Below are 142480 nucleotides of genomic sequence, written 5' to 3'. Positions count from 1 at the left end.
TGTTTCTAATGCAACTCAAAACCACAATGAGATATCACCTTACACCTGTCACAATAGCTAGTATCAAAAAGATAAGAAATAGCAGGAGTTGGTGAGGATGTAAAGAAAAAGGAACCCTGCACACTGTTGGTGGGAATGTAAGTTGGAGCAGCCAGTATGGAAAATAGTATAGAAGTTCCCCAGAAAATTAAAAACAGAAATACCATAGAATCTAGCAATTCCACTTCTGGGTATTCACCTGAAGAAAATGAAAACACTAATTCAAAAAGATATATACACCCCTATATTTATTGCAGCGTTGTTTACAATAGCCAAGATATGGAAGCAACCTAAGTCCATTGACTGATGAATGGATAAAGAAAATGTGGTGTATTACTCAGCAACAAAAAAGAATGCAATCTTGCCATTTGCAGCAACATGGATGGACCTAGAGGGTATTATGCTAAGTGAAATAATTTAGACAGAGAAAGACAAATGCCATATGATTTCTTTTATATGTGGAGTCTAAAAAACAAAACAAATGAATGAGCAAAACAGAAACAGTCTCATAAATGCAGAGAACAAACTGGTGGTTACCAGAAGGGGGAGTGGTGAAGGGATGAGTGAAATAGATGGAGGGGGATTAAGAGGTACGAACTTCTTTTTTTTTTTTTTTTAAAGATTTTATTTATTTATTTGACAGAGAGAGACAGCCAGCGAGGGAGGGAACACAAGCAGGGGGAGTGGGAGAGGAAGAAGCAGGCTCATAGCAGAGAAGCCTGATGTGGGGCTCGATCCCATAACGCTGGGATCACGCCCTGAGCCGACGCTTAACCGCTGTGCCACCCAGGCGCCCCAAGAGGTACAAACTTCTAGTTACAAAATAAGTAAGTCATGGGGAGGTAAACAACAGCATAGGGAATATAGTCAATAATATTATAATAACTAATGTATGGTGACAGATAACTGGACTTATCATGCTGGTCATTTACTGATGTGTATAAATGTTGAGTCACTACGTTGTACAGCTGAAATGAATATAATATTTTATGTCAACTACACTTCAATAAAAAAATCAGTTGTGTTTACATACACTAACAGCCTAAAAAAGAAAACAATTCTATTTATAATAGCATCAAAAAGAATAAAATTCTTAGGAATTAACCCAACCAAGGAGATGAATGCCATATGCACCAAAAACCAAAAAGACATCACAGAACCTTTTGTGGCCATTTCTGAAGTGCCAGCGGCCAAAATGAAGTTCAATCTTTGTGACTTTTGACCCGAGCAAGAACCATAAAAGGCATCTCAAATGCACCTTCCCACATGCTCAGGAAGAGTATGTCTTTCCCTCTTTCCAAAGAGCTGAGACTGAAGTACAACGTTTGATCCGTGCCCATCTGAAAGCACGATGAAGTACATACAGGTTGTGTGAGGACACTACAAAGGTCAGCAAATTGGCCAAGTTGTCCAGGTCTACAGGAAGGAGTATGTCATCTACATTGAGTGAGTACAGTGAGAGAAGGCGAATGGCACAACTGTCCATGTGGGCATTCACCCTAGCAAGGCGGTTATCACTAGCCTGCAAAAGATCGCGAAGAGATCCTTGAACGTAAAGCCAAATCTCGCCAAGTAGGAAGGGAAAAGGGCAAATACAGGAAAGAAACAATTGAGAAGATGCAGGAATAAAGTAATCTTATATATGATTGTTCTATCCTATAGGGGAAAAAGATAAAAAACATTGCTGAAAGAAGTTAAAGAAGATGTAAATAAATGGAAAGACATCCCGTGTTCATGGACTGGAAGACTTAATATTATTAAAATGTCAATATTATCCAGTGCAATCTACAGACTCAGTGCAATCCTTATCAAAATCCTAATTTGTTTTTCAGAAATAGAATTATCCATCCTAAAATTCATATGGGATCTCAAGGGGCTCCAAAATGCCAAAACAATCTTTAAAAAGAGGAAAAGAGTTGGAGGTGTCACATTTACTCATTTCAAAACTTACCACAAAGCTACAGTAATCCAAACGGTGTGGAACTGACATAAAGACAGGCACATAGACCAATGGAATAAAATAGAGAACTCCCAAATAAACCCTTGCCTATATAGTCAATGATTTTCAACAAGACTGGCAGGATCATTCAATGGGAGAAAGGACTGACCTTTCAACAAAAGGTGCTGGGAAAACTGTATATCCACATGCAAAAGAATGATGTTGGACTCTTATCATATTCAAAATTGACTCAAATGGATCAAAGATTTAAAGGTAGGAGTTAAAACTGTAAAAGATTACAATTTTAAATACATAGTGCTGGAAGCTGCTTTCATGTTCTAGAAATGTAATTGGTCTCAAGAAGAAAATTGACCTTTGATTTAGGAAAACATATTAACGTACTTTTTCATTATGAGAGAAATGCTCAGTAGAGGCAGGTGGAAGTCGCATGTCTCTGTGAAACATATAGTGATAATATTTTATTATAAAATATTAATGTACTAAAGGTCTTACTATTTTCTTTATCACATGTCTTTGGATGTGATCTTATGCCTATTCATCCAGAGATACTTATTGTCTTGGGGAACATTTGGATTTTTTTTTAAAGATTTTATTTATTTCTTTGACAGAGAGAGAGACAGCCAGCGAGAGAGGGAACACAAGCAGGGGGAGTGGGAGAGGAAGAAGCAGGCTCCCAGCAGAGGAGCCTGATGTGGGGCTTCATCCCAGAACACCGGGATCACGCCCTGAGCCGAAGGCAGACGCTTAACAACTGAGCCACCCAGGCGCCCCTGTGTTTCTGAGATCTTAAAAACATCAAACTCTCCTTTTTCATCCTTCCACTACCTCCACATAGGGCTAAAACCTATAGGATCCTGTGTGGTTGTTCGGACCTGCCCATTCATATTCTAGAGTTCCAGGGACTGCTTTGTCCCTAGTTTGGTAAAGACATTGTCTCTGGTTACCTTTCTTTGCTATCCCGATTGATTTGTTTTTGTGAGGACACTTGGGACAATTAAAAACTCTACAGCCATTATCATCTTCTTGTATTCGTAACATTTGGCAAACTGAACATTACTTTAAAAGCTAATGTGAAGACAAAAGGAAAACTAACTAAAATTTAAAAGGAAACTCCAACGCTGTAAAACCACTTAATTCAACATATAAAGTGACAAGAACTTGGGACTCCTGGGTGGCTCAGTCGGTTAAGCGTCTGCCTTCAGCTCAGGTCATGATCCCAGGGTCCTGGGATGGAGTCCTGAGTTGGACTTTTTGCTCCACAGGGAGCCTGCTTCTCCCTCTGCCTGCTGCTCCCTGTGCTTGTGCTCTCTCTCTCTCTGACAAATAGATAAATAAAATCTAAAAAGAGAAAAAGTGACAAAAACTTTATAAATTTAAAGAATCAAGTTTTTGGTAAATTGGTAAAATTGGAAAATTGTGATTTGGTGAATTAACTTCTGATTGGTTGGCCATCCGGTGAGTTAATTTTTATTTTTGCATTATAAAAGTTTTTAAAGATTTTATTTTTAAGTAACCTCTACACCCAACATGGGGCTCAAACTTACAACCCTGAGATCAAGAGTCAGATGCTCTACCAACTGAGCCAGCCAGGCACCCCGGTGAATTGATTTTTAGAAAGTTGATCTTCAGTAAATTGATTTTCAAGGTAGTCATGGAGAGGGTAGAATTGGCCTGGATTCAAGGGCCGCAGGTCCCGCGACACAAGCCCAGGATCAGGTGGCAAGTGCATCAAGATCTGAGGGATATGCTTCAAGAGCCAAGCTGTGCTGGGGCGCATCATTGGGGAAGGTGGCTGAGCTCTGTTGCCTTTGCCAAGGAGAACTGATCACCAAGTAGACTAGCCACAGAAACTTTGATAATTGAGGGGGAGAGGGCAGAGGCCAATGATCAAGGTGATACTGAAAGCAGAGAACCATCAGAAAAGAGAAGAATGCCCCTCAGACACAGCTTCCCACAGTCATAATGTTATACAAATTTACTTTCTGTCCCAGGATGTCTTTCAAGAAAGAGGGAAGGAGAAGGGGAAAGAGGAGAAACCCTGAAAGACTTGGCCTTTCCCAAAGGAGAGATGAATCTTTTCAAAACTATCTCTTTTAAATGGAAAGAGCTGCATCTGTACCTTTAAAAGGCCAGTTTGGGCTTTTCCTACCATCATTTGGAATTGTCGCTCCAGAGTATAATGAGACCAGTCATATATATATATATATATATATATATATATATATACACACACACACACACATACAGTCATATATATGTATATATGCATATATAATATATATACACACACATATATAATACATATACACATATATTTAAAAAGTTACTCTTTTTCACATGAGTTTTAATTTTTATATTTCAAACTATCTACAGATACAAAGAAAGAATGATTTTAGCATATGTGCTGCCAAAACAAGAACAAAGAGTGATTATAGCTTAAAATTTTTAGTTTGTTCCCAGGAGGTAAGAGGTTTAGGATTTAGAGAAGTCAAAAAATGGGAGGGGAAAGTTCTAGGGGAAGCAAGCAGCTTCCAGCAACACGACTGAAGTTCAGCCTGAAAACATGGCCAATAAGACACCTGCTACGATAGAAAGCAGCCTCGAAACGGCTGAAACAGTGTGCCCAGAGCAGGAAGTTGGAGCAAGGGATACCGAGCACCAGGCATATGGAAACTCAAGCTTGTATCACTTCTCTGTCCAGGAAATTCTGGAGAGAGAACTAGACCACTTGAATTCCTGGAATTATCTGGGTTGGAACTATTTAATTAATTACTTAGAAAGGGTCATCACAGAAAGTTGAAGACCATATGAACATTCATATTGCACAGTAACATAATGGCTTTGATGCTTCTTTCTTTTCACATCATAATTAGCTGTTTATAGCTTTCCTGATAAATGGAAAGATCTGGGATAGCAGGAACCATAATTGTGGTCCCAGAGCCTAGCACAGTGCCTGAAGCGAAATAGACTAAAAGTAGTTAAATACATATATGCGTAAAATAGATCTATGGTCCAGAATGGAAACAGTGAAGGTAAGATCGCCCTCTGGTGGAATCTCTAGGTGGTCACAGTCGCCCCTCGCTGCCCCACTCCCAGGGCAAGCATAATGCTAAACTGAAGAATCTGAGAAAACAATTGAATGGTTCATTGGTAGCCAAACAAGAGCAACCAGAGCAGGACTGTCCAATAGAAATGTAATGAGGGTTACTTTTCAATATCAAGTTTTCTCATAGCCACTTAAAAAAAGTCATAAGAAAGAGTGAAATTAACAATATATTTTAAAACCCAACATACCATGGGACGCCTGGGTGGCTCAGTCAGTTAAGCATCCTCTGCCTTCTGCTCAGGTCAAGATCCCAGGGTCTGGCGTCCAGTCCCGCATCCGTGCTTCTCCCTCTGCCTGTCACTCCTCCTGCTTGTGCTCTCTTTCTCTCTCCCTCTCTCTCTGACAAATAAATAAATAAATAAATAAAACCTTTAAAAAATAAAAATTAAAAACTCAACATATCTAGAATATTGCCAGTTAACCATCAATCAATATAAAAACAATTAATGAGATTATATATATTTGTACATATAATTTTAAATATATATAATACATATATTTTTTTCAAAGTCTACAAAATCCAGTGGTTTTCTACTTATAGTATATCTCAGGACTGGCCATATTACAAGTGGTCAATGGCCATATGTGGCAGGTGGTGACTATACTGGACAGCACAGTCGTAGAAGGAAGGGGCCGTGTCCTGTTCTTTTCTGTGTCCCCAGGACATAGCAGGTGTTCCCTAAATACGTGTTTAATGAATAATATCTCCTAACACCTACCTCAACTTATTATTATGCTCCAGAAAACGTGATGGCTAAAACTAGTTTTATCTCAAAGTCAGTGTTTTACACAATCTAGAGTAACTGATTTTATGTCATTATTCAAAGATCTGTTGAGCCTGTACTTATTTTCAGTGTTTGTTTCCAGTACTGGAATATCTCTCTCTAGAGCCACTGGTATTCACTTCATTGATTTTTTAAAAAGATTTATTTGAGAGAAAGAGAGCAAGCACGGGGGGCACACGCGCGAGTGGTGGGGGGAGGGGCCAACGGAGAGGGAGAAAGTCCCCAGCAAACTCCGCGCTGAGCACAGAGCGGGATGCGGGTCTAACTCACCACCCTGAGATCAGACCTGACCCAAAACCAAGAATCGGAAGCTTAACCGACTGCGCTGCCCAGGCGCCCCCACTTCATTGATTTTTATTTGTTATCATCTATTTATTTATTTGAAAAACATTTATTTAATACTGTGCTAGCATCCGGAGGAGAGGGGGGAATTATATAGAGTCAATGAACACGAGCCCTTGGCATTTCTATATGGGGGGATATTATAGGAAAATAATGGAGAGATCTGCTTCCTGTCAGGATAAATCAACATGTGTTCTTTGTTCCCGACCCTAAAAACCAACCCTGGAGAAGCCGTGGAGGGAAACTCTGGGGAATCCCTAGGGACACTGTCAGTTGTGTTAGCCTGGCTTGCTAAGATTCATTAGAGGCAGTCTGCTCTTGCTCTCCCCGTCTGTTGCTCTTGAACAATTATTGCCTGCCCCATAATGCCAAAAACAGGGGCAAGATCCTGATTGCTCCTACAGTGGTAGAGGGTTGGGGAGAAAGTCTTAGGTTGAAATCCCTGCTGGAGTGGGGAGGTGTTAGGACAATAGATTCACCTGAGACCAGAGTCATTCTTCTGCACTCCGTCTACCACACTCATCTACCAGCTTCAGGGCTGGCTGACTCAGAGATAGGCCTGGTCCCTGCCACGGCTCCGTATCCCAAAGCCCTGACCTGAACTGTCACCAGTAAGGTGACACCAAAAGGGTGGTAATTGGTTTTGTGCTGTGCTAGAACTTGGGTCCTTCCCTCTCTTTACATTCATGATACTGACATAGATGGGCACCCAAAGGCCAAAATAATAAGTCCCTCCCTTTGGGGAGTTTCACACCTAGAAAGAAAAACAATAGGCCCATATGTGTCCTTAAAGAAGTACCAGAAAATATAGAATAGCTCCCTTACTGAGCAAGAAAAATGCATTAAAAAAATAAGAAAAGCTATTATAATAAGAAGAAAGGTAGGGAATACAGGGAAAGCTATATAGAAGTTCTAGACATGAAAAAATATGAAACTCAAAATAAAAATCCCACTAATGGGAATAAATAATGGGAGAGATACAACAGAAAAACAAATAAGTAAGTGGGAGGACTGCACTGAAGAACTCTCCTAGAGTAAAAGATACAAGGAGGAAGAAATTGAAATAGAGAAGTCAAAAGAGACCGGGGAGAAAAGTGTCCAAATAAGGATAACAGGAACTTCATAAAGAGAAAAAACTTTAAACAGAGAGGGGGAAAGATTTACAAAAATAAAGAGGTGAATTCCCAGAATGAAAATACATAGGGGATCCATAATGTCCTATAGCAAGAGAAGGAAAAACTCATTTTAGATATGATATTTACAAATTGTAAATTTAGATAGAAATTTAAATGTAAATTTAGATACAAATTTAGATACAAACTTCAAAGATCAAGGCAATGAGAAAATTCTAAGATTCCAGAGAGAAAGACTGCTATCAGATTTCCTAGCTACAACACTGATGCAACAAGACATTGGGATGATATTATTTAAAATATTAAAGAGAGGGACACCTGGGTGGCTCAGTTGGCTAAGTGTCTGCCTTCGGCTCAGGTCATGATCCCGGGGTCCTGGGATGGAGTCTCGCATTGGGCTCCTTGTTTGGCAGGAAGCTGCTTCTCCCTCTGCCTGCCGCTGACCTTGCTTGTGCTCTCTCCCTCTCTCTGACAAATAAATAAATAAAAATCTTTCATATATATATATATGGGAAAAAATAAATAAATAAAAATCTTTCATATATATATATATGGGGAAAAAAACCTTGGCGAGGTGGGGCCACAGGCGCTCCCCGGCCACAGCACTTGAGCCCAGTGAGAACACCAAGGGCAGGTTCTTTTTAATTTTATTCTAGCCCTTTACTTGCAGGAATTTTAGACGTTGAAAACATTCCCTACGCGCAGGATTCCATATTGTGTGGTTCATTAGGATCTGTTGTGGCTGGCCTTGGACATTTTTTGTTAACTAGCAGAATGAGAAGATCATGTGATGTTGGAGTCAGAGGATTTATCTTGGTGACTTGAGCATGCTGGTTCCACTGTGGGTGTAATTATGCAAAGCAAAGATGCCAGGAAAGAATTGCCAGAAAAGGAACTGAAAATCAGATTTTACATGAAAGCACCCACCTTGATCCTGAAAGAAAATGAAACAAGGGCAACAGCAGCAATTGAGCAGGTATCAAGCACCGAAAACTCAAATACCACTGGAGTCAGTGTGAACAGAACTGAGGTCAACTCCATTAAACCTTTCAATCTAGTAAATAAAGTGTGTTAGTTGTGAAAGAAAGAAAGGAAGAAAGAAAGAACCATTAAACTTAGAATTTATTTATTTTTTTTGAAGATTTTATTTATTTGAGAGAGAGAGACAGAGTAGGGGGCGGAGCAGAGGGGGAGGGAACAAGAATCTCAAGCAGGCTCCGCGCTGAGCTCAAGCCTCACTCGGGGCTCAGTCCCAGGACCGTGAGATCGTGGCCTGAGCTGAAAAGCAAGAGTCAGAGCCTTAACCAACTGAGCCACCCAGGAGCCCCTGAACATAGAAATTAATCCATAGCTAAACATTATTCAAAAATGATGCTATAAAAAATATTCTCAAGCATACACAACTTCAGAAGATTTGCCACAAAAATACTCAAAACATTTTTGGAAGAACTATTCCAATAAGAGAAAAATATGTCAGGAGGTGCCAAAAAGGATGAGAAGTAAAGCTGACCAAACACCTTGGTGAAGGAGAGGAAGTATATGAATAATTTGAAAGCAGGCTGAAGTCCTGGTTAGAGGGAAGATCGGCAAGGTAGGTAACACTTTCTTTTTAAAGACGATGAAGGAAAGGAAACTTCAAAAACAGAAGTATTGAAATAAATAAAATATTAGAAACAAGTTCAAACATGTCAATAATCACACTAAATAGAGCTGGGATGGGGCAAAGATAGTGCTGTGTGCTCACCAGAGCACTACATCTTCCTGAACACACAGCTAAAGCACATTTTTCCAGCCCTTTGTACCCAGGCAGGGCCATTGTTTCATTCTTGCCAATGGAGTGTGGGTAAAAACGGCATGTGGTTTCTGGTCCAAAGCTGTAAGATCTTCTTAAGATCGTTCCGCAGGCTCGCTCTTGTCTGCACGGCTGGACGCATAGTTCTTTTCAGTAATGGTGGTGCTCACTTAGGGAGTGTGCTACTAGCCCAGGTCTCCTGGTCCTACCCTTGAGAAGGCTACTCTAACTCAAGTCAGGATGGAACCCAGGAATCTGTATTTTTTAAATTACATTTATTTTATTTTTATTGTTTAAGAAAGAGAGAGAGAAGGGGAGGGGCAGAGGGAGAGAGAGAATCCCAAGCAGGCTCTACACTCAGCATGACTCAAGGGCTTAATCTCATGACCCTGAGATCATGACCCGAGCCAAAATCAAGTCAGATGCTTAACCAACTGAGCCACCCAGGTGCCCCAGGAATCTGTATTTTTAACAAACTCCCCGGGTAATTCTTCTGTGTAGCTAGGTTTGGAGCCATAGACTCAGATGATGTCTTAGTTCCCTTCCAAGCTGAAAATCATTTATCTCATGATCTTTCAGAAATTGCCTTCAGATATTTGGTTAGACTTTTCCTTATCTGGAGAGATGGTTAACTTTATACATATTTTTCATATTGGACCAAATTCTGCCCATGCCTCCCATTGGCTAAGCTCAACCAGAAGCCAGAGGGTAGGAAGATGCTGTCCGCATGGGTCAGCCCGCAGGCAGCATGGACAAGGGTGCCCAGAGGGCCTGGAGGGACAAATGGAGGTAATCCATTACCCTCTGCCCTCCTTAGAACAGTCCGCTGAGGCTCCTTAGAGCTCTTCCTTACCCCAAACATCTCTGACAATTACACATTTTTTCCCCCTCAATGAAATAAAGTAATATTTTCCAAAGTGATTTAAAGGTTTTTAAAAAGATTTTAATTCTACTGTGCATCCATTATCTCCTTTTTAAAGTTTCTTAGTACAGTTTATATTATTTTTTGCCTCCAAATTAGTCTGCAAAAACTTACAGGGAGACTGGGATTCTCTACACCACACATCAAGATAGAGGCTTTGTTTGAGCTCAGTTGTGTGGTTCTCTGATGGCCTTTTCTCTCCCTTCAGGGCGTCTCTTCTTGGAGTTTGTAGTAATGGTTTATTTAAGCCCCTGCCACCACCCAAACAGAAACCTCCTTTTGACTCTCCCGTGGAGCAGACGTCCCTGACGCAAAGAGGGGCTCTCCCACCTCCTACCGAGGCTCCTGACTTCTTTACCCGGCAACAGCTACGCGAACGCAGAGAACGTCTCTGATTGGCTGAATACAGCAGGGGTCTTCCCCACCCTAGAGGTGGTTTCCTTCCTCTTTCCTTTACCTCCGACCGGCGGCCCCACACTGAAAATTACTTGGTTAAAGCACCAGGGCAATGGTCTTCAACGGGGGTCTAATCCTGGGACTCCACACCTTGATGAGCCTCCTGAGCCCCCACGAAACTGGGGCCATCAAGGGTGAGTGCTGAGGGATCGGGTGAGGAGAGGAGATTTAGGGTTACAGTATAGACCGTAGATTGCTCTCCTTCTCTGGTTTGTGGGCAACTTCCTTTACCAAGAGAGCCCCCCCGCCCCGCCCAGTCTCTCTCACGTCCGTCATGTCCACTGCGGACCTAAAATACACAGGCGCAGCCCAGTCCAGCCATGCCAGCTGCAGGTTCAAACATTTTAGGTTCAGGTGCCTCCCCAGTTCTTTCCTTTTTTCTGAGACCCAAACCTCCAGCCTCCTGCCTCCCAGCACAGTGATTTCTCTGCCACTTCCTGGCTTGGAGTGTGCCTATTCAAGTCCAGTTTTATTGCAGGGTTTATCACCATGTGGATAGCTAACTGTTCATCTGTGTTAATCTTGCTCTAGACATGAGCCCCTTGTGTGAGGGACCCACAGCTGGTTCGTCTGTACTTCCCTGGGGCCTGGCGGCGTGCTGGGCACGTAGTAGTTCCTTAAGGGCTGTTGAACCTATAATTTCATAGAATTCTAAAGGTCCCTTACCGATTAGAGTCTAACCCAGATTTCCAAAAAACTGAGCCTCAGTTATGGAAAGAGACATGTTTGATCATAATCCGAGGTGAAAGAGTTGGAGCATAAACTAGACTTGAACTTTGGGCTCCTTTTCCAGTGCTCTCGGCAAGACCTCAGGCTGCCTTTTCCTATCTGTTTGGTCTCTGTCACAGATCTCAATTCTTACTTCTGTCAGCCATCATCTGTGCTCCCCTCACGCCCACCTACACTGTGTCTCTGTGCCCCAGGCTCCACTTATGCTCCCATCCTTAATCATTTTCTCTCATCCCACCCCCTCATACCACTCATCTCACACACAGGACCTCATAGCGTAACTAGAGCTGATGGTCATTTAACTTTGGGAATCCCAAGCATGATTTTAGGCAGCCTCTCTTCTTCCCGACCTGGTGTGCCAGACTGCACTCGTGTCTCTGTTCCCGCCAGTGTGTTAGGCTTGTGCCTGTTTCCCTCTGTCCTCTCCCTTCTACCCCCCAGCAACCCTTCCACTGTCCAAGGACCAGCTCAACAAGTCAGCTATTCCCACAGAGAACCCAGGATGGGGCATAGGCTCAGAGATTCAACATATCACATGCTTTAGATAAGATTGATACATTTTCTTTTCTGTCTCTGACCCTGAACTCACCCAATACAGCTGATCACATGGGCTCCTATGGACCAGCCTTCTACCAGTCCTATGATGCCTCGGGTCAGTTTTCCTATGAATTTGATGGGGAACAGCTGTTCTCTGTGGAGCTGAAGAAGAGGGAGGCCGTGTGGCGTTTACCTGAGTTTGGCAACTTCGCCTACTTTGACCCACAGAATGGGCTGGCCAGCATCGCCATGATCAGAGCCCATCTGGATGTCTTGGTGGAACGCTCCAACCGCACCAGAGCCACCAACGGTACTCACCTTTCCTGTCCTAACTCCCTCCCCTACCCCGTGTTAGGCAGGGGAGGTCTAGAGAAGCTTCTGCCCACCTCACAGGCCTCCATCTACTCTGGCACGCCTCTCTCTCAGCCTCTGTGACCATTGTATTCAGCCCCTTTCTTTTCCAGGAGGCTCTAGATCTTCCCAGACCCCTTCAGCACCCTCTTCCTCCTCTTCCCTCTTGAGGACTGACCCTTGCACCTGGACGCCCTCTCAGGGACCTGTCAGATACAGGAGTCCCTTGTGCCCCCCCCAGCCCCCTCAGCCTCTTCTCCCTCTGCCCCGCTCCCACCCCAGCTGTTACGTCCCGGAGCATCCCCTGCCTGCACATGGCTAAATAGGAGGAAACGTCCCTCAATGCCAGTCCTAATCAGGCCCAGCTACAGGCATGAGCCTTTGGGATTCAGGACCTCATTCTTCCTAGTGCCTCCAAGGGTGGCTGTACTCCCCAAGTTTCGAGTGGAGCTGGGCCAGCCCAACGTCCTCATCTGCATTGTGGACAACATCTTCCCTCCTGTGATCAATATCACCTGGCTGCGCAACGGTCAAATAGTCAGCGAGGGGGTGGCCCAGACCAGCTTCTATTCCCAGCCTGACCATCTGTTCCGCAAGTTCTGCTACCTGACGTTCGTGCCCTTTGCAGACGACATGTATGACTGCAAGGTGGAGCACTGGGGCCTGGAGGAGCCGCTCCTCCGGCACTGGGGTAGGAGCCCCTCCCCAGCTCCCTCTGCCCAGACCCATGTTTCCTTTACTCTGGAATCCTTTCGCTGTACCCCCTGACTCTTCCTTTCTCCCCCAAGAGCCCCAGGTGCCTCTCCCAGTGCCAGACACCACTGAGACTCTGATCTGTGCCCTTGGCCTGGCTCTCGGCTTCGTGGGCACCATCCTCCTCATCAGAGGCACGTGCTTGTCCAGTGCCCGCAGGTACAGAGGCCCTGGGAGTCTGGGGGCAGGAGAGTGGGCGGCTCTGAACAGGATGGGGTGGAGGATCATTCTTTGGGGAGCGCTGGGGTCAGAGAAGGGTGACGTCGACAAGTAGCAGGCAGAGAATAGAAGAGCAGAGGTGATGAGGGGGTGAGGTTTTGGGAAGGTGGGCGATCAGAGATAGGATCCCAGCCTTGTGAGCTTGAACAACCTTGTTCCTATGCTTTTTACCACTTTAGGTAATGAACCTTCTGAGAAAGAAATGTTGTGGGAGACGCTGTATGGATTCCTTGCAAGTTTCTGACAGCGCTTGCATACTCAGTGCCTCAGTCTACTAAGTATATCCTACTGTGCTGACTTCAGATGGGATCATACTCTGTGCTGTGCGTCTCCTCTCTTAGACCTGGGACTCATCGCAGGACTTGTGGGGCAGCAACTAGCCCCCTTCGCACCCCCAACACACACACCCCTTTTTTGCTCTACCTGAAGCTCTGGCCGGCAGCAGCACAGTTTTTAATGGTGTTTGTACAGCATCCTTCCTACCAGGTCTTGGCCAATTCTCCTAGGGTGTGAGGGATGCTAGGAACCTAGAAGAGGGGATGCCAGGTGATGACCATTGAGCAGGACCATTTCATACTGGGGATTGGCAGCCATCCTCAGGTCAGTGCAGCTATGTCTCGTTGCATTTGAGTCACCCATTGTGTGTTAGTTATGATTGGGCCATTTTACAAGGACTTCACGAAATTTACCTTCTGAATTCAGATTTGCCCCCAAAGGAGTTTTCAGGAAAGGAAAGGTTCGTAGGAATTGTACTCTGGTCCACGTTAACCCCATAAGGAAGAGGCCATAGGTAACCAGCCATGATCTACAATGACATTTCCTTTTTCTACATTCTTCAGAGTCCCAGGCATGACAAAGAGAGGTCCAAGGCTTGGATATGATGGTTGCTTCCTTAGTCTGGGGTTAATCATAGAAGACTTGGTCATATGTTTAGAGAGAGTTCAGGTGGATCTCTCTTAGTGGTTTTCAAACTGGAATGTACATGAGAATCCCTTGGAGCCTTTGAAAAAGTACAGACTTCACCCAGATCTACTGAATTAGAATCTTGGGGGGTGGGGAGAGCGGTAGCAGGCCGCAATTTTTAACACACTCCAGATGATGCTGGTGCAGCCATCCTGGATTTAGACTGCGGTCTGACATAGCCTGACGCAGCCTGATGATACTAGGAGAGGGAGATTCCTGAGGTTGGAGGTGGTCCAGGAAGGCTTTCTGGAGAACCCGAGTCTTTTCAGGCATAAACGTTGAGGAAGTTACAGGTAAGTTGGGACAAAAAGCAGCTTGGCATTGTGAGCATTTGGTCCTAGAGAAGAAAAAAAGTAAGAGATCATGAAGACACTGTGGATTTCCCAAGAGAGAATAAGTTGAAAGAATGGCCAGAAGAAGACCCTGTTGGAAATGGGGGAGGATGGTCCTAGTCAAGGCTTTTGTTTGCCAGTAACGAAACCCGCTTAAGGTGATCACAGATATGAGGAGAGGATATTTACAATAAAGACAGAGGAGTGGTGCCCTGAACTCAAGGGTGGGTTTTAGCCAAGCCTTACAGGGAACAGAATTCAGAAATGAAAAGCCAGGAGAATCTAGAGAAGCCTCTCTTGATCTCTCTCTGGGCCCAATGGCCTGTGTTGTCCCTCTGCACGTTAGCTGCATTAGCCATATTATTCGGCCTCTCAGGACTATCCTTCTCAGCTAACGCGTCCACCTGCGGCTCCTGATTTTGTACATCACCTCAGCTCTATCCACCCACCAACACTCCTCCCAGTCACAATGTTAAGTTCTTGGAAAACCAACTGAATGCCCACACTTGGGGCAGTGGTCCGTCCCAGTCCGATGTACCGTGACCAGAGGCACAAGATCCACAGTACGAACCCCTCTGAGGAGAGGGGTTGGATCGTTCTCAGAGAAAGAAGAGTGGGTTGATTCTCAGAAGACACCTCAAGATACGTTTGTCCCCAACATGCCCTGATCTCTGCTGATCTTTTGCTTAAAAGTTAACTTGATCATCCTTGGAAAAGCTGCCTCTCTGATCTCTGTCCTAATGTTTAATAAGGTCATTAAAAGTGTTTTCTTTTGACCAGAAGTGTGTGTTTTTTTTCGCTATGCATATATTACACAGAAGTCACTGGAACTTCTAGGAACAATTTCAAATCTTTTAGATTTGTGTATCTACCTTCAAAGTCACATTTTTCTTCTAGTTTCAAGTAAACAGTCTCCCATTAAAAAAAATTGTCCTGGGGGCGCCTTGGTGGCACAGCGGTCAAGCGTCTGCCTTCGGCTCAGGGCGTGATCCTGGCATTATGAGATAGAGCCCCACATCAGGCTCCTCCACTATGAGTCTGCTTCTTCCTCTCCCACTCCCCCTGCTTGCGTTCCCTCTCTCGCTGGCTGTCTCTCTCTCTGTCAAATAAATAAATAAAATCTTTTAAAAAAATTGTCCTATATACTTTTTTCTTTTTTTTTATTTTATTTAATATTTGCTAGTTAACATACAACACAATATTGGTTTCTGGAGTAGAATTCAGTGGTTCATCACTTACATGGAACACCCAGTGCTCATCCACAAGTGCCCTCCCTAATACCCATCATCTACCTAGCCCATCCCCCACACATCTCCCCCCATCAACCCTCAGTTTGTTCTCTATCAAGAGTCACTTATGGGGGCACCTGGGTGGCTCAGTTGGTTAAGCGTCTGCCTTGTGTTGTTAATTTTAGCCGTTCTAACAGGTGTGAGGTGTTATCTCATCATGGTTTTGATTTGTATTTCTCTGATGATGAGTGATGTTGAGTATCTTTTCATGTGTCTGTTAGTCATCTGGTTGTCTTCTTTGGAAAAGTGTCTATTCAGGTCTTCTGCCCATTTCTTAACTGGATTATTTATTTTTTGGGTGTTGAGTTTGGTAAATTCTTTATAGATTTTGAATACTAACCCTTTATCAGATATGTTGTTTGCAAATATCTTCTCCCATTTTGTGGGCTGCCTTTAGTTTTGTTGATTGCTTCCTTTGCTGTGCAGAAGCTTTTTATCTTGATGAAGTCCCATTAGTTCATTTTTGCTTTTGTTTCCCATACCTCCAGTGACTTGTCTAATAAGTTGCTATGGCCGAGGTCAAAGAGATTGTTGCCTGTGTTCTCCTCTAGGATTCTGATGGTTTCTTGTCTCACATTTAGGTCTTTCATCCATTTTGAGTCTATTTTTGTGTATAGTGTAAGAAAGTGGTCCAGTTTCCTTCTCCTACATGTGGCTGTCTACTTTTCCCAACACCATTTGTTGAAGAGACTGTTTTTTCCATTGGATTTTCTTTCCTGCTTTGTCGAAAATTAGTTGACTACAGAGTTGAGGGTCCATTTCTAGGTTCTCTATTCTATTCCATTGATCTATGTGTCTGTTTTTGTGCTGGTACCGTACTGTCCTGGTGACTACAGCTTTGTAATACAGCTTGAAATCCGGAATCATGATGCCTCCAGTTTTGTTTTTCTTTTTCAGAATTGCTTTGGCTATTAGGGGTCTTCTGTGGTTCCTTACAAATTTTAGGATTGTTTGTTCTATCTCTGTGAAGAATACTGGTGATCCTCCTGTATTCTTGATCTGACCCCTTTCTGTGTCTTTTAAAGTAGACATTCAGTAGGTACCTCCTCTTTTCAAGCTCTCCCTCTTTGCAGGGTTCCCTCAACAGATGATGAACATATCATATCTCTCATATATCGGGAACATCAAATCTCCTCCTTGTCCTATAACCCAGCCTCCCCACTCCTGCAAGTTCCTCCCAGTCACTGTCTCTGAGAGTGTTCTGCGTGGGCTGCCACCAGATCCCTTCTGCTGATCCTCTCTCTCTCTTTCTCCCTCCCCCCCCCCACAACACCCTGGTCATGCTGTGTATCATACAGTACACATACATCGTATCTTCTAACCCCCAATAATCCCATTTGGTAGATACTAATATATTCCATTTTTAAATAAGAGGAAACTGAGGCTTGAACAAATTCAGTAACTTGTTCAAAGCGGCACAACTCTAAGTGTCAAAGCAGGGAATAGAATTCAAGTCTGTTTGACTCCAAAGCCCATGCCCTTCGTGTTTTAACAGGTTTAATGCAGACCAATGACCCGCTGCATGGACCAGGAGGGAGCAGAGCAGACATGGACATCCTCAGAATTTTCAGAAAACTAAGAGCTGAATGCAATTATTCATTTTGATTTTCTAATATTAAGAATGTCTATGTAGTTTTCCGAAGGAAGCTTGAGAAAATACTCATAGCTCTAACTTATGTTTAATGAGTTGATTTATTCATGCATCAATCCATCCAATCAGATACTGAGTGCTCACCACTTGTTGCTTTGGGCGGGGGCAGGAGTGGCAAAGCCAGACAAAGCCTCTACCTACGAAAGCTTATCCTTGGCGAAGGAAACACACAAACCACTAGCAAAAAGGATGTTTAATGAGAAATACGAGGCCTGCACATTGTGATCAGTCCCACGAAGAAAATAAACAGAATGAAGGATCTGATAAAGAGTGCCTGAAGGAGAGGGCTGGAGTCCCACTTTAGGAGGTGACAGGGAAACCGAGAGTTATTTATGGAGACCCACAGGCAAAGGTCTGAGGAATGAGTGATTCAGCAAAAAAGAAGCATGGTGGTCCTAAGGGCAGGACAAACTCCTGAGCTCACAGGAGAGTTGAGTAATGCTACTTTACCCAGAACTTTGTTTCTTCTCTTTCACATGGCTGCAGTTTTGTTCTTTATAACTAAATGCATTATTCATCTGCTTACTATTCTTTTCCCTTTTTTTACTTTTTTACCTTTTGACCCCCTTCACTCATTTCTCCCCCACTCACCCCCACTCCTGACAGCCACCAATCTGTTCTGTTCCCTGTATTTATGAATTTGTGGGTTTTTTTTAGATTCCACATAAAAATGAAATCATATGGTATTTGTCTTTCTCTGACTTATTTCACTTCACACAATACCCCAGAGATCCGTCCATATTGTCACAAATGGCAAGATTTAAAAAAAAAAATTTTTTTTTTACAGCTAAGTAATTTTGCATCCTATCTGTACCACAGTTTATTGTTCCATTCACCCGTCCACGGACTCTCCGCTGGTTTCCGTATTATTGTTATTATAAACAGGGCTCAATGGGTGCTTTTATTTTCTTCAGATGATACGGAATAATTTTAATTTTTAACAAACTTATGTCATACACATAGTTTGCTGCTATATTGATTCATTTTGCAAATTCTTCCTATCTCCAGCTGTTGAGACAGCATTTTCGAGAGCGAGGTTACCTCTAGTCACTGCACACGTCGGTGACCGGCTCTCTTTCAAGCCCGTTCTCTGTTCTCTGCTAGAAGTTGTAGACGCCTAGTCAGTTCGATGGCCCGTCGTCTCCACGCAGCTGCACCTACAACAGTCATGCCGTCCGAAGTTCCTTCAGTGGCCGTGTCTCTCGGTGACAGGCCATGCATGGAGTCGCCCAGAGCAGCCATCCGTTTTGGCGAGGGGAATTTTCTCAATCCCACAACGCTTTCTTTCTTTCTTTCTTTTTTTTTTTTTTTAAGATTTTATTTATTTATTTGACAGAGAGAGAGACAGCCAGCGAGAGAGGGAACACAAGCGGGGGGAGTGGGAGAGGAAGAAGCAGGCTCCTAGTGGAGGAGCCTGATGTGGGGCTCGATCCCGTAACGCCGGGATCACGCCCTGAGCCGAAGGCAGACGCTTAACCGCTGTGCCACCCAGGCGCCTCGCTTTCTTAGGCCGCCACTGCACAGACTGCATTGCGGGTTGAGGGAGGGCTCCCTAAATCCCGCGAATCTATGGTCTTCCCCTCAATGTCGGTTCGCGAGGCGGCGTTTTTGGTGCCGGGGTTGAAAGGGCGCTGCGGACTGAGGTCGGCACGTGCTGGTCTGGAAGAGGAAGTCGTCGCTGTTTCCTGCTACAGCGGGCCCGGCCGGGACCGCGGGACGACGCCCGCGTTTGGAACCCCTTGGAGTCCGCGTTCCGGGTCAGCAGTTGGCGGTGCCACCTTTCATTCCTCTGGGATCCGTTCGCCGTATTCCCTTTGACTCTGAGTTCGAGCGGTTTCTGCCGCGTCAGCAGCGGGGGACGGAGACGCCCCACTCACCGGCGGGACGGCTACTGCTTGCTCTTCGCCGCTCTCTGCTTCTGTGCTTCCCAGGAGAGCCTTTAACTTGCTGCCATGTGCCTGCGCCGGCTTTGGAGCCGCTCTTGTCCCCTGGGTCGGCTGGCGGGGTCCTGGCGGGGGCCAGGGAGGGCGGGCGCGCGCTCTCGGAGGTGCCGTACACCACGCCCGCAGTTCGCACAGCCAGCCAAGACAGTTCTAAGAGATCCCCCCAAACGTGCAGTCTCCAGCCCCCTCTCCTACCATGCCCCCCGCCCCCAGGAGGTGATAGCTTCCGACTGTTCTGAACTAGCTCCGTTGGTATTACCTCCCGTCTCTAAATAACACGCTTGCGTTGCACATCTAGATTTTTCAGCTTGAGGCTTTCTCTCTTTACCTCCCACTGTGGAAGACGAGGATTTGCATCCTCCTACTACGCACATGCCCTCTTCCCGTGGCCTCATCCTTTAGTACAGTTATATTGTCGCTCTGGCCAGGTCAGCGTTCAGTGTCTATATTATTGTGACCACGTGAAAGCTGTTCACAGCCGAACCGTAGAGTAAGCCGCGCTCTTCCTTCCCTAGACGACTTTGGTTTTCCCTGGAGTGAATAATTGTCCTGTTTTCTCTTTGCTTGGCTTTGTGCTTATCATTAATGAATCACAAATTTTCTTACAATGCGATCAGCCCATATTATTGTCAGATAAAACTCTCCCACCATCTTCTGTCTACTCCGTTCTTAACTAGCTGCCCTCAGTGACACAGCTGTCATCCTGGGATCACCCCTCACCGCCCTTGTCAGGATTTACCTGTCCTCTGTGTGCCGGCTTCTGTTTCTTAAACCCAGTTATTACCCTCTTGGGGTCTAATGCCTTATTTTAGAGAGATACATTCTCTTTTAGCTTCCCGAGAAAGAGTGCGTATGAGGCAAATTTTTATGCTTTTCTCGCCAGAAAATGTATTTATTCTACTCTTACACTTGAATGAGAGCAGTTGGGCATGCAATTCAAGATTCAAAATCATTTCTATCAGAATTTTCAGGTCATTTCCCCATAGTCTTTTAGCTTCTAGTGTAGTTATGGAGAAGCCAAAGGATATTCACAGTCCCGAAACTTGTGATCGTTGTTTTTTCTCTCTGGAAGCTTTTAGGATATTTTCTTTTTCTCTTCCTCCAGCTTTAAATTCCTATGGGTGCTCTATTACCTGCAGGGTGAAGAAGATCCTTCTCAAATTGTCCCCGATCTACTTTTTTAACCCTATTCCCAGTAGCTCCCCTGAAAACAGTCAATGCTAAGTCACAGGGAACTCTCAAGGTATGTTTACACCTCCCTGTCTTTGCAGATACTGTTCTCTGTGCTGGAACTGCCTTCCTCTGACAACCAATCAGCATTTTACCTGTCTTCCCCTGAGTCCAAATTAAATGCCACCTCTGAGAAGCCTTCCTAATCCCAGGCCACAATATTTTGCTCATTCTCTCACTAGGACCTATGATACTTTGCCATGTGTCAGAGTTAGCTCTGTGTGTGTGTGTGTGTGTGTGTGTGTGTGTGTGTGTGTGTGTGTTCTTTTGCTGCTCCTCTACCAGAAGGCAAGGCTTTGTCTCATCTTGCCAACACCTGTCCTATTATCTGGAACACACTAGGATTAAAACATCTGTAGAGTTCTACTGAATTTCATTTTATTTACTGCAGAGTTAGCCTGTTGCCACTGTTCAGCAGCTGGTTTTAATAACAGTGGCTACCATTTACTGAATGTAATGTGCCAGGTCTTGCGGTAAATGCTTTTCATATATAGTGGGTTTGAATCTTGGTCCACAAAACCTAGAAAATGAGAGAAGTAGTAAATTTTTTTTAAAAGGTCTTAAATTGGACTCAAAACCAAACCTCTCCTCCATGAAACTGGTGGTAAATTCAACCTCAGTCGTGTTTGGGGTTTCCCTCTTTCATGGTTTTTCAAAGGCATGGACACAGCGCTGAGGCATCAGACAAGCCCCTTCTGTCTTCCTACATCTGTCCAGACCGGCTACCTCTAGGGTGCCTGGGTCTTAGTCTGTGTAGGTAGTCCTTTCGGAGTGGCAGCTTTACTGTTCTGCATTAGGCAGGGGACAGGGGCATTTTTGGTGAGGAGTGAGCCCCATTGCTTGGTAGGAGGACTGCACAAATGCACTACATGGACACCCTTCCTTTTCCCCGGAGGCTTCCCTATCTGCTTTGGTGCTGCAAGGGAATGGGGTTCTCTTAGGACCCACCGACCCTTGTGCCTTCCACAGTTAGGGAAAATCTCCCCTCTCCGCCTTGCCTTACTGCCACTCAAAGGCATTCCTCTGTCTCTCTCGCTAGTATAATGTCTAGGACACCTGGCATAATATCAAGCGTGCTTCAGGCTTTGGGAAATTCAAAGCTGGAAGAGGGAAGGTCTTGGAGGTGACACCTGCCATTGCCTTGTATCACAAACCTAAGTACAGAGAAAGAAAAAAGAAAAGAAAAGCACTATTCTGCCACCATGTATTCTTTCTTTCTTAGAATCAACTTGCAAAGTTAGAATAATTATACCCATTTTACAGAGGAGGAAACTGGGGTTGAAATTATACAACTTGCCCCAAGGTCAGACATCTAGAAAGTGGCTGGGAAGGTCTGTGTGACACTAGAGCCCAAGTTCCTTCTACTGCACCATCGCTGCTACAGCTAGCCTACAATTAAAATTTTTATGCAGTTATTAACACTATTGCTTTCATTATGACTATTATCTTTCCTTTATTGGGCACTGCCAATGTGTCAAGCAGTAGTCTGAACACCTTACATTTGTCAAATCCATTAGTCTGCACACTCAGCATGAAGTCCACTTGGCGTTTCTTAAACTATTCCATGAAACTCAAGTATTCCAAAGGCTGCTAATAATAGAATTAAAAATAAATAAATACAAGTAATATTTTTCTTCTAAAATATATTTTAGGAAGGCCTGGGTGTTTCAGTAGGTTAGGCGGCTGACTCTTGGTTTTGGCTCAGGTCATGATATCACGTTCCTGGGATTGAGCCCCAAGTCAGTCTCCATGCTCAGTGGGGGGTCTGCTTGAGGATTTTCTCTCTCCTTCTCCCTCTGCCCCTCACCCCACTCGTGTGTACACACTCTCTTTCTAAAATAAATAAATAAATCTTTTAAAAAATTAAAAGAAAATATATTTTAATATGTATAAGGAAATGTCAAACATGTAGTCTTTATTATATAGTCATCTGCCTTTTAAGACTGATATGCCATTTTTTGTAATAGAGAAAGATTGATAACGTATCTAGTAAGAGTGGAATATTTGAAAAATTATATGGTACTTCCATATAATTACTCGGAAGCTATTGGCAGAATGAGGAAGACCTCTTTGCTGGTATGGAGGGGTGTCTAGGAAGTCATGGAGAATGCAAGATACAAAGGAATTATATATTGTATGTGCTACCTTCAGGGTAAGAAAGAGGGGAGATACATATTTGCAAAAGGCCATACTGGAAAGATAAACCCAGAAACTGACAAAAATGGGGTCAGGGGTGGAGAATAGAGTTGAAGGAATGGCTTTGAGGACACAGGGATAAATGAATATTGACTTTTGAAACAGATGAATGCTCTACAACTTTTATAAAAATTAAACAAAAAAGACCCCTAAAATGTAAAACAAACAGAAACAACTAAACTGCACAGGGAAGAGAATTTAACTAATATTAGAAGACAGTACTATATGTCCTTAGTGGAATATATTCTAAGGACAAAAGGAACTATCAAAAACCTTAAATATCATTCAGTAGCTTCATTGTTAATAGTAATATTGTACTATTATTTTTGAAACTATGTTATGTATATTACAGGATAAAACAAATCAGTAATACTGATCTAATGTAATTAGGAACCAAGATTTTTTTTTTCAAAACCGAGACTTTTAATGTACAAAAAGAAAGAAAAAAGTAGCTGAATTAAAACACTAATATTATGGCTCCTGGGTGGCTCAGTTGGTTAAGAATCTGCCTTCGGGGGCGCCTGGGTGGCACAGCGGTTAAGCGTCTGCCTTCAGCTCAGGGCGTGATCCTGGCGTTATGGGATCGAGTCCCACATCAGGCTCCTCTGCTATGAGCCTGCTTCTTCCTCTCCCACTCCCCCTGCTTGTGTTCCCTCTCTCGCTGGCTGTCTCTATCTCTGTCAAATAAATAAATAAAATCTTTAAAAAAAAAAAAAAAAAGAATCTGCCTTCGGCTCAGGTCATGATCTCCGAGTCCTGGGATTGAGCCCATATCAGGCTCTCTGCTCAGCAGGAAGTCTGCTTCTACCTCTCCCTCTGTTCTTTCTCTCCCAAATAAATAAAATCTTTAAAGAAAAAGTTAAAAAAAATAAAATACTAACATCAAATTTTAATTAGAAGTGAATTTTAGGGGCGCCTGGGTGGCTCAGTTGGTTGGGCATCTGCCTTCAGCGTAGGTCATGATCCCGGGGTCCTGGGATCGAGACCCGAGTTGGGCTCCCTGCTCAACGGGAGTCTGCTTCTTCCTCTCCCTCTGCCCCTCTCTCTCTCTTTCAAATTAAAAAAAAAAAAAAAGAAACGTCAATTTTAATTAATGATTTATAAATATATAGATCTCCTAGTTCCAGTGGCCAAAAGAACCTGAAAGCAACAGTATCTCAGTAGCAAGGAGCATCCCAAGTGCACAGACTGTGGTTTCTAAATGCCCAGTAAAAGGAAATGGAGCTTTTTGGAGAAGTGAATGATTTCAGGTTTGGGTTAGGGAAAATACAGAGCAAACTTGTTTCAGCAAACAGGGAAGTGTTCTAAGGCTAATAGGGGCATGTCAAAAGAAAGGAGCAACCAACTTGAAGGGGGCACCCACTGGCCAAATTGGGCAATTTGAGCATAAAAAATGACTATAATTAACTTAAACACATCGAATATATGAAAACCCATGAATCCCTAATAATAACCAGATAAAGATAAAACAAACAAGCAATAACAATAACAAAACTTCTGCCACCGCTGTAAGTGATATGCTAATTCCCGACATGGAATATTGGTACTTAAAGAAAACAAGAATATATCGTGAGTTTTCAGAAGGAACTATGGTGCCATTGATGAGAAAATTTCTCCCTTTTGCATGTCTGTCAGCCAATAAATGTAGAAGAAATAATAGAATTAGAAAATCAGTGTTTTGCCACTCTAACATGGTCACTGGTTCAGGGGAGGCATCGCTGATGTTAAAACCATTAGGACAGGGGCGCCTGGGTGGCTCAGTCGGTTAAGCGTCTGACTCTTGATTTCAGCTCAGGTCATGATCTCAGGGTAGAGAGATCCAGTCTTGTGTCCGGCTTACACTATAGAGTGTGGAGACTGCTTAAGATTCTCTCTCTCCCTCTCTCTGGGCCTTCCCTCTCTGCCTGTGCTCTTTCTCTCTCTCTCTGAAACAACAACAATAGCAACAACAACAACAACAACAAAAGCAAGAGAACAGTTGATGGGGAGCCAATGAGTCACATCATGGCCAAGCATCATGCCCATAGATTCTTTGCTATTGACAACAGGGAGAAAGTATCTCTACAGAAGAGAGAGATCTGGCTGTCAGCATTTCAACTCAGCGATCGAATGTGGCCTCATCAATAATGGAATAACAAGACAGTAATCCCATATGCCTCCTGAGGTGATGAAAAGTAAGGTACATGGCATCACCTATGAAGAACTATTGCCCAAAATCTTTCAACTGAATATAATCAAGTCTTTAGTCCGAAGTTCTGGTTTATAGAAATATATTGGATAGAGGAGTAAGCCAAGTGAAAACCATGAAGAAAGGATCATACAAATTCGAAATGTGAAATATTCTACAAGACAACTGGCCTGGTCTCCTTGAAAAGACAATGTAAAAAAAGATGGGGGGTAAGGGGGTATTTGAAGAGACCTAGAGACACTACAGTGGGTGATTCTTGTCCACATATTCAGGGAAAAACGAATATAAAGACATCTGGGGGAAATGGGGAAATTTCAATATGGACTGGGCAATCAACGATATTAGACAATTATTTTCAGTGTTGTTTAGTATGATTATGGTACTGTAGTTACATAGCAAGACATCGTTATGCTACAGCATTTAGAGATGAAGTGCCATGAGGAATTTATTTTGAAACGGATTCAGATACCTGTACAAACACACATAATTGAAACAAATATGGCAAAATCTTGACAGACGTTGAATCTAGGTTGCTCAAGTATTCTTTGTAATTTTTCCAGCTTTTCTGTATGTTTAGAATTTTCATAATAAAAAATGTGTGTGTGTGTGTTTATAATCCTATGCCATATTTGAAAATAGAAAATTAAATGAGACGTAACTGGATTCCTGAACCCATGAGTTAATGTATGTCACCTATTGAATACTCCTCTGGAATAGATATTTTATAAATTTAAATATAAGTAATTTTAAAATTTTGTTCTTTGGTTTTAACTAAAATGAATAAGTATGGTGTAATGCCTCTAATATTCTGTTCCATTACATGATTTTTAAATTTGCACATAAGATTTGATCATTTCTTCTAGCAGTTTTTTCATTTGTGGGTTCAAAGCATTTGAATCTCATTTAATCTTGGGAGCCCTACAATTGCTTCATCAATGTTTTGTCCTTTAAAAAACATGTCCTGGGGACGCCTGGGTGGCTCAGTTGGCTAAGCATCTGCCTTCAGCTCAGGTCATGATCCCAGGGTCCTGGGATTGAGTCCGGCGTTGGGCTCCCTGCTCAGTGAGGAGCCTGCTTCTTCCTCTGACTGCCGCTCCCTCTGCTTGTGCTCTGTCTCTCTCTCCCTGTCTTGAATAAAATAAAATCTTAAAAAATAAAAAAATAAAAAACATGTTCTGTGGTCAGAAGTTACTAAAACATTGTCTATAGTCATGTCAGGGACACCAAGAATAAATTGAACTGTAAAAATATTAGAATGATTTGTAATTTTGTACTTTTCTCCACGTTTGAGATATTATTGTCAATCCCAATCAGAAAACAGACAAGATTAATTTAAAAAATAGTCAAAAGGAGAAGGCACAAAGTTTCCAAAATCCTACAAAGTTCTTGTAATTTTTATTTCCAGTCTATAATTTTTGTCATCCTTTTTCTGTCCTTCTTACCTGGTCAGTACAAGCCCAGATATTCCCCATCCCACACTTCACTGTCATGGGCCTGTCCACCTTGTCACAGCACCCATGTCCTTCACCAGCCACCTCCTGGTTCCCATAGGCCTCCTCCTTCATCAAGGTTCCAGTCTGTAAGCCAAGCCTGAAGGCATGGTTAGGAGGGATGACAGATATAAAGAGTCACCATTCAGATATTACTCAGTCCAAAGAGAATAATTTCTACTCAGCCTGGGTGCTCTTTACACAGCAAAACTATCACTGGGAATTCCCTCACCTATATTTGTGGAACAAGGTGGTTTCATTTTGTCTAAGTGTCTTCACACTTCCTAGTAGTTCTTTAGTTAAAACTCAATCACTTGTGAAAAAATTAATTTTCTTTTCTTTTTTTTTTTTTTAAAGATTTTATTTATTTATTTGACAGAGATAGAGACAGCCAGCGAGAGAGGGAACACAAGCAGGGGGAGTGGGAGAGGAAGAAGCAGGCTCACAGCGGAGGAGCCCGATGTGGGGCTCAATCCCATAACGCCAGGATCACGCCCTGAGCCGAAGGCAGACGCTTAACCGCTGTGCCACCCAGGTGCCCCCAAAATTAATTTTCTACAGCATGGAGGGAACTTGGACAGAAGCTACATTTAAAAAGGTATAGATATGACTGGTGATAGAGATGTGTGTGTGTGTGTGTGTGTGTGCCCACGTGTTTATCTCCAGCCTTATTCTTTAGTTTAGGTTGGTGGAGTTAATATCTGAATGTTTTTTTCTGGGTGTTATTAAAATTTCACTTGCAAATTCTTTTCTTGTTTATATCCAGAATATAACCCAAAACTTCCGGTATAGAAGAAAGAATATAAGCTTTGAAATCAGCCTTATCCTATCTCACTAACTAATATGATCTTCGTATGCCCATTAAGTTAGAGTTTCCCCATCATAAAAATAAGAACAATAACATAAGTGTGATAGAGATGTTGTGTGCACTGAAAGAGGTAACTACGAGAAGTGCCCATCAAAATACCTGGCCGTTAGCAAGAGCTCAGCAACTGTCAATTGCCTTTTCCTCGCTTTCTCTCAGACTCTGCAGAAGCAAGTTCTTTTCTGTTTTATTTTCTCCCTTATTTGGAAGTAGACTTCCCCACCCACAGAACTGCTCTCTGAACCAGCCTCTTAGCCCCAGGCTGCTCCCTGGCTTGCTCGCCCAGGGTTCTCTCTGCACTCAGGGTTTTCTTCTGGCAAGGTCATTGGTGAAATCACTGTGGGGCTCTTGCAGGGTCTATTTGCAAGACCAAAGGCAGCGATGGAAAAGCAGGAGAATACTGGGGAATCAGTATATTATGTATAAATGGCAGCGGGAGATGGATTCAAGAACAGCAAGTCAGTGGGTTTGGTCTCTGTGGTTGGAATGAGGTCCAGAAAAGGATGCAGAATTTTAAGGGGGAAGTCTAAGCAGAGGTTCATGGCCAGTCTCAGCACCAGGTTGCTGTCTAGACCCCAGGGAACTGGGGGCCAAGTAAGGAGAATTCTTAATGAAGGCAGTGGGTGAACCAGAAACCTGATATAGAAACCAAAGGGCATAGAGGGGTTGAGTAGCACTTGTTCTTTCTCAAATCAAGAGAATAGAACAAAATGTTGTGGGAACCATGGATCTGGGAGAACAACCATCATTCTGTGTCCCATTGAAGATCATGAGGTTTCTCTCTGAGAGGGATGGAGGCCTTCTTTGCCCCCTATTAGTAACTTTTCAGCTTTCGTTTCCCTGGAGTTAGAGTTAAAAGCACACATGCAAACTTAGAAAACCTTAAAAACTGGTTTTGTTTCTGTTTTCATTTTTTTGAGAGAAAGAAGGAAAGGGATGGGTGAAACTATCTCCTTTTTTCAGCAACTCTGGGTGAGAAGCAGAGACTAGGCAGGAGGATAGGTAATAACCATTTCTGGAGGAACTCTCCGTGTCTCTACAACCTGCCTCAATGGGGAAGCCAGTTCCAACTTACACACTGCAGAAGAGGAGAAAGTATTCATTGACTGAGCCCTACTACATTCTCATGGTCTCGGAAATCATAGCAGCAGCTCTGAGGTCTGAAAGTTGAACTGATTGAAGAGTACTTTATAACTCTCTTCTTTCAAGCCAACACCTGGCAAAAATTCTCATCCCTGGAGAATAGATTCCTTTTTCTACTCCAACCTCAAATCAAACATTAGCTTACCTGACGAGAGTAGCAATACGCTTGTTTGGTAAACACACATGAGGAATCTTATGCATAAATGTTTGCTAGTTCCTCTTACTTGCACAGTCTGCTATGCTTATCTTGGCCACCTTAGGCTGATGTGAGGCCTCACTGCAAGTGACAGGCCTGGTACCCCAGGGAGGGAGGGCTCCTGGCATGGTGGGAGCAGGGCAGGGCATGAGGGGAGAAGGTGGTTGATGGAGCCCCGAGACAACATACTATAGCAGAAAGACATGGACTTTGGAACCAATGATTCAGGCCCAGTTAATATACCTCTGTTAGCCTCTGCTTTCTCTTCTATTATGTAGGCATAATAGAATCTAATGATGAATTAAATGTTGTGAGAATCAGGAGATGATGTATATAGCATAACAAGCATAGGGTCTGGAAAATAAAAAATGCCTAGAATATGTTAGTTCTTACTATCTCCCTGCATGGCCAAAGTGATGAAGTCTCCCATTTGTGAGGTGACCGCTTGTCCCCATTTGCCTGAGATTTTCCCATATTTATAGCTAAAACTCATCAATCCTGGACAAGCCAGGGGTGGGTGGTTACCCTACATTTACCACACCTTGAGGATACGCCCGTCCATACCTCAGCACCCAGCCCGCTGGCCCCACGGCAGAGCTGATGAGTCTTCTGGTGGGATCTGTGCTGAGGTACCTGGGATGGATGCAAAGACCAAGAGGTAGTGTAACCATCATTTATGCTTAAATTTAAATTGTTTCCCCAGGCACTGGGCAGATTAAGGTTGTAAAGAACAAGACACAGTTCCTGCCTTACAAAGGAGCTATAAGAGACATAAAAGTACAAGGGGGCAAAACTGAGGAGGAAGTGCTCAAGTGTGAACTGAAAAATTGAAGTGGTCTAATTGTTCATAGGGAGAGCCTTCCAAGGCTGATGAAGAACACAGCCACAACAGAGAGGTCACTCTAACTCAATGCTGGACGCTCCCGCTGGAGTCTGGAGGCAGGGGAGTGGTTACATGGGGAGGGCCAAGGGCATCGTTAGAAGCTCAACGAAGTCCTTCGGAAAGTGTGTCACAGGGGATGAAAGGACAGTTGGAAAGGTCTTTATAGTGGAGGTAAATTGTTCTTGGAGATTATGTAGGATTTGCTGTTGGGGAAAGAGGCTATTCCAGGCAGAGAGGATAGTGTGTGTCAAGGCCCAATGGCGCTAAACAGCAGGGAGAATCTGGGAAGGCCTATCTTTCGCTCTGAGTTGAGAGCAGAGTTCAAGGAAGGGCAAATGAGAAATATAACCTTGTAGACGTGACAAGGGTAAGATAGAGGCCTTGCAAAGGAGTTTAAACCTGAAGGGTAATAAAAGCAACACGATCGGATTTCTTTCCTGAAGGATCTCTCTGGCAGCTACAGTGTGGGGGATGGTTACGGTGGAAATGAGCCTGTGGACAGAAGACTGGTGAGCAGAGTTGTGACAGTCCAGCCTGAAGGGGGCGCTGACGGGAGAGGAATGGAGGAAGGCTCAACAGGCCTTGAAGGGTGAACAAAGAAGGGGAGAGCGAGGCGGAGAAATCTAAGCAGATCACTAGGCCCCAGTTCCAGGAACTGGGGGAATGGCAGTACAGTAATGATCCTGGCTGAGCTGCTCATTTACTGTAGAACTCTTCCTGGGCTGCTCGGTTAGCTTCCTCATCCATAAGAGGGTGCTTGCTCGGTACCTAACTCCTGGAGTTTTTGAGGAGGACTTGCCTGCAAAGGCACTCGTAAGTGTCTGGCACATTAGTGAGTTCTGTATCAGTGCTTGTTACATAAATAGATAACTCACAGAGGCACATATGTGGGAAAAGATGGGATCGTTTTTGGACATGTGCTGAGTGCTAGGAACTCCTGGGACATCGCCATTTGGCAGTTGAAAAGAGACTTGGAACTTTGGAGCAAGGTCTGGCCAGAGACAGATTTTATGGGTGGGAATTGCCTCCAGAAGAATGGGTAGAATTGCTTATAAATGTACAAATAAGGAGAAGGGGACCAAGGAAGGTAACATGAGAGACGACAACATCTCATGGAAGGCTGAGGTAGAGACTTCTGAGAAGCCCACTAAGAGGGACTGTCTGAAAAGTAAGAGAGCAAGGGATGCTTCAGAGGTAAGGCAGATAAGGACCTCTGTGTCATAAGAGTGAAGCTCGTGTTTCCAGAGTTGAAGTATAGGGAAGTAAGGAAAGAAGAACCAAAAGTTGGGAGGGTACGCACAAAACTACCTGAAATAGACGTGAGGAAGTCATGGGTAACTTGCTCACCAGGTGGCGCCAAAGACATCTGAGACTCTGCACAAGTGCCTCGCCCTGGGTCGGGGTAGGGGTGGGGTGGGCCTGCCTCTTTCCTTCACTCCCACCTCAGCCAGGTGGCATTCCTTCAGTGAACAAACTACTAAATTTCCACTACTGGAAAGCTCTGGGACTCCAAGGGATACAGAGATATTTACAACTCTCCTCTTCTGCGGTGTGTGGAGAATAGTCCCACCCATTTTATCTCCTACATGGTTTTCAAATGTATCTATTCTTCACCTACATTGCTGCCTCTCCATTCCAAACCACTATCCTCGCCTGTAGAACATGCTTTTTAAATCATCACTCTTCATCCCTTCTCGATGTCCCACCAACCCAAAATGATCCTTTCCACTGCAATTTTTTCAAAGGATGTGTCTCCTAGCACCCCACCAGCCCGCAGTATTGGAATTCTGGGGTCATAGTTCCTGGAGCCAGACTGCTGGGTTCGAATCCCACCCACTCACTAGCTGTGCTGCAACTTCGGGCAAGTTCCTTAACCTGTCCTGCGCCTCATTTCTTCATCCGTTAAATGGAGATTAGACCTACTTCATAGGACTATAATGAAGACAAAATGAGTTGTTCTCCGTATACTCCTTGGCAAAGTAAGTGCTCAATAAATGTGAGCTATAATTAATTTTTAGGATAAGAATTCAAATCCTTATCATGGCTAAATGCTCTCCTTGGTCTAGCTCTGCCTTTCTGGCCTTACCTGGAAGCACTCACCCTTTCATTCTTGCTGCTTCAGCACCACCTACATTCTGGCAGCTTACCTCCACTATTTTTCCTGCAATGTTCACTCCCCCTCCCCCTGGATACAGCCCAACATACTTACTCATCTTTCTGAGATCTGTCAGAACAGATCTGATATTAGATCTCTCAGATAAGAACCCTCAAAGCTCATAAAATCTTTGCATGTTGCGGAGCTAGAAATACAATTTTTATTAAAAACTAATGCTGTCCCCCCACCAACCCCCCCCCCCCCCCACATAAACTATGGGGGCAGCAAGCTGTCTCATTAAGTGCTGGAGACGAGCAAGTGAGATTTTGCAGAGCTCGAACTACTTATGATCCAGGAAAGGGGAAAGCAGCAAAGATGTGAGATCCTGGGAGACATCAGATCAGTTCCCTACCACCATTCCCACATCCCCTTCCCCGCTCTGCTACAGTCCCTCTCACTGCTCAGGAAGACCGCTCTCAAGGTTACTTTGGGCAAGATCCAAAGAATAATTCCAATCAAAATTGTCCTCAGGGAATCCAAGAGCAAAGTTGGCAGGGGCTGGGACTGGGATCCACACATTGGCATACAATAAGGATTAAGTGTCTGAGAAAACCAAGTCATGCCTTCATCTTGGAGACCATCCGCACTGTGTACCATGAGAATTAAGAACTCAAAGAGCAGGCTTCATGAGGGTAGGGCTTGTTCTCTAACTTTACCCCCACACCCCCAACTTAGCAGAGCTTAGCAGTGTCTAGGTCTATTGACCTAATCTGTTAAAAGGCAACCAAGGAAACTCCATAAAATGTGACTGAATAAAAAAGGTCCCGCAGGAGACATTAGAGGAGAAAATGGCATGAGGAAGAGGCAGTGGAAGCCATGGTTTCAAGAGCTGGGAAGAGCATGGGAGGGATACCCACAGGATCCACATTTGTGTCCCGCTTGACGGGCTACTAGTTACTTTGGAAGACAGTAACTTCAATCGAGGTAGCAGTAGCACTCAGACTCCCCAACTACTACCATGCCTAAAGGGTATGGGATGGAGTAAAGCTGGGGCTTGGACCAGTAAATTCGACTAAGTGAAAGAAAAAGTACATCAAAAGACAGACTGGCTCAAGCTAAAGCAAGGGTCAGAGATGACAGCAAGGACTCTACCAAAAAATTGAGTCTCAGGAAATCCATGTACACTTGAAAGTGGCCAGGTGTGGCAGCGTGAGAGGTGTGATGCAGGTCCGGAGCCACTCTTTCCATCTCATGCTGTTCTGCAGTCAAGGGGATGGGCTACGCTGCCTTTTCTTACAGCATTTGTTCTCAACTTATACTAGATTCTGTAACTAGCCTCCTCCCAAACTAATTCAAACTTTGTATTTTTTGAAATGAGATGTAATCCTGGACATACAGACATGCATCTGACTGAAATTGTAACATGTAATCATTCAATTCTTGTTCCACCCCCACAACAAATTCTATTACAAGTATGTCCAAGTTTTCAATTCTTTCATTTTGAGAGAAAGAACAAGCAGGGAGTGGCAGAGGCAGAAGCAGACACCCCACTGAGCAAGGAGCCTGATGAGGGGCTGGATCCCAGGAACCCAGGGTTATGACCTGAGCTGGAGGCAGACGCTTGACTGACTGAGCCACCCAGGCTCCTTCCAAACCTTTTCTATCATCTTTCTCAAGAAAATCAGAGCTGAAAGTTCAAGATTCACTCCCTGAGTTCTACAATTAACTTGGGCCAAAAGCCAAATCAGGTTTCTCTTTCCAAGTTAAGGGCTTTCCAAAAAACCTACCAAGTGGTTCCCAGCCCTGGTTGTGCATTACTATCTCCCGAACTTTCAAACATTATTGCCCAGGCCCCAATTTAATGAGAATTCATAAAGACAAAATGCTGAAATTGCAGTATTTTTAAAAAAGCTTTACTGGAGCCCTAATACATGGTAAGGGTTGAAAATCCCTGCTAGTCTAAATTCTTGCTTCCAAAATCTTCCATATCCAAACCAGATTCCACCCTGTTTCTGGCAACATTTAGAGCAGAATAGACAGTTTTCTCTACATTAACAATTCCCAGCTCTTATTTCAAAGGTCAAGTTTTCTACAATGGTCTGACATACTATGCTAAAATACTTTTGTGGCCAGTCCCCAGTTTCAGAACCCACATCCCAGCCCTTCTCTCCTCAGCAAGGGGTTACATTTATTGAGGTTAGTTTTTGTGATCTGCATTTGGCAAAAATTGCTGGATTATGTTGTTAATAAACTGCAGGGCTCTGTAAATCTGGAATTTGAGGCCAAAGCTTACAAAGGAAAGCACAACTGCCTTCTCGGATGCAGAACACAAGAAGTACCTGTCAGTCACCTTCCATCCTTTTCACGAGCATGTTCAGGAGACAATCCACACAGGAAAAATCTCAAAAACCTATCTTGTCTTGAGTCCTAAACTTGATTAAGGTATCAACGAACCAGAGTGTTTAACTTTCTCTATTTAAACCGGAGCAGCAGTGCCTGGGTGGCTCAGTTAAGCATCCGTTTCTGCTCAGGTTGTGATCTCAGGGTTTCGAAATCGAGCCCAAGTCAGGCTCCGTGCTCAGCCTCTCCCTCCACTTGTGCTCTCTTAAATAAATAGATCTAAAACAAAACAAAACCAAACCACCCCCAAACCAAGGTTATTTTGAAGGATTCATTTTACAAAGCAGGTGAACTTACATTTTATCACCACAGCAACAGCCTACTGGTTTAAAAACTAAGACAACAACCCAACTATAAGAGCTCATCTTTTCTCACTTCAGGACTATTTTCCTCAAAATTTTATTATGTTCCTTTTAAAACACTACAAAGCAAATGTTATTAAGGTAACTCAAAATTTGAATAATATTTTCTTTATTTACAAGTTAGAATCAACAGACAAAGAAAGACAATCCAGGGGACCAAATGGGGAGATGACTGAAACCCCCAGGGGCCCCAAATGGAGCAGAAGGAAAAGGGAAAACAGAGTAGAAAAAAAAAGTCAACGTAAAAAAAGAGCTCCCCCTTCTTCCCTCCCCATGGAGGCTGAGGGGACCAGGGCCCCATACTCCTCAGCCTTACCTAGCTTAAAATAAATTAAAACAAACAACCTCAAAACAGGGCTTTTACAAGTGAACAGGGCAGCCATGGCCTCAGGTAACCCTGTATCAGGGCCTTTGCTCACTCCCACCCTGTACCCCTGCCCCGCCCCAGTCATTTTGAATGGGGGCTCTATGCCCAAGAGGTCACTCTCAATGGGGCTGGGAACTCAATCTTATTTTGTCCATTTAAGTCCCTCCTTCAGTAAATGTCCCTGCACCCCTCCCCCCTGCAGAGCCAGCTCTCCTACAGTGGGGGGAGGGGGGATGAGATGAGGAAGTGTCACAGCAAGGGGAGGAAGGGGCAGGGCAGGGTGGTCTAGGGGTCCGGTCCTGCGGAGCCTCCTGCCCCATCTGGCCTGGCCCCTTAGCCTGAGTCTGAATCACTGGTGTCTGAAGAAGAGGATGATGAAGAGGAGGAGCTGGAATCGGAGCTGGAGCTGGAAGCGCTGAGGCGTGACACTGCTACTTGCTGTGCTGACGAGGACTCGGTTTTCTCACTTGCTGCAGAACAAGGTTGAAGGTTAAAGCTGTACAAATCTGATCTCCATTTGTCAAGGAAAGAATCAAGAGAGGGGGATGTAGTTAATTTGTAGTAGCTTACAGGGTACTCACCTTTCTTGGGGGGCTTTTTGGTGGAATTGAGCTGCCCGCTAACATCTTGTAACCGCTTTTCTAGTTCCCGCTTCTTTTCCAAAGCCAGCTCCTCCTTTGTCTTTCCCACAGGTTTCTTAATGGCTAAAAAATCAAACATTCCAAGTCTAAGACTGCCATAAGCATATAGTTTCATTGTACCTGTTAACCACCATGTATCCCTCTGCCCCAGGAGCTGACAATCAGAAGAGCATCAAACACACCCTACTACCCCTTTCTAAACTGTCGCCAGAACTGCTCAGGGACTGCTGGACTGATGTGGGGAAAGTCACTTCATACTCACTATAGGGCTTCCGAGGTTTCTTTCGTAGACAGGAGAGAACATAGCGCTCAAGCTCTCGAAGCGTGGATGGCTTGAGGGTTTCAAAATCAATCTCAATCTCTTCTGGGTTTGAGTCACGCAAAGAAGGCTCCCTGGCCTGGATTATGTGCACAACTCGGCCAAGTTTCTCCCCAGGTAATTTGTTGATGTCCAAACTCAACTGCCGCTTTTCATCATAACTCATGGGTCTGCTTTCTTCCTCCTCCTCTGAATCATAGCCTGTAGGCAGGGCAGGTGGGGCTGTCTTTGCGGCCTTTTTGGGCAGTCTATAGGCAAAAAAATTTTTGTCAGGGAAGCATCACTAACCTCTCCCAACACATTCCCACTGTTTAATCCAGTAATCTGAATTTCCTGCCAGAGTAATGCTTCGGTTTTCCTGTAAGGTAAATGGGTGAGCCAACTGGAGAGGAGATACTACAAACACTCCTCAGAACAGACCTTCTCACATGCTAAGCACTTACTATCTATTTAGGCTTTGAGAACTAGATACTGGTATAATGGCCTGAGTCCATCTTTTTGCTCCCTGAAAGACTCTAACCCACCCCATCATGGAAAACACAAGACAAACTGTACAGATTTATTGGTGCAGACAGAAGGGACAGACAAACTAGGGGACAAATGTGGCTTGCCACTAGTTTCTGTGTAAGTTTTATTGGAATAATCCTACCCATGCTTCCACAAGCTCTACAGCTGCTTTCACACTACCTCACCAGAGTTGAGTAACTTTGAGAAGCTCTACGGTTCTCAAAATCAAGTGTTTGTTACCTAGCCAATTACAGAAAACGTTTGCTGATCTCTAGTTTAGAGAAAACTTTGCAAGGACTGAGAGAAACCATTCTCCCCCTGGACGCTGTGTAATAATAGCCAAGTTCGTCTCTGCTTCCTAACCTCTTAGAACTTACTTGGTGCCACTTCCTCCAGAAGGTCCAAAGCCAGGGGGGCCTAGTGCAGCAGCACTGCCACCCCCACTGCCACTTGCTTTCTTGGACTTCTTGGGCTGAGATGGACGGGGTGCCCGAGGTCCCTTGTCATCTTCATCAACCCCAGCTCGGCCTCGATGCTTCTCTGCCTTCCGTTTCTTCTTTTTCTCTTTTTTTTCTCTCTTCCGCTTTGGCTTTGATATTGGGCCTTGGGACAGGGCAGCCAGTTGTTCATGTACTGCTCGAAGCTGGAAACAAAAGAATCAGCTATATAATGAGAAAAATAAAGTAGAATAAAAAGGAGTAAGAGAAAAAAATTAGGGCAAAGACAAGGCATGACCACTTTACAAAATAAAACTAAGTGACAAAATACCTGTTCCTGTAGTTCAGCCAATCTATGAGCCCTTTCTTCCTCAGAGTCAGAGCTTTCACTCTCTTCTTCTTCCTCTTCATCCTCGTCTTCTTCCTCTTCTTCCTCAGAAGAGCTCTCACTGCTGCTTTCCTCGCTGGAGGACTCTGAAGACGATTTGGCCAACCCAGGTGGCAAGGCAGTAGAGACTGGTAAAGGCCCTGGTTCCAGTGGTTCATCTGGCATCTTGGCATAACGGAACTCAAACACATCCTAGGAAGACACACACCCTCAGAACCATGCTAGTCAACACTGCCCCGATTACACCCAGCCACCTGGTGGTATAGTACAGCTCTAATTTACAACCATGCATACTAGGAGATCCTTGCAATAAGGTGGTATAGCAAAGAACAAAACCTCTCTACCCAGACCCATTTGGTCTTCAAATTCCAACTCTGACACTCACCTGTAGCTTTCGTGCCATGGCCACAACATCGTGGTCTGGGGGATTGTACTTATAGCAGTTGGAGAACATAAGCCGCACATCAGCAGCAAACTCCTGTGCATCCCGGTAATCACGATTCTCCATCTTCCGCTGCAGAAGGAGGCAGCATCAGAAGCTGCACAGGCAGGGAGACTCACCTTTCCCTGCCAACCCCAGACACCGCAAGAGTAGCCCTCTCTTGAGAGCACAGTAGGGATGACCTTAAAGATCTATGCCCTGGGGTTCAAGTTTGAAGTCAAAGGAATTTGGGTGGGTTGAAGAAATATCTACGTCTAGAAAAAAAAACCATTTCTAAGTGATAGGGGTGGGTGGCCTCTGACTATCCTTCCAACCCCTTACTCCCCTAACCCAATGCTCCCAGTAAGCAGAACTTAAACATACATGAGTAGTATTGCTCTGAAAACAAAACTCACCATACAGTTTCAAACTCCAAAAAATACAGACTCAATTGTTAAGTACTTAACCTTCTGTCCCATTACCGTTTCGTAAAAATAAAATACCAAGAATCAAGATTGCCGTGTGCCCATAAGAAGTGACTGATTGTTTTATTGAACCCAAAGTTCCAATCACTGCCTGAGCATCCCATCTGCCCCATGCAGTGGGTACCTTGACAGTGCTGAGGTCCATGGGGTGCTTAATGATGTCATGGTAGTCATGCAGGCCAAGAGCAGAAGCGTCCACTGGTTTATAGAAAGGCCAGGCATAGGCAGCATGCTTCTTAGAGAGCAACTCTTTTAAAATGCCATTGCAATGTTTTAACTGTTCTGATAGCTTTCCTTTCTTGGAGCTCTGGTGTTGCTGCTGAGAGTCAGGCAAGTCTTTGCGTGGGGGCTTGATGGGGCGGCCACTCTCTCTACGCATAGGGGGAAGACGTGCTGCCTTGGGCTCAAGACTCCCAGGGGGGCTAGCTGGGGAACCCGGAGCCAGGATGGCTGTAGGGGTAGGCGTGGTGGTATCTGCTTTCCGCTTTACGCCTTTTTTCTGCAGAGAAAAACAAGATGCGATCCTTTTAGGGTCCACCTCATCCAAGACCTTGCCCTTCCCACTGCCCAAAAGAAATCCACCCATCAGTACCTTGGCAAGGGGCTGGGCTGGGGGAGCTGCAGAGACAGCAAGGAGCGGGGGTCCAGCAGAGTGTAAGGTCTTGAGAAGGGGAGAAGAGATGACTGACGGGTGGGGAATGTTGAGGACAGTGGTAGGTATCTCAGGTGGTGGAGTATATAGGGCTGTGTGAGACACAGAAGAAACAGCAGGCACCTGATGGGCACTGGTGACGCTGCCCTGGAGTGCTGGAAAAAAAGGGGGGAGGAAAAAAAAGGTTAGTTCTATTACCCTCCCCATCTTGTCTCCATTAGAAAAACTGTAGCTCTTCCTACCTGCCAGTTTGGCCCCCTTCTTGTGGCTGTTCTTAGGGATGGTCACCACGAGCTCTTGTTCTTCTTGTGGCATCGATGCCACTTTCTGTAGGAAGATCTTTTCCAATGTTTGTGCCATTAGGACAATATCATCAGTGGGCTACAGAAAACACAAAACAAGATTCAAATGCCAGCTAAAGGCAGACAAAACATTTTTCTCTGAGGAGTTCCTAGTCCCAAGTATCACCATCACCCCCTCAGACAACTTTGTCATCAAGTACTGAAAATTACCTATACTGGGCCACTTAGTTCCATGTCCTCCCCTAATTGTCCCTCAAAATGCAATAAAGAAAAAAGTTCAAAGAAAATGAGACTGTCAAGAATACATTCTGCTCTACTCAGCTCTCTCTAGATTTCTCTTGAGAAACAGGGCCACCATCCCCAAATATGAAAATGTTCTACTAAATAACCTTTAACTCCAGATCTCTGAAGCCACATCACTGTTGAGTGGTATCCCTTGGAGCTCAGATTTTCTGGATCCAACCCACTTTGAGAACACCTTCAAACATTATACCAACAAAATATCTAGCAGCAACAGAAGCACGGTCTCTCTTCATCTACTAATGAACCCACACAGAAAAACTCACCTTGTTGTAGATGTAACAATTGGTGAACATGGTGTTAAAATCCTGCATACACTCTGAGGCAGCCCAGTAATAGTTGTTTTCAAGTCTCCTCTTAATAGTGCCCATATCCATAGGCTGTTTTATAATTTTGTGATAGTCCTAAAGAAAGAAAGACTTATCAGAACCACTGAAAAATAAATGCCATTTTTCCTAAACTACTGACCCCAGCAAACACACACGCACATACACACCCCCTATGTGTCTTGTGTAGTCCCTATACTGCGGCCCCAATTAAACTAAGGACAAAAAAAAAAAAAAAAAGGAATGGGATTCTTAACACCCGTTGGGAGGCCCCTGGTGCCTTTCTCTAACCACCCACCTCCCATCCGCTCTGCAAGGTTTCCCATCCTGTGACATTACCTCTGGGGCTGGCTATCCATGGGCTGCATGAGGGAGAGGAAGAAGCTAAGAATTTTGGCCACCGTGGTCCTCTCCCAACCTGGGGTGGGAATCTGTAAAATGGAGCCAGGGCACAAAAGTTAAGGAAGGACACATGGAGGGCACAATGAGAGATGCCAAGATAGCAAGCGGTTGGATCAATAATCACAAAGGGCCAAGAATCCAGAAATCTGGTGGCTATCTGCCCTACGGGGGAAGAGATGGGAAGTCCCTAGGGGCCGCAGCACCTATACTAAGCAGCCCACCTCCACTCACACACATTCTTCATTCCCAATACCTCCCCACTCCAATATGCCTACTCACCGGCAGACCCAATTTGACGGCATCCACAGGCTGCCTGAAGGGCCATGCAAACTGATGTTTCCACAGCGCCTTCATAACCACCTTGTGCAGATATTGCAGCTGGTTGGTAACCCGTCCTGGCTTTTTGGGATTGGACACCTCCGGGGGTGGTGGGTTGGCAGGGGTCAGTTGTAAAGCCGGCACTGAAGCCATTGTGGGGCTCTCAAATCCCTCATACAACAGAGAGGGCTTTCGAATCCTCTTCCCTGGAGCTGCTGCCTCTGGGCCCAGCCCCAGTAACCCTGCATTCCCCTCCCCAGGGAGCCTGTGAAATGGGAAACATAATTAGATGTGGTAATTTCACAGAAATCATAAGTGCCACTTACACTACATACACAATAAATCCAGACCTGGAATTTATAAGAAATAATCAAGCTTATAGAAGTCAAATTTAACTACAACTAGTATCCAAACAATATGTGGAGCTTTTGTTCTTGCCTCCCCCCCCCCCCCCCGTTTCCCTGTTTTTAGTACACCTATCCAGATCCCACCTTCTGGACTCTGACAGACTCTATCATCTGTAGTTCCCTTTAAAAATAAAACAAAGTCCTAAGATGGTTTCTTGTAAAGCACAGCATAGCATCTGAGAACCACAAGCTTTACAGGATGGAACTTAAACAAAATGGGTGGAGCAGAGCAGCTCAAGCCCCAAGCTTCTTCCTCACTAGGGGCTAAGTGGTTGCCATGGTGGTTGAGCCTGAGGGAAGCCAGGGAAGAGAGGAAGGGAACAAAATAGGGAGCAGATTTCATAAAATACTGATGAGACACGTAAAAATCCATCTGGGCATAAGAAAACACACCACCATCCTCCCCACAAGCTCTGCTTAATTTAAAGCAGAGAATGAATCAGAAATCTAACGGAAAACCTTACCAACTTAAAAAAATTTTCAGACAAGAGAGCATTTGTCTGACTTCACCGCCTGGCACAACCCAGCTGCCAACCCCAGAAATTATTCGAATTCGTCTCCTCCAAAGGACTCAAAAATAAAGCCGGCCCAGTCCCCAGTCAAGGTCAGCAAGCTCCAGCCGAGTAGTGATAGACCACCCCCGAACCCGCCAAAAAATAAGATTAACGGCTCCCACTCTAGCACCACACTCTTGAATCAATGACCAAGACTGGTTCAAACTTATGTTCTCTCTGGTACTCCTCAGAACCAGGTGTTTCCCAGGGCCTAAGACTAGAGACGCTACACGGAGATCTCATTGTTTACATCCGCAGAGCTGGACTAAAAATCTTTAGCTCCACCCTCCTGCCCAGAATGAAACTCTTAAAGCTATCAAAAACATCCCTCCAAACAAAACGCACGCAAACCCCCAACACAAAACTGATTCAGTCATTGAAAGACAAGCAAGAACTTAATGCCCTAGCCTGGACACACAAACCCACAGGCTAAAAGTAATCTCTCTACCCGACTCTGGGAACCTCCGTAGCCAGGCTGAGGCTCTATCGCCATGACAACCCTATAAGGTGCTAGATGGGGCCACGAACCCCCCTAGAAGACCTATGACAAACCGTTGCTAGACACCGGACCCTCCACCCGCAGGACCGGCTACCCACTCAATGCCGTCTTTTCCCATTACATTCCTCCGCCAACCCAGCTCTGTCCGACTAGAAGACGACTGAATCACGGCGGGAAAAGTAACGCATAAATTGACAACCTGTACTCCCTCCATACGCAGTATCTGGCCCTCTACCGCCGTTCCGAAACCGTCACCCAACCCCCTCCGCGAGCCCCCGAGAGCCAACAGTCGGCCGCGGAACAGCAACGCACCCGAGCCGGTTCTGTCCTCCCTCCGAACCCGATGTCCCACATCCCCGCGCCATAACCCCCCCCCAACGTCTCCTTCCCACACGCGGATCGCGGAGACGTACTTGCTGTGGGGAGTCACGTTTTGCAGCATCTTGACCACGGGGAACCGGCGCTGCGCTCAGCCGCGGAAAGTCCGGGTGGCCTCGGTTCCCCTTACCTCCCGGTCCAGCATAACCCGGGAAGTCGGGGAGGGGTGGAGGGCCGCTGCCCTTGGCCCTCCAGGCGACACCCCCCCCCCACCGGGCCGGCGCGAAAGCAAGTCTTCTCCGCTGCTTCTCGGAGAGCTCCCAGCAGCTTGGCGCGCTCCGCGGGAGGCGGACAGCGAGAAAATGGCGGCGGCCTCAGCAGAGGCGGGCGAGCGAGGGGGGACGGACTCCTCAAACACTAGGACGGCCCCCAATCCCGGACACCGTCGTCAATACTGCCCGCTGTTGATCTGCAAGGATCCCCTCTTCCTGCTGGGACTGCCCGCAGCGGACGAGGTCCCGTTTCGATCTCGGATGGAGGCGGATGAACACGAAAAGTGGTTTAGGGAGCCGCCGCCTCCATCTTTGAAATCCTCTTGAGGGCGGAGTAGAGGGGGTGGACAGACTCCGAGGATTGGGCGGGGCCCGAAAAAGGGGAGCGTCGGGGGCTTCTATGGGGTCTGTACTGTCCGCCGGGGCCGGTCATAGGCCGAGACGAAGGCCATTTCCAAACGGATGGACGTGGATTGCAATGGCGGCCCCCGACGACTCGAACGCTCTCTATCAGTAGGCAGAATCCTCCAGCTCGTTCTAGAGGCTGCTCCACTCCAGCGCGAAATGGCGCCGCCGAGCCCCGCGCCAGCCCTTTATATATAGGCAGGGAGGAGGAGCCTCGCCGCTCATGCGCGCCACCGTGCTCGAGATTTCCCCCACCCCCTCCGCGCGCGCACGCTCGCTCACGCGCGTGAAGAAGCAGAGTTGAAAGGGGAGGAACACCTCTCCGCGGGAGCGTTTTCTATTGGTTGACTGGAGCGATGACGTCATAAGCTTCATTTCCAAGGTGTCAGTCACTAGGCAGAAGAGTGCCGCATAGACCCATAGGGAACCGGCAACCCGCCACATCTTTGAGCCAATTGGCTGCGCTGTGGTTCGGCGACTCCAGGGAAAGAGAGAGGTTGGCATGGGTGCAGCACCCTCTCCCCGCCTCCCCTTCCAACAAAGTCTTCCCAGGCGTCCGAGCCCGGTGTGACCGGCGACTGCCAAGCTCGGGCAGGTCGTGCCATTCGTAGCTCCTCCATTGGCCACACCAACAGGACTGGAGGGGGCCGCGTGGGCGTAGCCAGCCTGGGCCCGCCAGGGTGTGGCCGCAGGACGCCTGGCGGGTTGTTGTTCTCAGCAGAGAGGCCGCTGCAGTGAAGTATCTGAAAAGAGGAAGAAGACGCCATCTTAGAAGCCGCGGCCTGCTACTCTAGCAGATAACTAAGGGCTCCCGAACGTAGCCATGGAGGGATCTAACATTTTCATACTCCACAACCAAAAATACAGGCTTGCCGCAGTCTTAAAATCCTCCCCGTCTTTCCCCAGGTCAAATAATCGGAAGACAAAGGCAAAACTCAGAATCAGCGAACTCCCAAAGGCTTACCAACAGGACAACCGAATCTAGGATACGTTCCCAAAACTTGCACCCAAGCACCTCTGCAATCCGTCCCTGCTCATACCTTCAGTTACCCAAAAAGTATCTGCCTGGTCGACAAAATTCCGGCAGCCCTAAAGTAGGAGCAAAATCTCGAAACATACCCATATTCTCTATAAAATGAAACCCATCTCCTCCCCAAACTTCTTTCCGGTGTCTGGTTCAGAGCGGAAAAAACAAGTCCTGCTAGGGGCGAATCAGGGTGAACACCCTCCCCCTCCTGGCGAGCTCAGACCTTTCCCCAAGCTCCCGGCCCTCCCCTACCCCGAGGGCAGGCCCGAACCCCCCTCTTAGGATCCCTCCGCCTCGGGGGCGGCAGGGCCCCCCATCCCCCCACCAGGGTCCGTAGTCCTCCCCACGGAGCGGCTGGTCCATCGGTCAGCGCCAGGGAGGAGGGCGAGCGGAGGAGGCGGCGGCTGCAGCTTAGACTAGCCCTCCCCCTCCTTCTCTCCCCTCCTCCCCTCCCCCCGGGCCGTCCGCCTCCGAGGAGGGGCAGGAGCCATTTTGGGAGCTCAGTCTCGCCCCCCTCCCCCAACCTACTCACTAAGTCTTCCCCAAAATCTTGTTACCTGAATAGGGTTAGACTATGTATGAGTAAAGACTCAATACAACCAGGCCAGGATCTCTCAAGCCCTCTCTGGGCCCACGCCCCTCCTCCCGCCCCTCCTCCCCTAATGGGAGAGTCAAAGAATTATCCCCAACCTGGGCTTTAGCGGGAGGTCTCCCTCTCCCTGCATCTCCTTCTCTGGATACCAAGATAGAAAACAGACTGCATATCTGACAAAGGAAATTAATGTAAATCATCGAACATAAGAGCCCCCCCATCCCGGAAGGACTCGTGAGGGCCTGGGTCCTTGCGCTCCAACCACATCACCCTCCCTCCTTTCGCCCCTCTTGAGCCCTAACCTCGGTTACTGCGTCTAAAATGGCCGCCAATCTCACGTCTTCTCGACCACCCGAGTCGGGCAAACCCTGCGGGGGACGTGCACACCGGGAAGGAAGCCTCTTCCCCTATCACTACCGCCCTCCCCCACGCAGGGATCAGGCTTCGGCCCCCAAAGTACATGCAGGTTGGCGCGGGTGGTTGCAGCAGGGGGGGCAATGACACAGCAACTTTGCTGAGGCCTTCTCCCCTCCCCCCACCCCCCTCCCCCTAGTGGCCCAGCCTCCTAAACCTACAGCTCTCCGCCCGAGGCCTTGCAAGTTTGCAGAGGCCCATTAGGGGGCCGGCCGGGAAAAAAAACTTAGGAGGTCGCGAAAATGCTGGGTCTTCGAAAGCGAAAGGGCTGCCAGACCTTACTCTGGCTTACTTTCCTGCATTCCGGAAAATCACTGCTCCCTACTCCCTCCCAAACCTCCCTTCCCCCACATGAGTCACACGGGAGGCTAACAGCTAGTTAGGAATTTGGAAAAGTAACTCTTCCCTCCTTTCCGTTCCCTCCCCCGCAGTACACAAGGAGAGAACTGTTCAGGAATGGGGGAGGGGATGAAGGAGGCAAAAGACGCCACCCTGGAGAAACCCGAAACCTTGTAAGCTGTGAAATCATTCCAGGTCCTAAGCCTCACTCCCTCCTGTCTCAGACCACGCTTTCTACAGCCCACCCAGCACCCACCTTGGGCTTGGTCTCTGTTCCCAAGCGAACCCCAAGCTTTCAGCTTGTAAGCCCTCCCCAGCCTGGGGTAACACGAAATGAGCTAAGACCCCACCGAGGTAACGAAGGTTTGTACAGAAGGCTCCACAGGCCCTGTCCACGTGAATGCACACGAATTCGATAAGCGATTCGAAGCGTAACCTCCAGCATGCCATGTGATGACTGCGAGCTTCCTACCGCTGACACAAAAGCACAGAAATGCTCCTTCCAGAGTCTCTGGGGAGAAAGGGAGTGGGCGCCCGGGAACAATCTCAGTTCACAACCTGGGCTGCACACTCACATTCAAGAGTAGGAAATACAGACACCACTCCCACTCCTCAGCCGACTAGATCACCCCTCCCTCCTGCCGCCAAAAGGAAACCTCACCTGGCTCCGGACTCCTCTACCCCCAAGGGACGAATGGAATGGGGGGACACACCGCCCCCACGCCCCTTTGCCCTCCAATTGGTATGGAGGCATGAGGTTGGCCATTCCCCTCCCCCATCTGAGGGGCCCTCTCCTGCTCGCCCCCCTTCCACGCTCCCATTGGCTGTAAACTGTTTGAAGGACAAACCCTCCCACCCTCAGGTTTTTCTCTGAACCCCAAGAATTACCCCCCCCGGACTCCCCACCATTGGTTAAGCATTTAAATGACTAACAACATCCCCGCCCCCCAAGGGCCCCTTCTCACCTGGAACCTGGAATCTTCCAGGGGGATGCCAACGTTCCCCTCGGCTTGGTGCGGGGGGAGGGGGGAAGAGAATGTAATCCGGGGTGTCACCCCCCCGGGAAACTGAAGCTGTGTTGGGGGAGGGGGCGTAACCCCCAGCCCCTCCCTTCCCGAGCGAGCTGGGGGGTGGGGAGATCGTCGGGGCCGCGCCGCCACGTCAGCAACACCCAGATTGGCTGACCCGGGTCACGTGCCAGCCGCCCCCTTTTCCCCCCCCCTCCACGAGGACCAGTTTTCCGAAGGTTTCTGAGGGTCGCGCAAGGGGCCAAAGAGGCCGCATGGCCCTGGCCTATCTCCAGAGACCCAGGGCGCTCTAATGCCGCTGCTTCTCCATATCCCCGGCTTCCTATCCCGCCGTCGTCGACCCTGTCCCCCCCACTAGCCTCTCCGTACGGGTTCAGCATGGCTGCCGCTGCCCGAGAACGTGCACTGCGCAAGCGCAAGGGTGAGATCGGATTGGGGGAGGGGAAAGGCGCGCCCGAGCCCTCGGGGGAGAGCAACAGAGCGCATGCGTTCGCGGGCACCAGCGCTCCCTCGCCAGGCTTGGGAGCGCGCTCAGTGGGTGGGGCGGAAGCCGTCACTGCGCGCAGGTCATTTGCCTCCCGTGCCCCTCCTTTAGTATCAGCCGCCGCGCCGGGCGCCTGGGGGATGCGTGGTTTGGTTCCTTTTATCCGGGTTTAAGGTGCTGTTTTGTTCGTCCTAGACAGAGCCCCGGAAACGCGCCCCGCCAAGTTGTCAGTGAAGGAGCGTGGGGCCTGGACCTGGAGATGTGAGGGCTTGCAGGGTGGGGCCCTTCCCCGGGCATGGTGTAGTTCGACCAGGGGAAAGGGAGTTTATCACCTTCTTGGTGCCTCCGGCGGGAAATGAGGTGCGGAAGGTAGATGTGGGCGTTTTGTTCGGCATCTTTGTCTTAGACAGCTTTACAGCCTCTGTTTCTCCTGAACCTACCTAGACTTCGTCGTTTCACTGAGGCCTCCCAGCCTCGATTCCTTGCCTTCCACAAAACTTACCAGCCTTATGGTCACTTTCACTTTCTTACTGATCTCATTCTCTACCATTTCAGTTAAAACTCCTATTTTTCCTAGGGCTTTGCCCTTCATTCTCTCAATGTTGAATCAATCTCGTAAAAATCTAAGGATATTATGGTGAATCTGTTGCCACCTAAAGCAAAACTTTTGCTTGTTTATAGCGAGTAATCCCTCCCTTGATCCTCAGTGTATGGGTTCACATCTTCACTCTAGTCCATAACCCCTATTCCCACCCAATAGAACAGAAGAACCAACCTGCAGAACTCGCGATTTTCCATCTCTCTTCTATGAACAGGGCCTTGTCTATAATCCTTTAGTATTGTACTAGAAGTCCTCTCTTCGGTTTAAGGAAATTCCTTTTCTTTAGACCTAGTCAATCCTCCAATTTGTTCCAATTGGCATTTTTAACTTCTCACTTCTACTGGTTTGCCAGCCTCAAAAAAAAAAAAAAGGAAAGAAAACCTTACCAATATCCTGTCGGCTTGTAGATTCTTTACCTCTGAGCTACCCTGCACAGTCAAGCCCTGAAAATATCTAAATTTTCCTCTCTCAGCCCCATTCCCACTCTTCAGCCCACTTCTTCCATTACTGAAACTGTTCTGGCAGATGTCACCAAGGACCTCCTAATTGGCAAAGTCAGGATGCACTTTTCAGCTCTCACCTTACTTGACCTCTGAAGCATTTGACATTTGATCACACTTCCTTCCTGAAATTCTCTACACCCATGATTTCTGTGGCCGGTCTCACCTGTTTCATTTCTTACTTGTCCAACTGCTCCTCTCTGGTCTCCTTCATGGACTCTTCTTCAGCCTCTTCCAATAGGTTGAAGTTTGCCAGGATTTTGCCTCATTTTGCTTCTAGTTCTGTTCATCTTCTCTAATCTCACTCAGTGGCTCCAAGCCTCTCAAATGTGCATCTTTACAGAGAGTTCAGAAGACTCTCTTGAGCTAACCTTGCTACTAAATATTACTGCTTGAATAACCCTTAGGCATTTCAACAAGTTCAGAATTGCTGCGATCTGTGCACGCTAGGTCGGCTTCTGTATTAACCTGGCTAATTGCAGCTATTCAGTCACAAAGCCTGGAATCTGGGAGCCCATTCTCAATTTCTCCCCCCCCGCCAACTTTATATCCATAAGACTTACCATTTTGCCTCTGAAGTATTTACTGAATCACATTCTGTCATAGTCCTATCATCTGAGCTACATCAACAGCTTCCTAACTGATTTCCCTATCTATCTCTAAAGCTGTACTGTCCATTACAGTGGCCACTAGGCACATGTTGCTATTTAAATTAATTTTAAATTCCTCAGTTCCCCCTTGCACTAGTCACATTTCAAGTTCTCATTAGCCACATGTGGCTAGTGGCTATCATATTGGACAGCAGGAATGATAGAACATTTCCATTATTGCAGAAAGTGCTGTTGAACTGCTTTAGATTTTCTTCTCTGCCTCTACCACAATACTGCCAGGAGTGAGCTTTCCAAACTAGCTCTGGCCATATGCTGCTGTTTAAACCCTGTATTAATTCCTCGTTGCCTGTGTGATAAAGTCCAAATGCCTATGCTTACCGGAAAGTCCTGTCTGCTTCACCAGTTTTGCGTCTAGCCACTTCCCCTTGGGTCCTGTACTCCAGCCATAATGAACTGTTCCCCAGACAGACCATTTTGGCTTATGCCTCTGTATTTTACACATACTGTTCTCTTACATGGAATAAGCTTTTCTCCAATACATCTAAGCCCCAAATCCATTATCTAAAAAGCCTACTCTTGCCTCCCAAATTGAGCTGACTGCTCATTCTTTGGTGTCCCTTCCTCTTATGATTGTACGTTTCATAGTGAATGGCATTTATGTGATTACATGTTTCTCTCCCTTACTAGACTTTGATCTTGAGAACAGGGTCATATGTATTCTTTTTTTAAAAAATACCCACAGCTCTTGGCACAGGAACTGGCCAATGTTGAGGTGCTCACAAAGTGAGCAAATGTTGAAGGAAATTGATTCTTAAATGTGTGACTTAGATGAAATTGTAATGTGTATGTTTATGGGGCATCATTCATAGTTTTGGGGAAATAATCATTGTGAGTTGTTGGAAATAATCATTGTTATCAAGTACATAATTGAGACATTGGAATGGTGTGAGGAAAGACAGAAGCAGAACAGCACAGGCCATCTTCACAGAGAGCAGGGCAGTCCAGTCTGGCCGGAATAGAATATAAACTGTAAGAGGTAAAACAGGAGGAGAGAAGACTGGAAGATAAATTTGTCTGAGGCAGTGTTGTAAAAGATTTCCAGTGCCATTAACTTTGGACCAGGTGGGGAGTCACTTGAGCAATGACTTGATCAGTGTTATGTCATTAGGTAAGAACCCTATCTTCATATTCCCAGTAGCTAGCACTATACGTGTTTATAAACACCAGGTACAAATGTCAGGGGTTGAAAGGAGATGAGACCAGTGGTCACTCACATTTACTGAGTACTTGAAATGTATTAGGCCCTGTTATAAGTGCTTTACGTGTATTTTTTCTTCTTTTTAAGATTTTATTTATTTATTTAGAGAGAGCACTTGAGCAGGGGGAGGGGCAGAGGGAGAAGGAGAGAGAATTTCAAGCAGGCTCCTGGCTGAGTGTGGAGCCCGATGTGGGGCTCCATCTCATGACCCTGAGGTCATGACCTGAACCGAAACCAAGAGTCCAAAGCTTAACCAGCTGAGCCACCCACTTGTCTCAGTGCTTTACATACATTAACTCTTTTAACTCTTATCACCTTATAAAGTAGATAGTATTATTATCATCCCCATATTTTAAATGAAGCAATAGATGTTAAATAATTTACTTGTGGTCACACTTTTAGTAAGTGATCCGAACCGAGATGTGAACCCAGGCAGTCTGCCTGTGAATGGTCTGTTTTTCTGGTTGCTAGACACAGCAGGTAGTTTAAAATCTAGGATTGAAGTTGGAGAAAAAAAGATTAGGAGAGGTAGATTTGAGTGTCATCTTTGAATTGATGTTTGAATCAGTCATGCAAGTGGGTGAGATTTATAAGGGAGGAAGTATAAAACAGAATTTAGTTGTGAGTCAAGGATTGAGCTTTGGGTTAGATCCTCATACAGGGAGCAGAATAGGAAGTGGAACCACTGGAAGATCATCAAACAAGAAGGAAAAGCAAAATGACTTAATGTGAGGGTACCAGAACAAGAGAGGGCCCCAGTGAGGACTTCATGTTTGTTGAATAAATGACTAAGCAGGAGTTGTTATGCTTATTTGTGCCATGGACTTCTTTGGTGGTCTGGTGGAGCCTTAGGACCTTGTCTGACAATACTATTTATAAACGCATAAATGAAATATACAATTACCAGAATGTTGAAAGAAATGTGTGATGATCCAGTAATATGTGCTTCCATATTAATATAATACATGTGGTTCTTAAGTAACAAATAAAATGATTTATTGGCAGGGCTAACAACTCAGTAATTATAGAGATATTTTGAGATGTCTGTATGTGATATGAAAGTATTAATTGATGATTTCTATTGATGACAACATTACAGGTACTGCTAGTACTGCAAAGATTTGTTTTCTACATTTCCTAAAATTAAATTTCAGTTAGATGTTATTGAAAATTAAAGTGACTTAAAAAAGTTCCGTCCAAGTTCATGAACCCCTGAATTTTGTGGCGTGTGGACTGCAGGTTAAGAGCCTTGTTCTGATTGAATGAGGAAGTGAGATTCTGCAGACAGGTATAAGGGAACAAAGGGGGAAAACTCACGGCTTGGTAATTGAGGGTCATGACTGATACTGGAGAATAGTTTCTGTAATCTGGGGGTAGAATGCAGAGTATAGGGAACCTAAAAACCCAGGCCAAGAAATCTAGACTGAATATTGTAGAAAGAAGGGAGCTATTTTAAGTTTTCTGAGAGGGGAAGTGAGAGGTACCTTTATAGGGAGATTTATTTGGCAACAGTGTGCACCATGGATTGGCTTTGGGGAGACTGGAGGTAGGTGAACTAGGAATCTTAGCATGCATCCACACGTGAGATGAGAGGAATAAAGTAGTCACAGTCTCAGGACTAACTATGCTTAGAAGAGGGCCCAAGCCTCCCTGTCCATAAGGTCCCATGCGGTCTTGCTTCTGCCTGCCTCTGGCCTCATCTACCATCTTCTACTCTCTGATTATGTTCCAGCCACACTGAACTTCTTTCACTTCCTTGAAGGAGCCGTCTTTTGCCTGTCTTAGTGGTTTACGCATGCTGTTCCCTCCATGGGAGCATTCTTCCCACTCTGCCTGACTAACTCCCACTCACCCTTCAGATCCCATCTCACTATCACTAGGTTCCCCACTCCAGTTAATCTTATGGATCTCAGTTCTTTTCCTTCATAGTACATTTTACAATTTGCTTTTATAGATTTGTTTGTATAATTGTTTAATGTCTCTATTTTCACTAGATTATAAGTTTGATGATGATAGATGTCTGGTGTCCAGCATCCTGCCAGGCACGTAGAGGGTGGTCAATATATATTTGCTAGATAAATAAATAAGTAAATAAATAAACATCTTTGAGCCACAGTTTTCTTGTTTATATATGGAATAATAAATTCCAACCTCGTAGTTGACAGAATTGCTACATCCTAATAAGGTAGTTAAAAGAAAGAATGAACATGGATGTGAAGAGATATATTGAGATGGGAATGAGGGTAAGTGGGAGATGGATAACTAGGTTTGCTCTCTGAAATAGGAGGTGAAAGGGAATAGGAAGAAAGTGGCAGTTGGCAAGGAGCTTGGGAAGGACCTAGAATGGAATGGAAAGAGGGTGGAGAATGGTGGGTCACACAGGGAAGGCAGTGGGGAGAAAAGTATTTGCAGAGTAGCCCATAGGCATGCCTAGTAAGACCTACCGTTGAAGTACCTGTGTTAGAAGGGATTATCTATCATTCATCTAATGCTTGAAGGCTCTTCAGTCTCCATTTCAACATCTTTAGTAACAGCACAGTCATCCAGTGAGTAGTCATTTGTTGGTGGGCCTTCTTGGTGGATGCTAAGAATGTAAAAGGAAAGAATAGGGCATAGTTACTGAAGGATCCTGCAATGAGAGTGAGGTGACTATGAAGCACATATATAAATCGAGTAATACGAGAAAAATGATGGTAATGGCAGACACAGGGTGCTGTGGAAGCATCCAGAACAGGCTACTAATCTCTGTTCCAGGTTCCAAGGCTTCCTGAGGGAGATGAGATTTCATCTCAAAGGACATATAGAAGTAGGTTAAATGGGATCCAGGTTGTTAAGGATCATACTAAGGAAAGCAGATTACAGACAATCGTTGGAGGCCTTTATACAAAAGTATGTGATCAAATATGCGAAATTAAAAAATTCCTTTGGCAGCACTAGAAAATAAGGCTGGAGACAGATCAAGAAAGAGAAAGTTGTATGGGGCGCCTGGGTGGCTCAGTCAGTTAAGCATCTGCCTTTGGCTCAAGTCATGATCCCAGAGTCCTGGGATGCAGCCCCAAATCAGGCTCCCTGCTGAGCAGGGAGTCTGTTTCTCCCTCTGCCCCAGCCCCTCCCCCTGCTCATGCTCTCTCTCCCATGCTCTCTCTCTCAAATAAATAATTAAAATCTTAAAAAAAAAAAAAGACTAAGAAAATGCAAGCAAATCAATGAAGGCTTGAACCAGTGGGAATGGGAAGAAAAGAAAGGACAGATGCAAGAGTTATTAATGAGGTAGAATTGATAGGACTTGGTAAAAAATTGGGTAAGAAGGTTTGAGGAAGATGAAGTTGTCAAGGTTGACTCATAGATTTGTAGCTCAGATGACTGGTTGGATAGTCAAGTTTTTTACCGAGGTCTTGAATATAGGAGTTGGAACTTGTTGGGAAGGGAGGGTGATGAGTTTAGTTTTGTGAATTTTGAGATGGAGTTGCATTCAAGATAGTAATTGCTAAACTTAATTTTCTTATTAGAATTCATTGTTGAACCATCAACAGGGGTTTATGAGACATAATGTAAAATAGAAAACTCACTGGGGCACCTGGGTGGCTCAGATGGTTAAGTGTCTGTCTTGGCTCAGGTCATGATCTCCAGATCCTGGGATTGAGCCCTGCATTGGGCTCCCTGCTCAGTGGGGAGTCTGCTTCTCCCTCTCCTTCTGCCCCTCCCCACTGCTTGTTTGTTCTCTCTCTCTCTCAAATGAACAAATAAAATCCTTAAAAAAAAAAAAAAAGAAAACTCACCAGTACTTTTGAAATGGATGCAGTTTGGAAACCATAAGACACTGCTTTTCATTTAAAATTTAGACATTTTTGAGATACTTGGGGAAAAATGAACACAGGTTGGTTTAAATTAAGTTAAACAATTGTTTTTAATTTTGTTGGTTGTGGTGATAATATTGTATTATATTAAAAGAAAAGTTTTTATCTTAGAAATGTAGTGACAGAATTTGTTTAAAATAGCCCAGAAAAGAAAAAAAAAAAAGGATGTGGAACAGAATAGATGAAACAAAAATGGAAGAGTTTTTAGAAGGTCGAAAAGTATTGAAACTCATGAGAGTACAATGAAGATTTATTAGATTCTTCTCCTTTATGTACGTTTGAAATTTTTAAAAAAAGATTTTATTTATTTTAAAGATAGAGAGGGACAGTGGGGGGAGGGGCAGAGGGAGAGGGACAAGCAGACTCCACGCTGAGCTCAGAGCCTGACATGGGCCTCAATCCTACGACCCTGAGATCATGACCTAAACCGAAATCAAGAGTCAGACACTTAACCGACTGAGCCACCCAGGCGCCCCTGTTTGAAATTTTTCATAGCAAAATTTAAAATAAAACTTCTTTTAGTCATAGATCCAAAGGAAATCAGTTAGTGGAATGTAAATATTTTTATTATTAATAAATCAACGTTGAATCGTATTATGAGTGTGTTTTGAATTTGTGGCAAGACTTGTGACAGACTAGAGATCATCAAGTGGAAGGCATGTATCACCCAGGCAGTTAGTTGGGAAATGCTGTCTGAGCATTACTACACAGATTACCCTCATGTTTATGTCTCAGAAGATCTCATGCAATTGTCTGGGATGCCATATGGTTTTGGTTCATGATGATTCTCCCCTCTCCGGAAATAACTCTGATACGTAGGGGTGATATTGTGCCTGGCCACAGCTAATTGATCCAGAGATACACACTAATACAAGCTGAGTGGGTCAGACTGTCTCTCCCAGCAATGTGAGACTTGAAAGGTGGAGTCTGGAGGTCTTTGAAGGTGAGGCGTAATTAATGGCAGCTCAACCCTTGCTGCTAAGGCCCCTGAGGCTCCCCTTCCTGAGGCTAGTTTATCCCACTCTTCCTTTCATTTCATGAACTCGCTCAGCATCGTTCCAGTCAATTGCCATTTTAAAACTTAAGTTAGCCAGAATTGGTTTCTATTGCCTACATCTCAAAGAACTTTATTCAATATAATAAATGATTATGCAATAAAATTACTATGTAAATGTATTTGGTATCCTATTACCTCTGTGAGGAAATAAATTAAAAATAGAGCATTGCTACTATCAAATTTGCATTTGAAAACATTTCTTGAGGGATACTTTTGTGGAGGATACAGTTTGAGAACTCTGTGGAGGTCAAGTAGAGAGGCCTAAAGGCAGTTGGGTATCTGGGTGGTATGGAACCGAGGGCAAGATCTGAGCTCAAGGGGTAGATTTGGAAGACATCAGCAAATAGGTGGCAACCGAAGGCATGCCATCCAGGACAAATGTAGTGTAAGAAGAGAAAAGGTTGAGGACAAAACTCCAGGGAACACCAACTCTTAAGAAAGGAGTCCACAAAGAAGACAGAGAAGAGGACGCCAGAGAAATGGGAGGGAAAACTAGGAGAGGGTGCCATACAGGATGCCAAAAAATAGGCCACTTTAGGAAGGAGGGCATGGCCAACAGTGTTAAATGTTGCAAAGAGTCCATTTGATTTAACGACACAAAAATATTGGTGAACAGTCTCATTGTTGAGGGTTATGGATTAAATGGCAAGAATAAAGGTGGAAATATGGGAACCCATACCTTTTCAGGAAATTTGGCCTTCTAGGAAAAATAAATGGGGCAGTACTGGAAAGGGATGGGCGAGCTGTGTTAGAAAGCCATGGCCTACTGGATTTACAGGGGCCATTATTTTCAGGGACATTCCTATCTAATGACCAAAATAGACGGTGAGTTACTGGGATACAGAACCGGTTGCCTTGCTCCTCTCACGCACAAGTACTACCTCCCCAAACTAATTAGAGACTCTTTTTGAGATATCTGCTACAGAACTTGTTGGAGAGTCCTGACGGGAAGAAGGATTGCATGGAGGGAAGGGTAGTCATAACTGTTTGAACTTGTTACTATTTATACTGGGAGAGAAAAGAGTTAACCACACCTTGCCAGAGTCTTGAGGATAGGTGGCTATATATCTGCTCACCCTGACCTTGTCCACACTCTAATCTGTGGAGAACTTGGACCCTTTTGTCTCTTTCCTCCCACCCAGAGCCTGTTTCTAGCCTTCCCACCACCCAGTCTTCTTCCTCCTGTTTCCCCTCAGATCTCCTTCCAAACAATCTGTCCTGTCTGGGCCGCAATGTATTCATTAACCCATTGCCACCCCCAAGGGGGAATGGAGCCCTTCTTTGGTTTATTTTCAGTCCCCCATCCCAATTCTGACCACACACAGGTAACGGTGTTCAGAAAACTATGATATGGAGCAAAATCCAGCCCACCATCTTTTACATGACTTCAGAACTAAGAAAAATGGTTACATTTTTAAAGTGTAAGAAAAGCAAAAGAAGAATGATGTCATGACAATGATACGAAATTTATATTTCAGTGTCCATAAGTAAAAAAGAAGGTTAAGAACGAAACTCCAGGGACCACGATTTAAAGAGTAACTGAAAGGAAGTGGTCCACGAAGGAGACTGAGAAGGAGATGCCAAGGAAGTGGGAGTAAAAGCGGGGAGGAAACCAGCCTAGCCATGCTCTTTTACTGACATGTTGCCTGTGGCTGTTTTTGGGCCGCCGCTGAGTACCCAAGCCAGAGACGAGTGGCCCACAAAGCCCCACGTAGTTACTATCTGGTCCGTTACCAAAGTTTGCCTATCCCTGGTTCAGACTCTCTGGGGCTATGTGCTCTATGTCTCCCCCTATAGTCCTGGTGATGTCATAAACTTCCTTTCTGCTTCCCCTCAAGGGCCTGAATCCATCTTCCCACTGAAGGAGCTGCTGATGGGTTAGTCCACAAAGAGTGGGACATTGGGAAGATGTTCTGTTTTTTTGGAGTGTAACACAATGATTTCCAAACCCTACCCCAGACTTGGCACTCCGCCTGCCCCCACCGCACACACTCACAGGTGCGCTCACACATTAGTGTTTCAGAATACCCAGGAGGTCATGGGGTTGTTTCTGGTTTTGGCTATTATTGCTGCTGTTATTTATTTTTCAAAAGGGAGTATGGATTTGGAAAGCCTGAGAAATACTGAGGGACCATATACACATAGATTAATTTCTAAGATTACTTAATTGCCACATTAGATATTTCTCACTGCCTCTTCCCCCACCCCTTCTGTCTTTCTCCCTTTTTCTTCTCTATTAGACTTCCAGCATATACAGTGACAGTTTCTTCCTCACCTCCCACTTGCTTCTTAGCCCACCACAATCTGGAGTCAACTCCCACTACAACACTGAAACTGCTCTCAATACATTTGTCAACCATTTCATAATTACCAAATCTAAGGACACTTCTAGTCCTTCTTTGACTTCTGGGTAGCATTTTATAACGCTGACCTTGTCCTTCTTCATGGAACACCTCTGTTTCTCTGAATCTACTTCTTCCTTGTTCTACTCTTAGCTCTCATAGCCATCTGGATGCTCCTGGTGTCACTAGATTCCTACAAATTAGTCCATGTCTGTGTACGGGTTGTTTTCTGGTGCCAGTACTACACTCGCCCTCCTATACTGTGTTCTGGACTGCTTGGCCTAGGAGTCTGTAAGGTATGTACTTCCCAGGCTTCCTAGCCAGTTGGCTTGCTCTTAGATTCTCTCAGTAGGAGGCGCTGGCGGGAGATAAGAAGGCAAGAGAAAATGAGAAGCTTCCTGCTTTAGTTTCTAACAGAGTGCTTGTAGATATGGCAGCAGCAAGAATGGGTGATTCTGGACTCCAGCCTCCTAGGTAGAGAAAGCACCTTCTCAATGATCCAGACTTGAAGAAGGAGGAAGCTTTTTCAGCAGATCCAGAACCAGCTATGATGGTGTCTGTCCCAGGGCAACAGCAGGTGTAGGGGGCAATAGAAACTTCTGATTTCTAGGTATTCCTCTTTCCTATTTGTGCCTCCAGACACATGCTTTTTCCTTTTGTACTTCTTGCCCTTTTAACACCATTGTAACCACTTTTCTGTATTAAATTCCTTCAGTCTGGAAGACCTAGAGTGGTTCTATGTTCCTGACTAGATCCTGGATGATAATTGATAAGAGGGCTGGGGTTGGAACCCATGCAGACTTATGTCCTTGTGTCACTTCCTGCTCCGTCTGCACAGTCTGCTTGCAGTCTGTCCATTGCTTCTGCTTCAACATTTGTGCTGATGACTCCCAAATTGAGTTTTTTCAGCCCCTACCTGAGATCCATACCCATGTACCTCACGTCTCCTGCGTGGCTCTTCCACTGGCATCTGAGATTCAACATGTACAACACTGACTCATTCTCTTCTTCATCAAACCTGCTTCTATGGTATTCTTTTCTATTTCAGCGTAGCCCATTACTGACCACCCATCCAGCCACCCAATCTAGAAATCTTAATGTTAGCCTTGACCTCTCCACTGGGCTAATCAGTAGCCAAGCTCTTTAGATTCTACCTCGTAATTATATCAACACTCTATTCCCTCCATCTCCTCTGTTCATGACTTAATTCAGGCTTTTATCATTTCTCACCTAAATTATTGCTATATTGCTTAAAAAAGTGGTGTGTGGGTGTGTGCAACTTTTTATTTTGATGCAATATACTATAGACTCTGACCAGCAGTTTTAGTTCAATTTTTTCCAAGCTCCAGGCCATCCTTTGAAATGTCAGACCAATTTTTCTAAAATTTAAAATAATTGTGTCACTCCCCAGTTTTAATATCTCTAAAAGCCAGACCCTCTTTGTGGTATAACATGGCCTATGTGATCTGGCTCTCGCTTAAATTTCTAGCTCATATTGACACTCCCCCACACCCCACCACCAAACAGGGGCACAATCAGTAGCCTCCACACCATATTCACATCCAACCACACAGGTGTCTCCAAGGGAAGGAGCTTTGAATGCCTTTGACCTTCACATACCCACCTGTCCCTTGCCCTAGAATGCTTTTCTCTTCCTTCATGTTCTGCTGGTCAAATTGTTCTTCTTTCAAGATTCTTAGAAGCCTTGATTATGTCCACCTATTCCTCCATCCTCATTAAGTTACTACTTTCAAAACACTTGGCACATTCTTGTCTGAATATATTACATTGTTGTGTAATGATTTATTCATTGCAGACTATAAGCTCTTTGAAGGCAGGAATATCCTTTATTCATCTTTGTATTTCTAGCACCGGACCCAATAATAGCACTTACTAAATTTTCCATGTATTTCTGCAGAATGAATTAGAGCTAATGCCTGACGAATACCTCTGAGAGAGAGAAAGAGGAGGGAGGGCTGGAGGGAGGAGGAGGCGGGGTCTGAAGAACCCTGGGAGTTTGCCGTGGGAAGAGGAGCTTCCCCGCTGCAGCGTTCTGCCAGGAGGTGGTGCTGCTCTGAAGAGTCCATTACCTAGGTTACAGGCTGAAGCTGACCGCTTGATACTAAAGAGGGATCCCCAGCAGGAGGCAGACATCCCTCCATTGTCTTCCCAGCCCAGTTACGCACCCGACTTCCGCCCGGTGAGAGAGCCAAGTCTTGAAGAGGTTGCTGGTACCGTGTCTCTCCCCAGCGACTCATGATGTTAAACGCTACAGTTCTGTGATTGGTTTAGCCAAATGATAAAGGCAACCATTGGAAGTAGCTGGCGGAACTTGATCTGGGGAAGGAGTTTGGGGCCCTGGGGCAGCTGGTTGGTAGCTCTTAGCCCACGGTGCGGTGTGAGGCTATGGATCGTGAGCAGAGGCCAGGAGCTGCACTGCTAAGGCTGTTACAGCTCCTGTGGCTGCTGCCCTCCTCCCGGACCGCCCCTGAAGGTATGACAGTACCTCTCCTTTACGGCAGTCCTGACAGGTTAGAGCCTAGGGAGTCATCCAGAGCATTGGAGGTCTTCTTTGCATTTGAAGTCCTGTGCTGTGTAAGTGGCAAAAAGTATTATGGAGTACTGGAAACAATAGCAGAACTGGGGAAGAGGTCAACTCTGGAAGGATGCAAACAATGTCAGAGGTGCTTTATATATTCCAGTTACGACAATCTCTTGAAACAGGGATTATTATATCCATTTTACAGATGGAAAAAAATGAGACTCAGAGACTCTAACGTGGTCAAATTCACACAGTTGGAAGGGGGCAGAGCTGGGATTTGAACAAATATTATTTCACTGTCCTATTTAGTCGTCTACTCTGCACTGTGTCATCAACTCACCTTGTGGTTTTTGGAAAGTGTCTTAACTTTATTGGTCCTTAGTTTCCTTCTTTGTGAAGGATGGGGCAGAATGCAAGATTAATCTGCAAGATCCGTCTTCCTTTAAATATCTATTATTCTAGGTAGTGAGTACTGGATAGAAATTTCCCACTACTGTGTGGGGGGGGAGATTCTTGCCAGGAGTGTCAAAGAATAGAATTATTTCCTGCAACTTTAGGTCCCCCGGTCCTGTCACTGCAGGGTCTGGGGGGGGGGGGGTTGAAGGAGGTGAAGACGTTTTCAGAGAGGTCTGGTGCTAATGAAGGGGCTGAAGAGAGAAGCCTGGAGGTTTTTTCAGCTTACCATGTTGTCTGGGGGTAAGAAGGGTCAGTGTCATCTGTGGCTTGGGGTGGCCATGACCATTCCTTTGCCCTCCCTTCTAAGGCTGGGGAACCCACCCAAGGCCTTCACAAGTCAGTATGGTGGCCTTCTTTGAGTTAGATGAAGATTGCTTTTTTGGGAGGGTGCAGCCCTGTGCCAGGATGCATGGCTTGGTGAGCGGAGTGCAGGCGCGAGTTCAGCTTGCAATGACTTCCCTGGCCAGATGCCTCTGTGCTGCACACAAGCACGCAGCCAGCATTGTGACTTCGTATCTGTCACTTTTGACGGTAGACCTTTTTCACTTTTACAACTTTAGACAGTTGGCCTTTTTATGGGCAGGAGAAGTTTGGAGAGATCCTGTAATTTCTTCTTCACCCCCATTGGGAGGGAAAGCCTAAATAACAGACCCAAGAAGGGGTTACGCCCCAACCCTACCCCCTCTGCCCGAAGCAGGCCTCGCTATTTTCTAAGCTAAAGAGGCGCAGGAGCGCCCCCCTCCCTGACTCCCCCGTCTCCTTTGCAGCTCCTGCTCCAGTGTGGCGGGACGAACTGCAAAACCACACGTTCCTGCACACGATGTACTGCCAGAACTGGAGTCCCAGCGTCGGCCTCTCGGAAGCCTATGACGGGGACCAGCTTTTCTCTTTCGACTTCACCCAGAACACCCGAGTGCCTCGCCTGCCTGAGTTTGCTGACTGGACTCAGAAGCCCGGAGATATTTCCACCATTTTCTTTGAAAAAGCGTTCTGCTGGGCTATGATCCAGGAAATAGGACCAAAACTTGAAGGGCACATCCCTGTGTCTAGAGGTCAGGGGTCTTTCTGGGGGTGGGGAAGGGGCTGCATTCTTAACCTCCTCCACCTGTACGCCGAATTATTCCCTTTCACGCCAGCCCCCTCGTCTAATGCCTTCTGGGTCTCCCCTTACCAGCTCTGTTTTTGTTGTGGGGCAAAGACATGTGCCTAGGGCATAGTAGGTGTTCAGAACTATTTATTGAACTCCATGAATGCAACAGGGACCGATTGATGCCTACTGAATATTAGAGCTCATGTTGCTCTGCCCAGTAGGATGGAAGGGGAGAGCGGAAGTATCCGATGATGTGCCCGTGTTTCAGTAAGAAGACAGCCTACGATTAGATGCCCATGTGAGGTCTAGACAGGAAGCCCTGAGGGGAGTCAGGGTGGAGGGCCCCAGGGTGGCCTGGAACTGGCTCTGCCTCTAGGTCCAGGTCTGGTTCTTGCCTGGAAGAAGACCTCCCTCAGAGCCTGAGCTCCTCCCTCATGTCTTGTCCCAGAGCCCGCCCCACTGACACGGTCTCTGCCCTCCCCTCTCTGTGACACGCCCCTTCCAAACTCAGGGGTACCATCTAAACTAGTTACTTCTTTCCCTCCCACCTCAACCCTCCCACCAGGGTTTCCTGTTGTTGACATGTTCACACTGAAGCCCCTGGAGTTTGGCAAGCCCAACACGCTGGTCTGTTTTGTCAGTAATCTCTTCCCACCCACATTGACGGTGAACTGGAGGCATCACTTGGACCCTGTGGAAGGAATAGGGCCCACTTTTGTGTCCGCCGTTGATGAACTCAGCTTCCAGGCCTTTTCTTACTTAAACTTCACACCAGCACCCTCTGACCTTTTCTCCTGCATTGTGACTCACGAAATTGACAACCACACGGCAGTTGCCTATTGGGGTGAGAACTTTCTCCTTGGAAGCCTGGTTCCTTGTGGGGGCAAAAAAGAATGGACCTGTGGGAGGGCCTTCTTTCTCTGCTTGGATCTTGTTGAAGTCCATTCGCACCCTGAGCAACTTCAGTTTTTCATGCCTCGGTTTCTCCTATTTCATCCCAAACACCCATGTAATTCCCCGGGCGGGGGGCTCACCGACCAAGTCTCCAGGCTGACCCGTTCCCCTTTTTCTCCAGTGCCCCGTAATGCGCTGCCCTCTGATCTTCTGGAGAATGTGCTCTGCGGTGTGGCCTTTGGCCTGGGTGTGCTGGGTATCATTGTTGGCTTAGTGCTCCTCATCTACTTCCGAAAGCCCTGCTCAGGGGGTACGTCAAGGCATCTGGAGTGGGTGGGCGAACCATGGGGGCCACATACAGTCAGCGTCATCCTGTGGTATGGGGAGGCCTTTGGGTGGGGAGGCCTGATTCAGGCCCCATGGATATCCTTCCGGTTGGGGTCCCAGTTACACACACACAGACACACACACACACAGTTATCGGATCACAGTCAAGGCTTTGGGTGGGAGAGGAGTGGTATGAGGAGCTGTAGGAGGGGCACTTGGAGCTGACTTGGGGCCAAGGAGAGATCAACTTCTCTAGGATATGCAGCAGGCCGGGAGGGGCCTTTGGGGAGGAGGGAGGTCCCCCTGATGGCTTTCCTCCATCCTTCTCTCTCCTCAGATTGATTCTTCCTGACCAGAGTCTGGTGCCAGCAGTGTTGACCATGCATGCAGCGGGAGCTCGGGTTTCCCAAATCCTGCCCAGGATCTCTCCCTGTCAGAGCAGGAGTCCCTGGGATGCCCCTGGTGGTGTGTGCGTACGCGTGTGTACAGGTTTTGAAGCTGGGGGCTCTGCTGTCCCCCGGCTTGCACCCAGGGGAACGCTGAGTGGCTTTCCTATTACGACCACCTCCCTTCCCACTTTGGGGCAATAAATCTTATTTCTTAATATTGCGTGGGTTGTCATTTCATTTCAAATCCAACATGCCTTCACCTGAACGCGGCTTGCCCTCAACAGGGAGGGAAATGGGAAAACCCCTAACTCCACTTCTGACTCCTGTTCCCTGGTCTTGGCGCCATATGGTGGCTTTTACTTCTATCAGTTTGTGCAAAATATGTGAAAAACGAGGGCAGAGCTACTTGCTGATAATCTGCTCACAAAACGGTGGAGGAAGCTGTTTGCGGATTTTTTTTTCATCTTACTGTTTGTGAAAATGTTTATGGCTAGTAGAGGCTGCCTTGAGAAATACGTAACTCCTTTCAGCCTTCACCATAGCAGGGAAATCAGGAGCTCAGTAGTGAGGAAAATAAGCTTCTAAATGGTGTTCTAACTCAGTGATGTTGGTTCTGTGAAAACAGTGTATTCAGGCTCCTGAAGCGAAGTGTGAACAGCCTGGAAGGGCCCACAATTCATGTTCCCTGCAAATAATTTGTTCTTTGGCCGGAGCGGATTATCTGAGGAGAGCTGTGGTGGTGCTGCCCTGAGCAGAAGTGAGGGTAGAGGACAGGGGACTACTGGTGGTGAATTACTTGGCATATGCATTGCTTCTTGCTTTCCTTAATTTCTGGGAATTGCTTTGGAGGAGGGGGTGGCATTAAAGTGAACAGTGAAATATTTTGGTATTGGTGAGACAGTCTCTGTTCTTCACGTTGTACCAGAATCTAACCTAAAGGGGAAAGACCCAATCCCCAGGGATTGGCCCCTCCTCTAAACCATCTCATTTCTTTTTTTTTTTTCCAGTTTTTATTTTTATTTTAGCTCCAATAGAGTTAATATACAGTGTTATATTAGTTTCAGGTGTACAATATAGTGATTCAGCAATTCTGTGTATTACTCAGTGCTCATCATAAGTGTGCTCTTTTTTTTTTTATTTTAATGATTTTTTATTATATTATGTTAGTCACCATACAGTACATCCCCGGTTTCCGATGTAAAGTTCGATGATTCATTAGTTGAGTATAACACCCAGTGCACCGTGCAATACATGCCCTCCTTACTACCCATCACCAGCCTATCCCATTCCCCCACCCACCTCCGCTCTGATTTCTAACAGCGGCGTACGTACCGCTTAATAGCATGCTCTCAGGAACCAGACTGCTGGGGATTCAACTGTGACTGTCAAATTTTAGCTGTGTGCCCTTGGGCGAGTTATTTAACCTCTCTGTGTCTTGATATTATTTTCTGTCAAAGGACAATGATAACAAAGGTGTTCACCTTAATAGGGTTGTTGTGAAACCTAAATAAGTTAATATCTGTAGAATGCTTAGAATAGCGTTGGGCACATGGGAAAGCTGATCAATACTTGAGCAAGGATTTCCACAGGGGAACTTCACAGCATCACTGACTTCTTTCTCTTTTCCGGAACCTACTTAGAACCTACATTCCAGTATTGTATTTTCTCCCTTCAGGCTATTTTTCTTTGTCTTTTCTCTTTACCATTCTACATCTCTCTCACCACTTTGTAGTTCTTCCTGACTCCTACCTTTTCTCCAACTTACCCAGAAATTTCCTGCCAGTCATGTCTCCAGACTGCTTGTATGACGCTGTGTGAACTTAGACAAGCCACGCCCGCTCTGTGGACTTCAAATTCCCCATCTGTAAAACGATCGGCTTCCGTTAGCTGCTCTCCGATCAAACGTTCTATGGTACTGTCACTTGCAGTACTCGAGAAGCACTGAAGAAGACCCTCTCTAGCCTGGTGTCCCCCTTCCCAGCAGGTGTCCTGTTCTGGAATGAATGCGGTTTCACCACTCTTCCTTGACAGTATACTGCGCCCTTCAGGGCACACGGGCTTCCTCTCGCTGGAATGCCTACTTTATTCTGCTCCCCTTGTTCCCATCTTATTCAATGCTATAGGTCCAGCCCAAGTATGACTTCTTCCGTGAGCCTAACCCTAATCGTGCAGCCTTTTTTTTTTTTTTAAGTTTATTTGAGTAAATTTAAGTAATTTCTACACCCAACATGGGGCTCAAACTCATGGCCCCGAGATCAAGCGTCTCATGCTCTTAGGACTGAGCCAGCCAGGCGCCCCTCCTGCAGCCTCGATTGATCTTTATTGAGCTCTTCTAAGACTTAATGCCCGTGCAATTCGACCCAGACTTTGCTCGCAAGGGTATGCTGCCTTGTTTCATATGTTAATTTTTTTCACCCAACTAGTTTGTAATTTATGTAATTCAGGGATCATAAACAGTTTATCCTCCCATCAACAGAACAAGGTGGATCTCATTTTCCTTTGTCATCACTAACACTTGAAATTATTTGACTTTCAAATGTTGGCAATACGGTGGGTGTAAAGTGGTGTCTCCTTTTGATTTGCCTTCCTTGTGTTGTTGCTGAGGTTGGGGATGTTTTCATAGGTTTCTTTCTCTGTGAATCGCTGACTCATATCTTTTGTCTATTTAAAACATTGCATTTTCTTGTCTTTTTCTTGTGCATTTGTGGGCATTTCTCAAATGATCTGTGTAACAATTGTAGGTCAGTACAAATATTGCAAGTGCCTTCTTCCACTTTACTGCTCATCAGGTACATTTGTGTGTGTCCCACCCCTGAATAGGATTATTTAATTTTGACAGTTACAAAGTTAAACAATTTTTGCTGGAATATAAGTGATAACATGATTTTCTCAATGAGAATATTTTATAAGTTTTTTGGCCAATTTCAATAGAGAAAATTTGAGGGATATAGAAGTTACAGGGAAATAGTCAAATGTCTGTTAACTATCTTTATTTAGTTACTAACTCACAAAATTAAAATCCATATTTTATAACATACATATTAATATAGGGATATTGCTGTTTCCACTCACATTTCATAAAACAAATTCATGTTTTCAAAAGATTTATTTATTTATTTTAGAGAGAGAGAGAGAGAGAGAGGGAGAGAGAGTGTGCACAGGCTTGAGAGAGTGCAGGGGGGAGGAGCAGAGGGAGAGAGAGTCCTCAGCAGATTCCACGCTGAGCACAGAGCCCCACGTGGGGCTAGCTGTCACCATCCTGAGACCACGACCTGAGCAGAGACCTAGAGTCAGCCGCTCAGCCGACTGCGCCACCCAGGCGCCCCAAACAAATTTATTTTTATTCTTCTCATGTATTTTCTGATTATACGAATGACTTCCAAATTTATTTATTTATTTATTTTTAAAAATAAAGCAGTTTACTTAATAAATAAACACCAAGATCATTTCATTAATTTCTCCCCTGACCCCTGCAACCACCAATCTGTTCTCCATATCTATGAACTCTTTTTTTCTATTTTGATTTTTAATTTTTTTAAAGATTCTGTATATAAGAAATTATATGTATCTGTCTTTCTCTGTTTGACTTAATTCACTTTGTGTAATGCCCTTGGGATCCATTCATGTTGCCACAAATGGAAAAGTTTCCTTTTTTAAATAGCTGAATAACATTTCATTGTTATGTGTGTTATGGGTGTCCAGCCATATGGACATGCTATCCATCCAGCCATTAATGGACACTTAGGTTGTTTCTGTGCCTTGGCTATTGGAAGCAATGCTGAATGAACGTGGGGGTCTGTATATCTTTTTGAGTGAGTGTTTTCCTTTTCTTTAGATAAATACCCAGAAGTGGAATTGCTGGCAGTTCTATTTTTCATTTTTTGAGGAACCTCCACACTGTTACTGACCACTTGTGTTGTCTGTAGGTAGGACTGTAAATTGGTGCAGCCACTAAAGAAAACAGTGTAGAGGGATGCCTGGGTGGCTCAGTCGTTAAGCATCTGCCTTTGGCTCAGGTCATGATCCCAGGGTCCTGGGATCGAGTCCTACATCGGAACTGCTTCTCCCTCTGCCTGCCACTCCCCCTGCTTGTGCACTCTCTCTCTCTCTTTCTCCCTCTCTCTCATTCTCTCTGGCAAATAAATAAATAAAATCTGGGAAAAAAAAGTGTGGAGGCCCCTTCTTGTATTTATTGACATCATTTTAGGATAATGTATCTTCTCAGAACAGCTTTGAAAGAGTGGCCTTAATTTGAAAAGGAAAAAACCCGAGGACTTATGTATAAGGTAATTCTTATTTTTCTGATGAGTAGTTTTGGGTCGAAAAGCTTTGTCTTATATTTATCTGGCCATATATGATATTTCACTATGCTTTCTTCCATTCGTGTTATTGTTTTCCTTTCACATTTAGATTTTTATTGATCTGAAATTTTTCCAAATGATGGAGATAAGGATGAAACTTTCTTTTCCTCAAAATAGTAAATTGATCTTCTTAATATCATTTACTAAACATTCCATTTATCCCCAGGGATTTTATACCAAGTTTCCCTATGTACATGGATTTGTCTCTGAATTATTCAGTCCATTGGTTTGTCAGTTCCTATATCAGTTTTGTTGTTCCTATATCATATTGTTTTAATTATTATGGCTTTTCATATGTTTTAATATTTGGCAAGGCTGGTTTTCATTTCTTTATCAGTCACCTCTCCCCAAATCCCAAGATACCCATGGATTTGATTTCTGTGCACGTTTTAGAATCACTTTAGAATGTTCTCCCCAAGCCCTGCTTTGGTTAGGACAGCATTTAGGTTAGTGATATGGGGAGAAATTGACTTCTTCGTTATGTTAGGATGCCCCATCTGTGAATATGTCTCTTCACTTTCTGAGGTGTTCATTTATGTACTTTAATAAAGTTTTCCCTTTTATTTGTAAAGTTCTTATACTTTTTAATGTTAATTTCTAAACATGTTATGGTTTTTATTACTATTATAAATGGCTAGCAATGTTCAATTATTTTCGGTTTATTAGGAGTATAGAATTTAGAATCATAAATCCCGAGTTCAAGTCATGGTTTTATTACTTAGTGCCTGGGTAAAACTGGACAGTTGCTAACCTCCCTCTACCTCCATTTTCTCATAGTTCAGATGGAGATAATAACATTATTCAAGAGGTGTGGTGACAAATCAGGTAGAATGTCCCCCAGCAGCTCAAGTCATTTGGCTGCAGGATGGAGGGATGATGGGCTGGTTACAGCAACTGTAACCCCAAGGTCAGGGTCTGGAGCAGTGAATCCTGTAGAGAAGACGGAGTGGGAGGACAGAGGTGAGGTGGGGGGGGGAGGGACAAGGTTGGACAGACTGGGAAGTGATGTAATCCCGGCAGGGTGCAGATGTGCGTAGTTTTGAGAAGACATTCAAGGGAGTCACAAACGTGGTCTCATGCTACGGGTTTTAGATTGCAGGTGATTGATGGGTTGAACAATTTTTTAGTTTATAAAATTGGGGCTTGAGTTAAAACCATCTGTCCAGAAGAGGAAGCTGAGAACTTACAGGGAGCAACAGAAGGAAGTACCTAGAAGGGATTTATTATTATGGCCGTGCTCTCAGGAAGAGCATGAGACCACACTTGTGACTTCCTTCAGTGTGTGATGCCAGTAATGCTGTTGTAGTTCCTTTTTGTTTTAGCCAGTCCAGGTTCCTGGTAGACCCCCAACAGCACCTTGTAACATTGCCAAGCTTGTGGCATTTATGCCAGGACTGCAGTGCCAACTGCCTTCCCCTTCTGAACGTGACTTCAGCCCAGTAGTCAGTGCTCACCTCCCTGTCCACCATGCCCTCAATGATTTCTCCTCTTTAAAGTACACTGGCGTTATTGCTTACTTACTTTAACATAAACTCTTCTCTTTACAGATGTGTGTTCTCACTCCCCAACTGAAGTAAAAGCGAATGACGTGGGAACAGAGTCTGTGTCTCCTTGCTGGGTATTCCCTGTAATGCTCTGCCCAGAAACGCAGTGGTTAGTCCACTTGTGGCGCGCGGTGGACAGCCTGGAGGGAGAGGCGTGTGAAAGGAGAGGACTGGCTCTCGGGGCTTGGGGTAGTGCTAGTAACGTGGGAACGTGGCTGCGGCTCCCTCACTCCTTGAGTCCTGGCGGTCCTGGCACTACAGAAATAGCTATCCAATCACAATGGACAGGGCACTTGAAACGTTCTTTTGGGTTGATGGAAGGTGGGGAACAGAACTAGGTTTGTAAAATTAGGAGGAAAGGGGGAAGGAAGAAACCTCTTCGCTGAACACAGGTCTCTGGGTTTTCTGTCCTGCCTTATTCTAAAAAGCATCCTCGGTCTTCTCATTAATAGAGAAGTGAAATCTTCTGCATTTCCTGCTGCTGGTTCACAGAAGGTTTCACATCTCCTTTGGCTGCCTGAGCAGAGACCAGACACGAGAGAGGGAACTCCGTGTGGCCCCAGCGCGCTGGCGGGTGGCCACCCCCGCGCAGGCACGGGACCTCACCGCCAGCATTCCTGTGCCACTGCAGGCTTTGTAGACGGTCAAAAGGATCCCCAACCCCCGCTCCTGGGAGGTCAGGCTCACCGCTCACCTGGGGGGAGGAGGAAGAACGTAAGGGGGAAGTGTGTGTGTGTGTGTGTGTGTGTGTGTGTGGGAAGAGTTTACACAGTTTTGAAACTGTCAAAAGAGAAAGCAAGGAGACGCTGGTTCTGAGAACAGAAGGAATTCTGAGAACAGGGAAGCAAAGACTTGGGTGGTCGAGTGGCTTTTCCCTTCATCTTTCTCTCAGGGGAGACCACCCCTAGCTACCTTTATGTGGGTCACCTCAGCACCAGGGTGTAGTGAGTGTGTGGGCTTGCTCGTGTGCATGCATCTGTGTGTGTGTGTGTGTGTGTGTGTGTGTGAATCTTTGGAGCTATTTTCTAAACTTTATTTTTTTTTTAAGATTGTATTTATTTTATTTATGTGACAGAGAGACAGCCAGCGAGAGAGGGAACACAGCAGGCGAGTGAGAGAGGAAGAAGCAGGCTCCCAGCAGAGGAGCCCGATGTGGGACTCGATCCCGGAACGCCGGGGTCACGCCCTGAGCCGAAGGCAGACGCTTTAACGACTGCACTACCCAGGCGCCCCTGTTTTCTAAACTTTAAAGCGAGGACGCTTAACAGATCTTTTTTTTTTTTTTTTAAAGATTTTATTTATTTATTCGACAGAGACAGAGACAGCCAGCGAGAGAGGGAACACAAGCAGGGGAAGTGGGAGAGGAAGAAGCAGGCTCATAGCGGAGGAGCCTGATGTGAGGCTCGATCTCATAACGCTGGGATCACGCCCTGAGCCGAAGGCAGACGCTCAACCGCTGTGCCACCCAGGCGCCCCTTAACAGATCTTTTAAGATTATATGAGATAAGCATGGAAAGGGCCTACCTAGTATAGTATCAGTTCCAAAGTAGAAGCTCAACAAATTTTGGACTCACCACCCCATTGTCTGCCCTTTCCAGCTCACCTGATGGCTCATTAGAGGAGGTAGACTGTAGAAACATCTTATAATGAAGGTGGGGTTGAGAACGGGGGTTGCTGGGAAATACGACTTCGGTTAATCTCAGTTAGTTACACAAGGCTTTTGTTTCTGATATTCATCTTTCCATTCATTTTTGGTACGTGATTCTTTTTTCTTTGTAAGTATCGACTCTCTTGAGGCTGGGGACCTTGGGGGAGGATAGGTGAGTGTTGTGTCAAGGGTCCCTCTCCTAACCGTCTCTCATTTAGCTCACTGCTAAATCAAATCCAAAAGCTTGCAGAAGCTGAGGTGAGGAGATTCAGCCCTGAAGCCGCTGGGAACAGAGAGAAGCCAATTTCAGGTTTTAAATTTGTGATGGAGAAAACCACCAGTTGTATAGTTCACAGTGGGATAGGAGAATGAATTGCTATTTAAAATCTGCCTTTTCCAGGGGAAGTAAAGGAGGGAAGCTTTATCTTATTTTTTCTAGTGGCTTCATCATGCAGGGACCTGCTCTGGGACAGATAGGACCAGTGGGAGAAACACACAGGAGAGTGTTGAGTTTGGAGCAGGCAGGCGAGCTTTGGAAACTGGTCCATTACCAGCTATTTATCAAGGGTTTAAGTGGAGTTGTCCTGCGGTCTGCCCTGAGATGGCTCAGAGTGGTTGAGGGTAGGATTTCCTGGCTCCAAAAAAGCCGGAAGGATGAAATTCAGCTCTGCAAGAAGTGATGGAATCCCAGGGAGGGATTTTCCATTCTCTGTGTCTGACCTCAAAAGTGGAACTGCTTCCCTTACTCTGAAGTCGTGCTTTGAGGCCAGATAACCCTGCACTCTCCCTGTACCTGCTTCCATCTTAACATGCCTGTCTCTGCCACCTGCTCCGGAAGGGCCTTTCTTCCTCCCGCCTCCACCTCTGGGTGACAGGACAGACCAAGGGTTACGCAATATCTTTCTAAGTAACCTCCCTCCAAGGGACAAGAGAAGTTATCTAGTCTCAGTCTTGGAAGGATATTGAAGGGAACCACTTAAACCAGTGGGCAGCCCAGGCTACATATGTCCTGGGAATATTCGGATTATTCTCTCCACTAATCTAAGGAAATCCACTTATAGACTGGTCTTTCCCATAGGGAAAGAGTTGAGAGACAGAGTTGTTTAAAGCCTAGGGCAGGAAAAGACTTACCTGGTAACTGATGATGCTAGGCTGAAGGACTCAGCGATTTGTCTCTTTATTTGTCCCCGCCCATCTAACCAATCTGACAACTCTTAGTTTGGGACTGACTGAGAAGAGCTGGTCGAACAGGATTAGTATCTAGGGGCTACGTGGCTCCAAATCACTCATTTAGTGGGGATCAAGGACCTGGGGCTATACCCTATTCCACTCAGGGTTTGGAGATCATTTACCCAGGCTGGGGCTACTGGAGCAGGCGAGGACCCAGGGCCCCTGGAAGAACTGGTCCAGGGGACTGAATTCCTGGCGTGTCCCAAGAGCACAGCATGACCACACTCCTGCCCTTGCTGCTGGGCCTCAGCCTGGGCTCCACCACAGCAGGTAAGGGTTTCCTGCCTGGGATCCTCCCTTCCTCTGCTCCTTTGGGACAAGGGAGCCACTTGGATTTGGACACCTCAGACTAGTTTGTCTCCCTGGTGTATACTCCGATAGCACTTTGTACCTTTGTATCTTTATAGCAATTTTAATATAATTAAACTGTATAATTATTTGTGTAATATATATCTTTTGCTGGAGGGTAGGCAAGGGCACTATCTGTCTTGTTTACTGCTGCATCCTCAGCTCCTAGCACAGTGCCTGGCACATATGTGCTTCATAAATAAATATGGAGTGAATATTTAATAATATATCCAGCATACAACAAAGCTGACTCTTTCCCTTGACCCCTTTTCTCACTCAATAATTTGCCTAACTGAAGGTCTTGTCCTGTGTAAATTGTTGTGTTTAAACTAGCAGATAATTTTGGGCCATTCCTGTTCCCATACTTAGTCTCATAAAGAGGAAAGAGCGTCTAAAAACTTCTCTGCCGCCACCATCTATTCCCTTTATCGGTGCCCTCGGAGACTTTACACGGGCTCGGTCTGTAGATGCTTCCTGAGGCAGGAAAGCTACACCCCACTCACTGGGTGGAACTGGGGCGGGAGCTGGGGCTTGGGCTCCCTGCGGTCTCTGAGCTCCCCTTCTCTGGTTCCGGCAGGTGGCTTTATAGCCCATGTGGAAAGCGCCTGTCTGTTGGATGATGATGGGACTCCAAAGGATTTCGCATATTGTGTCTCCTTCAACAAGGATTTGTTGACCTGCTGGGATTCGGTGGAGGGCAAAATGGCCCCTTGTGAATTTGGGGCACTGAATTTCTTGGCCAAGTACCTCTCAGATTACCTCAACCAACAGGAACCCCTGCTCCAGCGCTTGTCTAATGGGCTCCAGGACTGTGCTGCACGTACCCAGTCCTTCTGGGGATCACTGACCCGCAGGACAAGTAAGACGAGAGGGGCACAAAGGGGCTATCGGGAAGCACAGTTAGGAGGGGGGAGGCCAGGGAGAATCTCTCCATCCCTCCATCCCTCCATAGGCAAGAGGTTTGAGATTTGTGCAGGAAAGAAGCAGCAAATGTGTGGACCTGGAATGAAGAAAGAGTGAGTGTGAACCTTCAAAGGGTTGTTGATGGGGTTGGAGCAGGAATAAAGAAGGGGAGGTGATGTTTGAGGCCAGTGGGGCAAGAGAGTAAGCATGCTTTCCTTCTATTCAGGGCATCTCAGGATGCAGAGTCAAGTTAACCAGGAGTGTGTCAGAATAACCAGAATGCCTTTTCCCAAAGTGCTCATGCCTCTTTATTATAGGTTCTGATGTTCTAGGTCTGGGGTGGGCCCAGGCGTGGGAATATTTAGAAAGCCTCACAGGGGATTTCAACATGCTTTCTTGCCCCAAAGACTTTGCACTGAGAATGACTTGAGATTGGTAAAAGAAATCATGAAGATCTCCATAAGACAGAGTAATATGTCTTAAGATGTGATTCCTGGACCACTTTTCTCAGAATTGCCTGGGGAAGGTGCTTGTTAAAAATACAAGCCCTTGATTGCCACTACAGATTCTCTCAGTGAAAATATTTCGGGATGCAACCTAGGGAACCTGCATTTTAACACAACTTCTTGGATTTTTATTTAAGATTTTGTTTGAAAAGCACCAAGGTAGAGGCAAGTAGGAGGGTCCCCTAGGAGAATAAACTAGTAGAGAATGGCTATATTAATGATCTCATTAATTTGGATTACATTAATCCAAATTTAAGAGAGTTAGATCTGATTTAGGCTTTTTTCTTAAACTATCCGAGGGAAAAAATGTTTCTTGATTCAGCCACTTAGTTTATTTTTTATTTTTTTAAAGATTTTATTTATTTATTTGACAGAGGGAGAGACAGCCAGCGAGAGAGGGAACACAGCAGGGGGAGTGGGAGAGGAAGAAGCAGGCTCCCAGCAGAGGAGACCGATGTGGGGCTCGATCCCAGAACTCTGGGATCACGCCCCGAGCCGAAGGCAGACGCTTAACAACTGAGCCACCCAGGTGCCCCCCACTTAGTTTATTAAATTAGATTTGAGGGCTGATGTCTTCTCCTACCTTTACAAATCCCAACCTACAACGCTTGACAACTGTTAGCTTACATACTCGAAATAAATACGGCGACTTCTGAAACAGCTTGCAGTCCAGCCCTGGCTTCTACTTAATACAATCAACCGTAATTTTGGAACAGGAAAGAAAGGAAAGGACAATGAAGGGATGGGAGGAAATAAAGAGCAAAGCAGGAGTGATTCTAACTCCTCTTTTTCAAAGGGATGTATGGAGGCATGGTGTGGGGGTGGGGAGGGTCGATTGGCAAAAGCCACGAAGAGTTGAAGCAGGAAAGAAACCAGGTTGGAGAAAAAGCCAGAATGGTGCCCTCTTTCATGACCACATTTTCGTCCTATGCAGGGCCACCGACTGTGCAAGTAGCCAAAACCACTCCTTTTAACACGAAGGAGCATGTGATGCTGGCCTGCTACGTGTGGGGCTTCTATCCAGCTGATGTGACCATCTCGTGGAGGAAGAACGGGCAGCCTGTCCCTCCTCACAGTAGCGCCCCTAAGATGGCCCAGCCCAATGGAGACTGGACATACCAGACTGTCTCCTATTTAGCTACCACCCCCTCTTACGGGGACACCTACACCTGTGTGGTGGAGCACATCGGGGCTCCTGAGCCCGTCTGCGAGGACTGGAGTAAGTGCACGGCCGGTGGGAGGAATTAGGGTGGAAGCAGAGAGCTGCTGCGCGTGGGTGGTGGGAAAGGAACACCAGCATCTCGGCACAGGGAGTGACATGTGGACAGGTCCATGGAATACGGCAGGGCGGGAGATGCTGAGTAGGAGAAGCCAGTCTGGAGGAACTGGTGGAGGGTTGATGACCAGAGATGGGGCAATGGGAGACAGGAATGGAAAGTTACTGTCGTCGTTGCTGCAGTGGTGTGGTTGACTGAGGGCGACAGGGGAGCAGCATGGCTATCCTGAAGAGAGGATGTGGTTTGGTGACCATGTTTTCACAACCAAAGATTGTGATGCAACATTTTAGGATCCTCAGATTTCAACTATTCTGTTGTCTGGTCAGGAATGGGAATTGAAGGAATAAAAAAGGTTTCAGAAGAGACGGGACTTTCTTTTGGTGTGGGGGCAGTGCTGAATTTGGGCCACGCTGTCAGGGAAGAAGAGGCCTGGCTGGCAAACACTTTGGTGTACATGCTTGGGGGCTAATGAACAAGGAACTAATGACCACTGTTTGAACCCCAGGATTGGAAGTAGTTAAATGTACCAAGATTTGGTACACAGATTTGGGGAAAGAGAAGAAGGAGCAATGAGGAAGAGGAGGGGTATCTACGAAGGGCTAGGGAACAGAATCCCAGACCGGCTGCTGAGACTGGGCTCCCCCTTTGGGGAGTGCTGTCTTGCTGGGCTGAGAAGGGCTGAGAAGGGCATGGAGAGCAAAGAGAGGAACCCACAGGCGCACACCGGAACTCTCCTGGGAAAGTCTCCTTCCCAGCATGCACCAGAGTTTCTTTGGGTGATGGAATGTTCATTTTAGCATGGGGGAAGGAATCCAGGTGGGGTGGGATTCAAAGTACGAGGGGTTCCAGGAAGTGGGAGCTATGGAGTGGGTTGGAGACAGGTTCTGGAAATCTGGATGTGGACAGGAGGAGATACCTCAGTGGTCAGACAACTCATGGAATGGGATCACTGGGAGTTAAGGGAGGTGGAAAGACACTTTAATAGACGAATACTCAGGTAGAGCACGTAAGGGAGCGAGCGTTGTCCTATGGGGTAAACGGAGAGGGGAATGAGGAGTCCTTTATTCTTTGGTGAGAGAACCTTCAGGGTGAAGGAAGGAAAAAAGATGCCTTGAGAGGCCCCACTGTATTAGGGTGCTAACTCTGGTGAGAGGGATTCCCCAGGGCTACTCTGGAACTAGAGAGCTACAGGATGGGGATTTTTGAGGAAAGTCTGTTTCCTTGGGTGCAGGTTGGTGTGAGCCAGACCCTTGGCATTGAGATAAAGCACCTTTGAACTTACCAGGTGGAGGTCACACCAAACTGAGTGGCTCTGGCAATGAACAACAGATCGGTTCTAGCAAGTTTCTATTTTTGCAGCAGCTGGGCTGTCCCCGATGCAGACAGTGAAGGTTTCTCTGTCTGCAGTGACTCTGGGCCTGGGCTTCATCATTTTCTTTCTTGGTTTGCTCAGCTGGCGGAGAGCTGGCCCCTCTGGTGAGTGCCACCCCCGACCTCCCATTGCCAATCTCACTCCCAATTTCTGGTCACTTTCTGTTTGTGACTGGTTCTCCCACTGCTACCTCATTTGCTGTGAGTAATGCCACATACATTTATCTACAGACGGTCCTCTAATCAGGTGCTTTTTTCCCCTAGGCTACATTTTGCTTCCTGGGGACAGTTATCCTGAAGGTAACATCTCTGTTGGTCTGTTTGCCTACTGGTCCTTTGGAGGGGTGAGAGATCTCGGGAGTCAGTGTTGGGCTCAGCTAATGGCAGGGGTGAGGTTCCACAGGATGTAGCCAAGAGCATCCATTAAACAGCCATTGTCGGGATTAGCAGCAGGAAAGAGCAGAGCCTGTACCTCCTTCTTCTTTCCAATGGAGCGTCTATGGGAGACGACTGAAAGCGGCTTTGTAGTATTAGTCCTTGGTGATCTAGAATGTTTGATGTCGTTGTATCAAGGGCTCTGGCATGGATGGTTATAAAGGCAGAGGCTGGGGTCAAGTTGGTTTGAAGCCTTATTATTTCCTTTTTATTTCTTCTGCAGGTCAACACGTCAATTAGAGGCAGAGTCCTACACCTTCTACCCCAAGTGAGGAGATTCAAACTCTTAGTGATGCTGCTGTGTCCCTCCAACATTCTCAGACCCTACAGATTTTCCTGGATCCTGTGGTTTCTCCATCCAGATCTTTGAACTTCCCAGCCCACCCCATGTACACCTTAGCAAGTTGGGGGAACTCATTCCTGGGAATATTCTGTAATCAAGATGTTGTCCAAGGCTATATTTCTGGGTTGAATATCATCTGGGGAGGGAGGTTAGAGGCCTTTCTGGAGGCCACACAGTGCCACAGGGGTCAGTGAGTCACTGGAGATCATCTCTGAGGAATAAACTCCGGTGGAAATATCGTTTTTCTATGTTTTTTCCTGAGGCCCTGGGGAGGGACCATGAGCAGAGTTACGGGTTGGGGTTGATTCTCTCCTACCTGAGTGGAGGAGTCAGTACGTCCTCCTAATTATTCCCTCTAGACATGGCAGATTGGGGGCAGTTTTCTGATTTATAATTCATGAGAAGAAATGAAACTGTGGTTGCAGGGAGTCACAGAATCAGGGAGAGGCAGGGAATTGACAGTGTACTCACCTCATAAGGGGTCTTAGGAGGATTGCGTGAGTCCATGCTTGCGGATGGCCAAGAACATTGCTGGCACATGCTGAGCTCACAGGAATGATGTTAGTTACTACTAGTTACTCAACTTTCCGGGCCGGGCATCGGACCAGGTACTTCGCATGCATTATTCCATTGATCCTCATCACCACCCTGATGCAGATCCTCAGACAGGACTCAGGGGGCTGAGCTTAACTTCAGATGGGAGTTCTGGGCAGTTATTTCTTCCAAACCCTAAGGGGGGAAGAGCCCATAGCTCAAGTGCTTATTATGACCTGGGTGCTGGGCTAAGTGCTCTGTATTTGTATCTCATTTACGTCTTACAGTAACCCCAGGAAGAAAAGGCTGTCTCCTTCCATGTCACAAGTGAAGGAAGCAAGGTTCAGAGTGTGAATAACTTGCCCAAGATCAAAGAACAGATTTTCTAAAGGATATTTGCCTACCTGAGCCTGAAGTAAGTAGATGGCTTTATTCAGAATCCTTATGCTGGGGAGCACACCACTCTTCGGAGCCACGCTTTCATTCCCTTCTACCCCCAACCCAAGGAACATCCGCTGTTGGGGTACAGATTTCTCACTGTAGAAGGGAGGTGCATTTTGTTTCCGGTGAGGGGCGACACCTGCTGGACGCATAAAGCGGGGCAGTGGCATTGTTTTTGTAATTAGGGTTGGAGACTAGACTTTGGGCAAGGAAAAGAAACCAGAAGAGAAGACAAGTACTGAAGCAGCTTAGCCTAACGGGATATTGTGGGGGGAGAACAAGGGGTTATGGATGCATATTTGCATGTGGGGGTCTACATAGGAATACGTAAGATCAAAATCTGATGCGCTGGGGGAAGAGGCAGAAGATAGACCACAGAACCTTCTTGTGTGGGGCTATCCATGAATGTGTGTGTGTGTGTGTGTGTGTGTGTGTCCATGTGGGTGTGAGGGGTGGCATGGGGGCTAGAATCCTTCATCCTTGGACTGTTTCTGTGCTGATGGGGGCCTACAGAAGAATGGGGGAAGCACTGTTCTTATAGACTTAATGTCCAAAGTAGGTGCTCAGAGTTTGTCCAACCAGTGACTTGATTTCTTCCACATCCATGGTTTCCCCAGAAGGATCCTTGTGATCAAGGCATTTGTTCTGGAAGGAGGTTTCTGGGGAAGTCAATGGGAGGGGAAAATGCTCATGAATTCAAAATGGTTATTCTCTGAGCAAAGCCATATAAGGTCGGAAGAGGGAAAGTGCTGTGTGCTGTGCTAATTGGCAAATGTAGGCTCAGAAATTAACCTCTAGAAATTGTATCAGTTTTATATTTCTTTTTTGCATTTATATATAGCATTTAATGAATAAGCTTGTGTATCATGTAAATCATCTTCCACCTCTGCTTGACTTAATTTAAATCTTGCTGTTTAAAGTCTTATGTTGTTTCATTTTCATTTTTCCATTCATGGTTTTTGTTTTTGTTTGGTTGACACAGCAAATTCCTTTTGAAGTGCTAGTCTGGTCTGGGGTAGGGCTTTGGGCGGTGTCTCTGCCTGGCTGATTTTGAGCAAGCTGCACACCCAAAGGGTCTGGGTCTGGTCACAGCAGTGGGAATCAAAGTGACAGGACCCCCAGGGGAAGGAAGGAGAGGGTCAGCTAATTGGATAGCTTCCAGTCCTCCTCTGGAGATTCCTGGCAGGCTTCTCTCTGCCCTAACTTTGTGTGTTTTTGTTTTATAGGGAAGGCTGTCCCTTTGCAGATAAGGAGTAGGAAAAAGTGCTGCGTAGGTCTCCTGGGATCCAGGAAGCTAGATTAGGGAGAAAAGGGAGGAACTACATGTCCTTACATGGGGTGATGAGTGGTGCTTGGATGGAAAGTAGAAGTGGGGTAATGGTGGGCCAGCTCTGGGACTGTGTGAGGAGAGTAGAATGTTAAACATAATCAAATGCCAAAAAGGGGTGTGTGTGTGAGAGAGAGAGAGAGAGCAAGAAAGAGAGAGAGGAGAGAGGCGGTTGGGCTGTTGGGTTATACGTAATCCAGGTGCGTACAACACATGGTTCTCCCCTTTCAACGTCTTGCTCATTTTAAAGGCTGAACTTGGAGCTGGAATTGACTTTAAAGGTCATCTAGTCTAACTGTCCACCCGTAAAAGGGCCGGGTCTGTGTTCACGAGGGCATGCACAATGCAGGGAGTCCCTTCAACCCTTGGGGCAGATAGCAATACTTTAGAGAACTGTGTTGACCTCAAGTTTGAGGTTCTTCTTTTGATATGATTTCAATCATATGTGGGACCTAAAAAAAACCCCAACAAATGAATAAACAAATGAAAAGTTGAATCAGACCTATAAATACAAGCGAATAAACTGATGGTTGCCAGAGGAGGCTGGGCAACGTGGGGGAAGGGGAGTGGGAGACACAGGCTTCCAGTCACGGAATGAATGAGTCACGGGAATAAAAGGCACAGTGTGGGGAACATGGTCAGTGATGTGGTAATAGCGTTGTGTGGTGACAGATGGGAGCGACGCTTGCGGGGAGCACAGTATAACGTATAGAGAAGTTGCACGACTCTGTTGTACACCTGAAACAAATGCAACATTGTGTGTCAACTATACTCAGATTTAAAAAAATAAAGACAGGGGCGCCTGGGTGGCACAGCGGTTAAGCGCGTGCCTTCGGCTCAGGGCGTGATCCCGGCGTTTCGGGATCGAGCCCCACGTCAGGCTCCTCTGCTATGAGCCTGCTTCTTCCTCTCCCACTCCCCCTGCTTGTGTTCCCTCTCTCGCTGGCTGTCTCTATCTCTGTCAAATAAATAAATAAAATCTTTAAAAATAAAAATAAAAATAAAAAATAAAAACAATGGGACTAAAACTCAAATATACCACGGGAAGGAATATCCTCGGTGCTTTTTCCTGAGTGACAGCACGCTCCTGTGTTCCAGCTTCTCTCCGTGTCCTTACTCATGTACACAGTCATGTGAAAAGACCAGAAAAAGCTTGGTATTTACTCCCAATGTTTATTTAAGAAAATTACTTTTGCCAGGCCAGTCCCAAGGGGCTGCAGAGAGTGGAAAGACCCCAAACCCAAAAAGATTTCTCCCCGAGGGGGGGACTCACCTGCTCTCCTGACCCTTCCTCTCCCACGTTTCCATTGCAAATGAGGTTTCCAAGAGCCCTTGGCCAGACTGGTTAGAGGTAGGGAATGAAGAAAGAAATGACTTTAATTGACCCAGGGCCTCAACAGAAAACAGATGGCACGCTCACAATAGGATATTTCAAGGCGAGTCTATTTACGAGGAAGTATTTCCAAAGAAGTCGGTGGGGGATAGCACGGTGTAACCTGGGGGTAGCAAGGGACTGGAGGGGGTATCAGAATTCAGAAGGAGAGCCACTCCTACAGTGTCACTAGCTTGCCAGCAACAGTGCCCTTCAGTCAAGGGACACAGCCAGTCTAAGGTGACCTTGCGAGGAAGCCAAAGGAGTAAGGACCCTGACCTCTAGCTCTGCCTCCCTCCGCTCTCAGAGCAAGGCTGAAAGCAAGGGGAGGCCAAGGAGCTTGGGAATCTGTGATGTCCTACAGGCCAGCACTTGGGACAGACGCCAGAGTGGAGAAATGTGGATCTAGGAGGACAGATGTAGGACACTTGGCACATTCACAACATGAAGGGAAGAAACCAAAGTTGTGGCCGTGGGGTGGTGGCGGGGGCGGAAAGATGCAAAACTTGGGCTTCCTTTGGCCCCGGGCAGGGACAAGACCTCAGTAATAGCAGAAGACTGTCATTTCCTGCTCAGGGACCCGAGAGAATACTCCTTTCTGGTCTCCCCTGCCCTAGCCCAAGTCTTATGTAACTCTTTGTGGATCTTTATTTTTTCCCCCCAGACATACTGTTCTGTAAGTTTTTTGAGTTCCTCAGGATTAAAATGGAACTTTGTTTGAGGTTATCCTGCATTTATTGAGCAGTTTGGGGATAACAGACTTCTTTTTAATAGTAAGTCATCCCATGCAAAAACAGAGGGTATTTCCCCATCTATTCATATCATCTTCTTTGCTCTTTATTATGCTTTTTAAAATTTACTTTCTCATCGTGGTCCCGTGTACACTCAGTTAATTCTTTGACATTTTACAGACTTTGTTGTCATTATGATTGATTATCTCACTGTAATTTTATTTTCCAATCAGTTATTTCTGATGCAGAGAAGTGTAACCAACATTTCAGAAAATGGAGTAAAAAAAATAACAAACTCACCATCTTAACCATTTTGAAGTGTACATTTCAGTAGCGTTAAGTACCTTCACATTGCTGTGCAGTAAATCTCCAAAACTTTCTCATTATGCAAAACTGAATTTCAGGACCCATTAAACACCAACTCCCCATTTCCCTTTCTCCTCAACCCTGGTCACCACCCTACTACTTTCTGTTTCTATGAATTTGACTGCATTAGATAATTCATATAAGTGCATTCATACAGTATTTGTCATTTTGTGACAGTCTTATTTCACTTAGCATAATGTCCTTAAAGTTCATCCATGTTGTAGCATGGCTCAGGATTCCCTTCCCTTTTTAAGGCCAAAGAGTATTGCATTGTATGGATAGCCCCCATCTTGTTTATCCATTCATCCATCGATGGACATTTGGGTTGTTTTCACCTCTTAGCTATCGTGAATGATGCTGCTATGAACATGGGTGTGCAAATATCTGTTCAAGTACCTGCTTTTTTTTTTTTTTGATAGTAGCCATCGTAATGGGTGTGAAGTGATATTGCATTGTGGTTTTTTTTTTTTTAAAGATTTTATTTATTTATTTGACAGAGATAGAGACAGCCAGCGAGAGAGGGAACACAAGCAGGGGAAGTGGGAGAGGAAGAAGCAGGCTCATAGCAGAGGAGCCTGATGTGGGGCTCGATCCCATAACGCCGGGATCACGCCCTGAGCCGAAGGCAGACGCTTAACCGCTGTGCCACCCAGGCGCCCCTGCATTGTGGTTTTGATTTACGTTTCTCTAATGATTCTCGATGTTGAACATCTTTTTATATGCTCGTCAGCCGTTTGCCTATCACCTTTAGAGAAATACCTACTCACGTCGTTTGCCTATTTTTAAGTTACTTTTGTGTGTGGTTTTATTTGTTGCTGCTGTTGAGTTGTGGGAGTTCTTTGTCTATTCTGGATATTAACACCTTATAATACATGTAATTTGCAAATATCAGCAGTTAACCAATTTTTGTAGGCTGGTCACATATGGGACAATCTTGCTGGATTCTCTTGCTGGTTTCAGTGGTTTGTTAGTTGTTGATATCCTCTCTCTCTCCGGGTAGATAACGACATCATCAGCAAACTCTGAGAGTATCCCTTTAAGTCCTTGAAACTCTTAATTAGTTTCCTTTTTCATAGCATTGACCAGGACCTCTAGGGCTATGCTAGATAGTAGCAGTGACAAAGAGCATTATTGTTAAAGGAAATGCAACTGAATGTTCTCCATTAATTACAATGTTTACTGTAGATGTTTGAAAAATTAAACTTGTTATCTGAGATAATTGTAGATTCACATGCAGTAGTAAAAAATAGTATAAACAGATCCCATGTACCTTTTACCCTGTTTCCCATAGTGATGACACCTTGCGAAGCTATGGTACGCTGTCACAACCAGAATACGCCGATACAGTTAAAATATAGAACATTTCTGTCATCACAAGGATCCCTCATATTGTGCTTTTATAGCCACACCCACTTCCCTATTGCCCCACATCCTCCTTAACATTTGGCAGTTGCTAATCTGTTCTTTATTTCTGTATTTTGTCATTACAAAAATGTTTTATGCGGTATATAACTTTTTGGAACTGGCTTTTTCCCTCAGCATATTTCTCTGTAGATTGCACAAGGTTGTTACATACATGCAGTATCTTATTCCTGAGCTGTATTCCATGGTACGGCTGTAGCACAGCTGGTTGAAGGATTTTTGGATTGTTTCCAGTATTTAGGTAATCTGAATCAATCTGCTCTAAACATTTACGTATAGGTTTTGGTGTGGACATAAGTCTTCATTTCTGGAAGAGAAATGCCCGGTAAGTAGTGTAATTGCTGAATCGTGAAGTAGTTCCATGTTTAGTTTTAAAGAAACAACCAAACTGTTTTCCCAAGTGGCTGTGCCAGCAATGTATGAGCGATCCAGTGTTTCCACATCCCCACCAGCATTTGGTATTGCCACTGTTTTTCATTTTAGCCATTTTAATAGGCGGATGGTGATTTCTCATTGTTCTTTCTTTCTTTCCTTCATTTTTTTTTTTACGATTTATTTATTCATTTGTCAGAGAGAGAGAGAGAGAAAGCACAAGCAGGGGGAATGGCAGGCAGAGCAGGCAGAGGGAGAAGCAGACTCCCTGCTGACCAAGGAGCCCGACATGGGCTTGATCCGAGGACCCCGGGATCATGACCTGAGCCAAAGGCAGACGCTTAACTGACTGAGCCACTCAGGAGTCCCTACCTCATTGTTGTTCTAATTTGCATTTCCCTAAAGGCTAACACCGTTTCATGTGCTTACTTGCCATCTGTATACCCTGCTCTGTGAAATGTCTCTCCATTTCTTCTCTTTTCTAATTAGAGTGTTTGCTTTTTCCTGCTGAGTTTTCAGAATTTGTTGTATATTCCAGATACTGGTTCTCTTTTGGACACATGGTTTGCAAATATTTCCTTCCATCATGTATCTCGTCTTTTCATCCTTTTCACAGGTTTTTCACAGAGCAAATATTTCTAATTTTGATGAGGTCCAATTTATTAATATTTCCTTTTATGAAACATGCTTTTGTTGTCAACTCTAAGAATTTCTTGCCTCGCTCTACATCCTGAAGGCCTCCACTATTTTAAAAAAACTATCTTTTACATTTAAGTCCATAATCCATCTTAGGTTGAGCCGCTGCTGCTTCCGGCTCTCCTTCTCCACTCTGTTTACCTTTTCTTTTCTTTTCTTGCATTATTTACCGGCTAGAACTTCTTTTTTTTTTTTTTTTTAAGATTTTATTTATTTATTTGACAGAGAGAGAGAGACAGCCAGCAAGAGAGGGAACACAAGCAGGGGGAGTGGGAGAGGAAGAAGCAGGCTCATAGAGGAGGAGCCTGATGTGGGGCTCGATCCCATAACGCCGGGATCGCGCCCTGAGCCGAAGGCAGAGGCCTAACCGCTGTGCCACCCAGGCGCCCCCTGGCTAGAGCTTCTAACACCATGTTGAGTAAGAGTGGTGAGAGTGGGTATCTTACCTTGTCCCTGGTCTTAGAGGAAAAGCTTTCAGTCTTTCACCATTAAGTACAGTGTTAGCTCTAGACCTTTTTCTTTTTTCTTTTATCTCTTTTTTAAAAACAAGTTGAGAATGTTCCCTTTATTCCCATTTTTTCCTGAGTTTTTGTTATGAATGGGTATTAAATTTAATCAAATGCTTTTCCTGCATTGGTTGATATAATTGTGTTGATTTGATCATTTTTCTTTGTTAGTCTAATAATATGGTAAAATACACTGATTGATTTTTGAAAATTGAACCAGCTTCACATCCCTGGAAAAACCTCAATGGTTGTAGTGTTTACTGTTTTTTTAATATATTGCTGGATCATATTTGCTAATAATTTTTTAAGGATCTTTGTGCTTATATTGATGCAGGATATAGGTGTGTAGTTTTCTTTTTCATTTGGTTTTGGTATTAGAGTAATATTAGCTTCATAAAATGAATTGGGAAGTGTTTCCTCCTCTTCTGCAAGAGATTGTGTAAAATTTGTGTTAATTCTTCTTTAAATGTTTCGTAGCATTCTCCAGTGAAACCATCTGGGCCGAGAGTTTCCTTTTTGGGAATTTAAATTTCAAATTCCAAATTCAACACCTTAATAGTTCTATAGGGCTATTTAAATGACCTGTTTCATATTGGGTGAGTTGTAATAGTTCGTCTTTTTTGAGGAACTGGTCCATTGTGTTTAAATTCTCAAATTTATGTTTATAGAGTTGTTTGTAGTATTCCTTTATTATCTTTTTGATGTCTGCAGAGTCTGTACTGATATTCCCTGCTTCAGCACTGATATTGGCGATTGCTGTCTTCTTTGTCAGTCTTGCTAGAGTTTCATCAATTTGTTGATCTTTTCAAAGAATCTGTTGTTTCACCGATTTTCCTTATTGCTTTTCTGTTTTCAATTTCATTGAATTGTGCTTTTATCTTTATTATTTCCTTTCTTCAGCTTGCTTCGGGTTTGATCTTTTTCTAGGTTCTTGAGGTATGAACTTTAGATTATTGATTTGAGATTTTTCCTTTTTTTTTTTTTAAGATTTTATCCATTTATTTATTCGACAGAGATAGAGACAGCCAGCGAGAGAGGGAACACAAGCAGGGGGAGTGGGAGAGGAAGAAGCAGGCTCACAGCGGAGGAGCCTGACGTGGGGCTCGATCCCACAACGCCGGGACCACGCCCTGAGCGGAAGGCAGACGCTTAACCGCTGTGCCACCCAGGCGCCCCTGAGATTTTTCCTTTTTTAAAAGTGTGCTTTTCAAGCTATAAATTCCCCTCTCAGCACTACTTTAACTATGTTCCATAGGTTTTGATATATTGTATTTTAATTTTTATTCAATTCAATGTATCTTTTATTTCCCATGAGACTTACTGTTTGACCCAGGGATTATTTTTAAGTGATTGCTTATTTTTCAAGTGTTTGGAGATTTTTCTGTCATCTTTCTGTTACTGATTTCTAGTTTAATTTTATTGTGGTCAGAGCACATACTCTGTATGATTTCAATTCTTTTAACTTTATTGACATTTGTTTTATGGCCCCAGATAGATCCATCTTGATATATATTCCTTCAGCTGTTGTTAGGTGGAGTGTTTTATAAATGTGAGTTATACCCTATTGGTTGATAGTACTGCTGAGTTCTTCATCCTTGCTGATCCTCTGTTTAATTGTCCAATTACTCATGGAGAGAGTTATGTTGAAGTCTCCAACCTGTGGTGCCGTGTTACAGTCTCGGGGGGTGGAAGTCTAGGCATCCCACGCTGTCGTTCCGGTGTGAGTAGGAATGGGGCCACAGTTGTTTCTATGGTGTTTGCCTGGAACAGAGTAGTTGATTTTCTAAAAGTTGGTTTTTTTTTTTTTTGAGAGAGAGAGAGCGAGAGCGTGCACCTGCACATGAGCGGTGGAGGAGGGGCAAAGGGCGAGGAAGGGAGAGAATCTTAAGCAGACTCCACGCTCAGTACAGAGTCAGACACCAGGCTCAATCTCACCACCCTGAGGTCATGATCTGAGCTGAAATAAAGAGTCGGATGCTTAACGGACTGTGCCACCCAGACGCCCCTATAATTGTGGATTTTATGTTTTTGCTTTCAGTATTTTGCAGCTTTCACAGTTTTTTTATTCATGTGCATTTAGGACTTTTATTTCTTCTTGGTAGGTTGACCCTTTTATCGTTATAAAATGTCCCAATCTGTCTCTGATAATTTTCTTTACTCTGAAGTTTATTTTATCTGATAGTCGTATATTCAGTCAAGTTTCCCTCTGATTAATGATTGAATAATATTTTTTCCCATCCTTTTACTTTTAATCTGCATATATTTGAATTGAACTGAATTTTTTTTGTAGATATCGTATCTTTGGTTCATGTTTAAAAAATCCACTCTACCGATTTTTGCCTTTAATTGATGAATTTAAACCATTTGCATTTAGTATAATTATTGATATGTATATTCATTTACTTGGGCTGCCATAACAAAATACTCTAGACTGGGTGGCTTAAACAACAGAAATTTATTTTCTTATATTTCTGGAGTCTGGAAGTCTGAGATTGGAGTGCAAGCGTGATTGGTGAGAGTTCTCTTCCTGGTTTGCATATGGCTGTCTTCCGGTTGTATTTCCTATGGAGGAGGGAGGGTGGGAGAGAGAACAAAGACAAGCTGTCTGGTGTTTCTTCTTATAAGGGCACCAATTCTATCAGATCAGGGCCTTACCCTTATAACCTCTTTTACCCGAATTATTTCTGCAAAGGCCCTATCTCCAAATACATTGGGGGGTTAGGGTTTCAATGTATGACTTTAGAGACACAATTCAATTCATAGCAATATGCTAGGGCTTAATTCTGCCATTTAATTTTTTGTTGTCTCTTTGTTTTCACTGTTTCTCATTTCTCTGTTTACTTTTTTCTGCTCTTCTGTGGCTTATTTGAACATTTTTGTAATTCCATTCTTATTTATCTATAGTGGTTTTGAGTGTACCTCTTTGTATAGCATTGTTTAGTGGCTGCTCTAGGTATTATTATACATAAATTGTCATAGTCTACTCGTGTCATCATTTCCCAGATTGAGTGGAGTATAGAAACCTCACCTCTCTTTATGTCTCTTTCCCCTCCCTCATAGGTAGTATAATTGTCTTAAATATTTCCTCTGCACACATTTAGAACCATGTCAGGCAGCGCTGTAATTTTTGCTTCAGCCACCTAATGTAATTTACAAAACAAGAGGAGAAGAAAAAATTATTGTATTTACTCATATTTTTTGCTTATCTTGTTCTTCTTTCTCAAAGTTCCAAGGTTCCTCTTTTACAAATTTCACTCTATTTAGAGAACTTCTTTAGTCATTACCATTATTGTTGGGCAGGGGTGAGAGTTCTCCTCCCAAATCCCATTCCACTAACGTACTGGAGAGAGGCCCTCATTCCTGGTCTGCAGATATGAACTCTTGGTGTGGTAGTTGATCTTTTTGGACACACTGCAGGATGATGTCGTGGTGTCATGTTACGGTCTCGGGGGTAGGGGGATGGAGGGGTGGAAGTCTAGGCATCCCACGCTGTCTTTCTGGTGTGAGTAGGAAAGGGGCCACAGCTGTTTCTACAGTGTTTGCCTGGAACAGCGCAGTTGATTTTCTGAAAGTTTTTGTTCTTGATCGGCTGCCTCTGTCCCGGACTTCAGGATAGTGATATCAGGTTTTGGGGGCTTTTCGTTTGTTACTTTGTGTCAGTTGGCCTTTCCAGGTGTTCTGTTTCTTCGGCTCCGAGTTTGGGATCTATCAGGCAAAAAGAAAGCCCAGGGAATGCATCATTGTGTCTTTCCTCAGGTCCTGGTGTCCCACATGGTCTGCCTCCCTCTCTCTACCCTTCGGAGTTTTCTTACGTTTGTTTTATATATAATGTCCAGGGCTTTTAGTTGTACTTAGTGGGAGAAATAGGGAAAAGTAGGTCTATTCCATCTTCGCGGAAGTCCTTGTGGTAGGAGGACAAGCTTTACAAAATTAAATTAAATAATTCATTTTATTCCTAGTTTTCTAATAATTTATTTTATAAAAAATCAGAAACATGTTGAAATTTTAAAAAATCATTTTTCGTCATTGATTTGTTTCATTTTATATATATATTTCCCTCTTAATATCCTAATATGGGGGATTATATTGAGAGATTTTTTTGATGTGAAACATCTTTGCATGCCTGTGATAAACCCTATTTGATTATCCTATAGTTACATTTACCGTTGGTTTTATTTAGTTAATATTTTACTTAGGGTGGTGTGTTTACTTTTATAAAGCATGGACATAAAACTTGCTTTTCTTGTATTTCCTTATTTATTTTTGTAATAAAAATTCCTTTATACAATGAGTTGGGCAGCTTTTGTTCTTCATTCTCTTTTCTGGAACAACATATAAATGTATCTTTTCGAAGGCCAGCTTTTGTTTCCATTAATTTGCCTTTTGCTCTCCATTTTGTTATCTCTATTCTTTATTATTTCCTTCCTCCTTTCTTTGGGTTTGTTCTGTTCCCCTTCACCTAACTTTTGAGTTGAATGCTTAGCTCATTTTATTTATGTAGTTTTTTTTGTTTCCTGAAAAGTGTATTTAAAGGTAAAAAATTTTCCTCTAAGTTCTGCTTTAGTCATATCTAACAAATTTTGATATGTAGGGTTTAATTTCTGGTCAGTTCTAATTTTTCTTTACATTCTTTATAATTCTGATTTTAACTCAAATGTTATTTATGAAAAATTAAAACTTTTAATTTTGCAATAATTTCAGGTTTCCAGAAACATAAGAATTGTACAAAAAATTCCTTTGACGCTTTGTCTAGATTCAATAGTTTTTTAACATTTTGCTATGTTTGCTTTCTTTTTCTCTGTTTCTCTCTCTAATGTTTTTTTCTAAGCATTTCAGAGTAAGTTGCACACATCATACCCCTTTTCCTGTTGAGTATTTCAGCGCATTTCTTGCTTTTAGCAAGAACATTCTTTTAAAATACAGGAGAGTGATAAAATTAAACTTTGATAAAATACTATTAAATATTATTATCTCATCCACAGTATGTAGTCAAATTTCAGTAATTTTCTCAATAAAGATCCTCATGGTCTCTCCACTCCTTTTATCCTTCTGCCCTGCGATCCAGAATCACGCATTCCAGCCAGTTGTCTTGTTGCTTTAGTCATTTGTAAACTTGAAGGATTCTTCATTTTCCAATTTGTTGAGGCTTGATTAATAAACAAGCTTAAATAATTTTATTGTTCTGCTCTTTAAATCTTTGCTTATTTTTCTATATGCCAGTTTTCGATATGGGTTTGTTAAAATCACCAACTGCAATTAAAATAATCAACTTCTGCCTGTAGTTCTTTCAGTTATTGCTTTATAAATTATGAGGCTGTATTATTGATTACATATACAGTTATGATTCCTATTCCTTCTTGCTCTATTGTTTCTTTTTTTTTTAAAGATTTTATTTATTTATTTGACAGAGATAGAGACAGCCAGCAAGAGAGGGAACACAAGCAGGGGGAGTGGGAGAGGAAGAAGCAGGCTCATAGCGGAGGAGCCTGATGTGGGGCTCGATCCCATAATGCCGGGATCACGCCCTGAGCCGAAGGCAGACGCTTAACCGCTGTGCCACCCAGGCGCCCCGCTCTATTGTTTCTTTTTAATTATATAAAAATCTTTTTTTTTTTTGTCCCTTATCAAAGCACTTTTTTTAAACCTTAAATTCTGTTTTGTTGTGTATTGAGATAGTTGCCCAACTTCTTTGGGGTCATATTTGCCATCTGGTAAATCTTTTTCCTCCTTTTAATTTCAATCTTTATGTGTCTCCCTGCTTTAAGTGTATTTATTATAAATAACTCATAGTTTGGTCTTTTTATCTCCTCCATTAGCAGTGCCTCTGTCTTTTAATTGGTAATTGCTGATATATTGAGACTTATTTTCGTAACTCATTTCAAATTTTGTAGTTAATGTATATTGTTTCCTTCTTTTTTTTCACTTTCCATTTGATAGACTGATTTTTTTCCCCCTGCTGGATTAAAAGTTACATTTACTGATTCTGTTCTTATGTTGGTTGGCTATAATTTAAGACATACATTCATGTTTATTTACCTTTATAAATTTTTTAAATACCTTAATATTATATATTGACCCCAAATTCTTTAGCATACTCTATGTCCTTCTGATTTTCTTTTTTAATGCATTTATTTTTAATTTTTTTCCAGCTTTATGGAGGTATCATTGACAAATAAAGATCATGTATATTTAAGCTGCACAGTGTAACTTAAAAAAAAAAGATTTTATTTATTTATTTGTGAGAGAGAGAGAAAGAGAAGGGGGAGAGGCAAAGGGGGAGGGAGAGGGAAAGAGAATCGCAAGGAGACACTGAGCTCAGTGCACAGCCCAAACCTGGGGCTCGATCTCATGACCCTGAGATCATGACCTGAGCTGAAATCAAGAGTTGCACACTTATCTGACTGAGCCACCAAGGTGCCCCACTTTTTTTTTTTTTTTTTGAGAGAGAATGAGAAGGAGAGTGTGCAAGCAGGGGGAGAGATAGAAAGAGATGAAAGAGAGAATTCCAAGCAGACCCCACACTCAGGGGGGAGCCCAATGCAGGGCTTGCTCTCATGACCCTGAGATCATGACCTGGGCTGAAATCAAGAGTTGCATGCTTAACTGACTGAGCCACCCAGGCAATCCTTACACAGTGTAATTTTTAAAAAGCTATACAATGTAGAAGTGCCTGGGTAGCTCAGTAATTTGAGCATCTATCTCTTGATCTTAGCTCAGGTCTTGATCTCAGGGTAATGAGCTCAAGCCCCATGCTGAAGCCTGCTTTCTTTTTTTTTTTAAAGCTGTACAATGTGATGATTTAATATATGTATACATTGCAAGATGATTACCACAGTCAAGTTGGTTAACACATCCATTACCTGTCCTTTTGATGTTTTCCTTCTCTTGCCCAAATACCAATCTCCCCACCAAGTGAAGATTTTAAAATCTAAACACACACACACACACACACACACACACACACACACACACGCACCCCTTTACTTTATTTATTTATTTTTAAAAGGATTATTTATTTATTTATTTAGAAACCTCATGAGCGGAGGGAGGGGCAGAGGGAGAAGGAGAGAGAGAATCTCAAGCAGACTCTGCACTGAGCATGGAGCCCAATGTGGGGCTTGATCCATGACCTTGAAATCATGACCTGAGATGAAATCAAGAGTCAGGTACTTAACCAACTGAGCCACCCAGGAGCCCCTACACACCTGTTTACTTTAATACAATCCTGGTTCTGTAGACAAATCACACTTATTCCTATATTCCTTATTGCAACTTCTTTAATTTGACTCTCTTCTTAAATTTGAGTAAAATCTTTTTTAAAAAGATTTATTTATTTATTTATTTATTTATTTATTTATTTATTGTGTGCATGAGTGGACCTGGCAGAGGGTGAGGGAGAGGGAGAATCTCAAGCAAACGCTGCGCTGAGCCCGACGGGGGCGGGTGGGAGGGGGCTCGATTTCACGACCTTGAGATCATGACCTGAGCTGAAATCAAGAACCCAGCGCTTTACTGACTGAGCCACCAAGGTGCCCCTCAAGAGCATTTTTAATATGGGTCTTTGGGTTCTAAGGCTTTGTATGTGTAGAAATATTTATTATGCCACCTTATTTGAATAAAATTCAGATGTATATGAAGTTCTAGGTTCAAGCTTCACCACTATAAAATATTGTTTTCATGCATCCATCAACGTTATTGAAAATTGTGATGTCAATCTGATTCTTATTCTGTCACAGAATAAGATATCTTATAAGATATAATAAGAATATAATAAGAATCTATGAACCTTCAGCAGATTTCTCTGTCCTGTTATAATGGTCCTAGGTGTGGAGTCTTTCTTACTGCTCCTGTTTGGCAGTCTTTGAGCCCTTTATTCTGAGGCCTTTCATCTCTCTGTAATATTGGAAAATTCATTACTCACCATTTCCTCAAATATTTATTCTTCTCTTACACTCTCTCTCTCACACCGCAAGACCTCTTATTATCCCGATGTCAACGCTTCTATTTCCATCCTCCATTTTGTTGAACTCTCTTCTATATTTTCCACACCTTTCTTCCTTCCTGATCTCTTCTGGAACCTTCTGTCTTAGCTTCCTCTTCACTGGTTCTGCTTCAGCTCTATCCGTCCTGCTACTTGTGCCATCCACAGTATTTGCCACGTAGACTGTTATCTTTTAAACTTTTACTATTATCTCTTCATTTTTTATGAATTATCAGTTTTGCTTTATAATGTTGGTATCTTCTACTATTTTGTTAAGTGTATTTACCATCTTACTTTAAGTTCTTTTTTTATACTTTTGTCGCTTCTGCATTAGATAGTATATGGTGCTCGATTTGTTATTTCTGTTTTGCAGCAGGTTTAGCCCTTAGCTGCCTAATTCTGTTGGTCTGTGGACTCACATCTCCAGGGGGGTAACAGCTGGTTTGTGGAGGTGATGTGAAAGGGGGAAGGGATGAAGGTCTGACCGTGAAGGTCTGTGTCCTTCCAGGTCCAGTCCTGGGAGAGAACTCAGAAACACTGTGAGTCTCCCTGGTTGCAGCTACTCAGTCAGCTCTAAGGAATAGCACAACGGGGAGCAGGCAGGCTCTCTGGGAGCGGGGGCCATGATGGCAGGTGATGGAGAAGTGGGTACCCGAGGCTAACACCTAATGTCTTTAGCTCCTTGACCTAGCAAGGCACAGGGGCTCTGATTTCTGTTTATGTGTAAAGCGGAGGCAGTGATGTCACAAGGCAGTTGTGAAGGAGATAAGAGTCAAATTCAAAAAGGTCTTCCTGTAGTCGGCTCTCCTATTGCTGCTTCTATCCCTGGATGCTGCCCTCCGCACTCCCACACACAACGGTTCAAGATGGCAGTTCTGTCTTTTGGCAAGTTCTAAACATTTTATATTTGTTGTTGCCATTGTTGTTGGTACCCTAAATGCTTGTTTCCCTTTGCTTCTATAAACTCACTAAAATGAACTCTGGGTAAGGGAGCCGGAAGGCCAAACCTACTTATTTGCCATCTCAGCAGGAAATAGATTTATTTCTGGTTCTCAAAGGACAGAGGGACAGGTGACGCCCAATGGCTTGCAGTCAGAAGCTTCCTGGTCACTGGAGTCTCATATCTGTGACCAGGACCAGTCTGCTGTCATGCCTGTGCCAAGGGTCTCTCTTCCTGGTGCCAAATGGGATGGTGAGTGGGAATTCTGGTCTGTCTCTGCTCCAGTGACAGGAGAGAAAGGAGACATGGAGAGCCACGAGGCAAGGGTGTGTGTGTGTGGCATGGAGTAGGAGAGATGTTTGTGTTGTGCACGTAGTGTGTACTCCATTGAGCACTTTCTGGGTGTACCTTCAGGGGTGTTTTACTTTGCAGAATCCAAGAAGAGTACTTCAGTGGTTCCTTTCCCGGAAGATACTGACTAGGTTTGGGGGAGGCTGTATGATGAGGCTACATCACTCTGATAGATGGTATTAGCCTTGTGGCCTTTAAGATGTGTTTGGCTGTGTCTTCCTTTTCTCTAATTTAGAAGCATCTGTAGGACTCAGGAATTCCTTCACATTAGCTCTTTTAAGCCACCCTAGCACCAGTGTTCGGAACCCTCAAAGCAATCTGCTGCAGCTATCTCTAGTTGGTCCTGCGGCTTCCTATCTTCTCATTGGCCTCTGCTCCCGTTCCTCTCCTCAGTTTCTCTTGGATGGCAGATGCATCTTCCTATGCAGCTACGCTTGGCATGAGATGCATAGCAAATGCGTGTAGAATTGACTGTGTTCTTTGTATTTGAAGGTTAAAGAAGACAGAAGGTTTTTCTCTGTAAGGGCACCCATTCCATTTCTTCCGCCTGTGTGCTCAGTGCAGCTACCAGGAAGTGCGCGCACTGGAATGATCTCTTGAGTGGGAGCAAACCAGGTCTGTGGGGGGCCCAAGGGTTAACAGCAATATTAAACCAGTTCTTTTTTTTTCCCACGGGAAGATGAACTTGAGTTTATCTTATCCTTACTGTTTCTTTGGAATGTATTGGGTTTAGATAAACAAGGAATGTCAACTGTGCTACAAAGTAACAATTTTAATTACAGAAATGACCCCTGTTTGGTGAACTACGTCTGCATGAGGAAGGCTGAGTAGGCATTAAAGTTTGTGGGCCAATGTGACAAGAAATATATAAAAATCGGTCAGGAAACACAGACCCTGGACTCTGTGTATGGTGTTTCTTGAAACTGAATGTGCCTGTTGGCTTGGAATTCACATTCACAGGCTTGTGAGATATGGTTCCTGCAATTTGTGAGGTTTTCCTATTCTGGGGTGTCTCCTATCCGCCCCTGTGGTCTTGTCTGTTACAGCCAAGCATGTCCCCATGAGATGAGAGGGCAAGAAGCAATACTTAGATTATTGTAAAGACTCCTGAGAAGACATGTTTAATGCCATTAGGCTGATAAACAAGAATGGTGTTTCTTGTCCTATATCCTCCTACAAAGCTAAGCGAACCAGGTTCCAAGTTCTAGTTTAGTATTCACTACTGCCTTTTGAGTGTGTGTGTTAATTTGAACCTAAGACCACAGCTGAGTGACACAGGGGGCATTGCAGGGTTTTTTTTTTTTTCTCTATAAAATAACTTTTTCTTTGTTGCTGAAATGTTGTTTTACATAAACAAGTAGTAACTAGAAGACCAATAGTGTTCTTTGACCAAAGCCTTAAAATTTTTTACAGCATCCAGATTTCTCTGGACAGAATTGGAACAAAAATGAAATCATGGTTAATAATAAAATGTTACATTTGTGTAATGCTTTGAATTTTCCAAAGAGCTTTCATGGACATATTTTTGCCTTTGTCCTACTTTTCCTGTATCTTCTCTCCTCTAATTTATCATGGCTTTTATTATACTTACAAAAACTTGCATTCAAAATCCATTTCTCCAATTTTGAACCCACCATTTAGTCAGTACTCATGTATGCCATTACAATTAGAAGCAAAGGAGAGAGGGTCAATGAAATGACTCAAAGCAAAAGACTTGATGGGCCTTGAAAACTGACTGGCCTTAATTTTCTGGTTTGGACAGTTGAGTGGATAGTGGTTTAATCCACTGAAAGAGGAAATACAGGGGAAGGGCATTTTGGGGAGGGATTTAGGGCATGTTTCATTAAAGATCTTAGGAGAGGTGAGTCTCCACTATTTTTACACAGAGGTATCCCACTCTGCTCCCGGAATTATTTTGTTCATGTCTGTTGGGAAGACGGGGAAGCCAGAAGATGGTCAACCTAACGGATCAGCCAGGCCACATGGATTGGGTCAGAAGGAAAGGAAGGTCAGGACTGAGCAGTGGTTTATCAAGTAAATATCAGAAAATGCCAGCTGGCACATGAAGGAGCAGCGATTGGCCTTGGGGAGCCAGGATCATAGACCATACCCAGTTCTGAGGAATCCAGACCATCTCACAGCTAGCAACGTGTTCACCTCTGAAGGAAGAGCACAGACTGTTATACGCTTCTGATCACAGTTGGCAATAAGAGATGGTGAGAGTAACAGACTGGTAAATGAATTCTTAGATCTGCTTTTTCTTTTTTTGAAATTCAACATGGGGCTCAAATTCACGACCCTAAGATCAAGACCTGAGCTGAGATCAAGAGTTGGACGCTTAACTGACTGAGCCACCCAGGCGCCCCTTAGATCTTTTTTTTTTTTTTTATCAAGTTCTCATGGCTGGTGACAAGGTAGACTGCGCTTGTCTAGGACATTTACCTTGAAGTTGTGTCTCACATAACCAGCTTAGAGTCTCCTGAGGTACTTGATGAAAAATGCACTTTTCTGGACCCCCTGACCTGCTGACTCAGAATCCCTGGGGTGAGACTGAGAATTTGCATTTAAGCTACCTCCGAGAAATTCCTAGGTACAGTGAGGTTTAAAAAGCCTGGGTAAGCCGGTTGGGTTAATTATGAGTTATTTTTACCAATGAAAAATTATACCAAATATGAGTTAACTGGGCAACTGGACATTCTTTGGTTTGAGGCTAGTGGCACGGCTTTATCTAATCCTTCCCAGTTGCCCTACTATCTTATCTACATTACTATTGAGGTTTTTCATTAAGTCCTCTTTCTGCTGGTACGAAGGAAAATGTCTTTGTTTCATTTTTAGTTTTAATTTTTAATTAACATTTTCTAAGATATCTTAGCTTTAATCAAAATGCTTCTAAAGCGTGTTCAAAGGGTGGTCCCCAGATTGATGGTTTCAAGAACTGAATTGTATGTCAGTGGAGTTCAATAAATATTAACATTTACATGTTCAAGGTCCCATGGAAAAGGTAAGAGAAGACAGCATCATTCCCTGGAAGAACACACACTCCAATTATGCAAGCAAGACAAAACACACATTTGCACTGTGGTGTTCAATTTTTTTTTTTTAAAGCATAAAGCATTTGCTATGGTCTAAAAGCTTGTGTCTTCCCAAATTCACGTGTTGAAGTCCTTTCGCCTGATGTGATCGTATTAAGAGGTGGGGCCTTTGGAGGTGCTTGGGTCACGAGGATGCAGCCCTCCTGAATGGGTTTAGTGTTTTTTTTTTTTTAAGATTTTATTTATTTATTTGATAGAGATAGAGACAGCCATTGAGAGGCACCCCTGGGTTTAGTGTTCTTACAACAGACACCTTCCCAGACCTCTCTCAGCCCTTCCACCACTTCAGGGCACAGTGAGAAGATGCTGGCCATGAACCAGGAAGAGGGCTCTTGCTGGAATGAAAGTACCATGTTGGTTTCCTGTTGGTTACCTGATCTTGAGCTTCTCAGCCTCCAGAACAATGGGATATAAATTTCTGTGGATCATGGGCTACCCAGTCTCTCGTATTTTATTATAGCAGCCCAAATGGATCAAGACAACTCTCTCGGGGCGCCTGGGTGGCACGGCGGTTAAGCATCTACCTTCGGCTCAGGGCGTGATCCCGGCGTTCTGGGATCGAGCCCCACATCAGGCTCCTCCACTATGAGCCTGCTTCTTCCTCTCCCACTCCCCCTGCTTGTGTTCCCTCTCTCTCTGGCTGTCTCTATCTCTGTCGAATAAATAAATAAAATCTTAAAAAAAAAAAGACAACTCTCTCAGTAAAAAATATTTGAGCACTTATATACATGTGTTTATTTATTTATAAATTATCATAAATTATCCACACGTGGCAGTAATATGACTTGATTATATGTACCATAACATACTCAGTAGAAATTTAAAAGTTGCCAAATATATATAAATATAAATCCTAATATTTCCTTTCCAAACTCTGAAGGATCTTGGGGGCATTCACCGCAGTGCACACACTCCATTTTGGAAACCAGTGTTTCAGAAAACAATTTGTGCCTGTATACATACAATCAAGCACTAGGTTTTATATTACAGACAAAAAGTCCTTTAGAGAGAAGAGCAAACCTAGATTACCAGAACTAGTAAAGGAATTGGATGAAATTAAGAAACAAATATATTCAATAAATAGATGAAATAATAGAAAACATTTGCTTTGGGTACATGCTGTAGGCTATTAAGACGTAGAGAACATAAAACAACAATGAATATACAGAGGGGCAAGAAACACAAGACAGAAATTTAAACACTACCTCCTCGGGTAAAAAATGTTTTCCTGCCCACAGGTGGGTCTTTGCTGACATCTATGGGCTACAATTTGCCAGTGACTTTACTTAAGGATTTTACTATGCTTGTTTTTTCCCCTCCACTTAAAAAAAAAAAAAAGTTTTAAAATTTTGATATTTATACATTCATTTCTGTTTGTCAGTGACTTGATACTGGAAAAATTTCTCTTTATTGATTTATGAGTTGGCTGTGTTCCTGAAAGTCTTGACTCATGTTTTAAATAAGATGCATTCAACCATAAGCTTTGTGGGAAAGAGACTGCATCTGTCTTGTTCACTCTTATATCTACTTCAAATAGTATCAGATTCATGGTGGATATTCAAAAATGTCTTCTGAATGGTTGAAATATACTTCAAATCTTAGCATTTAAAGGCACTCTGTGATGAACCGTTTAATAAGGCTAATAAAGTTAAAACCAATTAATAGTAAATGATTATTTGGGTGGAACAAAGATTTTAATAATGGACAAAATTATCCTTTAAGCAAACCCATGGGGATAACTGAGTTGAATGGTTCAATGCAGATTTATATCTGGAAGACACCTCAGACGTAGTCTCATACCCTCCTATCACAGATAAGGAAAACCTACAGCTTAGACAAACTAGAAAAAGCTTGTGCAAGACCACACCACTATTTAGGGGCAGTTTTTCGATATGTGACGAATTATGTGTGATTATTCTTTTCCAGAAGGAGTTATTATAAGGTTTTCTTAAAGTAACAAGCCTCTCTTGCTACCAGAAACTATTCAAGCCCTTGCCTTCCTTCTGGAGCAATTACTAAAAGTTCCTAGCGTTTTTTCCTACATATCCACATAGAATTTTTGAAGAAGTGTGGCAACAGCGTTTTGGAATAACTGTTGATTCCAGGGACCAGAAAATTCCTACCTTTCTTCTAACCTTTTGAATTTCCAGCTCCCTCTTTCTTTCCACCACTTAGGAGTTCTGCCTAGTCACCACATCACTTATTCTAATTCAGACTCACAGATTTAATTTTTGCAATAATATACCGTTTTTGTAAAAAGCGATACCTGTTGATTCCTAAAAATTCAAGCAGTACAGGGCAAATATCAAGATAAGAGGAAATAATCACCTTGAATTCTTCCATTCGGAAACTATTGTTAAATTGTTATTATTATTATGACTTGAAAAGGTGACTATTATTCTCTGCATCTTCCGATTCCTGGGTGTAATGAGGAATAGATATATAGATATGGAAGTAAATGGGATAAATTTTAATTTTTACTCAAATAGGAAAAAGAATGGAATGGCACTTAAGAATTGCTGAAGTCCAGATAAATGTTTCTTCGCTGTTGATAGTACTAACTTCTAAATTATTCCTGAAATTTGGGAAAAATTTATTTATTTATTTATTTATTTATTTATTTATTTTTAAAGATTTTATTTATTTATGTGACGAGAGACAGCCAGCGAGAGAGGGAACACAGCAGGGGAGTGGGAGAGGAAGAAGCAGGCTCCCAGCGGAGGAGCCGGATGTGGGACTCGATCCCGGAACTCCGGGATCACGCCCTGAGCCAAAGTCAGAAGCTTAACGACTGCGCTACCCAGGCGCCCCTGGAAAAAAACTATAACAAAAATTAACCTAATAAAACTCTTACAAATACACCCAAATCAACATGTACATAAGTGCCCATTGTAGCAAAAACAAATGAACCAAGTAAAAGTAAGACAAACACACGCTCACAAAACAAACCACCATCCGGAAACCAACCTCAAGTCTATTAGGATTGGAATGGATTAATAAGTTGTGGTGCTTCCATACGATAGTACACCCTACAGCACTTCAAACGGATGAACCTGAACTGCACTGATCAACATGAATAAGACGAAAACATATAATGCTGACCAGACAAAAAGTTGTAGAAGAATACACATAGTCAGATGCCATCTTATAAAACTGAAAACTCTGTGTAAAACAATACTTGATGCTGTTTAAGGATTCACAAATGTTTAGTAAAAGTATTAAAACATGCATAGTAATGACAAAATTGACTTCATGCTGGGTCATTACATCTGGCGAAGGAGAAAAAGAAATGGAAGAGTCTGGAGACATCAACTGTGTTACAGACATGAACATCTTAAAAATAGATTTGAAACAGGGCAAAATATTAAGATTTAATAATCTTAATGGGTGTTTGGGCAATGGATATCCATTAATCTTTATGTTTAAAATATTTCATGATTAAGATACATTAAAATAAAAATCATAGAGATGAGCAAACTAATGGATTTTAAAAAATACTAAGCATAAAAACAAAGTCGGTTGTTACTGCCCAAAGATCTAGACATAATTAGTAATACCTGATTATGTTAGAACTAGACAAAATTAATTTAAAACTTACTCTATTATTTGTAAAGCAATTATAAGAATAAAAGTTTGATCAGAAAAGCAGATACTCTGTAATTGATAGCATGAAGGAACTGGGGTACATTTTACATTGTTATAGGTAATTTTTTTTTTAGATTTTTATTTATTTATTTGAGAGAGAGAGAGACAGAGATAGTGAGAGAGAAAGCACAAGCAGAGGGAGAGGGAGAAGCAGGTTCCCCGCTGAGCAGGGAGCCTGATGTGGGGCTTGATCCCCGGACTCTGGAATCATGACATGAGCCGAAGGCAGATGGCTAACCTTCTGTGCCACCCAGGTGCCCCTGTTATAGGTAATATTAAACATTTCTAACATGCAGAACATAGAGGGAACAATACCCACGCACCCACTACTCAAATACAGTTGTGCTGTTTGCACCTGACTTCAGTGCTACCTTTCTTTTCTCTCCTCAGTGCAATTACCGGTTTAAAATTAGTGCATGTCAGGGGCATCTGGGTGGCTCAGTGGTTAAGTGTCTGCTTCCGGCTTAGGTCATGATCCCAGGGTCCTGGGATTGAGTCCTGCATTGGGCTCCTTGCTCAGCGGGGAGCCTGCTTCTGCTCTGCCTGCCGCTCCCCCTGCGCTCCCCCTGCGCTCCCCGTGCACTCCTGCACTCGTGCTCTTGTGCTCTCTCTCTCTGGCAAATAAAATCTTTCAAAAAGAATTGTCAGGTTGTAGGATATTTGCACCCTTGAAATTTATTCAACATTACATATGCAAAATAAGTGGTTGAAATAAGCTGGAAAACTACTTAACCTTTCTACCATGAGTATATGCAAATTCTGATTTCTCTCCATCTTTCCATCAGCACTTGGTATCGCCAGGCTATCTACACTGAGATAATAAAGTTATTCTTCTATACTTTATTCCAACAGTTTTATTTATTCACATTTAGAACTTTAATTCATTTGCGATTTATTTTTGTATGGTGTGAATTAAGCTTTTGATTTTCACCTCCCGTGAACATAGCCAGTTTTTTTAGCACCATTAAATGACTTGTGCAGTAGTTCTCAAATTACGGCCAGAGGATCTCTGGGGAAGAGAGATTCCTGAGATTCTTTTATAAGGTCCACAAGGTTAAAGTTATTCATAATATGAAGATGTTATGTCTTTTTCATTTTCACTCTCATGAGTGAACAGTAAGAGTTTCCCAAAGGCTACAGTGGCATGTGGTGACATCATTGCTTTAACAGTTAATAAATTGTGTACTGTGAATTGTACTTTCTAAGATTTTCTAAGGTACTGAGTTTAGAGTATAAATACATACACTTGAAAAAATTCACTCAGTTTTTTTTCTCACTACTTCTGTGCTCCAACCAGCTCTTTTCAGTTACATCTGCTATAGTCTCTGTAATCTCATTATCTTCCAAGAAATCCAAAGATTTTAAAATTCCAAAGATTTTTTTTTTAAAGATTTTATTTATTTATGTGACAGAGAGCCAGCCAGCGAGAGAGGGAACACAGCAGGGGGAGTGGGAGAGGAAGAAGCAGGCTCATAGCGGAGGAGCCTGATGTGGGACTCGATCCCGCAAAGCCAGGATCACGCCCTGAGCCGAAGGCAGACGCTTTAACGACTGCGCTACCCAGGCGCCCCCCAAAGATTTTTCTGTACCTATACATAAATACGAGAATTGAGTTTCTTTTGTTTTGCAACAATATTAAAATATTTTTCAAAACCATTTTTAATTTTCAAAATGTTTTATGAAATGTATTATTTTAGAATTGAATATTTTATTCTAAAATAAAGGCTATTTATAATACATTTTCTTGGGTTTAAGGATGGATTGTTGGCTTAAAAAAAGATATCAGAAGACTTTTTCTTTTTTGAGAGAGAGAGCTCATGCGTGGTGGGGTGTGGTGGGGAGGGGCAGAGGGAGAATCTTAAGCAGCCTCCACGCAGAGCATGGAGCTGGACAGGGGGGCTGATCTCAAGACCCTGAGATCATGACCTCAGCTGAAATCAAGAGTCCGAGGCTCAATTGACTGAGCCACCCCGGTGCCCCTAGAGGACCCATTTTCTCAATCTGTGCCTATGTTGCCTATGTCTGAAAAAGATGAGACTGATATATCTGCAAGTTCTCTAACTCAGGGAAAGGAAGAATATGCTTCAAAAGAAACTGGGGAAAATTGTAACTGTGAAAAATGGCAAAAGGTACCCCTTCTTCAGCTTTATAGGTATCAACAATTTAACTTATTGTGTCTTATTCAACAGAATAGTTTCAAAAACTAACATGGTTCTGATTAGGTTATAGCATTATTTTGGGTCCAATCATGCAGTGTTCAAAGAAAAAAGGACTTAAATGTTTTAAATGTAGATGTTACAAACTCCATAAAAGCCTCTTACAGGAGAACTTATTATATCGCCTTGGCTGGAGGAGCTCCTACAATAGTAAAGAGACTAATAAAGCCTGGTCCAGGTGCATTGCTTCGTGAATGCCTGCCTGATGAAAAGACAGTATAAGAAAGCATCGTTCTACCACTTTCCAGTGTTATAGTAACTTGTCAAATTAAAGATTTAACTGCAAACATAAAGACTGAGTTAATATCTTATCTGAAAAGTTGTACCTTTGCCTTACAAAGGGACCAATCTGTAGATATGTCTGGACATGCTGGTTGGCTTGTACTCATTTGGTATCATTGCCAACTAATCATTGATCTTATTTTATGTGAGTGCTTGGCAACAAACACAGGGGTGATAAACCATTAACAGTGTTGTACAACCTTTTTTGAATCTCATGATTCTTCCTGCAACACCTGTGTTGACATTTGTACCGAGGGTGTGAGAACAGTGGTGGGTAATATGACCAGGGCCTTGGCAGGAATCAAGGTAAGAGCGTCAAATTGTTTTAGGACTCATTATATTCTTTACTATGACACCTCCACAGTTTTTTAAAAGTCAGTTTCACTAGAGAATGTCCTTGATGAAGGAATAGAAGATATTTTTATGAAATTTCAACTCTTGAGTACATTTTAAGAAATATTCTGGGATAAAATGAGAAGCATCCATCAAGCTCTTCTGCTACATGCTAAAATATGGGGGTTGTCTCTAGGGAAAACTTTGAGCTGCACGCTGAACTAGCTACTTTTTTTATGGTACACGTATTTTTTTTTTCACTTGGAAAAACAAACAAACAACTGACAGAAAATTGGTTATTCAGACTTGGGTATATGGGAGACATTTCTTGAGTATGAACAAAGTGAGATCATCACTTCAAGGAAAACAGCTGATTGTATCTGTTGCCAGTGATAAAATTTAAGCTTTTGAGTGAAATCAGAATTTTGGGAAGCTTGTATCTGCTACCATCGGGTACTTAAAAACTTTTCTGATGAGATCAGTGGCAATATTAATAAATATCATTTAAAAAGGTCATGTATGAAGTGTGTTGACATTTCAAATATCTGCATCATTCAGCGAACTGATCTTCTCTAATGATCAATGCACGATTTTGCAGAAGCATGTATGGGCAAAGAAATTATCTTAAAATGCAGGATAAGCCAATGGATTTCAAAGATTTCCTGTCATTTATCCCCTGAATCAGAAACTTTAGACTCACAGTCTTACCTTTCCCTCGAACGCTTCATTTTATTACTCAATACTTAGTGTAAATTCCTCCTCCCAGACAGCCTTAAGTATATTCCACCACCTTCAATACTATTTTTAATGTCTTCATTTAGAACTTTGGTAATTTTACTTGTTTTATAATCAATGGCAAATCTCTAACACAGCAGAGAAGGCATTTCTTGATCTTGCTACTGCCTACTTCTCCTATGTCTCCCTGTTTCACTTTTTTCCCCAGTCCGTTAATCTGATGATAGATATAGATCTTTCTGAAAACATGCTGATTCATGACTGCCTGCCTTTACTTTCTTGTGGTTTCCTTTGTCTGGAATGTTCCCCTCCTACTGCTTATTTGGAAAATTCCAAGTTGCATCTATCAAAATTCCATTCAGATGTTTCCTTCTCCAGGAAACTTTTCTTGACCTGCTTCATACCAGTAAGAGTTAGGCCCTTTATTATTCTGGATTACTTTGTAATTTTTTTCTATTGCTGTACTTGTCCTTCTGTAATGTGTTGGCTTTCTGTAGAATTCTTGTTACAGAATGATCTTTTGGTTTGATGATGTTTACACACAAATACACACACATACACACACGTGTGTTTGTATATATATATAAGCATGTGTATATGTATATGTATTTTAAAGATTTTATTTATTTATTTAAGTGACAGAGAGAGAGAGAGCACCAGTGGGGGAAGGGGCAGAGGCAGAGGGAGAAGCAGACCCCCTCTGAGCAGGGAGTCCAGGGGGCTCAGTCCTGGGACTCGAGGATCATGACTTGAGCTGAAGGCAGACGCTTAACCGACTGAGCCACCCAGGCGCCCCTGTGTTTACCTATCCTGAGCCATCCCATAAGAAACAAGCCTGTGAAATCCCAGATTGGACTTCCTAAAACAGTGTTATTGAGAGGCTAACTTTTTAAAATAGAAACTTATGAAATTTTCTGGTCTTGCTATCACATCAGTTATTCTTTGGATTTGTTTTATATGATAGCCACTATGAACGCCACTTTGAATTGGTTGCTGGAAAATTTCAAGCCAAAATTGTTGCCTCCCTCTAGATTTCGTGATCTAAATTAGCTTCATTTCAGGCTTTAGCGAGGGGTCTTACTTCATAGGAACTGAAGTGTGGCAAAGTCCATTTTCCTATACTGATACTGGGAAGCAGGGTGGGAACCACTAATGTGCAGAATTTGCAGCCTGGAATCAGTAAATCTCCTGTTTTACAATCCGCCTGCTGCTCTCTGGAGGATCCGTAAGTGTGTGATGCTCGGTGTTTGAGAAGCTTAGGGAAGCCATATGTGTTTTCTCTTCTAATATATGCATTATTTTCCCCTTGGGAAGGGGTTGTTGGATAATTTTCAACTTTCCCAAGAAGCTAATTATTTCTTCCATTATTTGATAGGAGAATTTTTTTCTCACTTCCTGTGTAAAAGCATGGGTTAATCGTGGAAAGTGAGGAATCCAAGAGGATCTAGGACCTCAAACTCTAGCTGTTTTGGTGCAGAAGCTGCACGTTTCTTTTTTTTTCTTTTTAAAAAATTAGATCTAATTTTTAATACAACCAAATAAGACTAGAAAAAGCACCATAGGGTTAATCAGAATGAATGCCTAAGGTCTGGTAAAAAATGAGACATAAACATGGAAACCAAATTGAAGGCTGTTGGAAAGAAAAAAGAAACACTGTTTCAGGGTTAGTTTACTGTTTCCAGTGAGCCTGAAATTCATGAAGGTGCAGTATGGATTATTTTTGTATAACCCAGATCATGTAACACAATTCTTTTTATTTTCCTCAAAACCTCTTCTTAATATCCATGATTTTCTGCATTTGAGGTCCCACACTGGGTCATAACATTGGAATGTAACTGTTTACTTCAGTGTCTTTGTGAAATGCATTCTGCTACCTGCACGATATTTCTCATTTCTTGTTCCTTCGGCTTTGTGTATGTGTAAAACACGCTGTAGTGGGATTACATGTTGAATGCCAGCACGTTCATTTGTATCTCACGCTCATAAAACACATCCTCCAACGTCTTTCCTCCGCTGCCATCACCCACAGTCTCAAACAAAGGCTTATATAATACTCCATAACGGTCCGCTACTGTCCTCATCTGATCAGTTTTATGCTTGAGCTAACAGGTGCCACCCCTCAGGATAGAGCTCGCCCCGGTCGGGTAGAGGGTCTCCTGGTCATCTTTACTCAGTTCAGTGCCAAAGCAGTTAAGAGTGATAAAAGCACCTTTGGCAGCCTCAGACTCAAGAATAGGATGCATAATTTCTGACATCACCATGATTCTTACAGAATTTACGGAGGTAAGATGTGTACAGCTTATTGTACAGTAATTCAATATTCAGTTCATCTAGGTATTGTCAGACATACAGTCCGTACAGCTCCGTGTATGGGGAAGGAGATCACAGCCGATTTAGGCTGAAACAGCTCTGGATCCTGGTCAGTTCCTGAAGATTTGCTCTAGACTGGAAAAAAAAAAGTGCTACCTGTTATGAGGAGTTATCAGAAAGAAATCTATAGGCCGATAGTCAGGGTTTTCATGACTAGTCTCCTCTGGTTTTCAGTGGCTTTCAACACAGCATGCTCAGTCCCGTTTTAACAGCAGCAGTCAGCTAGATAACCCACGTAAACCCAGCAAGCAAACCCAAAGTGGGAGAAGGAGAGTAGGCTGCACATTTCTTGATTTAAATGCAAGGCCCTGGAAAGTTGACCAAGTGTACAGTTTCCACTGGAGAAAATGCCGATCAGTCTGTATGTCTTTAGAGTAGGAAATTTAAAGGCTGGGAGCCTGCTGCTTGTTTCTTGGTAATTGGTGTGGCTACACCGTGGGTATCAAGGAAAGGAGGCTCCTTTGGAAGGTGCCCTTAAATTATGATGAGGTCCTCATCTGGAGGATACTGGAAAATGAAAACTATCATCTGTCATGTTCAATAGAGCTCCTGTTTTTATTGATTCCAAGGGATTATTATTAACTCACATGAATCCAAGACAGGAGTCTCAAATACATAGTGTTGGGGGTGGGGAAGAAATTAACCAAGGTTCTTAATGCTTTAAATGTTCATAACATTTAAGAAAAATTCCAGACTGGGGTAAGGTCAAAGTACAGGATCTGTGAACCTGGGTTCTGGCTGTCACCCTGCTTTCAAGAGACTGCGGAGAAAAATTCCAATCTGTAAGTTACACAATTAGGTTAAGCAAGTTACCGAAATTAGCCTTCAGAGGATGGAATCATTTAATGATTTTCTACTTGGAAGAGTTGCCTTCCTTTCTTTTTTTTATTCTTCAAATTTTTATTTAAATTCTAATTAGTGAACATACAGCGCAAAATCGGTTTCAGGAGTAGAATTCAGTGGTTCATCATTTACATACAACCCCCAGCGCTCATCACAAGTGCCCTCCTTTTTTTTTTTTTTAAGATTTTATTTATTTATTTGACAGAGAGAGAGACAGCCAGTGAGAGAGGGAACACAAGCAGGGGGAGTGGGAGAGGAAGAAGCAGGCTCCCAGCGGAGCAGGCAGCCCGATGGGGGGCTCGATCCCAGGACCCTGGACTCATGCCCTGGGCTGAAGGCAGACGCTTAACGACTGAGCCACCCAGGCACCCCGAGATTGTTCTCTATCCTTAAGAGTGTCTTATGGTTTGTTTCTCTTTTTTCCCCCTCCCATATGTTCATCTGTTTTGTTTCCTAAATTCCACCTTTGAGTGAAATCATATGGTATTTGTCTTTCTCTGACTAATTTTCCTTAGCATAATACACTTTAGCTCTATCCAGATCATTGTGAATGGCAGGAAAGTTGCCTTGTAAATTAAAAAAGTATAGACTTATTATAAAACCTTAGTTCAAAAGTAAATACTATACTCTGATAAATGTAAGATGAAAAAGTACAAACTCGTGTAAAAATAACTAAGTTATAATGAATGCTTAAATAGTGGTCTTGTTTTTTTTTTAAATATAAATAATTTTTGTTCCTAAAAACTTTTTGTATGAAAAATGGGAAAATACAATCCTGGTTTAATATCCTCAGTATCTTTGGTAAGTTATAAAATAAAAATCAGGTATGCAACTGGACTGTAGACCAATGATCAGTGGTCATAAAAAGACTTTAAAAATTTCTCTGCAGTGGGGCATCCAGCTGGCTCAGTCAGTGGACCGTGGCTGTTGATCTCAGGGTCATGAATTGGAGCCCCACGTTGGGTGTAGAGATTGTTTAAATAAATAAACTTAAAAATATCTCTGCACTAAAAATCTAAACTAGCACATAGAGGATTACTCAGTAAAGTAAATTCAAGAGAACTTAATTTTAATCTAAGCTTATTTAATATTCCTGAGCTGGGTAAACATTTTCATAAGTTACATTGTTTTGGGCATTTTGAGTTTAAATGATGTCCCTGCTCTGATTTCATCATGTATAAAACAAAAATACAGTCATAGCATTTTCGTCCATATAAAACCATGCCTTTTTTTTTTAAAATATACTTTTGGAGGGGAGCAGTTTCAGGTTTACAGAAAAATTGTTTTCTGTATGAAAAATAGTTTTCATATGTTCCCTCACTCCCTAACTTGTCCCAAATTCCTCTGTCAGTAACATCTTGCACTAGTGTGGTATATTTGTTACAATTGATAAGCCAATGTCATTACATTATTTTAAAAAAATATTTCATTTATTTATTTGAGAGAGAGAGAGAGAGAGAGAGAGAGAGATCATGAGCAGGGGGAGGGGTAGAGGGAGAAGTAGACTCCCCACTGAGCAGGGAGCACAATGAGGGCTTTATCCTAGGACCCTGAGATCAAGACCTCAGCCGAAGACAGCCGCTCAACCAAGTAAACCACTCAGGCGCCCTGTTGTTACATTATTAAGTAAAGTCTGTAGTTTTACGTCAGGGTTCACTATTTGTATGGTACATTCTATGGGTTTTGACAAATGTGTAATTACATGTATCCACCACTTCAATATCATACAGAATAGCTTCACTGCCCTAAAAATACCTGAGCTCCATCTAGTCTTCTCTGCTTCCCTCTTTCCCGGTGAAACCCTGGTGATCACTGATTTTTTACTGTTTTTTTACTGTCTCCAGTTTTACCTTTTTCAGAATGTCATATAGTTAAGAATCACAGTAGGTAGCTTTTTCAGATGACTCCTTTCACTTAGCAATATGCATTTAAGTTTCCTCCGTGTCTTTTTGTGGTTGGATATCTCATTTTTAAAAAATTGTAATAATATTCCATTGTGTGAATGTACCAATTTTTTATCCATTTACTCACTGAAGGATATCTTGTTACAAGTTTTGGCAGCCCCCATCTTTTCAAATTGGAATGCTGCATTAAATGGACTGTCCTAAACTTCATTCATTTACCTTATAGAGCAGACTTTGTTATGTCTTCAATTAATGTCTAGAAGTTTGTGAATGTAGTCATGGGTGCTCAAATAGAGATACAGTTTAAATATGCAATATCACAAATGACATGGAATCCTCATGTTACTCCAATGACAGTATCTGGTGAAAGTTAAGGTGTCATATTTCTCAGACAATTTTTTTTTAAAGATTTTATTTTTTTACTTGAGAGAGAGAGCTTGTGAGCACAAGCAGGGGGAGGGGCAGAGGGAGCAGAAGAAGCAGAGGGAGAGGGAGAAGCAGACTCCCCGCTGAGCAGGGACACTGGAAGATGTGGAGCTGGATCCCAGGACCCTGAGATCACGAAATGAGCTGAAGGCAGATGCCTAAACTACTGAGCCACCCAGGTGTCCCACAGACAAATTTTTAATATTAATGGTGATTATATTTTTCTTTAGTATTAACCTAATGTCAACTTCTAAAATCTCTAATTGACTTTAGGACCTTGGTCTGGTATCTTCTGCCTACACGATTGCCGCACTCGAGTGTGTGTTCCACTTCTCAGATGTCTGTTAACATTTTTCACGATTGTCATGACTGGATAGACAACTAAAAAACAGTAAAGAGAAGAGCTTACACTTCTAACAGCCGTTGTGTCACTTTCTGCTGAAGGTACTGTGAAATCTTTAAATCTAGTTAATACCCAACTAACATTTTCTTACGGGAATTCAAAGCTGTACTAATGATATTCATTGGACTGTTAGAACAATTCAGGAAGGATTGAGGTTTCTAAATGCTGAGGTGGTTTTCACATTCCATTTAATATCAAGGGAGGAATCTTTATGCTCTGTGAGGCAATCTGTGTAGAGCAGCTGGGCAGTTGGAGTTGAAAATTTTCCTAAACGTTCAAGATATGGAAGTGATCTGATTTTAGGGAATGGGTATTTCTTTCTTTTCTTTTTTTTTTACCCTAGAGAGAAAAAGAAAGAGGTTCCTGGCTTGCATGTAGAACTTACTTGCTGTGCTTTATTCAGCATGGCTCTGTGTTTGTACCAGTGTTTGTAACAGTCTCCAAGAGTAGCAATCTTCAAATTGGGGTTTTGTATTTTCTGGGGTATCAGAAATTTTTCCAAGGGGGACATAGGCACAGAAAATTTTAAGGGAATCTAGACTCCCAACATCCATGTGCACACGCTTGAAAAAGTGATGTGCTTAATCAAATGCTTGGTGTTTTAAGCCCCTTTAAAAATTAAAAGTGACATGCTTATGACTGCTCTTACAGTACTCAATCTCTTTTTCCCGTGTTACAAGAGGAAGGTGTACCACTTACCTATCCAAGATATAATTATGGTGCCTTGACCTGGGAATAAAATACTTCTGAGTACCAAAGAAAAGGACAGTTCAAAACCTGTAGCCATGAAGCCTCCTTTAACCACAAGTTTGTGTCCTTCTATATTTCTGTGAAGGGCACTGATCCTCAACAATTTTGTCCCTCAGGGGAGACACCTGGCAATATCTGCAGGCAGTTTTTTATTGCCATAACTGAGGGCCTGGGGATCAGTGCTAGAGGGGAGAGGTGGGGAATGCTGCTAAAGGTCCTGCAGTGCACGGGATACCGGATAATGAAGAATTTATTCAACTCCAAGTGTCAATAATGCTCTAGGTTGAGTAACTTTATGTTAAGGGTGATATGTGGCGTAAGAAATGGGAATGTTATGGCCTGTGTTACATTATTCTGGATTTGCATAATTCCTCAGGGGAAAGTTTGGAAGGCTAAAAAATTACATCTGATAACCTTAAGGCTTCCTTTTCCTTCTCTTTTTAAGATTTTATTTATTTGAGAGAGAGAGCACACACAAGGAGGGGGGGCGGGGCATTGGCAGAGGGAGCAGGAGAAGCAGACTCCTTGCTGAGCAGGGAGCACAAGGTGGGGCTCATCCCAGGACTGAGTCGCTCAGACGCCTGGAAGGTCCTTTTCTAATTTTAAAGGACTGATGGCTCCTTAGCATTGGCAAGAAATGCTGATGGTGGTGCTTTTTAAATTTCATTCAGCTGACAAATTCATGGCAAGGTTCCAATCCTTTTCTGTTTTGGGATTAGAATATTCTCAATTTAGGGGCTCCTGGGTGGCTCAGTTGGTTAAGCATTTGACTCTTGATTTCAGCTCAGGTCATGATCTCAGGGTCATGAGATCGAGCCCTGCATTGGGCTCACGCTGGGTGTGGAGCCTGCTTAAGATTCTCTCTCTTTCTCCTTCTGCCCCCCCACCCCCACTCGCAACCGTGCTCTCTTTCTCTCTAAAAATTAAAAAAAAATCTCAATTTATAAAAATCATGCAAAGAAATAGTAACTTGCAACAGAGTTCCCTAAGAACTAACAGACCTACTCACTCGTTGTCTCATCTGTAGTTCACTTGCTTATTGTTGCGTGATTCGAATCAGTGAAGGCGAAAGTCTCGACATTTACTTCTGACAGGTCACCATCATAATTTGGAGTAAAATAAACACATATTGGGAGTACTTTAATATATGTTTTCTCGAGCTTATTCTGACTTATAGGAGAAATATTTTTATTGACTTTTACCAAATATTATGGGATAATATAAAGACATTTTTCTACTTGGGTATAGGTCTATGATATACTGTTACTTCTCTGCTCATTTATTTATTTTTATTATATGCCTACTAGATTCAGGTTAATCTGATGGAAATATTTTGTGGATTCTGCTGTAAATAATTCACATAGCAATCAGAAATAGAATTTCTGTAAACTTACACTGAGTAATGATCTAACACCTTCTCTTCATTTTGCAGTTAATTTCCACTAAGTAGCTTAAATCGTGTTCTTAAAAGCAGAAATCCACTTATGTGGGGATACAAAACAAAATGTTCCAAAATGTAGTCTTGGTTGTAATGCTCTAAACTCTAGAAATCCAGGTTCATTTATTTGGGATTAATTTCTTCCCCTTGGATGTTGATACACTGTTCTATACCTCTCAAATGCATAATTACAAAATAAATCATTTTCTACAGTCAAATGAAATTACACACATACACATACACAATAGTTTAGTGCCCATCTCTTTGTTATAATTTTTTTAAAAGATTATCTATTTACTTGATGGAGAGGGAGACAGCCAGTGAGAGATGGAACACAAGCAAGGGGAGTGGGAGAGGAAGAAGCAGCCTCCTAGCGGAGGAGCCTGATGTGGGGCTCGATCCCAGAACGCTGGGATCACGCCCTGAGCCGAAGGCAGATGCTTAACGACTGAGCCACCCAGGAGCCCCTCTTTGTCATAATTTTCAAATGCACTTCCAGATGACATAAAAAAATGGGGGAAAGGTCTTTATTCAGAACCTATTGATTTTTAATTTCCAAAATCTGTGGGTTTGTTTCTTTCTAACCCCAGTTTCATCCAATTTGAGTTTCACAAACAAGATGCCTCTAACAGTTATTTCCTAAGAATTTTAAAAGCCTTTTTGGTATACTTCTAAGAACTGAGAAAGTGAAAGAAACTAACGTGTAAAAATAGCTTTGCAAATCAGGTAGTTTCTAATTCTTTGCTTCAACAAAATTGAAGAAGAACTCTACATTTGAGTTGTGAGATTGTTCAAAATAGTATTTAATAATAGCTCACCATGTGAGTGTTGGCATATAACTAAGAAGAAATTTTAAAAATGGGGTGAAGTTGCTACAAAAAATTCCTTCCATTCTTATACTTATTCTGTTTCCATACTTGTATATGTGGATAAGATTTTTTTAGTTCTTTATGTTAAAATATTTTTAAAGGAATAGAAATCATATGGAACTGGGTTCATAAGAACAATAAATAACTTTCATCAACATGAAGTTGGGAAAATAAAGCCCCTATCCATCTCTGTAAAAGAAACATTTCCAGTTAAATTTTACTTTAAAAAAATTTACATGTTTACCCAAATCTGTATTATTTATATTATTTTGATCAATTATTTCTAATAATTTAGTACTATCTTAATTCATCTGACTTTTCAAACACTTAGATCAGGAAAGAAAAAATTTATTTTAAGAACATATTTTATTGGAAAGAAGCATGCTAGATGGATCAAGAAAATATTTCTAAGACCAAAAATATATTATATTAGAATGTTGGGCCAGGGTTGAGAAAAAATAATTCTATAGGGGGAGGAAAACAAAAATATGAATTCAAAAGAAAAAAAAGGAGCAATGTAAAATTTCCAACTGTTCAGGAAGAGGTTGTGCATTTTAAAAATTAGTGATGGCTGTCAACACATTATGGTGATTAGATTCCACTGGACACGTGACAAGGTGATTAACAGTTTTATTTAAATGTGTTAATACATGTGGTGTGTTGGAAATTATATTCTTTGCAACTCTTTAGATCCATGCTGAGAATTTCAGGCCCACCTAAGCCTGTGGGAGGAGGCATATGTTTCACAACTCTCTCCAGGGACATGTGAAGGAAAGACCACTGAGTTCTTATTCCCCCTTCTCGGGTTCCCCTAATCGGAAATGGACAAGCACTTGGAGGAGAGAACCTATAGGTGTCAGCAGAGACATGAAGGAGTGGACAGTTTTGTCAGTTCTCTACCAAATAGCCCTCTCAAACTGAGGAAGGAAACATGAATGGAAAGACACACTAGTCTTGAAGCCCTTGGTATTCTGGAAGGCCCCAAAACCCGAATTACCAAATGCCAAAGCTCTCTTTTATACAGTAAGTTCTTTAATTTTTAGCGATTCTTCCCCCACTGCGAAGACCCAATTTTTTCCGTCCCTCACAATTTTCATTCCTCCCTCTTATTTACATGAAGATGACCATATTACCCCCTTTCACTACTTGGAAGAGAAAATGACCTGTGTGAGGCCAGTGGGGAAGTGGGAGTTAGGAGGTTGTAGAGCAAACCATTAGTCTTATACTTGAAGTGGTACAAACATTTAAATGTCAGGGCCAGAGCAAAATCGGGAAACAATGCAGGAAAAGAGGCACAAGTCCCTGGCCTTAGAGGACTGTAGTCCTAGAAGTCTGTCCTGAAGCAGTGGCTTTCCTCTAAAGCACCACGCATCTGGGGTCCACACCAAGTTTCTTTGACTCCAGATTTGCTCCTCATATTTGCCTGGGGTGGATATCCCTTTTGATTACCCAATCACATCACTGTGTAGCACCATTTAAACACTTACACATGCTTGCTTAGAGTTTTCTTTGTTCATTTATTTAATTTTTTAAAAAGATTTTATTTGACAGAGATAGAGACAGCTAGCGAGAGAGAGAACACAAGCAGGGGGAGTGGGAGAGGAAGAAGCAGGCTCATAGCGGAGGAGCCTGATGTGGGGCTCGATCCCATAACGCTGGGATCACGCCCTGAGCCAAAGGCAGACGCTTAACCGCTGTGCCACCCAGGCGCCCCATTTATTTATTAATTTTAAAAGATTTTATTTCTTTTTTTTTATTTTAAAAGATTTTATTTATTTATTCGACAGAGATAGAGACAGCTAGCGAGAGAGGGAACACAAGCAGGGGGAGTGGGAGAGGAAGAAGCAGGCTCCTAGCGGAGGAGCCTGATGTGCGGCTGGATCCCATAACGCTGGGATCACGCCCTGAGCCGAAGGCAGACGCTTAACCGCTGTGCCACTCAGGCGCCCCAAAAGATTTTATTTCTTTGAGAGAGAGAGCACGGGCGGGGAGGAGGGGCAGAGGGAGAGGGACAAGCAGACTCCCCACTGAGCAAGGAGCCAGACTTGGGGCTCCATCCCAGCACCCAAAGGCAGACACTTAACCAACTGAGCCACGCAGGCACCCTGTTTATTTGTTTTTGATAAAGTCTGGGACCTGGTTTCCTCCCATTGAATCACAGAGGAAAATTTTGGGAAATGCAAGAAGAGAGTTCTTGAAGTGGATCTCTTGAATTTAAGGTAACCATTTCTCAGGTTCCTGGGTGCCCTTCTGGTCACTCTCCGAGTATCTGGCTCAGCTTTCCCCTGGCCGGTGAAGAAGCAGGGGAGATCCGACAGCAGACCTGGCCTGCGAAGCTCAGCCGACAGGCGCTGGCCCTCCCTGGTGGAGCCTGTCATTGGGCACTGAGACTCCGGGAAAACGTGTACTGCAGATTTTGCAATTCTCCATCTTGACTGCTTCTCAGACTGACCATGAGGATGTTTTCACCAGCCTCTTGCCACACCTCCTCAGACCCAAGCAGCTGTAGGAGCTCACTTGCATGTGCTGACCCCCCAGGCCTGGCTTCCTGACCACACTGTGTGCCGGCCAGGCTGACTTGCCTTCCCGAAGGGCATACTCCCTTCCATCCTGTGTCGCGCATCTGTGAGTCACCCTAGCCTAGGAGTGGCGGGATACTGTGACCCTCACATACTTCGTGTGGGAAACCCACCAGTCAAGCTGAAGAGGCCTGGTATCCTCACCCGCGTTTACTCAAGCTTTTCATCCAAATCATTCAAATTCCGCCCTAATAGCCAGAGCACCGCGGACAAGCAGGCCGGCATTTATGTCCGTGGTGATTATAAGGCCAGGAAGGCGGCTCTGAGAAGGGAAGAGGAGAGGGCTTATGCTTGTCCCTAGGCTGGGACTCTGGTCTTGCTAAGGCACCCTGCCCCAGCCTGAGTTCCTGGCCTGAGAAGAGACTTCCTTTCCCACGTGTCCCTCCGAACCTCGTCTCAGGCTGAGGGACACGGCGTGAGGCCCAGAGGCTGGTGCGAGAGAGAAGAAGGCTGTGGCACAAAGGCAGGCCACCTCACGTTAAAGGAACGAGTTACGCACCCGGACAAACGTGATGAGAACGGAGGGAATAGATGTCCGACTCCAAGTATTCTCCAGGCACCCTCCCCAAGGGCCTGGATCCCTTTCACCGATCCCGCGAGGACAAGAGCACTCGCGCGTCGCCTACCAGTAGAGGGTCTGAGTAAGGGTCTGGGCAGACCTCCCCTCCTCTCCCGTCGGGGACGAGACCCATTCTCACTGCTCTCCCCACCTCGCTCCAAGGCGCCACGGAGAGAATCGGAGAGAAACCTAGAGGTCCGTATCCCTTCCTCACTGCCCCAGCTGGGTGATGCCAGGGGGACACGATTACGTCCCCAAATCTCACCCTGCATTAGCGTCACCTGCGCCTTCTTCGGGTATTTGCAGAGAGCGCCACTGGACGCCCTCTTCCTCCAGGCAGGCGCTCCGGGACAACAAGGGACCTCCCCTGGAGCCTCGGGTTTCCAGCCGCAGTGACCGCTTCTGTCCAGGTCGTCGCACCGGGCGCTGGCATTTCAGTGAGGGCCATCCGAGGCGCGGAGCAGCGGGGCCCGCCAGGTGTCTCCCTGCGGGCGCTGCTGTAGGTGAAAGACCGAGTTCTCGGAAAGCGCAACCGCGGGCTCGCAGGGGCGCGCCGGCCCCGCCCACCACAAGGCCCTGGCTATGATTGGCTCCACTGAACGTCAGTCAGAGCTCGGCGCGGTGGGGGCGGGGGGAGCGCTGCGGGAGCCCACTGCTTAAAGCCCTGCGGGGTTAGCACTTGTTCTCTGGAGAAGTCTCTTCTCCGGGTGCCGTAGGGCAGTCCAGCGACGACCTGAGAGGCCCAGGCCTCAGTCACCATCCCCGAGGTTCTCCCAGCTTGTGTGCGCTGCTCCTGCTCCCAGGGCCGGGATCCCTGTACTCCGCTTCGCCCGCCTGCAGTCTTAGCTCCCAGGCTCCGCCCCGCATCCCCCGGGCGCGGGGCAGCCAGGCCCGGGATCCGCGGCCGAGAAACACTGTGTGTGGCCTGGGAGTCCCTGTGCGGCTGCTGTGCCCGCGACCTGACTCCCACCTCTCCAGGCCCTGAGCGGCTGCGGCCCGGCGAATTAGCGCCCGCGGGGAGGGACGGGGGTGTGCAGGGCGGGGGAGGGAGAGAGCTGGATGAGGAGGAAGAGGCGGCAAAGTGGGGAAAGGGGCAGGGGACAGTGGGAAGAGCGCGGGGGAGAAGGTTGTGGGGGAGGAGGAGTGTTAGCAGCCAGCGAAAGCTCTTTCTTCTCGTGGTCCCACTCCGGTGGCTTCTCACCTCAATTCCCCTCTCATCTGCTCACCTCTGCGGGTGAGAGGAGCAGCGGGGGGATTTCAAGAAGCGTTCTCGGGTTCTTCCTGTGCTGCAGCATGAAACAGGGACTTCGAATCTAAGTCCACTTCAGCTTAATTGGTAAATGCTAATCTTGACTAATCCTGGTATCTTCCCCATTGGCAGGTGGAAGGGAGGGACGTCATCTGTTCATGAATGGAATACTTTGAAATCGCAGGTACCATGGATGTGGAAATATGGAGTCGTGGGAATCCCCAGCACTGGTCACACTCCTAAGTCCACTTCCAAATCTCGTTCACGACACAGAATGGAATAAGTAATATATAAATACATAATAAAAATGTATATATTTATATACAACATTTTTATTTATAAATATATAATACATAGTAATATAAAATTTAAATTATATATAAATATATACATATATATTTAGTGGAATGGAATAGAATAAAATAGATCAATGTTCACAGATGTTGGAGAGGATGTGGAGAAAGGGGAACCCTTTTACACCGTTGGTGGGAATGCAAGTTGGTACAGCCACTTTGGAAAACAGTGCGGAGGTCCCTCAAAAAGTTAAAAATAGAGCTACCCTATGACCCAGCAATTGCACTATTAGGTATTTACCCCAAAGACACAGACATAAGGAAGAGAAGGGCCATATGCACCCCAACGTTCATAGCAGCATTGTCCACAATAGCTAAACTATGGAAGGAGCCGAGATGCCCTTCAACAGAGGAATAGATAAAGAAGATGTGGTCCATATATACAATGGAATATTATTCAGTCATCAGAAAGAATGATTACTCAACATCTGCATCAACATGGATGGGACTGGAGGAGATTATGCTAAGTGAAATAAGTCAAGCAGAGAAAGACAATTATCATATGGTTTCACTCATTTATGGAGAATAAGGAATAGCAGGGAGATTGATAGCAGAAGGAAGGGAAGAATGAAGGGGGGTGGTAAACAGAAGGGGGAATGAACCAGGAGAGACTATGGACTCTGGGAAACAAACTGAGTGTTTCAGAGGGGAGAGGGTGGGGGGATGGGCTAGCCTAGTGATGGGTATTAAGGAGGGCATGTATTGCATGGAGCACTGGGTGTTAAACCAAACAATGAATCATGGAACACTACATCAAAAACTAATGATGTACTGTATGGTGCCTAACAACATAATAAAAAATAAAAAAAATAGATCAATGTTCAATGCCGATCACCATGCTAAATGACCATTAGATTTGAGATGGGATAGAATAAAATAGAACAGAAAATGCCAGCCTGTATCACAGGCAGTGAGCATAACCATAGTTTCATGTAATATTTGTTTCTTTTAAACATATGTGTTTATGTTTGTGTGTGTTGCAATTTTATATATAACACACACACATTAGAAAAAAGTTTGAAAAACACTGATCCTTCTCTTAGAACTGAACTCCTGGTGCCCTTGCTCCCAAAGTAACCCAAGGCTTTCTCCCTGTGAGCCCTGCCCTCCCCCCACCCCTTAGATTCATCTATAAGGAAAAGAGCCCTAAGCCAAAGAGTGACATTTCTTCAGGACATGGTAGGTGATAGAAAGGAGCTTTGAGGGTACCACACAATGATCTACTCACCATTTTTCAGTTACACTGAATCCTTTTTCCTGCAGAAAAAATTGAATTGACTGTTGAATATCTTCCCACAAAGGAAACACAAGCCCTGATGGCTCTACCAGTAAGTCGCAAGGTACACTCAGAGAAAAAATAATTCCAATCCTACAGAAGTCTTTACAGAACATAAAAAGAGGATATAGCCCCTCCTCATTTTATGAGGCTGGTATAACCCTTACACTAAAAACTTGACAGAGACCCTACAAGAAAGGAAAATTATAAGTCAATCTCACCCATGAATATAGATTTTAAGAAATCCTGAACACAGTTCACATGGACTCTCACACAGGAAAAATACATCTCACACTCAAATAAAAGAGGAAATCATTAATTTCTTGGGAAAGCTGAAGGTTGTACAGTAGCACTTGTCTTCCAAGGAAAAGAAAGGACAACATGCAGACATCTAGAAGAGAGAGGAAAAAAAAAATCACACAGCTTCCATATGATTCTTCACTGCAAAAAACAACACAGAACCTCTGTGTTCTGCATTGTGTATTTAAACCCAGCTGGGTTATTCTTAGTGCTCTCCATGGAGATTGTCTCCATCTTAGCCTCATTGTTCTTTTTTTAATTAAAAAATTAAAAAAAATTTAAAAGATCTTATTTATTTATTTGAGAGAGAGTGCACACACAAGCCAGGGAAGAGGCAGAGAGAGAGAGAAGCAGACTCCCTGCTGAGCAGGGAGCTGGTGCGAGGTTTGGGGCTCAATCCCAAGACCTTGAGATCATGACCTGAGCAAAAGCCAGATGCTTAACAACTGAGCCATCCAGGCACCCTTTAGCCTCATTTTTCTCAAAGAATCACTTACTTCAAATCAGATAAAATTATAACTCGATCAACTTAGGAGAACGAATGATAGAACCTAATACAGAAATTGCAATCATTCTACTCGATCAGTTCTCGAAATATGGTCTCTGGATCAGCAGCTTCAGCATCGCCTGGAAATGTATTAAAACGCAAAATCTCAGGACTAAACCCAGACCTAGCCCTGAATTAGAAACTCTGGATGGGGGGGGGGGGTGTCCCAGGAATCTGCATTTTAACAAGCCTCCTAGGTGGTCCTGGTGCACTTCTAGGTGGTCCTGGTGCACTCAAGTTCGGGAGCTCCTGCTCTGATTCAGCTGCTAGCACACTCACAGATAACGCTCCACTTGGACCCATGCCACCAGTGACTTCTGGCAAAAACCTTTAGATAAAATCAACAACACAATAAAATACCATAATTTTCTTACTTTTGAATAGCTCTGGATTTTTAGTGAGAATAATTCATTAACAACAAAGTTTTGAGCCAGCTGGGAAAGATCACAGAGGTAAGTATTTTCCCGTAGAGGCCCAATGTAGATTTATCTTCATTTGGCTTTTTAAATTAAAAATCTTTTAACATGTTTTATTGTGGGCTCATTTTTAGGCTCAGCATGCAACCACCCTCCTTATACCTCCACTCTCTGCTTGGTTTGTCCAACAGTCTCTCACATTTTCTTTAATAAAAATTCCAGGAGAACCATCTTATTCTGTGTGTGTGAGTACAGGGAAATGCCAATGTTTCTTTTCTGGTTTGACAGAAAAATTCATAAGTAATTTTACCTTCTTGTAGATGAAGACGTTAACTCAACACTATTATAAGAACACGAAATTATTAAGAAAGGTGAGTAATCAAAATTAGAGATGTTTTATAGGTCAAGGTCATTTTATCAGGTCTCACCCCAAATCTTTGAAGTCTAGGGGTTTGAAAAAATTATCCTTGTTAGAAATATCATTTATAGGGGCGCCTGGGTGGCACAGCGGTTAAGCGTCTGCCTTCAGCTCAGGGCGTGATCCCGGTGTTATGGGATCGAGCCCCACATCAGGCTCCTCCGCTATGAGTCTGCTTCTTCCTCTCCCACTCCCCCTGCTTGTGTTCCCTCTCTCGCTGGCTGTCTCTATCTCATAAATAAATAAAAAAATCTTTAAAAAAAGAAATATCATTTATAGGGGCACCTAGGTGTCTTAGTCGTTATGTGTCTGCCTTCTGCTGAGGTCATGATCCCAGCATTCTGGGATCGAGCCCTGCATTGGGCTCCCTGCTCAGTAGGAAGCCTGCTTCTCTCTGTCCCACTCTCCCTGCTTGTGTTCCCTCTCTCACTGCCTCTCTCTTTGTCAAATAAATAAATAAAATCTTTTAAAAAAGGAAATATCATTAATAAGAAAGTTTTGTGTTAAAAACACATTGTTCTCCCCAGCCTTGGGGACAAGAAAGAACATTTATTTTTTCTTTTTATCTTGCTGAGAATGTTGTTGCTGGCATTTCAAGGCTAAGAACTGAAATTCCATTATTGGCATTGGGTTAAAAAAAAAAGGCATACCCTGTTAGAGAGTAAAATTTTACAATATGAAACAGAAAATGATACATTAGGTTTACTTAGGCAGGGAATAGGGGACTTTCAACAACAGCTGAAAAGAAAGGAAAGTAGGAAGAGATGAAGAAAAGGAGCGTAAGAAGGAAGAAAGCAAGCTTTCATTATTCATAGGTGATATGATTGTCTACAGAGAAAATACAAAATAATCTAAGACGTAAGATTTAGTAAGAGAGTTTAGCAAGGTGTTTAGAGAGAGACACAAAAAGTCAATTGCATTTTTCTATCAAACAAAAAGGTAGGAAATGTGACAAAATGGTCCCTTTTGATAGTAACTTACAGTAATACTTAAAGTCATCAAGAATAAATTCTCAGAAAGAAAGGATATGCAAGATCCTAATGGGGAAAATTAAAAACATTGAAAGACAGTGGTGAGGTCCTGTATAAATGGAGAGATACACCATAATCATGGTTAAGAAGCCTCAATATTATAAAAATGTTAGTCTTCCCCAATATGTTCTATAGCTTCAACATAATTCCTAGAAGGATCTCTCCAGGGTATTTTATGGAATTTAGACAAACTGATTTTAAAATGAAACAAAGTAGTGCAAGGTTAAGAAAAAGCAAGATACTACTGAAGGCTGATATAATAGTGTCACTAAGACCTTGCACTATTGATGGTGGCAGAGTGTGTAGGCACCTGGACCAACAGAACAGAATGGAAAGATGGCATCAGGGCTTCTTGTATGTGAAGAGAGGGCATTAAAGACAAATGGGTAAAAGATGTACTATTCAATAAGTAACAATGGGTTAATTGGATATACATTCATCACCATTAAAAATAAATTCCAAATGAACAATGTACTAAAATATTAAAACAAACATTAAAAGTTTCAGATGAAATGTAAAAGAAATAACTGTATGACTTTAAGGTAAGGCAATATTTATTACATAAGACACACACAATTTAAAAAAATACATAATGCAGCTAATAACAAACATAAAGGAAATAATTAACAGTAATACAATAATAGTAAGAGACTTTCACACCCCACTTCCATCAATGGCTAGATCATCTGAAGAGAAAAATCAATAAGGAAACAGTGGTTTTGAATGACACATTGGACAAGTTGAGTTTAACACATATATTCAGAACATTCCACCCTAATACAGCAGAATACACATTCTTTTCAAGTTCACATGGAACATTTCCAGAATATGTCACATGTTAGGCCACAAAATAAGTCTCAACAAATGAAAAAAGATTGTAGTCATACCATGCATCTTTTCCAAACACGATGTTATGAAACTAAAAATTAACCGCAAGAAAAAATCTTGGAAGAACACAAATACATGGAGGTTACATAACATGCTACTAAACAATGAATGGGTCAACCAAGAAATTAAAGAGGAAATGAAAAAATACATGGACACAAATGAAAATGAAAACACAATGGTCCAAAATCTTTGGGATTCAGTAAAAGCTGTTCTAAAAGGGAAATTTGTAGCAATACAGGCCTACCTCAAGAAGGAAGAAAAATCTCAAATAAACAACCTAACTTTACATTTAAAGGAGGTATAGAAAGAACAACAAACAAAACCCAAAACCAGTAGAAGGAAGGAAATAATAAAGATTAGACCAGAAATAAATGAAATAGAAAGTAAAAAAACCCCAATAAAACAGATCAATGAAACCAGGAACTGGTTCTTTGAGAAGATCAACAAAACTGATAAACCTCCAACCAGACTCCAAAAATGAGAGAGAGGACTCAAATCAGCAAAATCAGAAAGAAAGAGGAGAAATGGAAACCAACACCACAGAAATACAAAGGATTATAAGAGAAAATTATGAAAGATTGTATCCCAGTAAATTTGACAACCTAGAAGAAATGGATAAATTCCTAGAAACATAAAAACTATCAAACCTGAATCAGAAAAAAATAGAAAATTTGAACAGACAAATTACCAGCAATGAAATTAAGTCAGTAATCAAAATGCTCCCAGCAAACAAATGTCCTGGACCAGATGGCCTCATAGGGGAATTCTGCCAAACATTTAAAGAAGAGCTAACACCTATTCTCAAAACATTCCAAAAAATAGAAGAGGAAGGAAAGCTTCCAAATTCATTCTGGGAGGCTGGCATTATCTTGGTACCAAAACCAAATAAAGACACTACAAAAAAAGAGAACTACAGGCCAATATCTCTGATGAACATGGATGTGAAATTCCTCAACAAAATATTAGCAAACTGAATCCAGCAATACATTAAAAGAATCATTCACCACGACCAAGTAGGATTTATTCTCGGGTTGCAAGTGTGGTTCAGTATTTGCAAATCAATCAATGTGATACATCACATTGACAAGAGAAAGGATTAAAACCACATGATCAATAGATGCAGAAAATGCATTTGGTAAAGTAAAACACCTATTCATGATAAAAACCCTCAACAAAGTAGGGACAGAGGGAATATACCTCAACATAATAAAGGTTGAATATGAAAAGCTCACAGCTAACATCATACTCAATGGTAAAACACTGAGAGCTTTCATCCTAAGATCAAGAACAAGGATGTCCACTCTCACCACTTTTATTCAACATAGTACTGGAAGTCCTAGCCATAGCAATCAGACAGGAAAAAGAAATAAAATGCACCCACCTTGGTAAGGAAGAAGTACAACGGTCACTATTTGCAGATGACATGATACTATATATAGAAAACCTGAAGGACTCCACCAAAAAAAACGCTAGAACTGATAAATAAACTCAGTAGAACTGATAAATAAATTCATCATACCGAATGGTAGAAAGCTTTCCTCCTAAGATCAGGAACAAGGAGGTCAATTCTCACCACTTTTATTCGTTATAGAACTGGATCAGCCATAAAAAAGAATGAAATCTTGTCTTTTGGGACAACATGGGTGGATGCTAAGTGAAGTCAGTCAGAGAAAGACAAATACCATATGATTTCACTCATATGTGGAATTTAAGAAACAAACAAATGAACAAAGGATACGAGAGAGAGAGAAAGAGAGAAAGAGAAACCAAGACACAGACTCATTTTTTTAAAAAATTTTTTTATTATATTATGTTAGTCACCATACAGTACATCCCCGGTCTCCGATGTAAAGTTCGATGATTCATTAGTTGCGTATAACACCCAGTGCACCATGCAATACGAAGACACAGACTCTTAACTATAGAGAACAAACTGATGGTTTGGGTGGGTGGGGAGGGTGGGTGAAATAGGTGATGGGGATTAAGGAGTGCACTTGTGATGAGCACTGGATGATATATAGAATTGTTGAATTACTATATTATACACCTGAGACTAATAGAACACTGTATTTAATTTGGTATACAGAATTAAAAAAGAAACATAAAAATAAAATAAAAAATTAATAAATCTTGACACATTAAAATTAGAAACTTTTGTCAAAGTACACTCTAAAGAAAGAAAACTCAAAAGCCATAAACTAGATTTATTTGCATCACACGTAATTTACATAGGATTATATCCAGAACATTTAGCAATAATCCAAGAGAAAAATAGTCAAAAGATGTGAATAAGCATTTTACAAAAAAGGAAATATAAATGACCAATAAATATATTAAGAACTATGTATATTCATCACAGTTATCAAAGAATGGTGAATTACAACTGCCTTTGAAATCAGATAAAAACCAAAATACCTAACACTTTCAAGTTTACTCGGCCAGGGACTCAGGGTGCCAAAGTGAAAGAAGTTTACTTTGGCTTTCTGCCAAAGCCAGAAAGAAGGTGCTAGGTCCAAGGGTTGAAAAAAGAGCACAAGAACACTCAGGGCACCAAATTTGAAAGTAAATAGTAAGAAAAATGCTTTGGGGATTGAAATGGAATAACCAATCAATCAATCAATCAAGATTAAATGACCCAGAGGCAGAGACTTTTTGAACTCAGAAATAGGCCTGCTTTACCCATTGGATTTCCAGCACAATTTGCTGGGAACTCTGACCAATGATGAAGGAGACTGTGTCTCTCCTGGAATTGGCATTAGTTAGAATCAAAGACAATTAAATTTAAGGCACAGCTGGGGAGGGGGCGACAGAGGATGAGACTCAAGGGTCCTGAACCAGGGTCTAATAGAACACATTCAAGGATTAAACTGCAGTGCAGTCCAGGCAGATTTTAGATACCAAGGGAAATAGATCTGTGGGGTCATGGTGGTACCCAGCCATAATGAGGTGAATCGGGCCACCCGTTTCAAAGGATCCCTGCAAGATGGTACAGTTGGTTGTGAGAATCCAAACCTGGCCTCTAGGGAAAAGAAACAACATACCACCGGTGAGAATATCCAGGTCTCACACCCGCTGGCCACAGCAGAGCTGGGGTTGGGCTAGAATAAAGGAAATGGGCAAAACAACTGGGCAGAGGCTTAAGGGTCCTTGCTGCAGCCTGGTCAAACATGCTGGAGATTAGGTAAGGATGCTGCAGCCCACTTCTGGTTACTCCTTTCTCAGAATGCACTTGCCTCATTTTATCCACGGAGACTCAAGGAGAGGAATGTGTGCAGATGCAATGTATATTACTATAATTTTACTTCACCTAAGGAAAAAGAGTATGTATTTTTATTATCAGTGTATCTCCTCTCCAAATTCCATCATTCCAACCATAATGGACCCCAGTTGTTCCATTTCAGTCGTCCTACATAAATGGATGTGGGCCAGTTCACGGAAGAGCAGGTTGTAGGAGACTGTAAGTAGAGAAACATTGCTCAAAAGAGCATAATATGTATCATCTAGCATTATGAAGAAATTAAACCTTAGACTGAGCTAGTTAATAAATACTTGTAGCTACAAACGGGCTACAGTATTTGATTCTCAGCTTAACGAACATTCCCTTTCGCCCGGTAGGGTCAGACTGATCTTGATCGTGATTCTCTACCACCCCCTACTGGAAATTCCTTCATTAGAAAAAAGTCTTGTTCCTTATCATTTAAAAAATTCCACAGTAAATACCTGAACTTGTTCTTGTTATAAAATGTTCAGACCCTATAGAGCGGTATAAGGCAGGTATATGGCCTTATAGAATGGTATGAGGCAGGCGTATGGCAGGGAAAATTCTAGGACGTCACCTGAGGATTGTTTTGCCTTTTCTGCTTTTGAGGCATATGAGGCATTTCCCCTTCGTGCCTTGGGGGACCACAGCAGAACAATGATGACCGAAAGATGCAGCTCTTGCATTGAAAATTGACTTTTGAAAACCATGGTAGAGGCAAGATGAAAGAAAGGCCTCGATTAGTAAATGTCTGAGCCAGTGCTTATGCCATAAACCATAGATTTGCAAAGGACCCTAGATGAAGTCAGAGCCAGTCTTCCTGCTTTGGAGCTGATACAGAATCCACGGGCTGAGGGTGCCAGTCTGGGGCCTTGTGCCCTACAGTCCTTTAAAACTGTGTCACAGATGGTCAGTGCTCGCCCATACTCAGATACTTGGCACACACGGGCAGGCCCAGAGGGGTGTATTGTCTCTCTTATTATAAATTTGAACAGAATAAAAATATTCCCCACAGTTTCTAAGCTGTCTTTGCTTACTATTCCATAGACTGGGCTGTCATCTGTGCTGGAGAAGGAAAAATCCTGGCAAGGAAAGGAATAAGGAGTTTTTGAGAGACAGGGTGCTGGATCCCTGGGCACCAAGATCAAGAGTCACCGTTCATTATCTTGAGCGATGGGTAGAGAGAAGTTGACTTGTACTGCTGTGAAGCCAATAAGTCAGCCAGGGGCCTTTTTTTTTTTCTTTTCTATTTTTTTTCCCCCAAGATTTTATTTATTTATTTGAGGGAGCAAGAGTGCGAGAGAGCAAGCATGAGCTGCGGGGGGGGGGGGGGGGAGTAGAGGGAGAGGGAGAAGCAGACTCCCCACTGAGCAGGGAGCCTGATGAGGGACTCGATCCCAGGACCCTGAGATCATGAACTGAGCTGAAGGCAGTTGCTTAACAGACTAAGCCACCTGGGTGCCCCCCTCTTTTTTTGGTGGGCAGAAAAGCAAAGTTAATTGGGCTATAGTACAAAGCTCCCAAGGAAGGAGGGGACCTGAGAGGGTTGCCCTTTGCTTTGGTTTCTACCAGAAGCAGTTCCCTTGACAAGGACAGGAGTGAAAGCAGTTTATTTTGGAGGTGTGGGAAACTTCAGTAACAGATTGAGGGGAAGTCAGGGAAGGGAGAGTAGCCGTTAAAGGGTGAATGACTGGAGCTGAATCCTGTAGGGAACTCTGGGAAATGACGTGGACCGCATGCCTCGGAGTCATCGCAGCTGAGGAACAAGGGAGCGAACTTCCATCAGTCATTGGTTGAAAACTGCTTCCTGTGTACGAACTCCCTGTCCCTTCTAGTTCACTGTGAGTGGGGCAGTGGCCTCCAGAGCTTTGGAGAAAGCCTTTGGGAGAGAGATGGAAATGCTAGGAGTAGGAGCCCAGCCAGCGTGCAGTGCAGGGGTAAGGCCTAAGAAATTCGGGCAGGCATTGGTACAGTCGGGCAACCCCTGTTTTGTTGCTAGTTGGAAAACCTTTGGAGGGTCCTGTGGTCTCTAACATCCATATTCTCTGCCTTCAGGATTGAAGAGTTTCCTACGTTCATTTTTTTCAACTGTGCCTAAGCCTTCAGTACCATCAGATTAAAGTTTTAGTCTTACCCTAGAAATTCCTTCCTTAATAAGGACTAGGCCTAGGGCCAAGTATAAGAGCTAATTTGCTCCGGCCGCCATATCCAAGTACCACAGACTGGGAGGCTTACACACCAGGAGTTTATTTTCTCACAGTTGTGGAGGCTGGAAGTCCGGTATCAAGTGTCAGTGGGGTTGGTCTCTTCTGAAGCGTCTCTCCTTGGCTTGGAGGTGGCCATCTTCTCTCTGTGTCTTCACATGGCCTTCCCTCTGTGTGTGCCTGTGTCCTAATCTCTCCTTGTTATTAAAAGACACCAGTCATATTAGATTACATCCTACCCTCTGGATAGAATCCTGACTCTGCACTAGACATTGTGTGACACCTTCCCCCCATGCCCGGGGCTGGAAGAGGTGATTCATTATTGATGGGGGGTAGAAGCCTACGTGTCCATCAACACTGTGGGGTTTGGGGGCTGGGAAAGGGATGAACATTCAGGTTCCCTACTCACTTTTACTGACATCACCCTGGTGTGTGTGTGTGTGTTATGTTGGAGGGTTGGAAATCTAAGCTTCTCAACTGGCCTTTGCTGGTGGGGGTAGAGTCAGATTTTTTGTGGGGTTTGGCTGGAGTAGAGCAATTATCTAAAAATTTCTGCCTTGCTAGGCTGCCCCCACCTCTTTTTTCCCAGCTGTTCCCTTTGGCTGTTTTTCCTGTGTTTCTGGGTTGCTGGCTTTCTGAGCTCTAAGTCTGAGATACTTAAAGCAAAGGGGAATCTCAGGGACTTCACCATCGTGTGATTCTTTGGGTCCTGCAGTAGCTAGCCAGTCTGCTTTCTCTCCACCTTTTGGAATCTTATACTTGTTTTATAGTAATGTCCATGGTCCTTAGTTGTCCATGGTCCTTAGTTAGCAGGAGGAACAGGAAAAAGTACATCTACACCATCTCTTGGAAGCGGAATTCTTCCCCCATACATTTTGAAGTTGACAAGGAAATTCTCACTGTTGAGTTTAAATATATTTAAGTTTGGGGCGCCTGGGTGGCTCAGTCGGTTAAGCATCTGCCTTCGGCTCAGGTCATGATCCCTGGGGTCCTGCGATCGAGTCCTGCTTTGGGTTCCCTGCTCAGTGGGGAGCCCGCTTCTCCCTCCCTTCTGCCTGCTGCTCCCCCTGCTTGTGCTCTCTCTCTCTCTCAAAAATAAATAAACAAAATCTTAAAAAAAAAAAATACGTGTAAGTTTATGGTCAATATTGGCATTTAAAAAATAAAACTATTACATCATTTAAAAATGTATCCAAGATTTTATACCCGACCTTTGTTTCATAAATATAAACATTCAGATATTTTGCATTGTTTACTTTTCTCCAATTTTAGTCTCAACTTGCCTAAATTTTATCCTAAATTTAAACATGCAAAATATTTTGGTTGGTCACCATATTTTACTTCTCTGCAAAACCAAAATCTATAGGGCTGCGTGGCTGGCTCAGTCAGTAGAACATGTGACTCTTGATCTCTGGTTTGTAATTTTGAGCCCCAGGTTCGGTGTAGAGATTACTTAGAAATAAAATCTTAAAAAAAAAAAAAACCCAACAAACGCTAGCAAAATAAGTTTCTATTGCCATAAAGTTCTAAGAGCTAAAATGTTCCTTTTGTTCTCTTTCTGCCATCTTTCTTGCTGCCATAATGGTGCACGTGAATGTCCTGGCAGATGCTCTCCAGAGCATTAACAATGCTGAAAAAAGAGGCAAATGCCAGGTTTTTATTAGGCTATGTTCCAAAGCCACCGTCCGGTTTCTCACTGTGAGGACGAAGCTCGGTTATGTTGGCGAATTTGAAAGCATTGCTGATCACAGAGCTGGGAACATTGTTGTGGACCTCATGGGCAGGTTAAACATGTGTGGAGTGAGCAGCCCCAGATTTGATGTCCAACTCAAAGATCTACAAAAATGGCAGAATAACCTGCTTGCATCCCTCCAGTTTGGTTTCATTGTCCTGACAATATCAGCTGGCATCATGGACCATGAAGAAGCAAGAAGAAAACACACAGGAGGGGCGCCTGGGTGGCACAGCGGTTAAGCGTCTGCCTTCGGCTCAGGGCGTGATCCCGGCGTTGTGGGATCGAGCCCCACATCAGGCTTCTCCGCTAGGAGCCTGCTTCTTCCTCTCCCACTCCCCTTGCTTGTGTTCCCTCTCTCGCTGGCTGTCTCTATCTCTGTCAGATAAATAAATAAAATCTTTAAAAAAAAAAAAAAAAGAAAACACACAGGAGGGAAAATCCTGAGATTCTTTTTCTAGGGATGTAATACATACGTGCAAATAAAATGCCCCTCAATGGACAAAAAAAAAGTTTCTTTTGTTTGACTTATTGCAATTGGGTATAGTACACAATAGATCAAAAGAGTATAAATTTATTAGACTTTTTATAAGTAATTATCAACCACAAAGAAGTAAAATTATCTTGACAATGAATCTCTTTATGAGATAGATGGGGCTATCCCCAATTAATTTTATGTATCTGTGGATAAATAATACTTATTTCCAGAATGAGACAAAATGTAGCATCAGTTTTATTTTGAATTTTCCTTTTATATATAAGCACTTGGAAACTTTGTGCACATAGATAAGTAGGTGGTAATGGTTGGAATTCTGTTGTAGCAATTTTGCTTAACTGTTTCATTTCTGCAGAATTTCATTTTCTTTTTTTTTCTTATTTTATTTTATTTTATTTTATTTTTTTTAAAGATTTTATTTATTTATTCGACAGAGACAGAGACAGCCAGAGAGAGAGAGAACACAAGCAGGGGGAGTGGGAGAGGAAGAAGCAGGCTCCCAGCAGAAGAGCCTGATGTGGGGCTCGATCCCATAACGCCGGGATCACGCCCTGAGCCGAAGGCAGACGCCCAACTGCTGTGCCACCCAGGTGCCCCAGAATTTCATTTTCTAAATCACATAGTGAAGTCCCATCAAAAATTATTAAAAATAATGTAAGAGCTTACAACTTAGTTAGGTCCTCTTTCTATTTAGTTGGAAGCAAATTATAAACTACCTGACTTACAAAAAGAATTTGGGGGGATAAGGGGTGGTAAAAATGGGCGAATTGTTTGGTTTTGTTTTTTAGTTTAAGTAAACTAAATTTTAAAAATTGAAAAGGGAAAAGGTATGTTTGTGCTGTCCTTGACATAATGACCTCTTTGGTTCTCGTTGCTAAAGCCCACAAACTTCACGCCCGAAACTTTTGATCTCATTTTATGGTTTTTAATCACCGTTATGAAAGTGTAATTTTCATAAAACAAATGGAAACATTTGAAGTATTCGGTTTCATGAGTCTGGCAAATGTATATACCTTATAACCACTACCCCACCCAGTATCTAGAATATTTTTGTTGTCCCCCAAATTCCCTCTTGCCCTTTTGTAGTCAGTCCTCCCACCCCTTTGTGCTCCCTCCTGTACACAGCTACTAATTTGATCTTTAACACCGTAAATGGGTTTTGGGGGAAAAATGAATTTGTTCCTTGTTCTTTGACTCATTTGTTGTCTCAGTTTCTGGGAAGCAACCCTAAATGTAAACATACGCAGCTAATCTAACTACATTATCACAAGACACGCTTCTGTTTTTAAATGATTGGTTCTTGTGAACTTAAGACAATGCCACAAACCATTAGATTTAGTTCCTCCACTTACTTTCTTTGTAAAATTTAAAAATGTTGCTTCTTTGAAAAATTCATAATATCAAGAGTGATTATGTTGCTCTAGTGTCTCAACGTAATGACTTTACGACTTTGGATTAATTGGAGTTAATGAATAAGTGACTTTTGATTACCAGCAAAATTCTGAGGGTTGCTACAGGAGAGGGGGGTGAGGAGATGGGGTAACTGGGTGATGGGCATTAAGGAGGGCCCGTGATGTGATGAAAACTGGATATTATATAAGATTGATGAATCACTAAATTCTACCCCTGAAACTAATAATACACTATATGTTAACTAACTTGAATTTAAGTAAAATGTAAAAAAAAGAAAGAATTCATAGAGACAAAGAGAATGGGTCATTGATGCTGGGTCATCAAGGAGCTTTTATATATACACTCTTATCTGTATTTTGTTTTGCACAACTCAAATTAAGGTGGTAAATTCAATGTATACACATCAGTGTATTGTATTAATAAAATTAGTTACATCTTAAAGCTGAAGTTAAATAATATTGTCATCCAATTATATACATATTTCTGTATGATTAAAAAACATACATAATGATGGATTAAAATTAACAACCAAAAAAGGAGAGAACTTGTAGTTCAAACTTGGTCTTGGAATATTCATTATACTCTTAAAAAGAGGTAGAAAAAAATTCTTTTTTCCTTTAATATAATCTGCCTAGCTAGCAGAGATTTATCTTAGAATACTTTCACTCAGTATCCTGATAACTTTGAGTGCTTTGTGCTGAGTGTCATTTTCTCAAGTTATTTTTTTAAAGATTTTATTTATTTACTTGTCAGAGAGAGAGAGAGAGAGAGACAGTGCGCACAAGCAGGGGGAGCAGCAGAGGCAGAGGGAGAAGCAGGCTCCCTGCTGAGCAAGGAGCCTGACTTGGGACTCAATCTCAGGACCCTGGGATCATGACCTGAGCCAAAGGCAGATGCTAAACTGACTGAGCCACCAAGGCATCCCCCAAATTATTTTTAAAATAAAATAAAAGTAAAATCCCTTTGCTTCTGAGAGACCTAAAACTTATAATTTCATGTTAACATCTTTATACTTATTTTTAATAAATATAAATATATATTTATTTTTACTCTGGTTATTGGGATAGCAAAAGCTAAAACATTTGCTCACTCGCAGGTAACTGCGCACTTAATTAAGTAATCAGTTTCTGCTAGAATTTTTTTGTTGTTGTTGCCTTCCTGAAACCCAGATCCTGGATTCAGAATATTAAAACTGTTGATATCTTTTAACTCTAAAAAAAAAAAAAAAAAAAAAAATCAGATTTTTTTTTTCCCATTAGGTAGTCATTACCAACTTGACCACTAGGTAGCACCAAAGGTTTAATCTTTTACCTTATAAATTTCAGGAGGCTAGAGCTAATTATGTGCATTTGGCATGCTCTCTATATTTTAAATTAATTCTATATTATCAAAAGAGCTACCTTGTCTATCAAACCCATGATGTGGAAAAAGCTGGCAAGTAAAGAACAGGAGTTCGATCTTCCTTGATTAATTCTGTTCAGGTAAAAAAAAATTATTATTATTTTAAGATTTTATTTATTTATTTGACAGAGAGAGTGAGAGAGCACAAGCAGGGAGAACAGTAGAGGGAGAGGGAGAAGCAGGCTCTTTGCTAAGCAGGGAGCCCAATGTGGGGCTCGATCCCAGGACCCTGGGATCACGACCTGAGTGGAAGGCAGATGCTTAACCATCTGAACTACATAGGCTCCCCCCCAAAAAATTATTAACATATTCTTAAATAGGGGCGCCTGGGTGACTCAGTCGTTAAGCGTCTGCCTTAGACTCAGGGCGTGATCCCAGGATCCTGGGATCCAGCCCCGCATCAGGCTCCCTGCTCCACCAGGAGCGCTGGGAGCCTGCTTCTTCCTCTCCCACTCCCACTGCTTGTATTCCCTCTCTCGCTGGCTCTCTCTCTGTCAAATAAACAAATAAAATCTTAAAAAAAACATATTCTTAAATAAAAAATTAATTAATTAATTAATTAGTTTATTTAGAGAGTGAGCGGAGTGGGGCAGAGAGAGGGAGAGAATCTCAAGCAGACTGCACTGAGTATGCGGAGCCCAACACAGGGCTTGATCTCAGAAGCTGAGCAGAAATCAAGAGTTGGACCCTCAACCGAATGAGCCACCCAGGTGCCTCTCCACCAGAGAATTTTAGAAGAATAAATGAATTCTGTGAAGTTGCAGGACACAAAATTAACATACAGGAACTGGTTGAATTTCTATATAATAATAACAAACTATCAGAAAGAAGTTAAAAAAATAATCCCGTTCACAATTGCATCAAAAAGAACACAATACATGAGTATGAATTTAACCGAGAAAGTAAAAGACCTGTACTCTGAAAATTATAAGACATTGATGGAAGAAATTAAAGACAATACAAATAAATGGAAAGATACACTGTGCTCATGGATTGGAAGAATTAATATTGTTAAAATGCATATTGTTAAGATGTATATACCAAAGCAATATATAGATTCAATGCAATCTCTACCAAAATACCAACGGCATTTTTCACAGAAGTAGAACAAATAACCCTACAATTTGTATGAAACTACAAAAGATCCCCCAAAGCAAAGAATCTTAAGAAAGAAGAACAAAGTAGGAGGTGTCACAATCCTTGATTTCAAACTATACTACAAAGCTGTAATAAAACAGTGTGGTACTGGCATGAAAGCAGACACTCATAGATCAGCAGAGCAGAATAAAGAGCCCAGAACTGAATCCATGCTTATACGATCAATTAACCTATGACAAAGGAAGAGAGAATATACGATGAGGAAAAAACAGTTTCTTTAGCAAATGGTGTTGGAATGGAATATTACTCGGCGATCAAAAAGAATGAAATCTTGCCATTTGCAACAATGTGGATGGAATTACAGTGTATTATGCTAAGCGAAGTAAGTTAGAGAAAGACATATATCATGATTTCACTCGTATGTGGAATTTAAGAAACAAAACAGAGGAACATAAGGGAAGGGAAGGAAAATAAAATGAGATAAAAACAGAGAGAAAGACAAACCATAAGAGACTTAAATGTAGAGAACAAACTGAGGTTTGCTGGAAGGGCGGGGGGTGGGGGGATGGGCTAAATGGGTGATGGGCATTAAGGAGGGCACTTGTTGGGATGAGCACTGGGAATTATATGTAAGTGATAAATCACTAAATTCTGCTCCTAAAATCAATACCACACTGTATGTTAACTAACTTGAACTTAAATTAAAAAACAAAATAAAACAAAAAAACCCTAAATGGTGTTGGAGAAAACTGGACGGCTGCATGCAAAAGAAGGAAACTGAACCACTTCCTTACACCACATACAAAAATAAACTCAAAATGTATTAAAGACCTAAATGTAAGACCTGAAACCATAAAAATTCTAAAAGAAAACAGGCAGTTAACACTTGGAAATTAGTCTTCACAATATACATATGTTTTTGGATCTGTCTCCTCAGGCGAGGGCAACAAAAGCAAAAACGAACTACATTTTCTATAGTTGGGACTACAACTAACTAAAAAGCTTTTTTTTTTTTTTTAAAGATTTTGTGTGTTTATTTTAGAGAGAGAGAGAAAGTAAGAACTAGTGGGGGATGGAGCAGAAGGAGAGGGACAAGGAGACTCTGTGCTGAGCAGGGAGCCTTATGCGGGGCTCAATCCCATGACCTTGAAATCATTACTTGAGCTGAAATCAAGAGTTAGAAGCATAACCGGCTGAGACACCCAGGCACCCCCAAACTAAAAACCTCTTGCACAGCAAAAAAACCATCAACAAAATGAAAAGACAGTCTACTGAATAGGAGAAGAAATTTGCAGTTAATATATTTGGTAAGGGGTTAATATCCAAAATACATTAAGAACTGATACAAGTCAACACAAAAAAAGCAAATGATCCAATTAAAATATGGGCAGAGGACCCAAATAGATAATTTTCCAAAGAATATATGCAAATGACTAATAGACGTACGAAACTATGCTCAACATCACTAATAACCAGGGAAATACAAATCAAAAACCACAATGAAATATGACTTCACATCTGTCAGACTGGTTAGTATAAAAAACCCCAAGAAATAACAAGTGTTGGCGAGGATGTGGAGGAAAGGGAACGCTCCTGAGCTGTTGGTGGGAATGTAAATTGGTGCAGCCACTGTGGAAAACAGTATGGAGAGTCCTCAAAAAATTAACAATAGAAATACCATAGAAGTTGGGACGCCTGGGTGGCTCAGTCGTTAAGCGTCTGCCTTCGGTTCAGGGCCTGATCCCTGCGTTCTGGGATCGAGCCCCACATCAGGCTCCTCCGCTGGAAGCCTGCTTCTTCCTCTCCCACTCCCCCTGCCTGTGTTCCCTCTCTTGCTGGCTGTCTCTCTCTCTCTCTGTCAAATAAATAAATAAAATCTTAAAAAAAAAATACCATAGAAGGAATTCCACTTCTGGGTACTCATCTAAAGAAAACAAAAACATTACTTTGAAAAAATAAAAGTACCCCTATAGTTGTTGCAGCATTATTGACAATAGCCAAGATATGATATGAAAGCAACCTAAGTGTCCATCAATAGAGGAATAGATCAAGAAGATGTAGTTACACACACACACACACACACACACACACACACACACACCACAGAGGAATAATACTCAGCCATAAAAAAGAATGAAATCTTGCCATTTGTGATAACCTGGAAAAATGTAGAGGGTGTTATGCTGAGTGAAATTAGTCAGAAAGAGACAAATACCATATGATCTCACTTAAATCTGGATCCTAAAAAACAAAGGAAATGAACAAACAAAACAAAACAAATAATTCATAAACACAGAGAACAAACTGGTGCTTGCCAGAGGAGAGGAGAGTGGGAGGATGGATGAAATAGGTGAAAGAGATTAAAAAGTACAAATTTCCAGTTATAAAATAAATAAATCACAGCGATGTAAAGTACAGCACGGAATATAGCAATAATATTGTAATAACTGCGTATGGTGACAGATGGTAAGTAGGACTTATTGTGATGACCATTTTCTAATGCATATAAATGTCAAAGTTCTATGTTGTACATCCGGAACTAATATAATATTTCATGTCAATAAAAATAAATAATACGACCTTTGCTTTGTCAAACATGCCACAAGGAGGTCTTTCTGTCTCAATCCTAGACTGTCTAAATAAAAGAGAACATCCATAATGATACTGAATTGAAACATTTCTGAAAAATCTTATTTGGTTAATTCTGTACCTTACGGGCAGGAATTGTGTAAGAAGAACTGTTCTAAAAATTAGAAATAAGGCAAAATTTTGCTTGTTTTGTTACTTAATATCATACTTGAATACATTCTCATAATCCTGCCTGATCACAATCTGGGTGTTTTAAGGATTGCAACTTGAATAAAAAGAACCCAGCCAGCCCTGTACTATTAGAGACTAATCTGGAGAAAGCTGATAAGGGAGGACGGCTTTGCTTTTTCTCTGGTAAAGATAATGTCAAGGTTATGATTTTGTTGCCCTGTTATACATTAACCATTTTTAATCTCTAACAGCAAGTTTTCCTGACTACACACATCTTGGCTTTGTATTTTTTTTTTTTCTGGCTTTGAATCATGTCTCTTTTATTTTTCCTGGCTCCTTCAAAAAGTCTAAAAATATACATTTCTCTCAGAATTAGACTTTTAGAGTGGAAATACTGAGACCACTGGTATTATGACCCATTATAAACAGAACAAGACCAACCCTCTCCTCCCTGTCACACAAACAGAATAAACCCCATCGCTGCAGTTGTCCCACTGCTGTTCTGTTAGAAACGGGACTTTACCACAACCGGTTTTGAAGACACCTCCTTAGCCACTTCCGTTCCAGGAACTTCTCCTTTTCTTATTACTGCTTCCCCAAAAGCCAGTTGCTTCTTCTGTCATCTTTGTCAGTGAAATGATTGTAGAGTGGATCTCCATTTCCTCCCGTTGTGAAGTGGATGAATTTGATTGGTACCCTAGCTTCAAAGAGGGCCACAGAATAGACTTTTCTGATTTTTACTATTGGGAGGCAGGACCCATAAGATGGGGAAAATCTTAGAGTATTCTAAAGATTTCTAAATCCCATAGCCAGAAAACATAACCAGTGTCCAGACATGGAACGAGAGAGGCTGACGGAGGGTCTGCTGTGAGTAAGAGCTTTGGTTCATGGGCTGCATCAGTAGTTCTTAAAGCCCAGTTAACCTACAGACTCCCAAGACATAATACAATGATTGTTTTTGTTTTAAGCCGTGAGGTTGAGGGGTGGTTTCTACACAGCAAAAGATAATTGAAACATAGGTTGTGTATTTTTTGTGTGTGCCTGCCTTCTTCACTCAATATTGTTCCTATTAGGTTTATCCATTATTTTTTTTTAAAGATTTTATTTATTTATTTGACAGAGAGAGAGACAGCCAGCGAGAAAGGGAACACAAGCAGGGGAGTGGGAGAGGAAGAAGCAGGCTCCCAGCGGAGCAGGGAGCATGACGCGGGGCTCGATCCCAGGACCCTGGGATCACATCCTGAGCCAAAGGCAGACGCTCAACGACTGAGCCGCACAGGCACCCCGAGATTTATCCATTATTGAATTATTCAGTTTATTCATAATCATCACTTATTACAATATCCCATTGTATGAATATACAACATTTTGTTTATTGGTTTATTGTTGAGGACCTATTTTGTTAAACCATTTGAGAATAATCTGTGGATATTATGACAATGCACCCCTAAATAGTTTGGCACGTGTGTTTTAAGAACAAGGACATTTCTCCTACATAATCATAATACCACTATCACCTCCAAGACACTTAAAATTGATACAATATTATCAAATACACACAGTCCATATTCAAATTTCTCCTCTTGTCCCAATAATGCCCCATAGTAAATGTCTGTTACTTTAACCTGCTAAATTTCGGTGTCATTTGTTACACAACAATAGATTACCAATACAGTGGGTATGACAGCAAAGATGTTCGGGGGATTTGGTTTTTCACAGTTTTGTGTGACTTCCCTGTGTCTGTTCATATGTCCCCGTTTCATATTTCAGGATCCAAACCCATCCCAACGAGTGGCCTTATCTTCACATAAGAGACCCTATGGGGTTATGCAATTAATAGCTCTATGACACTCATCTATAGGTTTTCGAAGAAAAGGTGCCCTTTCAAATTGCTACAGTGGTTTTTAAAAATGTCTCATTCATGTCTTGAGTTTGGATGAAAAGTTTTGAATTTATTCTTTTTTCTTTGCATGCTCTCTAGGGCAGTCTGAGGCAGTCAGCCTATAAAGGTAGGGACAAAAAAACCTCAGGGAAATCACTTAGCATTTGTCTGGTACCTACCCTAATCTAAAAGGCAGTTGCATGTTACCTGGGATGTAAGGTCAGTGCGACGGCCCAGTGATGTTTCAACTGCCCTGATGGGTTAGCAGTGAGTCCCTTTCCTTCCTCAGCACACCCACCACATTTAGCTTGAAGTTTCACCTTGAGCCAGAGGATGGCTGATTTTGTGTCCCCTGGATTAGGCTATGGTACCCAGATATTTGGGTAACAGTGTAGATATTGCTGTGAAAACATTTTTAAAGATGAGATTTAACATTTAAATTAGTAGGTTTTGAGTAAAGCTGATTACCCTCCATGATGTGGGTGGGGCTTCCAATCTGTTGGAGGACTTCAGAGGAAAAGACTGAGGTTCACTGAAGAAGAGGGAATTCTGTCTCCACATTGCCATTGGACTTGGGCTGCAGCATCAGCTCTTCCTTGCGTCTCCAACCTGCCCTGCAGATTTTGAACTCACCAGTCCCCACGATCACATGAGCGGATTCCTTAAAATAAGTCTCTCTCTATATATACATCCTCCTGCTTCTATTTCTCTGGGGAACCCTGACTATGACATTTCCTAGGGAAGGTACTTCCAGAGAAATCCACTTTCCTCCATGCCAACAGAGTTTAGATGAGAAGCGAATATCCATACTTCACCTCTGAGTTTTCGAGAGCGTCTGTACCACACACGCTGCTACTACACATATGACTTGGTCATAAACATTGCTGAACCAACTTCCAATTTCCAGTGCTTCTGAACAAGCTCAATGGAATTAAGACACTTTTCTTCTTACACTGTATGCCCATAACCAGCAGAGTTAAGAAATTGGTAAAGAGGACCAAAGATAATCCATATATTCTGGGTCATTCTATAAAAAAGAACATGTTCATTAAATTCTAAAAGATTTGGAACAAAAAAATAATACATATTATTGGAGAGAGATGCTGTAAATGTAGGGAGGAATCGACATTTTTCTAATTTCTACCCTCCCTTTTTAATTTCTGATCTTCAACTGAACACTAATTATAGTTATTAGTTGGATGGAAAATATAGGGAATTATCTAATATCTATCATGGAAATGTAGAATAAATTGCTCTCAGAGCTATGATTTTCTTTGCATCATTAACTTAAAAAAATCTTACGTGCAAATGGTAGAATTATATTCCTCAGTTGATGGCACATGGTCATCGTTGGTCCATACAGAATCTTCTCCACGTTTGTTATTATTTATTCCTTTTTATGCATATTTCCCAAATTCCAGTTTCCTTCCTTTCACTGAAGGCAACCCTTCTCGTGTATTTTGTATATATCTTTTTGTTATATGTATTCTTGAAAAATGTGTATTGTTTTGTGTGTATTTATTTTTTACTCAAAGAGAGTTGCTTTGTGCTTTTAGCTCATTCTGTTTGTTTGGGTTTTTTTGCCCCTCAGCTCTCCGTTCTAAAGACCCATCCATGTGACTGTGTGCACTCACAGCATTTTTCCTACTGTCTCTTTGGTAGACATGAAGATTGCCTCTATCTCTCCGCCACCACAAGTAACTTATAAAGAACATCCTCTCATAGGTCTCCTCAGGGAGACAGCTGCAAGAGGGGTGTATTTCCAGGAGCGGAATTGTTGGATCCTAGAAGTTTTTCACTTGATTATGTAGTGCAGAATTTTCTCCAGAATGGCTGCACAGTTTACACTTCCACTGGCAGGGCAGGGGGCTTCTCTCCTGCCTGTTTCCTCACCATTTGGCATTAACAAACTCTCATGTTTTCCAGTCTAATAGGTATAAAGTAATGTATAAATTTGTTTTATTGCGATTTTTGTTGAGTTTGATTATCTCTTCAAATGCTCACCAGCTTCTTTGTTTCCTCTTCTGAAAAGTCCATGTTTATGTCCTTTGTGCATTTTTCTCTGGAGTTGATGCCTTTTTGTTCTTGTTTGCAGTTCAATGTATATTCTAGATATTATCCTTAATTAGTTTCAGACAAAGCAAATATCCCCTCCTCTCCTGCAATTTGTTTATAAGAGTTGTCTATGGTGACTGTTAAAAAAAAATCTTTAATTTTGATGTCATGAAATAATAAAATATTTGCCATTGTTTCACAGATTTTATTTATTTATTTATTTATTTATTTATTTATTTATTTATTTATAAGATTTTATTTATCTGTTTGAGATAGAAAGAGAGCATGAGCTGGGGAGTGGGAGAGGGAGAAGCAGACTCCCCACTGAGCAGGAAGCCCAACATGAGGGTCGATCCCAGGACCCTGAGATCATGACGTGAGCCGAAGGCAGATGCTTAACCGACTGAGACACCCAGGCGCCCCACGGTTTCACAGATTTTATATAAAGAAATCCTCCCCTATCTAGTCCCAAAGATAATTTTTATATTTTATTCTGTTATGTTTAAAGCTACACATTTCTCTTTTGTGGCTTCAACTCACCTGCTATTGTATGTGGCATTAGGTCAGGATCCAGCTTTATTTTTCTTTATACAGTTAATTGGTTTTTTTTCTTTCTTTCTAATAACACCTATTAAATAACCCACAATTTCCCCCATTAATTTATGGTGCCAACTTTATTGTATATTAGGTTCCTGCATAAATATGTTTGTCTCTCAGCTCTCTCTCTCCATACCTCATTTTGGAATATTGTTCCCTTGTCAATTTATATATTTTTTATTTATTGAATTTATTTATTTTAAATATTTGGGTTTTTTTTTAAAGATTTTATTTATTTATTTGACAGAGATAGAGACAGCCAGCAAGAGAGGGAACACAAGCAGGGGGAGTGGGAGAGGAAGAAGCAGGCTCATAGCGGAGGAGCCTGATGTGGGGCTCGATCCCATAATGCCGGGATCACGCCCTGAGCCGAAGGCAGACGCTTAACCACTGTGCCACCCAGGCGCCCCAAAAATATTTGGGTTTTTTTTAAAAGATTATATTTATTCATTTGAGAGAGAGAGAGACAGAGAGAGCACAAACAGGGAGAGAGGCAAGAGGGAGAGGGAGAGGGGGAAGCAGACGCCCTGCTGAGCTGGGAGCCCAACATGGGGCTCAATCCCAGGACCTGGAGATCACGGCCTGAGCTGAAGGCAGAGGCTTAACCATCTGAGCCACCTAGGTGCCCCAATTTATATATATTTTTAAAAATTTAGACTTACAGTATGTCTTTTTTATAATTATAGTTCCATTAAATGTCTTAACGTTTAAGACAAGTATCCCCCTTAATGTTTAAGACAAGTATGTTTACTTAAAGGTTTGCTTAGCTATTTGAGGACCATTATTATGTCATATATATTTTAGAATAAACTTATAAATTTCCTCAAAAAGTTTAAGTGGAGTTTTGATTGAGATTATACTCAATTTAAAGATAAGGTTAGGGGGCAATTGATATCTTTATAAGGTTGTGATTCCATCCAAGAATGCAAAATGACTCTCCATTATTTCAAATCATATTCAATGACTTTTTTAGAGTTTTACATTTTTCTATGATTTTTTTTTAAGAGAGTGTGGGTGCGTGCCTGGGGGAGGGGCAGTGGGAAAGGGAGAAAGAAGCTCAAGCAGGCTCCACACCCAGGTGGAGCCCAACGCAGGGCTCGATCTCATGACCCTGAGACCGTGACCTGAGCCAAAATCAAGAGTGGGGTGCTTAACCAACTGAGCAACCAGGTGCCTTG

At 43.1% G+C, this 142480-nt stretch overlaps 5 protein-coding genes and 2 pseudogenes across 23 annotated transcripts; 5 read left to right on the top strand and 2 right to left on the bottom strand.

Annotated features, from left to right (window-relative positions):
- Positions 1-873: 873 nt before the first annotated feature.
- LOC113243683 (60S ribosomal protein L26-like) lies at positions 874-1668 on the top strand (annotated as a pseudogene).
- Positions 1669-10545: 8877 nt separating this feature from the next.
- Positions 10546-15198, top strand: LOC113243788 (HLA class II histocompatibility antigen, DO alpha chain). Its single transcript, XM_026482638.4, has 5 exons — positions 10546-10669; positions 11863-12111; positions 12562-12843; positions 12941-13064; positions 13304-15198. Exons 1-5 carry the CDS (start codon positions 10588-10590, stop codon positions 13305-13307), a joined length of 741 nt encoding a protein of 246 aa, XP_026338423.1. The 5' UTR covers positions 10546-10587; the 3' UTR covers positions 13308-15198.
- A 19244-nt stretch (positions 15199-34442) lies between these two features.
- Positions 34443-46481, bottom strand: BRD2 (bromodomain containing 2). Of its 15 annotated transcripts, none has more exons than XM_026482633.4 (13): positions 46008-46238; positions 42089-43413; positions 40177-40480; positions 39436-39573; positions 38810-38948; positions 38508-38722; positions 38040-38414; positions 37395-37523; positions 36953-37201; positions 36562-36827; positions 35621-35925; positions 35299-35421; positions 34443-35187 (listed from the first exon to the last, which is right to left on the bottom strand). In XM_026482633.4, the coding sequence occupies exons 2-13, from the start codon at positions 42115-42117 to the stop codon at positions 35051-35053; spliced, it is 2409 nt and encodes an 802-aa protein (XP_026338418.2). In that variant the 5' UTR covers positions 42118-43413; positions 46008-46238; the 3' UTR covers positions 34443-35050. The 15 variants fall into 15 exon arrangements, with proteins under 15 accessions (XP_026338418.2, XP_044234184.2, XP_044234183.2 ...); XM_044378249.3 differs by lacking the exon at positions 46008-46238 and adding an exon at positions 44592-45049; XM_044378248.3 differs by lacking the exon at positions 46008-46238 and adding an exon at positions 44023-44132.
- Positions 46405-62693, top strand: LOC113243786 (HLA class II histocompatibility antigen, DM alpha chain). Of its 3 annotated transcripts, none has more exons than XM_026482637.4 (5): positions 46405-46491; positions 60546-60830; positions 61434-61712; positions 61944-62072; positions 62427-62693. In XM_026482637.4, exons 1-5 carry the CDS (start codon positions 46449-46451, stop codon positions 62429-62431), a joined length of 741 nt encoding a protein of 246 aa, XP_026338422.2. In that variant the 5' UTR covers positions 46405-46448; the 3' UTR covers positions 62432-62693. The 3 variants fall into 3 exon arrangements, with proteins under 3 accessions (XP_026338422.2, XP_044234185.2, XP_026338421.2); XM_044378250.3 differs by lacking the exon at positions 46405-46491 and adding an exon at positions 46687-46728; XM_026482636.4 differs by lacking the exon at positions 46405-46491 and adding an exon at positions 59087-59274.
- A 2968-nt stretch (positions 62694-65661) lies between these two features.
- On the top strand, positions 65662-78341 carry LOC113243784 (HLA class II histocompatibility antigen, DM beta chain). Of its 3 annotated transcripts, none has more exons than XM_026482629.3 (7): positions 65662-69059; positions 71366-71531; positions 72187-72468; positions 73953-74237; positions 75655-75771; positions 75931-75966; positions 76325-78341. In XM_026482629.3, the coding sequence occupies exons 2-7, from the start codon at positions 71477-71479 to the stop codon at positions 76339-76341; spliced, it is 792 nt and encodes a 263-aa protein (XP_026338414.2). In that variant the 5' UTR covers positions 65662-69059; positions 71366-71476; the 3' UTR covers positions 76342-78341. The 3 variants fall into 3 exon arrangements, with proteins under 3 accessions (XP_026338414.2, XP_026338416.2, XP_048081779.2); XM_026482631.4 differs by having other exon boundaries at positions 69459-71531; positions 75658-75771; XM_048225822.2 differs by having other exon boundaries at positions 69459-71531.
- Positions 78342-105602: 27261 nt separating this feature from the next.
- On the bottom strand, positions 105603-116687 carry LOC113243682 (V-type proton ATPase subunit d 2-like; annotated as a pseudogene).
- A 12762-nt stretch (positions 116688-129449) lies between these two features.
- On the top strand, positions 129450-129959 carry LOC113243681 (40S ribosomal protein S15a-like). The gene has a single exon (XM_044378296.3). The coding sequence runs from the start codon at positions 129450-129452 to the stop codon at positions 129840-129842; it is 393 nt and encodes a 130-aa protein (XP_044234231.3). The 3' UTR covers positions 129843-129959.
- The last annotated feature ends 12521 nt before the right edge of the window (positions 129960-142480 follow it).

This window comes from Ursus arctos, unplaced genomic scaffold, assembly GCF_023065955.2.
Source record: "Ursus arctos isolate Adak ecotype North America unplaced genomic scaffold, UrsArc2.0 scaffold_31, whole genome shotgun sequence".
Taxonomy (NCBI): domain Eukaryota; kingdom Metazoa; phylum Chordata; class Mammalia; order Carnivora; family Ursidae; genus Ursus; species Ursus arctos.
Note: the sequence above shows the minus strand (reverse complement) of the source record. Positions and strands in the feature narration are given on the sequence as shown.

What these genes read in the sequence shown, in the direction of transcription:
- LOC113243788 (XM_026482638.4), top strand. Translation starts at nt 10,588, where the DNA reads ATGGTCTTCAACGGGGGTCTAATCCTGGGACTCCACACCTTGATGAGC. An exon ending in CGAAACTGGGGCCATCAAGG is followed by an intron (nt 10,670 to 11,862) that starts GTGAGTGCTGAG and finishes CACCCAATACAG; the next exon opens with CTGATCACATGGGCTCCTAT. An exon ending in GCCGCTCCTCCGGCACTGGG is followed by an intron (nt 12,844 to 12,940) that starts GTAGGAGCCCCT and finishes TTCTCCCCCAAG; the next exon opens with AGCCCCAGGTGCCTCTCCCA.
- BRD2 (XM_057304831.1), bottom strand. Translation starts at nt 42,117, where the DNA reads ATGCTGCAAAACGTGACTCCCCACAGCAA. An exon ending in CCGTCAAATTGGGTCTGCCG is followed by an intron (nt 39,574 to 40,176) that starts GTGAGTAGGCAT and finishes TTCTTTCTTTAG; the next exon opens with GACTATCACAAAATTATAAA. An exon ending in ATTGTTACATCTACAACAAG is followed by an intron (nt 38,949 to 39,435) that starts GTGAGTTTTTCT and finishes TGTTTTCTGTAG; the next exon opens with CCCACTGATGATATTGTCCT.
- LOC113243786 (XM_026482636.4), top strand. Translation starts at nt 59,187, where the DNA reads ATGGATCGTGAGCAGAGGCCAGGAGCTGCACTGCTAAGGCTGTTACAG. An exon ending in CTCCCGGACCGCCCCTGAAG is followed by an intron (nt 59,275 to 60,545) that starts GTATGACAGTAC and finishes TCTCCTTTGCAG; the next exon opens with CTCCTGCTCCAGTGTGGCGG. An exon ending in CACGGCAGTTGCCTATTGGG is followed by an intron (nt 61,713 to 61,943) that starts GTGAGAACTTTC and finishes CTTTTTCTCCAG; the next exon opens with TGCCCCGTAATGCGCTGCCC.
- LOC113243784 (XM_026482629.3), top strand. Translation starts at nt 71,477, where the DNA reads ATGACCACACTCCTGCCCTTGCTGCTGGGCCTCAGCCTGGGCTCCACC. An exon ending in CCTGGGCTCCACCACAGCAG is followed by an intron (nt 71,532 to 72,186) that starts GTAAGGGTTTCC and finishes TGGTTCCGGCAG; the next exon opens with GTGGCTTTATAGCCCATGTG. An exon ending in GCGGAGAGCTGGCCCCTCTG is followed by an intron (nt 75,772 to 75,930) that starts GTGAGTGCCACC and finishes TTTTTCCCCTAG; the next exon opens with GCTACATTTTGCTTCCTGGG.
- LOC113243681 (XM_044378296.3), top strand. Translation starts at nt 129,450, where the DNA reads ATGGTGCACGTGAATGTCCTGGCAGATGCTCTCCAGAGCATTAACAAT.